This window comes from Chaetodon trifascialis, chromosome 15 (genome assembly GCF_039877785.1).
Source record: "Chaetodon trifascialis isolate fChaTrf1 chromosome 15, fChaTrf1.hap1, whole genome shotgun sequence".
In the NCBI taxonomy this organism is placed as follows: domain Eukaryota; kingdom Metazoa; phylum Chordata; class Actinopteri; order Chaetodontiformes; family Chaetodontidae; genus Chaetodon; species Chaetodon trifascialis.
The window spans coordinates 16,769,642-16,890,253 of NC_092070.1; the positions used below are offsets into that span (position 1 = coordinate 16,769,642).

Here is a 120,612-nt window from a genome sequence, read left to right on the forward strand (position 1 = left end):
TGAAGTCGCGAGAAACACACAGACTGATGAATCCAACATGAGCTGAAAGCTGCAGTAAGTCAGCCTCCTTACATGTTAGAGCAGTGATGAGAGTGCAGAGGGTCCCCAGCATGTTGTCAGTGTGTGCTGAGAATGGCCTTGGAACTTGGAAAGTGAGCTTCCTGCTGACAGATTCGAGGGTTTGGAGGATGAGGAGAGGAGGTGCTGGAGGAGCAATTTAAGACAACACTGAAACTGAGAGTGACTGACAGGAGGAGGAGCTTTGCTTCAATCTGCATGCTTTGCCACATTTCTTGCTCTCTTATCTTCTGTGAAGGGAAAAGTCTTGTCTGTCTCCATTATTGTCTCTGTGGACAATGTCTCCCCCCGACCCCAAAATATGACAACATGATGATTTGAAAAAGACTTCCTGCACTTTTATTGTCATAGATTTGTTTCTTTGCTCACTTCTTAATAAAAGGGATTGAACTGAGTTCCCTCTGATTTCACAGAGAGCTGACACTTGACCTCTTCATTTACATGCAGTTATAAATAAGCAGAGGAGGCCTGCAGGTGCATCCTGGGAAGGAAGAGAGGGAGGAGCAGAGAGGTGATGCTTCACTGACGGAGGATAAACGTTCAGTTTCATTTGCTCAATTCATCTGATTTGTCTAACATCTTAACAATTGCAAGTAACTTAAACCAAAAAAGGTGATATTAATCTCTGTGTTGAGCTTTTATTGCAAATTAACACCTAATAACAATGTAGCTTTCTGAAGAAAACACACTGAAGTAATAATCAGACACAAATATGTCTGTTATCTCTGTGTCCTGGATTCATGAGATGTGAGATGAACACGAGGAGTAAAATAAAATCTCCTGACAGTAACAACATTTTGGTGAACATTATTGTTTTAAATGATGTTTTCAACAAAGCAAATAAATGCAAACACTTTTGTTGTCCACAGTTTTTGGTCTGTTTACTTTTTATTGAATGAGTCTGGACAAACGCAGCAGTTGCAAAGCTGATACAACACCTCCACCTCACTGTCACAACATTTATTACAAGCATGCAGACACATCTTTTCTAACATGTCAACCTTGTCATGAGCAAAGAGCACAAAGAGTAAAGAAGCAGCTTTGAAATGCTCATTCTGCTCCTCTGCTATTCTTGAGTGGGACAGTGGGACTTGTTGATGTCTTTCTCTGAAGTCTGGGAGCCCAAAGACACTTTACATGTGTAAACCTTATCCATGTCCCAGTCTGACGTCTGGATGGCCAGAGAGCTGCTGATTCGGAAAGTCTGGTCTGCTTGCTGAACAGCGGTGCTGGTGGAGATCCCGCTGCTCACTGGTCTCCCACCAGACAACCAGCTCACATCTGCAAAAGGCACAGACTGACTGGACAGACAGACCAGAGTGGCTTTGTTGGACTGGAGCTCAGCACGGGACGGAGGGAAGACTGTGAGGACAGGAGGAGGGAGGCTGGAGCCTGAAAATACATGAAGGACATTCATCAAATAACTCCAAATCGAATCACTGATACAAAGCATGACAGCAGCAGATTATTGACCTGTTTTCTTCAACAATACAACAAACACAGTGAAGAAGTGAAGAAGCGTTTTAAATGAGTGAAAACATTTTGAAATCATCATCTAAAATATGAGCACTCTTCCTGTTTCAAACAAAGTCTATCAGTTACAAACTGAGAAATATTTGGATTCATTCAGGATCATTTTTATGTTGAAAAACTTCATGAAGTCACTTTCTGTGTCTCACAAATGGCACGACAGTAAATCAGTGGTCATTTAGCTGTTTTGCTGTTGTTTGTCTAATCATCGAGAGAAAAACTATATTCATTTATATGAAAAAACTCTAAACTTTAGACGACTAGTCGCTAAACATTAATGAATTAAACTCAATAATTTAGTGTTGATATGACAGAATAAATTACATTTGACAGATTATTTAGCATTTGGTTTTACAATGATACAAAAGTGTCATCAGTCTTGAAAATATAAAATAATTTTGTACATTTTGCTCAAATGTTAAAATTGCTCAGCCATCAAAACACTTCAGAGTATTTGTAGATATCATTGAACATATTTTGATCATTAGCAGATCTTTACTTTGTCCTCAAAGACACAGTCTGGCATCAAAGCAGATGAAAAGAAGTCAAAGTGAAATTCACTCAACAACATGTTTGACTTTCTAAACAGTCAGCCTGATATGAATTGATGATTTTGACTGAATTGGACTCAGAAACAGAGAATCTGTCTTGTTTTGTGATCAGTTAAAAAGTACTTACTTGTCACAATCAGCTTGGTGCCTTGTCCGAATACCACAGTGATTCAGTTTGTACACATGGCCGTACAAAAACCTCCTGACTCTCACTGATGAGGGGAGTGGAACTGAAACATCCTGTTGAGACCAACTTTCACTGTCAACATCTCATTCACATTATCAGTCTGCTTCTGCTCACAGACACTGCTGGACTTGAGGACTGATTCTCAGTCTTCTGCTGCATCCTTTTGTTTTCATGCTGGACATGTTCAAAGTCCAGATATCATCAGTCAATTCAGTCCAACGTTAATGAGGAACATCATTCAGACAATGCAGCTGAACTTGGTTGGCTGTTATTGACTGCAGGGATGGGATAACAGTCATTTTCTGTTTAACTTGCTGCAGCCAAAAGTCGTCTTCAAACGATCAGATTTAACCAAAGCAGTTGATATAATGTCAGAGACATAATGACTCACAAAAATGGCTCCTGCTGTACTGAACTTATCAGGCTGTGGATTTTGTCCTGTAACAGTGTTCACCCTGTGTTTTGTTGACTTTGTTGGAGACCCACAGACCCACTGCTGTATGTGCAAATATACTCAATATGTTCTTCTTATGGCCTCATTAAAACTCAATATGTAGAAAAGTGAAAGATGTTTTGACACATGGTGACATTTCTGATGTTTGAGGTCAATTAAACGTCAGAGAGGTCAAACTCCCTGTTAGACCTCTTATGATCAGACTGTTATAAAACTGCAATAACATGAACTTCTGGAGACTGATTTGATGTTTGGGAGGTGAAATGCTGCATAAAAAGTGCTGACAGCACCAATCACACAGATGGAGCTGATTCAAATCCATTGTATTTAATCTGGTTTCACAGACGGAGTCTCTGAGACCACAAACAGAAGTGATTCATCATTTCCACTGACTGATCAATACAGATATTGACCACATATATTTATCCTCAACAGTAAGAACGAAATTCTCTGTTTATCTTTGTTATCAGTTGTTGGTGTTTTTACTGTATCGTGCAAATGAAAAGAATTAAATGAAAAGCAGAAAACAACGAATGCTAAATTATTTAATCAATTTCAGTGTTGAGAGAGATTTTGAAGAAATGTTTGTATGAAACTGGTTTTTCAAGATCAGATTGATGATGCTTTTTTAAAGTCTCATGTAGGGTAGTTATAGAGAGCATTAGTTCATGTGTCAGAGAGTCAGAAAGCAGAAGTAGTTAGTGAGGAGGTTTTTGTCACAGTGTAAATCACTGTGATACGTCCTCTTTAGCAGAGTTGTCCCATGTTTGACAGTAATAGACAGCAGAGTCTCCTGCCTCTGCCCTCTTAATGATGAACTGGTAATCTGTGTTTGATGAAGCTTTAGAGTTGAATCTGTCTGAGGAGAATCCTGGTCCAAAGTAGAGTGAACTGCTCCCGTAGTAAAATCTCAGAACATGCTGAGGAGCTTCACCAGGAACCTGTTTATACCAAATGACATAAGCACGATCATATCTCTGAATGTTGCAGTTGAGAACAACCTCTTGTCCTGGAGAAACTGTGTGGACAGCAGGCGTCTGGGTGAGCACGATCACTGCATCAACATCTGTCAACAAAGAGAGAAAAATCCATGAGTGAAAGGTTTGTGTGTGAAAATATGAGCTATAAAAGCAATGAGAAGAATATCTTACATGTTAGAGCAGTGATGAGAGTGCAGAGGGTCCCCAGCATGTTGTCAGTGTGTTCTGTAAACGTCCCTTACTGTCCAGCTGAGAGGTGAGCAGGGTTGGAGTGTGAGGAGAAGAGAGACTGAAGCTTATAAAGACACTGAGGAGGAGGAGGAGGAGGAGGAGGAGGAGGAGGAGGAGGAGGAGTTTACATCAGTGTTAATATTCTCAGGAGTGGTACAAATGTTCTTTTTAAGGTGCTGTTTGAGTCAAAAGACAAATAAAATATGATCACATGACAAATATGATGTTACTGGATTTCAGATTGATGGTTTCTCACAGTGGCCCTGCAATCGGCTGGCGACCGGTTCAGGGTGTACCCCGCCTCTCGCCCATTGTAGCTGGGATAGGCTCCAGCCCCCCGCAACCCCGAAAGGGATAGGCGGTATAGATAATGGATGGATGGATGGGTTTCTCACAGTTGTTTATGACAGTATGAGCAGTATTGGTTGCATGGTGGAACAGTGGTAACACTGTAGCCTCACAGCTAGAAGGTCCCGGGTTCGATTTCCGTCTGGGGCGCTCTGGATGCTGGGGGTGTGTCCTCCATCATGCTTTCGGTGCCTGCTGCCCTTTATCTCGAGGAAAGGGGCCTTTCTGTGTGGAGTTTGTATGTTGTCCCCATGTTCATCTGGGGTATCCTCCATAAAAAACCCACTAAAAACATGCAAGAAGATCACCACCACCTGACCAACGGTGACAAGAAGGAACTGGGTCCCCAGACGCCGCTGTTGGCTGGCAGCCCACCACTCCTGGTCTGATACAGAGGAAGGACTTCCAGGATGGATTAAATGTGGAGGAAACAATTTCACCAAAGCATGGCATATGTATGTGTGTTGTGTTGTGTTGTGTGTGATCAATCAAGTAAATCTTAAATCTGAAACAGTGTTCAGTAACAATCAGAATCAGCTTTAAGTATTTTTACAAACACACGTAATTTGGTTTTCTGTTGCTCTCAATGTACGTTCACAGACATAGACATAAAGCTCAGAACAAAGCTGAGCAAAGGTCAACATAAACATTTAGCTATATGTAAATAGAACAAACAAAACAATCTCTTAAAAGTGCAATGTTGCTGGTCCACTAGACCCCCAGAACATTTGGTGAATAAAGAAAATATGAACCCAGCACCAGGTGTGAGGCCTGATTAATTTATTCTGGATGAAGGTGAAAAGTTTTTACTGGTTCACTTCTTCAATAAGTTTTTTATGAATAATAATATCATTATAAAAGAATGAATGCTTATCAATATGTATGTTCGTCAATTCTTGAGCAAAGAAAACATAATTAAATTTTCGAAAACAAATGATTGGACATGTTGGGATGTTACACTGAGCTTGTTTGGTGGCTCTATTATCAGTGGACGAGTGTCAGAGAGTCAGAAAGCAGAAGTAGTTAGTGAGGAGGTTTTTGTCACAGTGTAAATCACTGTGATACGTCCTCTTTAGCAGAGCTGTCATGTGTTTGACAGTAATAGACTGCTGAGTCTCCCTCCTCCACATCGCTGATGATCAAACGATAATCTGATTTTGACTGATGAGTAGATGTGAACTTTGGAGACGAGAAACCAGAGCCATAGGTGGGAGAGCTGTGGCTGTGATGAAACCTCAGTACAAACTGAGGAACTCCTCCTGGAATCTGTTTGTACCAACTAGCAACACGGTTAGTCACAGTGCCCAGGTTACAGTCCATGGTGGCTGTCTCTCCTGTCCTCAGCGTCACAACAGGAGGCTTCTGCGTCACCACCGTCACACCACTCACACCTGGAAACAACAAGATGACATGAAGTCAAGAGAAACACACAGACTGATGAATCCAACATGAGCTGAAAGCTGCAGTAAGTCAGCCTCCTTACATGTTAGAGCAGTGATGAGAGTGCAGAGGGTCCCCAGCATGTTGTCAGTGTGTGCTGAGAATGGCCTTGGAACTTGGAAAGTGAGCTTCCTGCTGACAGATTGGAGGGTTTGGAGGATGAGGAGAGGAGGTGCTGGAGGAGCAATTTAAGACAACACTGAAACTGAGAGTGACTGACAGGAGGAGGAGCTTTGCTTCAATCTGCATGCTTTGCCACATTTCTTGCTCTCTTATCTTCTGTGAAGGAAAAAGTCTTTTCTGTCTCCATTATTGTCTCTGTGGACAATGTCTCCCCCCGACCCCAAAATATGACAACATGATGATTTGAAAAGGGCTGCACGGTGGCACAGCAGGTAGTGCGCGTGCCTCACAGCAAGAAGGTTGCCAGTTCGATTCCCCGGTCGAGCTTTTCTGTGTGAAGTTTGCATGTTCTTCCTGTTCATGTGTGGGTTCCTCCCACAGACCAAAAAAAACATTCTCATTAGGTTGATTGGTGACTCTAAATTGCCCCTAGGTGTGAGTGTGAATAGTTGTGTGTTTGTGCCCTGTGATTGGCTGGCGACCCATCCAGGGTGTTCCCCGCCTCCCGCCCGTTGACAGCCAAGTTAGGCTCCGGCCCCCCCGCGACCCCGAAAGGGATAAGCGGCATAGAAAATGGATGGATGATTTGAAAAAGACTTCTTCACAAGAGAGACTGAAGCTTATAAAGACACTGAGGAGAGGAGAAGAGGAGGAGGAGGAGTTTCAACACTCAACACTGGTTTCAGTCATGAATACAAATGCACAAAATCAGTTTGTTCCAGTTTGTTTTGTTGTTGTTCTTGTTGTCTCTGCAGGCCTGATGATGACCTTTCATCAGTGCTAATATTCTCAGGGTTGACACAAATGTTCTCTTTAAAGTGCTGTTTCATTTCAAAGACATGAAGTAAAGATGATCAGATTGTTAGGATCTGGCAGTGTGTCTCTCCCTTGTGTTTCCTTTTCCCTTGTCCCTGTGTGTTTTTGTCTGTCTGTCTTTCCCCCTGCCTGTGCAGCTGGGCGTGTCCTACACCTGGCCAGCTCCGCCTACCTGTGCACACCGGTTGCTCATCAGGCTCAATATTTAAGGAGAGAGCTTTCTCCGAGCTGTCGCTGGATTGTTCCAGTCTCTTTCCTCCCGAGATTCCTTCCAGGCCTGTTTGTGATCCATTATTGTGAGTACTTTCTCTCTCGCTACTGTGAGTGTGCGAATGTGTTTTCTTTGTTCCACCGCTAAAGGTGTGTTTCTTGTGTTTCAGTTGCCTGTCTGCCACTTCAACATGTGCCTTGCCTCAGACCCGTCGTACGGAGCTCCCTTAGTTATTTCCACTCTGTTAGAGTGCGCTTTTTGTTATTAATACATTTCTGTTATTTTACCTGCCTTCTCTCTGGTCTGCATCACTGGCTCCTGTTCAAAACCTTGGTGAAAACCATAACACAGAAACTAAATGCGACTTCATTGGATCTCAGAACTCTTCCTCTCACAGTTGTTTTTGACAATATGTTCAATAAACAGAGCTGAGTAACAATCAGCTCTAACGTGTACACAGGACTCTATATTTCAGTCCTGACTGTCTGTTGCAGTCTGTTCTGTCCTGTTTGGTGGTCGATCCAAACCAGACAGTGATGGATGAACAGAGTCCAGACTGGATGACTGTAGTGTGGAACTGGACCAGCAGCTCCTGAGGCAGGTTGAACTTCCTGACCTGACACAGGAAGTTCATCCTCTGCTGGGCCTCTTTGATGATTGTGGTGATATTGGACGTCCACTTTGGGTTCTGGGAGATTGTGGATCCCAGAAACTTAAATGTTTCACATCAGACACAGTGTTGTTGATTATAGTGACAGAGGACAGTGTTGGGGTCTTCAACTGAATCTCAGTGTAACTATAATAATCATCGCTATGTGCACCAGAGGATTTCTGTAAAATAGGATTTATTCCATTTTGAGAATTTAAATCAGGAAAACAGAACATGTTGCAAATTTCCATGATTTAAATCTTTTTTGATCATTACAAAGATAAAATAGCATTTTATTTCTGTAAACTGTGAGTTTAGTTTAGTGTAATAAATTATGACCTGTTGTTGTACTTTTAATATTGTTTATGTTTGGCAAACTAACACTAGATAGTTCTCAGCATTAATATGAGACTCCAATAAAAGAGTGAAGAACTTTGAAAATATAATTTTCATGTTTCTCTGGGGAAGTTACAGAAAACATTGTCTGTTTGCTGACTGCCAGCCAAGACCTATGAGAGACACAGAAAGCAGAAGTATTTAGTGAGGAGGTTTTTGTCACAGTGTAAATCACTGTGATACCCACTCTTTAGCAGAGTTGTCCCATGTAGCACAGTAATAGACTGCTGAGTCTCCCTCCTCCACATTGTTGATGATCAAACGATAATCTGATTCTGACTGATGAGTAGATGTGAACTTTGGAGACGAGAAACCAGAGCCATAGCTGGGAGAGCCCCAGCTGTGATAAAAATTAAGTATAAACTGAGGTACTCCTCCTGGAATCTGTTTATACCAGCGAGGTCCATCTATTGCAGAGTTGCAGTCCATGGTGGCTGTCTCTCCTGTCCTCAGCGCCACAACAGGAGGCTTCTGTGTCACCACCGTCACACCACTCACACCTGGAAACAACAAGATGACATGAAGTCAAGAGAAACACACAGACTGATGAATCCAACATGAGCTGAAAGCTGCAGTAAGTCAGCCTCCTTACATGTTAGAGCAGTGATGAGAGTGCAGAGGGTCCCCAGCATGTTGTCAGTGTGTGCTGAGAATGGCCTTGGAACTTGGAAAGTGAACTTCCTGCTGACAGATTGGAGGGTTTGGAGGATGAGGAGAGGAGGTGCTGGAGGAGCAATTTAAGACAACACTGAAACTGAGAGTGACTGACAGGAGGAGGAGCTTTGCTTCAATCTGCATGCTTTGCCACATTTCTTGCTCTCTCATCTTCTGTGAAGGGAAAAGTCTTTTCTGTCTCCATTATTGTCTCTGTGGACAATGTCTCCCCCCGACCCCAAAATATGACAACATGATGATTTGAAAAAGACTTCCTGCACTTTTATTGTCATAGATTTGTTTCTTTGCTCACTTCTTAGTAAAAGGGATTGAATTGAGTTCCCTCTGATTTCACAGAGAGCTGACACTTGACCTCTTCATTTACATGCAGTTATAAATAAGCAGAGGAGGCCTGCAGGTGCATCCTGGGAGGGAAGAGAGGGAGGAGCAGAGAGGTGACGCTTCACTGACGGAGAATGAAAACTCAGTTTCATTTGCTCATTTCATCTGATTGTTGTAACGGCTGCAAGCAACTTAAACCAAAAAAAAAGGTGATATTAATCTGTCTGTTGAGCTTTTATTGTAAATTAACACCTAATAACAATGTAGCTTTCTGAAGAAAACACACTGAAGTAATAATCAGACACAAATATGTCTGTTATCTCTGTGTCCTGGATTCATGAGATGTGAGATGAACACGAGGAGTAAAATAAAATCTCCTGACAGTTACAACATTTTGATGAACGTTATTGTTTTAAATGATGTTTTCAACAAAACAAATAAATACAAACACTTTTGTTGTCCACAGTTTTTGGTCTGTTTACTTTTTATTGAATGAGTCTGGACAAACGCAGCAGTTGCAAAGCTGATACAACACCTCCACCTCACTGTCACAACATTTATTACAAGCATGCAGACACATCTTTTCTAACATGTCAACCTTGTCATGAGCAAAGAGCACAAAGAGTAAAGAAGCAGCTTTGAAATGCTCATTCTGCTCCTCTGCTATTCTTGAGTGGGACAGTGGGACTTGTTGATGTCTTTCTGTGAAGTCTGGGAGCCCAAAGACACTTTACATGTGTAAACCTTATCCATGTCCCAGTCTGACGTCTGGATGGCCAGAGAGCTGCTGATTCGGAAAGTCTGGTCTGCTTGCTGAACAGCGGTGCTGGTGGAGATCCCGCTGCTCACTGGACTCCCACCAGACAACCAGCTCACATCTGCAAAAGGCACAGACTGACTGGACAGACAGACCAGAGTGGCTTTGTTGGACTGGAGCTCAGCACGGGACGGAGGGAAGACTGTGAGGACAGGAGGAGGGAGGCTGGAGCCTGAAAATACATGAAGGACATTCATCAAATAACTCCAAATCGAATCACTGATACAAAGCATGACAGCAGCAGATTATTGACCTGTTTTCTTCAACAATACAACAAACACAGTGAAGAAGTGAAGAAGCGTTTTAAATGAGTGAAAACATTTTGAAATCATCACCTAAAATATGAGCACTCTTCCTGTTTCAAACAAAGTCTATCAGTTACAAACTGAGAAATATTTGGATTCATTCAGGATCATTTTTATGTTGAACAAATTCATGAAGTCACTTTCTGTGTCTCACAAATGGCACGACAGTAAATCAGTGGTCATTTAGCTGTTTTGCTGTTGTCTGTCTAATCATCGAGAGAAAAACTACATTCATGTATATAAAAAACTTCAAACAATTTCCTAAACTTTAAAAGATTAGTAAGTAAACATTAATAAATTAAACTCAATAATTTAGTGTTGATATAACAGAATAAATTACATTTGACAGATTATTTAGCATTTGGTTTTACAATGATACAAAAGTGTCATCAGTCTTGAAAATATAAAATAATTTTGTACAGATTTTGCCGAAATGTTAAAATTGCTCAGCCATCAAAACACTTCAGAGTATTTGTAGATATCATTGAACATATTTTGATCATTAGCAGATCTTTACTTTGTCCTCAAAGACACAGTCTGGCATCAAAGCAGATGAAAAGAAGTCAAAGTGAAATTCACTCAACAACATGTTTGACTTTCTAAACAGTCAGCCTGATATGAATTGATGATTTTGACTGAATTTGACTCAGAAACAGAGAATCTGTCTTGTTTTGTGATCAGTTAAAAAGTACTTACTTGTCACAGTCAGCTTGGTGCCTTGTCCGAATACCACAGTGATTCAGTTTGTACACATGGCCGTACAAAAACCTCCTGACTCTCACTGATGAGGGGAGTGGAACTGAAACATCCTGTTGAGACCAACTTTCACTGTCAACATCTCATTCACTTCATCAGTCTGCTTCTGCTCACAGACACTGCTGGACTTGAGGACTGATTCTCAGTCTTCTGCTGCATCCTTTTGTTTTCATGCTGGACATGTTCAAAGTCCAGATATCATCAGTCAATTCAGTCCAATGTTAATGAGGAACATCATTCAGACAATGCAGCTGAACTTGGTTGGCTGTTATTGACTGCAGGGATGGGATAACAGTCATTTTCTGTTTAACTTGCTGCAGCCAAAAGTCGTCTTCAAACGATCAGATTTAACCAAAGCAGTTGATATAATGTCAGAGACATAATGACTCACAAAAATGGCTCCTGCTGTACTGAACTTATCAGGCTGTGGATTTTGTCCTGTAACAGTGTTCACCCTGTGTTTTGTTGACTTTGTTGGAGACCCACAGACCCACTGCTGTATGTGCAAATATACTCAATATGTTCTTCTTATGACCTCATTAAAACTCAATATGTAGAAAAGTGAAAGATGTTTTGACACATGGTGACATTTCTGATGTTTGAGGTCAATTAAACGTCAGAGAGGTCAAACTCCCTGTTAGACCTCTTATGAACAGACTGTTATAAAACTGCAATAACATGAACTTCTGGAGACTGATTTGATGTTTGGGAGGTGAAATGCTGCATAAAAAGTGCCGACAGCACCAATCACACAGATGGAGCTGATTCAAATCCATTGTATTTAATCTGGTTTCACAGACGGAGTCTCTGAGACCACAAACAGAAGTGATTCATCATTTCCACTGACTGATCAATACAGATATTGATCACATATATTTATCCCCAACAGTAAGAATGAAATTCTCTGTTTATCTTTGTTTATCAGTAGTTGGTGTTTTTACTGTCTCGTGCAAATGAAAAGAATTAAATGAAAAACAGAAAACAACAAATGCTAAATCTAATTATTTCTTCAATTTCAGTGTTGAGAGAGATTTGGAAGAAACTTTTATATGAAATTGTTTTTTCACGATCAGATTGATGACGGTGGTTTGAGTTTTTGACAGTCTCATGTAGGGTAGTTATAGAGAACATTAGTTCATGTGTCAGAGAGTCAGAAAGCAGAAGTAGTTAGTGAGGAGGTTTTTGTCACAGTGAAAATCACTGTGATACAGCTGCATCAACAGAGTCGTCCCATGTTTGACAGTAATAGACAGCAGAGTCTCCTGCCTCTGCCCTCTTAATGATGAACTGGTAATCTGTGTTTGATGAGGCTTTAGAGTTGAATCTGTCTGAGGAGAATCCTGTTCCAAAGATGAGTGAACTGCTCCCGTAGTAAAAACTCAGAACAAACTGAGGAGCTTCACCAGGAACCTGCTTATACCAACGGACAGAATTTCCATCATATCTCTGAATGTTGCAGTTGAGAACAACCTCTTGTCCTGGAGAAACTGTGTGGACAGCAGGCGTCTGGGTCAGCACAATCACTGCATCGACATCTGTCAACAAACAGAGAAAAATCCATGAGTGAAAGGTTTGTGTGTGAAAATATGAGCTATAAAAGCAATGAGAAGAATATCTTACATGTTAGAGCAGTGATGAGAGTGCAGAGGGTCCCCAGCATGTTGTCAGTGTGTGCTGTAAACGTCCCTTACCGTCCAGCTGAGAGGTGAGCAGGGTTGGAGTGTGAGGAGAAGAGAGACTGAAGCTTATAAAGACACTGAGGAGAGGAGGAGGAGGAGGAAGAGGAGGAGGAGGAGGAGGAGGAGGAGGAGGAGGAGGAGGAGGAGTTTACATCAGTGTTAATATTCTCAGAGGTGGTACAAATGTTCTTCTAAAGGTGCTGTTTGAGTCAAAAGACAAAGAAAATATGATCACATAAATAAACATAAGATAAATATGATGTTGTTGGATTTCAGATTGATAGTTTCTCACACTTGTTTATGACAGTATGAGCAGGAAACAGTTTTCAGTAACAATCATGTTTACACACCAGGAATTTGGTTTTCTTTTGCTCTCAAAGTATGTACAAAGAAATAGAGATAGAGCTCCGAACAACGCTGAACAAAGGTCAACATAAACATTTAACTATCCGTACATAGAACGAACAAAACAATCTTTTTACAACCACAATGTTGCCAGTCCGCCAGAACATTTTGTGAGTAAAGAAACTATGAACACAGCACCAGGTGTGAATCCTAATTTATTCTGGATGAGGGAGGAATGTTTTTACTGGTCCACTTCTTCAACAAGTTTATTATGATTAATATTATTCTTGTAAAAGAATGAATGCAACATACTTATAAATATCTACCTTTGTCAATTCTTGTGGAAAGAAAACAAAATTATTACTAAAACAAATGATTGGACATGGTGGGATGTAGGGTTGGGCGGTACCGTCATAAAAAAAAAAAAAAATGCTGCGCATATAGGTCTATAGGGGCCTGCCATGATTGTAGCATCGTCATAACAAAAATGAAGTCCACTCCGTTCAATGTATGTGGTTGAATTTTTACTCGAGGAAAAGGTGACTGTGCAAAAGTACATGCTGAGAATGAACCCGAGCAGTCGTACAGATGTAACACACGCGCTCATTTAGGCGCATCTGAGCAGAGTACCGTTATCTCGTCCAAGCATACGGAGAAACTCCTCTGTTGAAAACACTTTTTCAGCCTTTTTTCTGCTTGCTATTGTCCTCAGCTCTCATAAAAGGACGAAATGCAAATAAAACAGGAAAATAACACTTCAGGCAGCTCACGAGAGTCCTCTGCTCATTCATGAGACGGAGCGGTGAAACTAACTGCGTGGTTACGCCGGTCAATAGCTCAGCGACCCGCCCACATTCACCATAGAAACACCAATGACGATCCCCTCACAGATCCCCTCCTGCTGGCCTTAGTATTTCCTCTGTGTGTGTGTGTGTGTGTGTGTGTGTGTGTGTGTGTGTGTGTGTGTGTGTGTGTGTGTGTGTGTGTGTGTGTGTGTGTGTGTGACAGACATGTGTATTGGACATTTGTGAAAATACGGAACAAATCGCGTCCCAACATTTAATTGTCAATTAAAGGACGACTCCGTATTTTACGGGATGGGTGGCAACCCTACCTATAATTGACCTTGAACAGTCAATTATGTGGAGAGATTGCTGCCCCATACAAAATAAAACAAATATAGAACAGAAATATGTCAGCTAAGACGCGACATTAATGATCCGTTAATGTCAGGAAGCACCCAACAAGCCATAGCTTCGATGAGCCACAGACGAACGCAGTTCAATTCGCCTGATCTAATAAGCAATTGATGAAGCACAGAAAAAACACCTTAAAAACCTTTTCATGGTCAATTTTTTAAGCCGAATTACTCAACAGAGCATACTGATTACTTTCCCAGATCGAAAACACGCGGACCGACACAGATTTTGGAGAAAAAGCGAGATAACTTTAAATTTGTAGATTTTTGACTGCGGTTTGGCGAGCCCCGCAGCGTCCCGTTAGAGTCCTCACTTCGGGACGAAAGCGAGTGCCACACTGTCAAAAACAGTTATATTTCTCCGTAGATTTTACAAATACATCATAAACTATCACTGAGTTTTAGGCATGTTATTCAAATGTGTACTTTTCGCATAATGAATCTTACCTGGCCACAGTTTCATGCAAACGATGTCCTCGTGCGCCTGAGGTGAACGGCAGTCCCGTGATCTTGCTGGGCAGGTGGAGGTCTGCTATCCTGCACGTTCACATACAACCAGATTGACTGTCCGTGTGCATGAGTGAAAGAAGATTCACCGACCGGTATCGAGGAACACTTTTAGGTCAAATTTCAGGTTTCTGCGTGAGCTCAGAGCGGGACACAGTGGAACTACACGTACTGTTAAAAGGGATTTGGGCTTTTAGTCAGAAGGACTATTGCTGTCAAACTGAGAGAACTCTACCCATTACAACAAAGTAAAAAGAGTTCAAACAACTTCAACTTGAAAAAAGCGCGGAAACTCATTAAAAACCCATGATAATCCATTCAGTTAACTTCAGCAAATACGTATGTGGGCATTTCAACCAACACTCATGCGCCCGCAATGTGACGTCACGCGCAGTGTTGAACTTTAAATCCGAGCCGAATGCCATCTTTTTACCTCGGAGCCGAGCCGTCCAGTAAGTACACTTAAAATTATTTTAGCTTTGTTGGTTCATCTGTTGGTAATGTGCATTGGTCGTCTAATGTCTCTCCATCTCAAATGATCCGTCAAGATGTTAAACCTGTGATGAATATTTCATGTTCGTTCTTTTTCGGAAATACTTTAGCATGTAGCGCTAGCTAGCTAGCGCCGCCAGAGTGAAACAGCAAGTTAATGTAGGGTTGAGCCTCATATTCGACTGTAACAAGTATTCGTCACCGACAGTGTACTCTTATAGGAGTGAAACAGTGCGAGACTTGTCTTTATTATTACGGAAAAATGTGTCGCTAATATACGTGACGTTGCGACTTGTACAAGAGGCTTTGCTCGCACTCAAACAACCTGGCACAGGATTGACAAGGCAGCGAAATAACAGAGCAACTTATGTTCCACGAGGAAGAGGAGTTGAAAAACACTGACCACCTCCGTAGTGTATGGATATTTTTCATGTAGAGTTAGATGCTGTATAAACACGTAGTGATAGGTGATTGTTTTCATGTGTGCCGTTACACTCTGTATCCATGGCAACGCGCCGCAGTGGGGGAGAACGGTAAACGTTTTTTGGCCAGTGGGAAAGGAGCCCTATGCCGTTTGAAAGCGGGTCGACCGAGTTCAAATTTAAAAACAAAAAAAACAAACAAAAAAAAAAGTGTCAGCCCGGTAACTATGAGCCGCTTCCCCAATGAAATAAGCGGGGTCGATGCGGGTTTTTTAATGCTAGTCGACCCGCTAGAGATCGGCATATAGCTCCTTTCCTATTGACCAAAAAGACCCAGGTCTGATCTCCATCTGGCAGCTGCCACCATAGACATAATATACGTAGACGCCTCATTCACTGACGCTTCCTATTCGCTCCGTGCACAATATGGCAACCATTGACCTTCGAACTTGAGTGTGCGGGGCAGTACTTCCGGGCAATACTTCCGGTGCGCGTCCGACAGCAAGAGACAACAGCAACCGAGAACCAGAGATAAGCAGAGAGAAAGTTTTTCACAATGAGTGTTTTTAGGATTAAGGAGAGGCGATTTGCATTTCAGAGGGTGAGAACCTCGGCACTTCATTGGCCTGGAAAAGTAAGCTTTAAAATTCCAGGTCATTCCAGCGTCTTACACTACCCTGTTAAGCTTGCAACTGGGGCTGGGAAGATAAATAAAATAAAATAAATAAATAAAATAGGGGCATAGTTGCTCTCTTTACGTTGACTTTGGTTGGCTCTGGTGCTAGCGGAGACCCACCCAAGATGGCGGCGATGCTGGATTACGCTCCAGCACGTAATGAGGCGTCTACGTATATTATGTCTATGGCTGCCACCGCTGTGCGTTGCCATGGATACAAAATGTAACGGTACACACATCACTCATGAGAAGCTCTTTTGTCGCTGTCTTGTCAGTGCTGTGCCATGTGGCTTCTGTTTTTACAATGTAATCACTTACCATTCAGATGAGTGACATGGCCAAGTGTGTCCACTTTATAATAAAGTCGTGTTTATTTCATGTTAGGATACATTAAAATCTGGAAGCTTTAAATTGTGAACTGTGCAATTTTTCTGAGATTTGTGGCGATACACAGTATTTTGCATATCTAAAAATACACATACACATTAAGGAAACTGAACTTAGTGTGTTTTGTGCTGATAATGGTTGTATATCTTTCTTTCTTTCTTTTTCTGTACAGGGTTACTTCACTTCAGTGTAGGCTGTGCTGTTTGGGGCAACTGCCCCTCAATGAGGTGGTCCTGCAAGTGTTTCTCCTCGCCGAACCAACGCACACTAATTGTCCATTATATGTCCACCTTGTTTTCATTTTCTGACTTATTTCTATTGCTCTGTTTGGAGGAACACTAATCCATGTGATGTTATAGAGAAATTGTCAAGAGAGTGGACATTTCAGTAATGTTTGAATGTTTTCATTTTCAACATTTTGAGCAAGTTTTTCAGATACGTTTTTTTGTTTGTTTTTATGACTCTTTGCAATTTACTGCAGCAACTCTGAACATTCACTCAGAAAGAACTCTGTTGAACTCGGAGAGTTATTGCTTTTCCCCAAAGGAAGGCTCTTCTTTTTATGTATTATATTATTATTATTATTTATGTGTGGGACAATGTAATTTCAGTCTGTGAGCAGTCCCAAGCAAAAGTGTGTTAGAGGGTGTAAGGGCTATTTTTTTAATATGTCCCAAAGAAGGTCTTTTTTGATGTCTCGACATCCATGGACACTTATTTTGAAGCAAGGCTGCTTGAAGTTGGACTTGTTGGGGGTTAAATAAAGGTCCTTATTGAATTGTCTGTTCAGCTATTTTTTCTTGGGTTAATATTTAGTTTGTCTAATTCTCATGGAGATTCTTTGTAGATATTATTTTGCTTAAAATTTTGAAATCTAGCAATTTCTGTAAACTCAAGTAACTTGGCAATAAAGCATGAGAAAAAATAATAATGTTGCCCTAACTTGATAAAATAAGTTCAACCAACATCTTTTTTAGTTCTCTTAAGTAATGTTTTCCTGTCCACATTCCTTGATACAGAAAGTTGAGTCAACAAATCGCAAGTTATAGCAATTATGTATTCCATGTTGAGCCAACTTGATTCACAGTTGTAGGAACTTGATAAAATAAATTCAACCAACATCTCAAAGTTATCTGAAATAATATTTTTAAGTTCAACTTACTTGATGCAGGAAGTTGAGTCAACAGACTGTATGTTGCATGAACTGATGTTTTGAAGTGTAAAAAACTTGACACTATAAGTTGACTCAAATTAACTCCGTCAAAGCAACAAGATGACTTGACATAGTTAAGTCGGGTCACCTAATTTTTTTTTTTTTTTTTTTTTTACAGTGCATGCTTCCCGTGAAATTATTTCCTCCGCATTTATCCCATCCTCGGTCTGTCGATCCTCCGCGGCAGACCAGGAGCGGTGGGCTGTCAGCTGCCAGCCGCCAGCCGACGCCAGCGCCCGGGGACCAGTTCTCCTTCGGTGCTTCGGTTCTCCTTCCTTTGGTGATCTTCTTGCATGTTTTTAGTGGGAATGATTTAAGGAGGATACCTTTGGTTCATGCAAACTCCACACAGAAAGGCCCCCTTTTTTCCTCGAGCAGCAGGCACCGAAGGCGTGGTGGAGGACACGCCACCAGCGCCCACAGCGGGATTCCGGGGGCCTTCTAGCTGTGAGGCGACAAGTGTGACCACTTGTGCAACCGTGCTACCCGACAAATAAGTGTCTGACATTATTATGGAAAGAATCCATACAGAGATACTTCTTTGTTGATGAGTAAGATCTGTTTTGCTTAAGCAGAAACAGCTGTTGTAGCGCTGTTTCTGCGCCACCAGACTCCATTCAAAAAAACAGTAATTTTAGCATTTTTAAAAAAACTTCTTCAAATGCATCAAAAACAAAATAAAACTCGACAAAAACCTTCTTGGATCACCTTTTTAATGTTTCGGCAACAATTACTAACTCTGGATTGGTTGAAATAAACTTTCAATTCACCGAATGGTTGAGAGGAGCGAGAGAGCTGGCTGACGTCAGAGAAGCAGCGGGGAAACAGCACATTGAGTCGGAATGTTTAATATTTTGTGTGTTTACCTTTTGTCATGTTTCACTCATGTTTAGAGCAATCCTGCAGAAAATGGGATTGACAAAAAATTATTGACAGGTGCTGATGTTTTTTTTTCCTGTTTGATTACATTCTGTGTTAGACTTAAATTTTTAATTAAAAATATTGTGTTCTAAATTAAAATTTTATAACCTCGTTACATTATTTATTCCATTTCTTATTTATAGTATAAGTAAACTTTTGAACTATTTTTCAGTGACAACACAATTATCTTATTTTTTCTGTAGGGTAGTTACAGAGAGCATTAGTTCATGTGTCAGAGAGTCAGAAAGCAGAAGTAGTTAGTGAGGAGGTTTTTGTCACAGTGTAAATCACTGTGATACGTCCTCTTTAGCAGAGTTGTCCCATGTTTGACAGTAATAGACAGCAGAGTCTCCTGCCTCTGCCCTCTTAATGATGAACTGGTAATCTGTGTTTGATGAGGCTTTAGAGTTGAATCTGTCTGAGGAAAATCCTGTTCCAAAGCTGGGTGAACTGTTCCCGTAGTAAAAACCCAGAACAAACTGAGGAGCTTCACCAGGAACCTGTTTGTACCAACGGACAGCACTGCTGTCATATCTCTGAATGTTGCAGTTGAGAACAACCTCTTGTCCTGCAGAAACTGTGTGGACAGCAGGCGTCTGGGTCAGCACTTTGGCTGCATCAACATCTGTCAACAAACACAGAAAAATCCATGAGTGAAAGGTTTGTGTGTGAAAATATGAGCTATAAAAGCAATGAGAAGAATATCTTACATGTTAGAGCAGTGATGAGAGTGCAGAGGGTCCCCAGCATGTTGTCAGTGTGTGCTGTAAACGTCCCTTACTGTCCAGCTGAGAGGTGAGCAGGGTTGGAGTGTGAGGAGAAGAGAGACTGAAGCTTATAAAGACACTGAGGAGAGGAGGAGGAGGAGGATGAGGAGGAGGAGGAGGAGGAGGAGGAGGAGGAGAGGAGGAGGAGGAGTTTACATCAGTGTTAATATTCTCAGGGGTGGTACAAATGTTCTTTTTAAGGTGTTTGAGTCAAAAGACCAAAAAGAAATGTGATCGCATGATAAATACGATGTTGCTGGATTTCAGATTGATGGTTTTTCACACTTGCTTTTTACACTATGAGCAGTAAACAGTGTTCAGTAACAATCAAAATCAGATTTAATGGCCAAGTATGTTTACACACTCTAGGAATTTGGTTTTCCGTTGCTCTCAGTGTACTTATACAAAAATAGACAAACAGCTCAGAGCAAAGCTGACTAGAGGTCAACATAAACATTTAACTTTACGTACATGCAAGAGAGAAAATTATGTAAAACAACAATGAACATCAAAAAATTTCTGGAGAACAAATAGTGCTGAATAAGTATTTCACGATTAAAGTAATAGGTTACTTTTCACCATGAAGAGATTATATGCATGCATACATGTGTATATCCAGCATGCTGATGACTCGTGACTGCTCTCCCAAATATGACTCCATTTATATGATCAAGATATTATGGACGGCATGAAACTGATGAGCCTCATCAGCAGAGATGATGGGACAAGACACAGAGGGAGGAGGAGCAGCTGGCACTGCGACATCAAGAAAACAACATCGCTAAGACGTTCTTCTTCTTCTTCTTCTTCTTCTTCTTCTTCTTATTATTATTATTATTATTATTGCCCTTCTCAGACGATCATATATTCACTGTTCTCAGGCATGGTTTCTTTGTTGACATTGTCAGGGGCTGTCAATGAAGATATCAGCTGTTCTCATCCGATCCTCACATCCAGTCTTTACACATCTTCACTTTCATCATTTCATCATCATCATCAGCTTGTCAATCAACAGACTCATCTGCCATCAACAGTGTCTGGACTCCATGGGGCGATTCATCTTGCTGCTGCTCAGATCGATGTGTGTAAATTGCTTGTAACTGAGATCTGTGAAATATTTTTACATTATTATTATTTTCAAATCAATGTTGCTGATGCGCTTCACCTGCAAACATTTGATCAATGAAGAAAAGATGAACACCACAAAAGAGCTGAAGTCTGACTTGTAAAACCTTGGGACACTGCTGTTGCTGGCATTAAATTCTAAATGAGGATGTCATGATCAGACCACAATGAAATTTCTCTGTTTCAACATTTCATATTTTGTGTTATTTTCAATAAAATGTGGGATTTTGAATATTCATCACATTCTGCTTCTATACATGTTTCACACAGGGGCCCAACATTTTTTTTGAAACTGCACAGTGAGTTTGTTTGAGTCTATTATCAGTTGAAATGTGTCAGAGACTCAAAAAGCAGAAGTTTTCATTGAGGAGGTTTTTGTCACAGTGTAAATCACTGTGATACAGCTGCAGAAGCAGAGCTGTCCCATGTTTGACAGTAATAGACAGCAGAGTCTCCTGCCTCTGCCCTCTTAATGATGAACTGGTAATCTGTGTTTGATGAGGCTTTAGAGTTGAATCTGTCTGAGGAGAATCCTGTTCCAAAGCTGGGTGAACTGCTCCCGTAGGAAAAATACAGAACATACTGAGGAGCTTCACCAGGAACCTGTTTGTACCAACTGACATAATTTCCATCATCTCTCTGAATGTTGCAGTTGAGAACAACCTCTTGTCCTGGAGAAACTGTGTGGACAGCAGGCGTCTGGGTCAGCACGATCACTGCATCAACATCTGTCAACAAACAGAGAAAAATGCATGAGTGAAAGGTTTGTGTGTGAAAATATGAGCTATAAAAGCAATGAGAAGAATATCTTACATGTTAGAGCAGTGATGAGAGTGCAGAGGGTCCCCAGCATGTTGTCAGTGTGTGCTGTAAACGTCCCTTACTGTCCAGCTGAGAGGTGAGCAGGGTTGGAGTGTGAGGAGAAGAGAGACTGAAGCTTATAAAGACACTGAGGAGGAGGAGGAGGAGGAGGAGGAGGAGGAGGAGGAGGAGGGGGAGGAGGAGGAGGAGGAGGAGGAGGAGGAGGAGTTTATATTAGTGTTAATATTCTCAGAGATGGTACAAATGTTCTTTTTAAGGTGCTGTTTGAATCAAAATATGATCACATAATAAATATGGTGTTGCTGGATTTCAGATTGAGGGTTTCTCACAGTTGTTTATTACAGTATGAGCAGTAAACAGTGTTCAGTAACAATCAGAATCGGCTTCAATGGCCAAGTATGTTTCGACTCACAAAGAATTTGGTTTCTGTTGCCCTCAATGTACGTACAGAAATAGACATACAGCTCAGAACAAAGCTGAACAACGGTCAACATAAACATTTAACTATGTGTAAATAGAACAAACAAAACAATCTTTTAAAATCACAATGTTGGCAGTCCACCAGACCTCCAGATCATTTGTTGAATGAACAAAACAAAACAAAACAAAACAAAACAAAACAAAACAAAACAAAACAAAACAAAACAAAACAAAACAAAACAAAACAAAACAAAAACTAATTTATTCTGCATGAAAGTGGAGTGTTTTTACTGGTTCACTTCTCCAATTAGTTTATTAATAATAATATTATTACTGTAAAATAATAAATGCAACATACTTGAATATATACCTTTGTCAATTCTGGGGGAAAAAACAATAAAATTATTCTAATTTTCTAAAACAAATGATTGTGTTATGGTGTGTGATTATGATTTTTCTTTTCTTAGTTGTCTGTGTGTTTTTTCTCCCTCTGTGTCTGCAGTGGAGGTGTGGCCTGGCAGTGCTGTGGGCAGACGACGCACCTGAGGCTGACTCCACTAATTTCCACTGCATTTAAGCAGCGTAGCGGCATCATCCCGCTGCCAGATTATCTCGTGTCTCGCCTTGACTTTCCAGCCATTTCGTCTTTGTGCTCATAGTAACCTTGGATTTAGTTTGTTCATAGTCGCCTGTGTGCGTATCTCGCTTTGGTTTTCTCTGTTGTGTTCCCACATTGTGGTTTCATTAGTTAGTTCATCTGCAGAGTCGTCTGCTGTCCTACCCGCTCGCCACGGAGTAGTAGAAATTATGTTTAAGGTTGAATTTATGTTTTTCTTGGATTTCGGGTCTTTTTGGTCGTATTTGGTGGTTATTGTTTGGTTGTAATAAACCGTTTGTGTTTTTGAACAGCTCCCTTGTTTCTCGTGCTGTTTTGTTTCTGCCTCTTGGGTCCAAATTAAAATAACTTTGATTTACTAAACATAACAAATTGTACATGATTGGATGTTACACTGAGCTTGTTTGGTGGCTCAATTATCAGTGGACATGTGTCAGAGAGTCAAAAAGCAGAAGTAGTTAGTGAGGAGGTTTTTGTCACAGTGTAAATCACTGTGATACCCACTCTTTAGCAGAGTCATCCCATGTAGCACAGTGATAGACTGCTGAGTCTCCCTCCTCCACATTGTTGATGATCAAACGATAATCTGATTGTGACTGATGAGTAGATGTGAACTTTGGAGATGAGAAACCAGAGCCATAGGTGGGAGAACTATCGCTGTGATAAAACCCCAGTACAAACTGAGGAACTCCTCCTGGAATCTGTTTGTACCAGCGAGCAGCACTGTTAGTCACAGTGCCCAGGTTACAGTCCATGGTGGCTGTCTCTCCTGTCCTCAGCGTCACAACAGGAGGCTTCTGTGTCACCACCGTCACACCACTCACACCTGGAAACAACAAGATGACATGAAGTCAAGAGAAACACACAGACTGATGAATCCAACATGAGCTCAAAGCTGCAGTAAGTCAGCCTCCTTACATGTTAGAGCAGTGATGAGAGTGCAGAGGGTCCCCAGCATGTTGTCAGTGTGTGCTGAGAATGGCCTTGGAACTTGGAAAGTGAGCTTCCTGCTGACAGATTGGAGGGTTTGGAGGATGAGGAGAGGAGGTGCTGGAGGAGCAATTTAAGACAACACTGAAACTGAGAGTGACTGACAGGAGGAGGAGCTTTGCTTCAATCTGCATGCTTTGCCACATTTCTTGCTCTCTTATCTTCTGTGAAGGAAAAAGTCTTTTCTGTCTCCATTATTGTCTCTGTGGACAATGTCTCCCCCCAACCCCAAAATATGACAACATGATGATTTGAAAAGGGCTGCACGGTGGCACAGCAGGTAGTGCGCGTGCCTCACAGCAAGAAGGTTGCCAGTTCGATTCCCCGGTCGAGCTTTTCTGTGTGAAGTTTACATGTTCTTCCTGTTCATGTGTGGGTTCCTCCCACAGACCAAAAAAAACATTCTCATTAGGTTGATTGGTGACTCTAAATTGCCCCTAGGTGTGAGTGTGAATAGTTGTGTGTTTGTGCCCTGTGATTGGCTGGCGACCCATCCAGGGTGTTCCCCGCCTCCCGCCCGTTGATAGCCAAGTTAGGCTCCGGCCCCCCCGCGACCCCGAAAGGGATAAGCGGCATAGAAAATGGATGGATGATTTGAAAAAGACTTCTTCACAAGAGAGACTGAAGCTTATAAAGACACTGAGGAGAGGAGAAGAGGAGGAGGAGGAGGAGTTTCAACACTCAACACTGGTTTCAGTTATGAATACAAATGCACAAAATCAGTTTGTTCCAGTTTGTTTTGTTGTTGTTCTTGTTGTCTCTGCAGGCCTGATGATGACCTTTCATCAGTGCTAATATTCTCAGGGTTGATACAAATGTTCTCTTTAAAGTGCTGTTTCATTTCAAAGACATGAAGTAAAGATGATCAGATTGTTAGGATCTGGCAGTGTGTCTCTCCCTTGTGTTTCCTTTTCCCTTGTCCCTGTGTGTTTTTGTCTGTCTGTCTTTCCCCCTGCCTGTGCAGCTGGGCGTGTCCTACACCTGGCCAGCTCCGCCTACCTGTGCACACCGGTTGCTCATCAGGCTCAATATTTAAGGAGAGAGCTCTCTCCGAGCTGTCGCCGGATTGTTCCAGTCTCTTTCCTCCAGAGATTCCTTCCAGGCCTGTTTGTGATCCATTATTGTGAGTACTTTCTCTCTCGCTACTGTGAGTGTGCGAATGTGTTTTCTTTGTTCCACCACTAAAGGTGTGTTTCTTGTGTTTCAGTTGCCTGTCTGCCACTTCAACATGTGCCTTGCCTCAGACCCGTCGTACGGAGCTCCCTTAGTTATTTCCACTCTGTTAGAGTGCGCTTTTTGTTATTAATACATTTCTGTTATTTTACCTGCCTTCTCTCTGGTCTGCATCACTGGCTCCTGTTCAAAACCTTGGTGAAAACCATAACACAGAAACTAAATGTGACTTCATTGGATCTCAGAACTCTTCCTCTCACAGTTGTTTTTGACAATATGTTCAATAAACAGTGCTGAGTAACAATCAGCTCTAACGTGTACACAGGACTCTATATTTCAGTCCTGACTGTCTGTTGCAGTCTGTTCTGTCCTGTTTGGTGGTCGATCCAAACCAGACAGTGATGGATGAACAGAGTCCAGACTGGATGACTGCAGTGTGGAACTGGACCAGCAGCTCCTGAGGCAGGTTGAACTTCCTGACCTGACACAGGAAGTCCATCCTCTGCTGGGCCTCTTTGATGATTGTGGTGATATTGGACGTCCACTTTGGGTTCTGGGAGATTGTGGATCCCAGAAACTTAAATGTTTCACATCAGACACAGTGTTGTTGATTATAGTGACAGAGGACAGTGTTGGGGTCTTCAATTGAATCTCAGTGTAACTATAATAATCATCGCTATGTGCACTAGAGGATTTCTGTAAAATAGGATTTATTACATTTTGAGAATTTAAATCAGGAAAACAGAACATGTTGCAAATTTCCATTATTTAAATCTTTTTTGAACATTATAAAGATAAAATAGCATTTTATTTCTGTAAACTGTGAGTTTAGTTTCGTGTAATAAATCTTGACCTGTTGTTGTACTTTTAATATTGTTTATGTTTGGCAAATTAACACTAGATAGTTCTCAGCATTAATATGAGACTCCAATAAAAGAGTGAAGAACTTTGAAAATATAATTTTCATGTTTTTCTGGGGAAGTTACAGAAAGCATTGTCTGTTTGCTGACTGCCAGTCGAAAATCCAAAGGACAATGGATGAAAGTGAAATGTTTTAACTGGTGCATTTCTCACATTTTTGTGTTAGTTCTGTTCATCAATTTTTCATTGTGAAAGAATGAATGCAATATTATCATAATTATTCACTGAGCTTGTTTGGTGGCTCTATTATCAGTGGACTAGTGTCAGAGACTCAGAAAGCAGAAGTATTTAGTGAGGAGGTTTTTGTCACAGTGTAAATCACTGTGATACGAACTCTTTAGCAGAGTTGTCCCATGTTTTACAGTAATAGACAGCAGAGTCTCCTGCCTCTGCCCTCTTAATGATGAACTGGTAATCTGTGTTTGATGAAGCTTTAGAGTTGAATCTGTCTGAGGAGAATCCTGTTCCAAAGTCGGGTGTACTGTGACTGTGGTAAAATCTCAGAACATACTGAGGAGCTTCACCAGGAACCTGTTTGTACCAATAGACATATTGGTTATCATCTCTCTGAATGTTGCAGTTGAGAACAACCTCTTGTCCTGGAGAAACTGTGTGGACAGCAGGCGTCTGGGTCAGCACTTTCGCTGCATCAACATCTGTCAACAAAGAGAGAAAAATGCATGAGTGAAAGGTTTGTGTGTGAAAATATGAGCTATAAAAGCAATGAGAAGAATATCTTACATGTTAGAGCAGTGATGAGAGTGCAGAGGGTCCCCAGCATGTTGTCAGTGTGTGCTGTAAACGTCCCTTACTGTCCAGCTGAGAGGTGAGCAGGGTTGGAGTGTGAGGAGAAGAGAGACTGAAGCTTATAAAGACACTGAGGAGAGGAGGAGGAGGAGGAGGAGGAGGAGGAGGAGGAGGAGGAGGAGGAGGAGTGTTAATATTCTCAGGGGTGGTACAAATGTTCTTTTTAAGGATCTGTTCAAGTCAAAAGACTTAAAAAAAAAACATAATCACATGATAAATATGATGTTGCTGGATTTCAGATTATTTATAAATCCTGATTTACATTTGTGAATCCTTCTGTGTGCACTCATTAATACTGAGACTGATCAGACTAAATCCAACAGAAACAACATATATGAAGGACCCCAGCCTCTGCAGCCATCGTCACGTTCAGTTATTCCTGGTGTTTCTTGTGTTTTCTCCCTGACCTCGTGTCTCCTGTGCTCCCCTCTTTGTTCCTCTGTGTGTTTGTCTGTGGATGTGTTGTGGTCGTAGCTCTCCTCTGCTCCTCACTTCCTGATTGCTGTTCAGCAGACACACCTGCTCCAAGCAGCTCACCTGCAGCCGTGAGAACTCCAGTTGAGCTCACCATCAATTCGTCTCACCTTTCCCAAGTCCTACGTAAACTGTGTTCAATCATCATCAGCCTTTGAGTGTTGCTTTTGAGTACAGAGTTAACTGGACATAACAGAAGGATTACATTTTAATGATAGATCTGATGTAGCAGTGGCAAATGGCAAATATGAGCCACATGTTGCCTCTATTGCTTGTAATCAAGATTAAGTTAGCACTTTTATTTCACATTAATTATTATGGCTTCATTTTTTTAAAACCACGATGTTGACAGTCCACCTGACCCCTGAAAATTTCATGTATAACACCACATAAGGTTTGAATCCTAACTTTAAAAAAAAACTAGTTTATTGTGGATGAAGGTGAAATGTTTTTACTGATTAACTTCTTCAATAAGTTTATTATTATCAATATTATGATTGTTAAAGAATGAATGCAACATACTTATAAATATGTCCTTTCATCGGTTCTTTGTTCTGGCTGTGTTTTGTCTGCTCTGGTTCTGTTTCTGTTTCTCTGCAGGGCTGGAGTGTGGCAGGGGTGGGGCTGATCTCCTGTGAAGTGAGCGGCTTCTTGACCTACCTGACTCTAATCCTCGCTCATCAAGACTCTCCTTTTTAAGCTGGCTTCTCCCACACTCCTGTACCAGATGATTCCCTCTCTTACCCTCTGTGTCTCACCACAGGTTGATCTCCTGGTCCCTGCCACGCTTCTCCAGCCGATGCTGTAGTTCTGTGCAGTGCTTTTGGTTCGCTCATGTGAGTTTTGTATTTTTCCCAAACGATTGTTTGCTCTTGTCTGCTGAGTTTTTCGCCAGCAGTGATTTTTGTTTTTTTTCTGCCTGAGCTGCATTTTTCCCCAATGGTGATATATATTTTTTTAATTTATTTTTTTGTTCTCTTCTTTTTGGTTGCTGTTGTGTTTTGTTTGTTTGAAATCAATAAACTTTGTTAAATTGTCTCTGCATTCTGGGTCCTCACCTTCCCCACGACCTTAACATTCTTGGTCAAGGAAATGAAGTTTTTTTTACATTGTTGAAAACAAATGATTGGACTTGGTGGGATGTTACACTGAGCTTGTTTGTGGCTCTATTATCAGTGGACATGTACAGAGACGCAAAAAGCAGAAGTAGTTAGTGAGGAGGTTTTTGTCACAGTGTAAATCACTGTGATACGTTCTCCTGAGCAGAGTTGTCCCATGTTTGACAGTAATAGACTGCTGAGTCTCCCTCCTCCACATTGCTGATGATCAAACGATAATCTGATTGTGACTGATGAGTAGATGTGAACTTTGGAGACGAGAAACCAGAGCCATAGCTGGGAGAGCTCGAGCTGTGATAAAAATATAAAACAAACTGAGGAACTCCTCCTGGAATCTGTTTGTACCAACTAGCAACACGGTTAGTCACAGTGCCCAGGTTACAGTCCATGGTGGCTGTCTCTCCTGTCCTCAGCGTCACAACAGGAGGCTTCTGTGTCACCACCGTCACACCACTCACACCTGGAAACAACGAGATGACATGAAGTCAAGAGAAACACACAGACTGATGAATCCAACATGAGCTGAAAGCTGCAGTAAGTCAGCCTCCTTACATGTTAGAGCAGTGATGAGAGTGCAGAGGGTCCCCAGCATGTTGTCAGTGTGTGCTGAGAATGGCCTTGGAACTTGGAAAGTGAGCTTCCTGCTGACAGATTGGAGGGTTTGGAGGATGAGGAGAGGAGGTGCTGGAGGAGCAATTTAAGACAACACTGAAACTGAGAGTGACTGACAGGAGGAGGAGCTTTGCTTCAATCTGCATGCTTTGCCACATTTCTTGCTCTCTTATCTTCTGTGAAGGGAAAAGTCTTTTCTGTCTCCATTATTGTCTCTGTGGACAATGTCTCCCCCCGACCCCAAAATATGACAACATGATGATTTGAAAAAGACTTCCTGCACTTTTATTGTCATAGATTTGTTTCTTTGCTCACTTCTTAATAAAAGGGATTGAATTGAGTTCCCTCTGATTTCACAGAGAGCTGACACTTGACCTCTTCATTTACATGCAGCTATAAATAAGCAGAGGAGGCCTGCAGGTGCATCCTGGGAGGGAAGAGAGGGAGGAGCAGAGAGGTGACGCTTCACTGACGGAGGATAAACGTTCAGTTTCATTTGCTCAATTCATCTGATTGTTGTAACGGCTGCAAGCAACTTAAACCCAAAAAAAAGGTGATATTAATCTGTCTGTTGAGCTTTTATTGCAAATTAACACCTAATAACAATGTAGCTTTCTGAAGAAAACACACTGAAGTAATAATCAGACACAAATATGTCTGTTATCTCTGTGTCCTGGATTCATGAGATGTGAGATGAACACGAGGAGTAAAATAAAATCTCCTGACAGTTACAACATTTTGATGAACATTATTGTTTTAAATGATGTTTTCAACAAAACAAATAAATACAAACACTTTTGTTGTCCACAGTTTTTGGTCTGTTTACTTTTTATTGAATGAGTCTGGACAAACGCAGCAGTCGCAAAGCTGATACAACACCTCCACCTCACTGTCACAACATTTATTACAAGCATGCAGACACATCTTTTCTAACATGTCAACCTTGTCATGAGCAAAGAGCACAAAGAGTAAAGAAGCAGCTTTGAAATGCTCATTCTGCTCCTCTGCTATTCTTGAGTGGGACAGTGGGACTTGTTGATGTCTTTCTGTGAAGTCTGGGAGCCCAAAGACACTTTACATGTGTAAACCTTATCCATGTCCCAGTCTGACGTCTGGATGGCCAGAGAGCTGCTGATTCGGAAAGTCTGGTCTGCTTGCTGAACAGCGGTGCTGGTGGAGATCCCGCTGCTCACTGGACTCCCACCAGACAACCAGCTCACATCTGCAAAAGGCACAGACTGACTGGACAGACAGACCAGAGTGGCTTTGTTGGACTGGAGCTCAGCACGGGACGGAGGGAAGACTGTGAGGACAGGAGGAGGGAGGCTGGAGCCTGAAAATACATGAAGGACATTCATCAAATAACTCCAAATCGAATCACTGATACAAAGCATGACAGCAGCAGATTATTGACCTGTTTTCTTCAACAATACAACAAACACAGTGAAGAAGTGAAGAAGCGTTTTAAATGAGTGAAAACATTTTGAAATCATCACCTAAAATATGAGCACTCTTCCTGTTTCAAACAAAGTCTATCAGTTACAAACTGAGAAATACTTGGATTCATTCAGGATCATTTTTATGTTGAACAAATTCATGAAGTCACTTTCTGTGTCTCACAAATGGCACGACAGTAAATCAGTGGTCATTTAGCTGTTTTGCTGTTGTCTGTCTAATCATCGAGAGAAAAAACAATATTCATGTATATAAAAAACTTCAAACAATTTCCTAAACTTTAAAAGATTAGTAAGTAAACATTAATAAATTAAACTCAGTAATCTAGTCTTGATATAACAGAATAAATTACATTTGACAGATTATTTAGCATTTGGTTTTACAATGATACAAAAGTGTCATCAGTCTTGAAAATATAAAATAATTTTGTACAGATTTTGCCGAAATGTTAAAATTGCTCAGCCATCAAAACACTTCAGAGTATTTGTAGATATCATTGAACATATTTTGATCATTAGCAGATCTTTACTTTGTCCTCAAAGACACAGTCTGGCATCAAAGCAGATGAAAAGAAGTCAAAGTGAAATTCACTCAACAACATGTTTGACTTTCTAAACAGTCAGCCTGATATGAATTGATGATTTTGACTGAATTTGACTCAGAAACAGAGAATCTGTCTTGTTTTGTGATCAGTTAAAAAGTACTTACTTGTCACAATCAGCTTGGTGCCTTGTCCGAATACCACAGTGATTCAGTTTGTACACATGGCCGTACAAAAACCTCCTGACTCTCACTGATGAGGGGAGTGGAACTGAAACATCCTGTTGAGACCAACTTTCACTGTCAACATCTCATTCACTTCATCAGTCTGCTTCTGCTCACAGACACTGCTGGACTTGAGGACTGATTCTCAGTCTTCTGCTGCATCCTTTTGTTTTCATGCTGGACATGTTCAAAGTCCAGATATCATCAGTCAATTCAGTCCAATATTAATGAAGAAAATGCAGATATACTCAATATGTTCTTCTTCTGACCTCATTAAAACTCAATATGTAGAAAAGTGAAAGATGTTTTGACACATGGTGACATTTCTGATGTTTGAGGTCAATTAAACGTCAGAGAGGTCAAACTCCCTGTTAGACCTCTTATGAACAGACTGTTATAAAACTGCAATAACTTCTGGAGACTGATTTGATGTTTGGGAGGTGAAATGCTGCATAAAAAGTGCTGACAGCACCAATCACACAGATGGAGCTGATTCAAATCCATTGTATTTAATCTGGTTTCACAGACGGAGTCTCTGAGAGCACAAACAGAAGTGATTCATCATTTCCACTGACTGATCAATACAGATATTGACCACATATATTTATCCCCAACAGTAAGAATGAAATTCTCTGTTTATCCTTGTTTATGGGCTGCACGGTGGCGCAGCAGGTAGTGCACGTGCCTCACAGCAAGAAGGTCGCCGGTTCGGGTCCCGGGTCGGGTCTTTCTATGTGAAATTTGCATGTTCTTCCCGTGCATGTGTGGGTGGGTACTCCGGCTTCCTCCCACAGACTGTCTCTAAATTGCCCCTCGGTGTGAGTGTGAATGGTTGTGTGTTTGTGCCCTGCGATCGGCTGGGGACCGGTCCAGGGTGTACCCCGCCTCCCGCCCGTTGACAGCCAAGATAGGCTCCGGCCCCCCTGTGACCCCGAAAGGGATAAGCGGCATAGAAAATGGATGGATGGATCTTTGTTTATCAGTCGTTGGTGCTGATGAAATGAAATTTTGAAATGAAATTAATGAAAAGAATTAAATGAAAACCAGAAAACAACAAATGCTGAATTTTTTCATCAATTTCAGTGTTGAGAGAGATTTGGAAGAAACTTTTATATGAAAATGTTCATTCATGATCAGTGTGATGAAACTGGTTTATAGTGTCTTAATGTCTCATGCAGGGTAGTTATAGAGAGCATTAGTTCATGGTCAGAGAGTCAGAAAGCAGAAGTAGTTAGTGAGGAGGTTTTTGTCACAGTGTAAATCACTGTGATACGTCCTCTTTAGCAGAGTTGTCCCATGTTTGACAGTAATAGACAGCAGAGTCTCCTGCCTCTGCCCTCTTAATGATGAACTGGTAATCTGTGTTTGATGAGGCTTTAGAGTTGAATCTGTCTGAGGAGAATCCTGTTCCAAAGCTGAGTGAACTGCTCCCGTAGTAAAATCTCAGAACAAACTGAGGAGCTTCACCAGGAACCTGTTTATACCAACTGACATAAGCACTATCATATCTCTGAATGTTGCAGTTGAGAACAACCTCTTGTCCTGGAGAAACTGTGTGGACAGCAGGCGTCTGGGTCAGCACGATCACTGCATCAACATCTGTCAACAAAGAGAGAAAAATCCATGAGTGAAAGGTTTGTGTGTGAAAATATGAGCTATAAAAGCAATGAGAAGAATATCTTACATGTTAGAGCAGTGATGAGAGTGCAGAGGGTCCCCAGCATGTTGTCAGTGTGTGCTGTAAACGTCCCTTACTGTCCAGCTGAGAGGTGAGCAGGGTTGGAGTGTGAGGAGAAGAGAGACTGAAGCTTATAAAGACACTGAGGAGAGGAGGAGGAGGAGGAGGAGGAGGAGGAGGAGGAGGAGGAGGAGGAGGAGTTTACATCAGTGTTAATATTCTCAGGAGTGGTACAAATGTTCTTTTTAAGGTGCTGTTTGAGTCAAAAGACAAATAAAATATGATCACATGACAAATATGATGTTACTGGATTTCAGATTGATGGTTTCTCACAGTGGCCCTGCAATCGGCTGGCGACCGGTTCAGGGTGTACCCCGCCTCTCGCCCATTGTAGCTGGGATAGGCTCCAGCCCCCCGCAACCCCGAAAGGGATAGGCGGTATAGATAATGGATGGATGGATGGGTTTCTCACAGTTGTTTATGACAGTATGAGCAGTATTGGTTGCATGGTGGAACAGTGGTAACACTGTAGCCTCACAGCTAGAAGGTCCCGGGTTCGATTTCCGTCTGGGGCGCTCTGGATGCTGGGGGTGTGTCCTCCATCATGCTTTCGGTGCCTGCTGCCCTTTATCTCGAGGAAAGGGGCCTTTCTGTGTGGAGTTTGTATGTTGTCCCCATGTTCATCTGGGGTATCCTCCATAAAAAACCCACTAAAAACATGCAAGAAGATCACCACCACCTGACCAACGGTGACAAGAAGGAACTGGGTCCCCAGACGCCGCTGTTGGCTGGCAGCCCACCACTCCTGGTCTGACACGGAGGAAGGACTTCCAGGATGGATTAAATGTGGAGGAAACAATTTCACCAAAGCATGGCATATGTATGTGTGTTGTGTTGTGTTGTGTTGTGTTGTGTTGTGTTGTGTTGTGTTGTGTTGTGTTGTGTTGTGTGTGATCAATCAAGTAAATCTTAAATCTTAAATCTGAAACAGTGTTCAGTAACAATCAGAATCAGCTTTAAGTATTTTTACAAACACACGTAATTTGGTTTTCTGTTGCTCTCAATGTACGTTCACAGACATAGACATAAAGCTCAGAACAGAGCTGAGCAAAGGTCAACATAAACATTTAGCTATATGTAAATAGAACAAACAAAACAATCTCTTAAAAGTGCAATGTTGCTGGTCCACTAGACCCCCAGAACATTTGGTGAATAAAGAAAATATGAACCCAGCACCAGGTGTGAGGCCTGATTAATTTATTCTGGATGAAGGTGAAAAGTTTTACTGGTTCACTTCTTCAATAAGTTTTTTATGAATAATAATATCATTATAAAAGAATGAATGCTTATCAATATGTATGTTCGTCAATTCTTGAGCAAAGAAAACATAATTAAATTTTCGAAAACAAATGATTGGACATGTTGGGATGTTACACTGAGCTTGTTTGGTGGCTCTATTATCAGTGGACGAGTGTCAGAGAGTCAGAAAGCAGAAGTAGTTAGTGAGGAGGTTTTTGTCACAGTGTAAATCACTGTGATACGTCCTCTTTAGCAGAGCTGTCATGTGTTTGACAGTAATAGACTGCTGAGTCTCCCTCCTCCACATCGCTGATGATCAAACGATAATCTGATTTTGACTGATGAGTAGATGTGAACTTTGGAGACGAGAAACCAGAGCCATAGCTGGGAGAGCTGTGGCTGTGATGAAACCTCAGTACAAACTGAGGAACTCCTCCTGGAATCTGTTTGTACCAACTAGCAACACGGTTAGTCACAGTGCCCAGGTTACAGTCCATGGTGGCTGTCTCTCCTGTCCTCAGCGCCACAACAGGAGGCTTCTGCGTCACCACCGTCACACCACTCACACCTGGAAACAACAAGATGACATGAAGTCGCGAGAAACACACAGACTGATGAATCCAACATGAGCTGAAAGCTGCAGTAAGTCAGCCTCCTTACATGTTAGAGCAGTGATGAGAGTGCAGAGGGTCCCCAGCATGTTGTCAGTGTGTGCTGAGAATGGCCTTGGAACTTGGAAAGTGAGCTTCCTGCTGACAGATTGGAGGGTTTGGAGGATGAGGAGAGGAGGTGCTGGAGGAGCAATTTAAGACAAGACTGAAACTGAGAGTGACTGACAGGAGGAGGAGCTTTGCTTCAATCTGCATGCTTTGCCACATTTCTTGCTCTCTTATCTTCTGTGAAGGAAAAAGTCTTTTCTGTCTCCATTATTGTCTCTGTGGACAATGTCTCCCCCCGACCCCAAAATATGACAACATGATGATTTGAAAAGGGCTGCACGGTGGCACAGCAGGTAGTGCGCGTGCCTCACAGCAAAGAAGGTTGCCAGTTCGATTCCCCGGTCGAGCTTTTCTGTGTGAAGTTTGCATGTTCTTCCTGTTCATGTGTGGGTTCCTCCCACAGACCAAAAAAAACATTCTCATTAGGTTGATTGGTGACTCTAAATTGCCCCTAGGTGTGAGTGTGAATAGTTGTGTGTTTGTGCCCTGTGATTGGCTGGCGACCCATCCAGGGTGTTCCCCGCCTCCCGCCCGTTGACAGCCAAGTTAGGCTCCGGCCCCCCCGCGACCCCGAAAGGGATAAGCGGCATAGAAAATGGATGGATGATTTGAAAAAGACTTCTTCACAAGAGAGACTGAAGCTTATAAAGACACTGAGGAGAGGAGAAGAGGAGGAGGAGTTTCAACACTCAACACTGGTTTCAGTCATGAATACAAATCCACAAAATCAGTTTGTTCCAGTTTGTTTTGTTGTTGTTCTTGTTGTCTCTGCAGGCCTGATGATGACCTTTCATCAGTGCTAATATTCTCAGGGTTGATACAAATATTCTCTTTAAAGTGCTGTTTCATTTCAAAGACATGAAGTAAAGATGATCAGATTGTTAGGATCTGGCAGTGTGTCTCTCCCTTGTGTTTCCTTTTCCCTTGTCCCTGTGTGTTTTTGTCTGTCTGTCTTTCCCCCTGCCTGTGCAGCTGGGCGTGTCCTACACCTGGCCAGCTCCGCCTACCTGTGCACACCGGTTGCTCATCAGGCTCAATATTTAAGGAGAGAGCTCTCTCCGAGCTGTCGCCGGATTGTTCCAGTCTCTTTCCTCCAGAGATTCCTTCCAGGCCTGTTTGTGATCCATTATTGTGAGTACTTTCTCTCTCGCTACTGTGAGTGTGCGAATGTGTTTTCTTTGTTCCACCGCTAAAGGTGTGTTTCTTGTGTTTCAGTTGCCTGTCTGCCACTTCAACATGTGCCTTGCCTCAGACCCGTCGTACGGAGCTCCCTTAGTTATTTCCACTCTGTTAGAGTGCGCTTTTTGTTATTAATACATTTCTGTTATTTTACCTGCCTTCTCTCTGGTCTGCATCACTGGCTCCTGTTCAAAACCTTGGTGAAAACCATAACACAGAAACTAAATGTGACTTCATTGGATCTCAGAACTCTTCCTCTCACAGTTGTTTTTGACAATATGTTCAATAAACAGTGCTGAGTAACAATCAGCTCTAACGTGTACACAGGACTCTATATTTCAGTCCTGACTGTCTGTTGCAGTCTGTTCTGTCCTGTTTGGTGGTCGATCCAAACCAGACAGTGATGGATGAACAGAGTCCAGACTGGATGACTGCAGTGTGGAACTGGACCAGCAGCTCCTGAGGCAGGTTGAACTTCCTGACCTGACACAGGAAGTCCATCCTCTGCTGGGCCTCTTTGATGATTGTGGTGATATTGGATGTCCACTTTGGGTTCTGGGAGATTGTGGATCCCAGAAACTTAAATGTTTCACATCAGACACAGTGTTGTTGATTATAGTGACAGAGGACAGTGTTGGGGTCTTCAATTGAATCTCAGTGTAACTATAATAATCATCGCTATGTGCACCAGAGGATTTCTGTAAAATAGGATTTATTCCATTTTGAGAATTTAAATCAGGAAAACAGAACATGTTGCAAATTTCCATGATTTAAATCTTTTTTGAACATTATAAAGATAAAATAGCATTTTATTTCTGTAAACTGTGAGTTTAGTTTAGTGTAATAAATCATGACCTGTTGTTGCACGTTTAATATTGTTTATGTTTGGCAAACTAACACTAGATAGTTCTCAGCATTAATGTGAGACTCCAATAAAAGAGTGAAGAACTTTGAAAATATAATTTTCATGTTTTTCTGGGGAAGTTACAGAAAGCATTGTCTGTTTGCTGACTGCCAGTCGAAAATCCAAAGGACAATGGATGAAAGTGAAATGTTTTAACTGGTGCATTTCTCACATTTTTGTGTTAGTTCTGTTCATCAATTTTTTATTGTAAAAGAATGAATGCAATATTATCATAATTATTCACTGAGCTTGTTTGGTGGCTCTATTATCAGTGGACTAGTGTCAGAGACTCAGAAAGCAGAAGTATTTAGTGAGGAGGTTTTTGTCACAGTGTAAATCACTGTGATACGAACTCTTTAGCAGAGTTGTCCCATGTTAGACAGTAATAGACAGCAGAGTCTCCTGCCTCTGCCCTCTTAATGATGAACTGGTAATCTGTGTTTGATGAGGCTTTAGAGTTGAATCTGTCTGAGGAGAATCCTGTTCCAAAGCTGGGTGAACTGTGACTGTGGTAAAATCTCAGAACATACTGAGGAGCTTCACCAGGAGCCTGTTTGTACCAACTGACAATGTATCCATCATTTCTCTGAATGTTGCAGTTGAGAACAACCTCTTGTCCTGGAGAAACTGTGTGGACAGCAGGCGTCTGGGTCAGCACGATCACTGCATCAACATCTGTCAACAAACAGAGAAAAATCCATGAGTGAAAGGTTTGTGTGTGAAAATATGAGCTATAAAAGCAATGAGAAGAATATCTTACATGTTAGAGCAGTGATGAGAGTGCAGAGGGTCCCCAGCATGTTGTCAGTGTGTGCTGTAAACGTCCCTTACTGTCCAGCTGAGAGGTGAGCAGGGTTGGAGTGTGAGGAGAAGAGAGACTGAAGCTTATAAAGACACTGAGGAGAGGAGGAGGAGGAGGAGGAGGAGGAGGAGGAGGAGGAGGAGGAGGAGGAGGAGGAGTTTCAACACTCAGCACTGGTTTCAGTCATGAATAAATATCCACAAAATGAGTCTGTTTCAGTTTGTTTTTTTGTTGTTCTTGTTGTCATTGGAGGTCTGATGATGACCTTTACATCAGTGCTAATATACAAGACTCTGGACATGTTTCAGTCCTGACTGTCTGTTGCAGTCTGTTCTGTCCTGTTTGGTGGTCGATCCAAACCTGACAGTGATGGATGAACAGAGTCCAGACTGGATGACTGCAGTGTGGAACTGGACCAGCAGCTCCTGAGGCAGGTTGAACTTCCTGACTTTACACAGGACGTTCATCCTCTGCTGGGCCTTTTTACTGATTGTGGTGATATTGGATGTCCACGTTGGTTTCTGGGAGATTGTGGACCACACCAGAGGACCAGCTGTCCATCCTCCCATCTGTATGAAGACTCATCACCGTCGTGTGGTCGATGGTCGTTGTGTCGTCTGCAGACTTAACAAGTTTAACAGACGAGTGTGCTGAGGTGCAGTCGTTGGAGTAGAGGGGGAAGAGCAGTGGGGAGAGCACACCTCCCTGAGGGACGCCACTGCTGATTGACCAGGTGCTGGATGTGATTTTATCCAATCTCACCTGCTGCATTTTGTTAGTCAGGAACTTTGTGATCTGACAGGTAGAAAATAAGAAGCTGGAGTAAACACAACTGTTTATCCCTTATCATACTTAGAGAAGTGTCCTCTCATCAGCTTAGCATGATCCAATATATAAGTCCTGTCATTAATGTCTTGGAAGCACATTATTCATTTGTGAATCTAAAATAGTATTTTCTGGAAACAATGAGTTTTGTAACAGTGTAATAAATCATGACCTGTCGTTGCATGTGTGAATATTGTTTATATTTAGCAAATGTTTCTGTTGGGAAGTTACAGAAAGCATTGGCTGTTTGCTGACTGCCAGTCAAGACCTGTGAGAGACTCAAAAAGCAGAAGTGAGGAGGTTTTTGTCACAGTGTAAATCACTGTGATACCCACTCATTGACAGAGTTGTCCCATGTGTTACAGTAATAGACTGCTGAGTCTCCCTCCTCCACATTGTTGATGATCAAACGATAATCTGATTTTGACTGATGAGTAGATGTGAACTTTGGAGACGAGAAACCAGAGCCATACTTTGGAGAGCTATCGCTGTGATGAAACTTCAGTACAAACTGAGGAACTCCTCCTGGAATCTGTTTGTACCATCGAGCACCATAGTCAGTCACAGTGCCCAGGTTACAGTCCATGGTGGCTGTCTCTCCTGTCCTCAGCGTCACAACAGGAGGCTTCTGTGTCACCACCGTCACACCACTCACACCTGGAAACAACAAGATGACATGAAGTCAAGAGAAACACACAGACTGATGAATCCAACATGAGCTGAAAGCTGCAGTAAGTCAGCCTCCTTACATGTTAGAGCAGTGATGAGAGTGCAGAGGGTCCCCAGCATGTTGTCAGTGTGTGCTGTAAACGTCCCTTACTGTCCAGCTGAGAAGTGAGCAGGGTTGGAGTGTGAGGAGAAGAGAGACTGAAGCTTATAAAGACACTGAGGAGGAGGAGGAGGAGGAGGAGGAGGAGGAGGAGTTAACATCAGTGTTGATATTCTCAGTGGTGGTACAAATGTTCTTTTTAAGGATCTGTTCAAGTCAAAAGACTTAAAAAAAAAACATAATCACATGATAAATAGGATGTTGCTGGATTTCAGATTATTTATAAATCCTGATTTACATTTGTGAATCCTTCTGTGTGCACTCATTAATACTGAGACTGATCGGACTAAATCCAACAGAAATAACATATATGAAGGACCCCAGCCTCTGCAGCCATCGTCGCGTTCAGTTATTCCTGGTGTTTCCTGTGTTTTCTCCCTGACCTCGTGTCTCCTGTGCTCCCCTCTTTGTTCCTCTGTGTGTTTGTCTGTGGATGTGTTGTGGTCGTAGCTCTCCTCTGCTCCTCACTTCCTGATTGCTGTTCAGCAGACACACCTGCTCCAAGCAGCTCACCTGCAGCCGTGAGAACTCCAGTTGAGCTCACCATCAATTCGTCTCACCTTTCCCAAGTCCTACGTAAACTGTGTTCAATCATCTTCAGCCTTTGAGTGTTGCTTTTGAGTACAGAGTTAACTGGACATAACAGAAGGATTACATTTTAATGATAGATCTGATGTAGCAGTGGCAAATGGCAAATATGAGCCACATGTTGCCTCTATTGCTTGTAATCAAGATTAAGTTAACACTTTTATTTCACATTAATTATTATGGCTTCATTTTTTTAAAACCACGATGTTGACAGTCCACCTGACCCCTGAAAATTTCATGTATAACACCACATAAGGTTTGAATCCTAACTTTAAAAAAAAACTAGTTTATTGTGGATGAAGGTGAAATGTTTTTACTGATTAACTTCTTCAATAAGTTTATTATTATCAATATTATGGTTGTTAAAGAATGAATGCAACATACTTATAAATATGTCCTTTCGTCGGTTCTTTGTTCTGGCTGTGTTTTGTCTGCTCTGGTTCTGTTTCTGTTTCTCTGCAGGGCTGGAGTGTGGCAGGGGTGGGGCTGATCTCCTGTGAAGTGAGCGGCTTCTTGACCTACCTGACTCTAATCCTCGCTCATCAAGACTCTCCTTTTTAAGCTGGCTTCTCCCACACTCCTGTACCAGATGATTCCCTCTCTTACCCTCTGTGTCTCACCACAGGTTGATCTCCTGGTCCCTGCCACGCTTCTCCAGCCGATGCTGTAGTTCTGTGCAGTGCTTTTGGTTCGCTCATGTGAGTTTTGTATTTTTCCTGAACGATTGTTTGTTCTTGTCTGCTGAGTTTTTCCCCAACGATGATATTGTTGGTTTTTTTTTGTTCTCTTTGTTTTGGTTGCTGAGTTTTTTTTTCCACAGCTGTGATTTTTTTTTTTTTTTTTGGTTGTTGTTTTTCTTTTTAAATCAATAAACTTTGTTAATTTCTTTCTGCATTCTGGACCCTCGCCTTCCTTGCGACCTTAATATTCTTGGTCAAGGAAAATGAATTGTTTTACATTGTTGAAAACAAATGATTGGACATGGTGGGATGTTACACTGAGCCTGTCTGTGGCTCTAATATCAGTGGACATGTGTCAGAGAGTCAGAAAGCAGAAGTATTTAGTGAGGAGGTTTTTGTCACAGTGTAAATCACTGTGATACAGCTGCAGAAGCAGAGCTGTCCCATGTTTGACAGTAATAGACTGCTGAGTCTCCCTCCTCCACATTGCTGATGATCAAACGATAATCTGATTTTGACTGATGAGTAGATGTGAACTTTGGAGATGAGAAACCAGAGCCATAGCTGGGAGAGCTCCAGCTGTGATGAAACCTCAGTACATGCTGAGGAGCTCCTCCTGGAATCTGTTTGTACCAACTAGCAGCATTGTTAGTCACAGTGCCCAGGTTACAGTCCATGGTGGCTGTCTCTCCTGTCCTCAGCGTCACAACAGGAGGCTTCTGTGTCACCACCGTCACACCACTCACACCTGGAAACAACAAGATGACATGAAGTCGCGAGAAACACACAGACTGATGAATCCAACATGAGCTGAAAGCTGCAGTAAGTCAGCCTCCTTACATGTTAGAGCAGTGATGAGAGTGCAGAGGGTCCCCAGCATGTTGTCAGTGTGTGCTGAGAATGGCCTTGGAACTTGGAAAGTGAGCTTCCTGCTGACAGATTGGAGGGTTTGGAGGATGAGGAGAGGAGGTGCTGGAGGAGCAATTTAAGACAAGATTGAAACTGAGAGTGACTGACAGGAGGAGGAGCTTTGCTTCAATCTGCATGCTTTGCCACATTTCTTGCTCTCTTATCTTCTGTGAAGGGAAAAGTCTTTTCTGTCTCCATTATTGTCTCTGTGGACAATGTCTCCCCCGACCCCAAAATATGACAACATGATGATTTGAAAAAGACTTCCTGCACTTTTATTATCATAGATTTGTTTCTTTGCTCACTTCTTAATAAAAGGGATTGAATTGAGTTCCCTCTGATTTCACAGAGAGCTGACACTTGACCTCTTCATTTACATGCAGCTATAAATAAGCAGAGGAGGCCTGCAGGTGCATCCTGGGAAGGAAGAGAGGAGGAGCAGAGAGGTGACGCTTCACTGACGGAGGATGAAAACTCAGTTTCATTTGCTCATTTCATCTGATTGTTGTAACGGCTGCAAGCAACTTAAATCAAAAAAAGGTGATATTAATCTCTCTGTTGAGCTTTTATTGCAAATTAACACCTAATAACAATGTAGCTTTCTGAAGAAAACACACTGAAGTAATAATCAGACACAAATATGTCTGTTATCTCTGTGTCCTGGATTCATGAGATGTGAGATGAACACGAGGAGTAAAATAAAATCTCCTGACAGTTACAACATTTTGGTGAACGTTATTGTTTCAAATGATGTTTTCAACAAAACAAATAAATACAAACACTTTTGTGGTCCACAGTTTTTGGTCTGTTTACTTTTTATTGAATGAGTCTGGACAAACGCAGCAGTTGCAAAGCTGATACAACACCTCCACCTCACTGTCACAACATTTATTACAAGCATGCAGACACATCTTTTCTAACATGTCAACCTTGTCATGAGCAAAGAGCACAAAGAGTAAAGAAGCAGCTTTGAAATGCTCATTCTGCTCCTCTGCTATTCTTGAGTGGGACAGTGGGACTTGTTGATGTTTTTCTCTGAAGTCTGGGAGCCCAAAGACACTTTACATGTGTAAACCTTATCCATGTCCCAGTCTGACGTCTGGATGGCCAGAGAGCTGCTGATTCGGAAAGTCTGGTCTGCTTGCTGAACAGCGGTGCTGGTGGAGATCCCGCTGCTCACTGGACTCCCACCAGACAACCAGCTCACATCTGCAAAAGGCACAGACTGACTGGACAGACAGACCAGAGTGGCTTTGTTGGACTGGAGCTCAGCACGGGACGGAGGGAAGACTGTGAGGACAGGAGGAGGGAGGCTGGAGCCTGAAAATACATGAAGGACATTCATCAAATAACTCCAAATCGAATCACTGATACAAAGCATGACAGCAGCAGATTATTGACCTGTTTTCTTCAACAATACAACAAACACAGTGAAGAAGTGAAGAAGCATTTTAAATGAGTGAAAACATTTTGAAATCATCACCTAAAATATGAGCACTCTTCCTGTTTCAAACAAAGTCTATCAGTTACAAACTGAGAAATATTTGGATTCATTCAGGATCATTTTTATGTTGAACAAATTCATGAAGTCACTTTCTGTGTCTCACAAATGGCACGACAGTAAATCAGTGGTCATTTAGCTGTTTTGCTGTTGTTTGTCTGATCAATGAGAGAAAAACTATATTCATTTATATGAAAAAACTCCCTAAACTTGGGAAGATTAGTCAGTAAACATGAATAAACTCAATAATTTAGTGTTGATATAACAGAATAAATTACATTTGACAGATTATTTAGCATTTGGTTTTACAATGATACAAAAGTGTCATCAGTCTTGAAAATATAAAATAATTTTGTTCATTTTGCTCAAATGTTAAAATTGCTCAGCCATCAAAACACTTCAGAGTATTTGTAGATATCATTGAACATATTTTGATCATTAGCAGATCTTTACTTTGTCCTCAAAGACACAGTCTGGCATCAAAGCAGATGAAAAGAAGTCAAAGTGAAATTCACTCAACAACATGTTTGACTTTCTAAACAGTCAGCCTGATATGAATTGATGATTTTGACTGAATTTGACTCAGAAACAGAGAATCTGTCTTGTTTTGTGATCAGTTAAAAAGTACTTACTTGTCACAATCAGCTTGGTGCCTTGTCCGAATACCACAGTGATTCAGTTTGTACACATGGCCGTACAAAAACCTCCTGATTCTCACTGATGAGGGGAGTGGAACTGAAACATCCTGTTGAGACCAACTTTCACTGTCAACATCTCATTCACTTCATCAGTCTGCTTCTGCTCACAGACACTGCTGGACTTGAGGACTGATTCTCAGTCTTCTGCTGCATCCTTTTGTTTTCATGCTGGACATGTTCAAAGTCCAGACATCATCAGTCAATTCAGTCCAATGTTAATGAGGAACATCATTCAGACAATGCAGCTGAACTTGGTTGGCTGTTATTGACTGCAGGGATGGGATAACAGTCATTTTCTGTTTAACTTGCTGCAGCCAAAAGTCGTCTTCAAACGATCAGATTTAACCAAAGCAGCTGATATAATGTCAGAGACATAATGACTCACAAAAATGGCTCCTGCTGTACTGAACTTATCAGGCTGTGCATTTTGTCCTGTAACAGTGTTCACCCTGTGTTTTGTTGACGTTGTTGGAGACCCACAGACCCACAGACCCACGGCTGTATGTGCAAATATACTCAATATGTTCTTCTTCTGACCTCATTAAAACTCAATATGTAGAAAAGTGAAAGATGTTTTGACACATGGTGACATTTCTGATGTTTGAGGTCAATTAAACGTCAGAGAGGTCAAACTCCCTGTTAGACCTCTTATGAACAGACTGTTATAAAACTGCAATAACATGAACTTCTGGAGACTGATTTGATGTTTGGGAGGTGAAATGCTGCATAAAAAGTGCTGACAGCACCAATCACACAGATGGAGCTGATTCAAATCCATTGTATTTAATCTGGTTTCACAGACGGAGTCTCTGAGACCACAAACAGAAGTGATCCATCATTTCCACTGACTGATCAATACAGATATTGACCACATATATTTATCCCCAACAGTAAGAATGAAATTCTCTGTTTATCTTTGTTTATCAGTCGTTGGTGTTTTTACTGTGTCGTGCAAATGAAAAGAATTAAATGAAAAGCAGAAAACAACAAATGCTAAATCTAATTATTTCTTCAATTTCAGTGTTGAGAGAGATTTGGTAGAAATGTTTATGTGAAACTGGTCAGGATCAGATTGATGAAACTGGTTTGTCGAAAAGTCTCATGTAGGGTAGTTATAGAGAGCATTAGTTCATGTGTCAGAGACTCAAAAAGCAGAAGTAGTTAGTGAGGAGGTTTTTGTCACAGTGTAAATCACTGTGATACCCACTCTTTAGCAGAGCTGTCCCATGTTTGACAGTAATAGACTGCTGAGTCTCCCTCCTCCACATTGCTGATGATCAAACGATAATCTGATTGCGACTGATGAGTAGATGTGAACTTTGGAGATGAGAAACCAGAGCCATAGGTGGGAGAGCTATGGCTGTGATGAAACCTCAGAACATACTGAGGAACTCCTCCTGGAATCTGTTTGTGCCACCAAACACCACGGTCAGTAAAAGAACCCAGGTTACAGTCCATGGTGGCTGTCTCTCCTGTCCTCAGCGTCACAACAGGAGGCTTCTGTGTCACCACCGTCACACCACTCACACCTGGAAACAACAAGATGACATGAAGTCAAGAGAAACACACAGACTGATGAATCCAACATGAGCTGAAAGCTGCAGTAAGTCAGCCTCCTTACATGTTAGAGCAGTGATGAGAGTGCAGAGGGTCCCCAGCATGTTGTCAGTGTGTGCTGAGAATGGCCTTGGAACTTGGAAAGTGAGCTTCCTGCTGACAGATTGGAGGGTTTGGAGGATGAGGAGAGGAGGTGCTGGAGGAGCAATTTAAGACAACACTGAAACTGAGAGTGACTGACAGGAGGAGGAGCTTTGCTTCAATCTGCATGCTTTGCCACATTTCTTGCTCTCTTATCTTCTGTGAAGGGAAAAGTCTTTTCTGTCTCCATTATTGTCTCTGTGGACAATGTCTCCCCCCGACCCCAAAATATGACAGCAAGAAGGTTGCCAGTTCGATTCCCCGGTCGAGCTTTTCTGTGTGAAGTTTGCATGTTCTTCCTGTTCATGTGTGGGTTCCTCCCACAGACCAAAAAAAACATTCTCATTAGGTTGATTGGTGACTCTAAATTGCCCCTAGGTGTGAGTGTGAATAGTTGTGTGTTTGTGCCCTGTGATTGGCTGGCGACCCATCTAGGGTGTACCCCGCCTCCCGCCCGTTGACAGCCGAGTTAGGCTCCGGCCCCCCCGTGACCCCGAAAGGGATAAGCGGCATAGAAAATGGATGGATGATTTGAAAAAGACTTCTTCACAAGAGAGACTGAAGCTTATAAAGACACTGAGGAGAGGAGAAGAGGAGGAGGAGTTTCAACACTCAACACTGGTTTCAGTCATGAATACAAATCCACAAAATCAGTTTGTTCCAGTTTGTTTTGTTGTTGTTCTTGTTGTCTCTGCAGGCCTGATGATGACCTTTCATCAGTGCTAATATTCTCAGGGTTGACACAAATGTTCTCTTTAAAGTGCTGTTTCATTTCAAAGACATGAAGTAAAGATGATCAGATTGTTAGGATCTGGCAGTGTGTCTCTCCCTTGTGTTTCCTTTTCCCTTGTCCCTGTGTGTTTTTGTCTGTCTGTCTTTCCCCCTGCCTGTGCAGCTGGGCGTGTCCTACACCTGGCCAGCTCCGCCTACCTGTGCACACCGGTTGCTCATCAGGCTCAATATTTAAGGAGAGAGCTTTCTCCGAGCTGTCGCCGGATTGTTCCAGTCTCTTTCCTCCCGAGATTCCTTCCAGGCCTGTTTGTGATCCATTATTGTGAGTACTTTCTCTCTCGCTACTGTGAGTGTGCGAATGTGTTTTCTTTGTTCCACCACTAAAGGTGTGTTTCTTGTGTTTCAGTTGCCTGTCTGCCACTTCAACATGTGCCTTGCCTCAGACCCGTCGTACGGAGCTCCCTTAGTTATTTCCACTCTGTTAGAGTGTGCTTTTTGTTATTAATACATTTCTGTTATTTTACCTGCCTTCTCTCTGGTCTGCATCACTGGCTCCTGTTCAAAACCTTGGTGAAAACCATAACACAGAAACTAAATGTGACTTCATTGGATCTCAGAACTCTTCCTCTCACAGTTGTTTTTGACAATATGTTCAATAAACAGAGCTGAGTAACAATCAGCTCTAACGTGTACACAGGACTCTATATTTCAGTCCTGACTGTCTGTTGCAGTCTGTTCTGTCCTGTTTGGTGGTCGATCCAAACCAGACAGTGATGGATGAACAGAGTCCAGACTGGATGACTGCAGTGTGGAACTGGACCAGCAGCTCCTGAGGCAGGTTGAACTTCCTGACCTGACACAGGAAGTTCATCCTCTGCTGGGCCTCTTTGATGATTGTGGTGATATTGGACGTCCACTTTGGGTTCTGGGAGATTGTGGATCCCAGAAACTTAAATGTTTCACATCAGACACAGTGTTGTTGATTATAGTGACAGAGGACAGTGTTGGGGTCTTCAACTGAATCTCAGTGTAACTATAATAATCATCGCTATGTGCACCAGAGGATTTCTGTAAAATAGGATTTATTACATTTTGAGAATTTAAATCAGGAAAACAGAACATGTTGCAAATTTCCATGATTTAAATCTTTTTTGAACATTATAAAGATAAAATAGCATTTTATTTCTGTAAACTGTGAGTTTAGTTTCGTGTAATAAATCTTGACCTGTTGTTGCACGTTTAATATTGTTTATGTTTGGCAAACTAACACTAGATAGTTCTCAGCATTAATGTGAGACTCCAATAAAAGAGTGAAGAACTTTGAAAATATAATTTTCATGTTTTTCTGGGGAAGTTACAGAAAGCATTGTCTGTTTGCTGACTGCCAGTCGAAAATCCAAATGACAATGGATGAAAGTGAAATGTTTTAACTGGTGCATTTCTCACATTTTTGTGTTAGTTCTGTTCATCAATTTTTTATTGTAAAAGAATGAATGCAATATTATCATAATTATTCACTGAGCTTGTTTGGTGGCTCTATTATCAGTGGACTAGTGTCAGAGACTCAGAAAGCAGAAGTATTTAGTGAGGAGGTTTTTGTCACAGTGTAAATCACTGTGATACGAACTCTTTAGCAGAGTTGTCCCATGTTTGACAGTAAGAGACAGCAGAGTCTCCTGCCTCTGCCCTCTTAATGATGAACTGGTAATCTGTGTTTGATGAGGCTTTAGAGTTGAATCTGTCTGAGGAGAATCCTGTTCCAAAGCTGGGTGAACTGCTCCCGTAGTAAAAATACAGAACATACTGAGGAGCTTCACCAGGAACCTGTTTGTACCAACTGACAATGTATCCATCATTTCTCTGAATGTTGCAGTTGAGAACAACCTCTTGTCCTGGAGAAACTGTGTGGACAGCAGGCGTCTGGGTCAGCACTTTCGCTGCATCAACATCTGTCAACAAACAGAGAAAAATCCATGAGTGAAAGGTTTGTGTGTGAAAATATGAGCTATAAAAGCAATGAGAAGAATATCTTACATGTTAGAGCAGTGATGAGAGTGCAGAGGGTCCCCAGCATGTTGTCAGTGTGTGCTGTAAACGTCCCTTACTGTCCAGCTGAGAGGTGAGCAGGGTTGGAGTGTGAGGAGAAGAGAGACTGAAGCTTATAAAGACACTGAGGAGAGGAGGAGGAGGAGGAGGAGGAGGAGGAGGAGGAGGAGGAGGAGGAGGAGGAGGAGTGTTAATATTCTCAGGGGTGGTACAAATGTTCTTTTTCAGGATCTGTTCAAGTCAAAAGACTTAAAAAAAAACATAATCACATGATAAATATGATGTTGCTGGATTTCAGATTATTTATAAATCCTGATTTACATTTGTGAATCCTTCTGTGAGCACTCATTAATACTGAGACTGATCAGACTAAATCCAACAGAAATAACATATATGAAGGACCCCAGCCTCTGCAGCCATCGTCACGTTCAGTTATTCCTGGTGTTTCCTGTGTTTTCTCCCTGACCTCGTGTCTCCTGTGCTCCCCTCTTTGTTCCTCTGTGTGTTTGTCTGTGGATGTGTTGTGGTCGTAGCTCTCCTCTGCTCCTCACTTCCTGATTGCTGTTCAGCAGACACACCTGCTCCAAGCAGCTCACCTGCAGCCCATCAGAGCTCCAGCTTAGCCCTAAGTAAACACTTTTATTTTACATTAAGTATTATGGCTTTATTTCTTTAAAACCACAATGTTACCAGTCATGTCATGAATAAAACCACACAAGGTTTTATTCTGGATGAAGCTGGAATGTTTTTGCTGGTTCAGATCATAATATATTATTATATTATTAATAATATTCTGATTGTGAGGGAATGAATGCAAAATATTAATAAATGTATACTTTTGTCAAATTTTGGGCAAAGAAAACTAAATTCTTTACATTTTTGAAAACAAATGATTGGACACGGTGGGATGTTACACTGAGCTTGTTTGGTGGCTCTATTATCAGTGGACATGTGTCTCAGACTCAGAAAGCAGAAGTATTTAGTGAGGAGGTTTTTGTCACAGTGTAAATCACTGTGATACGTGCTCCTTAGCAGAGCTGTCCCATGTCTGACAGTAGTAGACTGCTGAGTCTCCCTCCTCCACATTGCTGATGATCAAACGATAATCTGATTTTGACTGATGAGTAGATGTGAACTTTGGAGACGAGAAACCAGAGCCATAGCTGGGAGAACTATGGCCGTGATAAAAATATAAAACAAACTGAGGAACTCCTCCTGGAATCTGTTTGTACCAACTAGCAACACTGTCAGTCACAGTGCCCAGGTTACAGTCCATGGTGGCTGTCTCTCCTGTCCTCAGCGCCACAACAGGAGGCTTCTGTGTCACCACCGTCACACCACTCACACCTGGAAACAACAAGATGACATGAAGTCAAGAGAAACACACAGACTGATGAATCCAACATGAGCTGAAAGCTGCAGTAAGTCAGCCTCCTTACATGTTAGAGCAGTGATGAGAGTGCAGAGGGTCCCCAGCATGTTGTCAGTGTGTGCTGAGAATGGCCTTGGAACTTGGAAAGTGAGCTTCCTGCTGACAGATTGGAGGGTTTGGAGGATGAGGAGAGGAGGTGCTGGAGGAGCAATTTAAGACAAGACTGAAACTGAGAGTGACTGACAGGAGGAGGAGCTTTGCTTCAATCTGCATGCTTTGCCACATTTCTTGCTCTCTTATCTTCTGTGAAGGGAAAAGTCTTTTCTGTCTCCATTATTGTCTCTGTGGACAATGTCTCCCCCCGACCCCAAAATATGACAACATGATGATTTGAAAAAGACTTCCTGCACTTTCATTGTCATAGATTTGTTTCTTTGCTCACTTCTTAATAAAAGGGATTGAATTGAGTTCCCTCTGATTTCACAGAGAGCTGACACTTGACCTCTTCATTTACATGCAGTTATAAATAAGCAGAGGAGGCCTGCAGGTGCATCCTGGGAGGGAAGAGAGGGAGGAGCAGAGAGGTGACGCTTCACTGACGGAGAATGAAAACTCAGTTTCATTTGCTCATTTCATCTGATTGTTGTAACGACTGCAAGCAACTAAACCAAAAAAAGGTGATATTAATCTCTCTGTTGAGCTTTTATTGTAAATTAACACCTAATAACAATGTAGCTTTCTGAAGAAAACACACTGAAGTAATAATCAGACACAAATATGTCTGTTATCTCTGTGTCCTGGATTCATGAGATGTGAGATGAACACGAGGAGTAAAATAAAATCTCCTGACAGTTACAACATTTTGATGAACATTATTGTTTTAAATGATGTTTTCAACGCCCTGCAATCGGCTGGCGACCGGTTCAGGGTGTACCCCGCCTCTCGCCCATTGTAGCTGGGATAGGCTCCAGCCCCCCGCAACCCCGAAAGGGATAGGCGGTATAGATAATGGATGGATGGATGGATGATGTTTTCAACAAAGCAAATAAATACAAACAATTTTGTTGTCCACAGTTTTTGGTCTGTTTACTTTTTATTGAATGAGTCTGGACAAACGCAGCAGTCGCAAAGCTGATACAACACCTCCACCTCACTGTCACAACATTTATTACAAGCATGCAGACACATCTTTTCTAACATGTCAACCTTGTCATGAGCAAAGAGCACAAAGAGTAAAGAAGCAGCTTTGAAATGCTCATTCTGCTCCTCTGCTATTCTTGAGTGGGACAGTGGGACTTGTTGATGTTTTTCTCTGAAGTCTGGGAGCCCAAAGACACTTTACATGTGTAAACCTTATCCATGTCCCAGTCTGACGTCTGGATGGCCAGAGAGCTGCTGATTCGGAAAGTCTGGTCTGCTTGCTGAACAGCGGTGCTGGTGGAGATCCCGCTGCTCACTGGACTCCCACCAGACAACCAGCTCACATCTGCAAAAGGCACAGACTGACTGGACAGACAGACCAGAGTGGCTTTGTTGGACTGGAGCTCAGCACGGGACGGAGGGAAGACTGTGAGGACAGGAGGAGGGAGGCTGGAGCCTGAAAATACATGAAGGACATTCATCAAATAACTCCAAATCGAATCACTGATACAAAGCATGACAGCAGCAGATTATTGACCTGTTTTCTTCAACAATACAACAAACACAGTGAAGAAGTGAAGAAGCGTTTTAAATGAGTGAAAACATTTTGAAATCATCACCGAAAATATGAGCACTCTTCCTGTTTCAAACAAAGTCTATCAGTTACAAACTGAGAAATATTTGGATTCATTCAGGATCATTTTTATGTTGAACAAATTCATGAAGTCACTTTCTGTGTCTCACAAATGGCACGACAGTAAATCAGTGGTCATTTAGCTGTTTTGCTGTTGTCTGTCTGATCAATGAGAGAAAAACTATATTCATTTATATGAAAAAACTCTAAACTTTAGACGACTAGTCGCGAAACATCAGTAAATTAAACTCAATAATTTAGTGTTGATATGACAGAATAAATTACATTTGACAGATTATTTAGCATTTGGTTTTACAAATAATCTAAAATCCAGCAACATCATATTTATCATGTGATTATGTTTTTTAAGTCTTTTGACTTGAACAGATCCTTAAAAAGAACATTTGTACCACCACTGAGAATATTAACACTCCTCCTCCTCCTCCTCCTCCTCCTCCTCCTCCTCCTCCTCCTCCTCCTCCTCTTCTCCTCTCCTCAGTGTCTTTATAAGCTTCAGTCTCTCTTCTCCTCACACTCCAACCCTGCTCACCTCTCAGCTGGACAGTAAGGGACGTTTACAGCACACACTGACAACATGCTGGGGACCCTCTGCACTCTCATCACTGCTCTAACATGTAAGATATTCTTCTCATTGCTTTTATAGCTCATATTTTCACACACAAACCTTTCACTCATGGATTTTTCTCTCTTTGTTGACAGATGTTGATGCAGTGATCGTGCTGACCCAGACGCCTGCTGTCCACACAGTTTCTCCACAGTTTATTTATAAATCCTGATTTACAGTTAAAAAGTACTTACTTGTCACAATCAGCTTGGTGCCTTGTCCGAATACCACAGTGATTCAGTTTGTACACATGGCCGTACAAAAACCTCCTGACTCTCACTGATGAGGGGAGTGGAACTGAAACATCCTGTTGAGACCAACTTTCACTGTCAACATCTCATTCACTTCATCAGTCTGCTTCTGCTCACAGACACTGCTGGACTTGAGGACTGATTCTCAGTCTTCTGCTGCATCCTTTTGTTTTCATGCTGGACATGTTCAAAGTCCAGATATCATCAGTCAATTCAGTCCAACGTTAATGAGGAACATCATTCAGACAATGCAGCTGAACTTGGTTGGCTGTTATTGACTGCAGGGATGGGATAACAGTCATTTTCTGTTTCACTTGCTGCAGCCAAAAGTCGTCTTCAAACGATCAGATTTAACCAAAGCAGTTGATATAATGTCAGAGACATAATGACTCACAAAAATGGCTCCTGCTGTACTGAACTTATCAGGCTGTGGATTTTGTCCTGTAACAGTGTTCACCCTGTGTTTTGTTGACGTTGTTGGAGACCCACAGACCCACTGCTGTATGTGCAAATATACTCAATATGTTCTTCTTATGACCTCATTAAAACTCAATATGTAGAAAAGTGAAAGATGTTTTGACACATGGTGACATTTCTGATGTTTGAGGTCAATTAAACGTCAGAGAGGTCAAACTCCCTGTTAGACCTCTTATGAACAGACTGTTATAAAACTGCAATAACATGAACTTCTGGAGACTGATTTGATGTTTGGGAGGTGAAATGCTGCATAAAAAGTGCCGACAGCACCAATCACACAGATGGAGCTGATTCAAATCCATTGTATTTAATCTGGTTTCACAGACGGAGTCTCTGAGACCACAAACAGAAGTGATTCATCATTTCCACTGACTGATCAATACAGATATTGATCACATATATTTATCCCCAACAGTAAGAATGAAATTCTCTGTTTATCTTTATCAGTCGTTGGTGTTTTTACTGTGTCGTGCAAATGAAAAGAATTAAATGAAAAACAGAAAACAACAAATGCTAAATCTAATTATTTCTTCAATTTCAGTGTTGAGAGAGATTTGGAAGAAACTTTAAAATGAAATTGTTTTTTCACGATCAGATTGATGACGGTGGTTTGAGTTTTTGACAGTCTCATGTAGGGTAGTTATAGAGAACATTAGTTCATGTGTCAGAGAGTCAGAAAGCAGAAGTAGTTAGTGAGGAGGTTTTTGTCACAGTGAAAATCACTGTGATACAGCTGCATCAACAGAGTCGTCCCATGTTTGACAGTAATAGACAGCAGAGTCTCCTGCCTCTGCCCTCTTAATGATGAACTGGTAATCTGTGTTTGATGAGGCTTTAGAGTTGAATCTGTCTGAGGAGAATCCTGTTCCAAAGATGAGTGAACTGCTCCCGTAGGAAAATCTCAGAACATACTGAGGAGCTTCACCAGGAACCTGTTTAAACCAACGGACAGAATTTCCATCATATCTCTGAATGTTGCAGTTGAGAACAACCTCTTGTCCTGGAGAAACTGTGTGGACAGCAGGCGTCTGGGTCAGCACAATCACTGCATCGACATCTGTCAACAAACAGAGAAAAATCCATGAGTGAAAGGTTTGTGTGTGAAAATATGAGCTATAAAAGCAATGAGAAGAATATCTTACATGTTAGAGCAGTGATGAGAGTGCAGAGGGTCCCCAGCATGTTGTCAGTGTGTGCTGTAAACGTCCCTTACTGTCCAGCTGAGAGGTGAGCAGGGTTGGAGTGTGAGGAGAAGAGAGACTGAAGCTTATAAAGACACTGAGGAGAGGAGAAGAGGAGGAGGAGGAGGAGGAGGAGGAGGAGGAGTTTACATCAGTGTTAATATTCTCAGAGGTGGTACAAATGTTCTTCTAAAGGTGCTGTTTGAGTCAAAAGACAAAGAAAATATGATCACATAAATAAATATAAGATAAGATAAATATGATGTTGTTGGATTTCAGATTGATAGTTTCTCACACTTGTTTATGACAGTATGAGCAGGAAACAGTTTTCAGTAACAATCATGTTTACACACCAGGAATTTGGTTTTCTGTTGCTCTCAAAGTATGTACAAAGAAATAGAGATACAGCTCCGAACAACGCTGAACAAAGGTCAAAATAAACATTTAACTATCCGTACATAGAACGAACAAAACAATCTTTTTACAACCACAATGTTGCCGGTCCGCCAGAACATTTTGTGAGTAAAGAAACTATGAACACAGCACCAGGTGTGAATCCTAATTTATTCTGGATGAGGGAGGAATGTTTTTACTGGTCCACTTCTTCAACAAGTTTATTATGATTAATATTATTATTGTAAAAGAATTAATGCAACATACTTGTAAATATCTACCTTTGTCAATTCTTGTGGAAAGAAAACAAAATTCTTACTAAAACAAATGATTGGACATAGTGGGATGTAGGGTTGGGCGGTACCGTGGGCCCCGGGTCCCAACATTTAATTGTCAATTAATGAATGATTCCGTATTTTACGGGAGGGGTGGCAACCCTACCTATAATTGACCTTGAACAGCCAATTATGTGGAGAGATTGCTGCCCCATACAAAATAAAACAAACATAGAACAGAAATATGTCAGCTAAGACGCGACATTGATGATCCGTTAATGTCAAGAAGCACCCAACAAGCCATAGCTTCGATGAGCCATAGACGAACGCAGTTCAATTCGCCTGATCTAACAAGCAATTGATGAAGCACTGAAAAAACACTTTAAAAACCTTTTCATGGTCATTTTTTTAAGCCGAATTACTCAGCAGAGCATACTGATTACTTTCCCAGATCGAAAACACGCGGACCGACACAGATTTAGGAGAAAAGCGAGATAACTTTAAATTTATAGATTTTTGACTGGGGTTCGGCGAGCCCCGCAGCGTCCCGTTAGAGTCCTCACTTCGGGACGAAAGCGACTGCCATACTGTCAAAAACAGTTATATTTCTCCGTAGATTTTACAAATACATCATAAACTATCACTGAGTTTTAGGCATGTTATTCAAATGTGTACTTTTTGCATAGTGAGTCTTACCTGGCCACAGTTTCATGCAAACGATGTCCTCGTGCGCCTGAGGTGAACGGCAGAGTCCCGTGATCTTGCTGGGCAGGTGGAGGTCTGCTAGAAGAGTTCAATTAACTTCAACTTGAAAAAAGCGCGGAAACTCATTAAAAACCCATGATAATCCATTCAGTTAACTTCAGAAAATACGTGCGGGCATTTCAACCAACACGCATGCGCCCGCAATGTGACGTCACGCGCAGTGTTGCTCTTTAAATCCGAGCCGACTGCCATCTTTTTACCTCGGAGCCGAGACGTCCAGTAAGTACATTTAAAATTATTTTAGCTTAGTTAGTTCATCTGTTGGTAATGTGCATTGGTCGTCTAATGTCTCTCCATCTCAAATGATCCGTCAAGATATTAAACCTGTGATGAATATTTCATGTTCGTTCTTTTTCGGAAATACTTTAGCATGTAGCGCTAGCTAGCTAGCGCCGCCAGAGTGAAACAGCAAGTTAATGTAGGGTTGAGCCTCATATTCGACTGTAACAAGTATTCGGCACCGACAGTGTACTCTTATAGGAGTGAAACAGTGCGCGACTTGTCTTTTATTATTACGGAAAAATGTGTCAACTGTGGGAATATTATATCTGGATCAACCCGCTAATATACGTGACGTTGCGACTTGTACAAGAGGCTTTGCTCGCACTCAAACAACCTGGCACAGGATTGACAAGGCAGCGAAATAACAGAGCAACTTATGTTCCACGAGGAAGAGGAGTGGAAAAACACTGACCACCTCCGTAGTGTATGGATATTTTTTATGTAGAGTTAGGTGCTGTATAAACACGTAGTGATAGGTGATTGTTTTCAGGTGTGCCGTTAACCTCTGTATCCATGGCAACGCGTAGCAGTGGGGTTGAACGGCCACGCAGCCCATCGGCTGCGTGTGGGGTTTTTTTGGCCAGTGGGAAAGGAGCCCTATGCCGTTTGAAAGCGGGTCGACCGAGTTTAAATAAAAAAAAAATTAAAAAAAACGTGTCAGCCCGGTAACTATGAGCCGCTTCCCCAATGAAATAAGCGGGGTCGATGCGGGTTTTTTAATGCTAGTCGACCCGCTAGAGATCGGCATATAGCTCCTTTCCTATGGACCAAAAAAACCCGGGTCTGATCTTCATCTGGCAGCTGCCACCATAGACATAATATACGTAGACGCCTCATTGACTGACGCTTCCTAGGGTGCTTTTCATTGCATTTAATTGTGCCTCCTCGTCTCCTCTCTCCTTCGTCGACCCGGAAGTCGTTTCCCCTCCGCCATGATGAAGGATCTTCCAATTGCTTAAATGCACCTGAAGGAGACGAGGAGCGAGGAGAGAGGAGGCTTCGGAAGGAGATCAGAGTGAGGATACACCGGTGTAGCCTACGCGGAAGTCTTTTATTATTTAAGGGGCGTGTCGTATGTGGCACACGTTTGAATCATGGCGGGAGCAGGTCTTCACAAATGTAATCTTGATTCTTGTTTCAACTGTGGCCTTTTAACAATTGTATCTGTCACCAAGAAATTAATGAAAATTCTTGGTATATATTTACGTTTTTTTAAAGCAAGGCTACAAGGCTGTTGGTTTAATCTACCACACACCCGTCCTCTATTATGCCTCTAACGGCATATAATTGAAACCTCATCAATAGCAATCAGGAGTAGAACAGTCTGACTGCAGATCTGACCATAATATCACGTTTTACAGCTTTTACAGCTGTGCAAACGTCATCAGTAATTGACGTCGCTTCGGACTGACGCTGTGGAGCGAGGATTTTTCATTTCGGAGTTTCGTTTCCTCCGTCCTCACGTCCCTTCCTCGCATCCCTCTTTCATGTCCTTGCTGGGCGGAGCTAAGACGCGAGGAGAGGAAGCGAGTGGAGGAGACGAGGAGACCAATTTATGTAATGAAAAGCACCCCGTTTCGCTCCGTGCACAATATGGCGACCGTTGACCTTTGAACTTGAGTGTGCGGGGCAGTACTTCCGGGCAATACTTCCGGTGCGCGTCCGACAGCAAGAGACAACAGCAACCGAGAACCAGAGATAAGCAGAGAGAAAGTTTTTCACAATGAGTGTTTTTAGGATTAAGGAGAGGCGATGTGCATTTCAGAGGGTGAGAACTCAGCACTTCATTGGCCTGGAAAAGTAAGCTTTAAAATTCCAGATCATTCCAGCGTCTTACACTACCCTGTTAAGCTTGCAACTGGGGCTGGGAAGCTAAATAAAATAAAATAAATAAATAAAATAGGGGCATAGTTGCTCTCTTTACGTTGACTTTGGTTGGCTCTGGTGCTAGCGGAGACCCACCCAAGATGGCGGCGATGCCTGATTATGCTCCAGCACGTAATGAGGCATCTACGTATATTATGTCTATGGCTGCCACCGCTGTGCGTTGCCATGGATACAAAATGTAAGGGTACACACATCACTCATGAGAAGCTCTCTTTTGTCGCTGTCTTGTCAGTGCTGTGCCATGTGGCTTCTGTTTTTACAATGTAATCACTTACCATTCAGATGAGTGACATGGCCAAGTGTGTCCACTTTATAATAAAGTCGTGTTTATTTCATGTTAGGATACATTAAAATCTGAAAGCTTTAAATTGTGAACTGTGCAATTTTTCAGAGACTTGTGGCGATGCACAGTATTTTGCACATCTAAAAATACACATACACAATAAGGAAACTGAACTTAGTGTGTTTTGTGCTGATAATGGTTGTATTTCTTTCTTTCTTTCTTTCTTTCTTTCTTTCTTTCTTTCTTTCTTTCTTTCTTTCTTTCTTTCTTTCTTTCTTTCTTCTGTACAGGGTTACTTCACTTCAGTGTAGGCTGTGCTGTTTGGGGCAACTGCCCCTCAATGAGGTGGTCCTGCAAGTGTTTCTGCTCGCCGAACCAACGCACACTAATTGTCCATTATCTGTCCACCTTGTTTTCATTTTCTGACTTATTTCTATTGCTCTGTTTGGAGGAACACTAATCCATGTGATGTTATAGAGAAATTGTCAAGAGAGTGGACATTTCATTAATGTTTGAATGTTTTCATTTTCAACATTTTGAGCAAGTTTCTCAGATACGTTTTTTTGTTTGTTTTTATGACTCTTTGCAATTTACTGCAGCAACTCTGAACATTCACTCAGAAAGAACTCTGTTGAACTCGGAGAGTTATTGTTTTTCCCCAAAGGAAGGCTCTTCTTTTTATGTATTATATTATTATTATTATTTGTGTGGGACAATGTAATTTCAGTCTGTGAGCAGTCCCAAGCAAAAGTGTGTTAGAGGGTGTAAGGGCTATTTTTTAACATGTCCCAAAGAAGGTCTTTTTTGATGTCTTGACATCCATTGACACTTATTTTGAAGCAAGGCTGCTTGAAGTTGGACTTGTTGGGGGTTAAATAAAGGTCCTTATTGAATTGTCTGTTCAGCTATTTTTTCTTGGGTTAATATTTAGTTTGTCTAATTCTCATGGAGATTCTTTGTAGATATTATTTTGCTTAAAATTTTGAAATCTAGCAATTTCTGTAAACTCAAGTAACTTGGCAATAAAGCATGAGAAAAAATAATAATGTTGCCCTAACTTGATAAAATAAGTTCAACCAACATCTTTTTTTAGTTCTCTTAAGTAATGTTTTCCAGTCCACATTACTTGATACAGAAAGTTGAGTCAACAAATGGCAAGTTGTATCAATTATGTATTCCATGTTGAGCCAACTTGATTCACAGTTGTAGGAACTTGATCAAATAAATTCAACCAAGATCTCAAAGTTATCTCAAATAATATTTTTAAGTTCAACTTACTTGATACAGGAAGTTGGGTCAACAGACTGTATGTTGCATGAACTCATGTTTTGAAGTGTAAAAAACTTGACTCTATAAGTTGACTCAAATTAACTCAGTCAAAGCAACAAGATGACTTGACATAGTTAAGTCGGGTCACCTAATCTTTTTTTTTTTTTTTTTACAGTGCATGCTTCCCGTGAAATTATTTTCTCCGCATTTATTCCATCCTCGGTCTGTCGATCCTCCGCGGCAGACCAGGAGCGGTGGGCTGCCAGCCGCCAGCCGACGCCGGCGCCCGGGGACCAGTTCTCCTTCGGTGCTTCGGTTCTCCTTCCTTTGGTGATCTTCTTGTATGATTTTAGTGGGAGTTATTTAAGGAGGAAACCTTAGGTTCATGCAAACTCCACACAGAAAGGCCCCCTTTTTTCCTCGAGCAGCAGGCACCGAAGGCGTGGTGGAGGACACGCCACCAGCGCCCACAGCGGGATTCCGGGGGCCTTCTAGCTGTGAGGTGACAAGTGTGACCACTTGTGCAACCGTGCTACCCTACAAATAAGTGTCAGACATTATTATGGAAAGAATCCATACAGAGATACTTCTTTGTTGATGAGTAAGATCTGTTTTGCTTAAGCAGAAACAGCTGTTGTAGCGCTGTTTCTGCGCCACCAGACTCCATTCAATAAAACAGTCATTTTAGCATTTTTAAAAAAACTTCTTCAAATGCATCAAAAACAAAATAATACTCGACAAAAACCTTCTTGGATCACCTTTTTAATGTTTCGGCAACAATTACTAACTCTGGATTGGTTGAAATAAACTTTCAATTCACCGAATGGTTGAGAGGAGCGAGAGAGCTGGCTGACGTCAGAGAAGCAGCGGGGAAACAGCACATTGAGTCGGAATGTTTAATATTTTGTGTTTACCTTTTGTCATGTTTCACTCATGTGTAGAACAATCCTGCAGAAAATGGGATTGACAAAAAATGATTGACAGGTGCTGATGTTTTTTTTTTGTTTGTTTTTTCCTGTTTGATTACATTCTGTGTTAGATTTAAATTGTTAATTAAAAATATTGTGTTCTAAATTAAAATTTTATAACCTCGTTGCATTATCTATTCCATTTCTTATTTACAGTATAAGTAAACTTTTGAACTACTTTTCAGTGACAACACAATTATCTTATTTTTTCTGTGGGGTAGTTACAGAGAACATTAGTTCATGTATCAGAGAGTCAGAAAGCAGAAGTAGTTAGTGAGGAGGTTTTTGTCACAGTGTAAATCACTGTGATACCCACTCTTTAGCAGAGTTGTCCCATGTAGCACAGTAATAGACAGCAGAGTCTCCTGCCTCTGCCCTCTTAATGATGAACTGGTAATCTGTGTTTGATGAGGCTTTAGAGTTGAATCTGTCTGAGGAGAATCCTGTTCCAAAGCTGAGTGAACTGTCCCCGTAGTAAAAATACAGAACAAACTGAGGAGCTTCACCAGGAACCTGTTTGTACCAAAAGACATATTTGTTTTCATCATATCTCTGAATGTTGCAGTTGAGAACAACCTCTTGTTCTGGAGAAACTGTGTGAACAGCAGGCGTCTGGGTCAGCACTTTCGCTGCATCAACATCTGTCAACAAAGAGAGAAAAATCCATGAGTGAAAGGTTTGTGTGTGAAAATATGAGCTATAAAAGCAATGAGAAGAATATCTTACATGTTAGAGCAGTGATGAGAGTGCAGAGGGTCCCCAGCATGTTGTCAGTGTGTGCTGTAAACGTCCCTTACTGTCCAGCTGAGAGGTGAGCAGGGTTGGAGTGTGAGGAGAAGAGAGACTGAAGCTTATAAAGACACTGAGGAGAGGAGGAGGAGGAGGAGGAGGAGGAGGAGGAGGAGTTTCAACACTCAACACTGGTTTCATTCACAGATAAAATAAATTGTGTTTGTGGTTTCACATTGTTGGCATGAAATGGTTCAATCACACAATCTCATATTTCATAACCTTAATGTTTATGAACAGATGGTGTTTGGAGGTGTGTTGATGTCCTTTGCACGAGTATTTTTAACTCCAGTCAGATCATCATCAGTGCATCACTTCATGTTTATCCTTTATCGTTATCAGTGAACATTCTTTTTTTTTTTAATCAGAATATGTGTTCACCTCTGATCTCAGTCCTTTGTCTGACTAGAGTTCAGCTGTAGGTGGTTCAGCCTTCACCACTCAACAAAGGAGTCCACGATGACAAAGGTCTCAAGTGTAGAGGGTGAACAGAGATGGTGACAGTCATGTCCCCTGTGGGGCCCGAATGTCATTCACCACAGTATCAGACACGCAGCCCTGTTGTCTAAGTCAGAGGTGGACCCAGATGTCGTCAACATTCAAAGCTCAGCCTCATCTGAGGGGGGTCCAGAGCCATACTCCCCCACAGAGATTTTTTTTCTCATTTATGGTTCCTCTATGAACTATTTTTCTAGCCATTTGAGACAATAAAAATCTGGACATCAATGTTCAGATTTATATTCAAGAAATCTAAATGTTGGCCATTTATATTCATATTTGAAGATCTTTATATTGAATAATAATAATAATACATTTTATTTAGTGACTGTGCTTTGTCGTCTTGCAGGTTCCCATGGAGGCTCCTTGGCCCTGCCTGACATCCACTGCAACTGCTACTGCTGTTATTACATCCACTGTCACTGTTACTGTGACTGCATGTCTGTCTCTCTGTCTCTGTCTCTGTCTCTGTCTCTCTCTCTCTCTCTCTCTCTGACTGCTTTTTTGTCTGTCTGTCTGTCTGTCTGTCTGTCTGTCTGTCTGTCTGTCTGTCTGTCTGTCTGTCTGTCTGTCTGTCTGTCTGTCTGTCTGTCTGTCTCACTCTCCCTCTCTTGCTCTTCCTCTCTCACCCAACCGGTCGAGGCAGATGGCCGCCCACCCAGAGTCTGGTTCTGCTCGAGGTTTCCGCCTGTTAAAAGGAAGTTTTTCCTCGCCACTGTCGCCAAGTGCTTGCTCATGGGGGAATTGTTGGTTTCTTTGTAGATAAAAGAGCTTGGTCTGTACCAGCTCTATATGGAAAGTGTCCTGAGACAACTTCTGTTGTGATTTGGCGCTATACAAATAAAATTGAATTGAATTGAGATTGAATTGAATTTAGAAGCGCCTTTCAAAATACTCAAGGACACTTTACACAAAAACACAAGCGAAATACACAGAATAAATAAGAGCACAATGATTAAAAACACATCAAGTTAAAAACAGGCTAAAAGGAGAACTGAAATTAAAGAGAGAAGGCAGTCTGGAACAGATGAGTTTTGAGTCTGGATTTGAAGATGGGGAGAGAATCGGTGTTTCTGATGTCAGGTGGCAGTGAATTCCAAAGTTGGGGAGCGGAGCGACTGAAAGCTCTGCTCCCCATGGGTGCAGAGGTTGTGGATGGCCTTAAATGTATACAGCAGGATTTTGAAAGTGATTCAAAATTTGACCGGGAGCCAGTGAAGCTGCTGCAGGATGGGGGTAATATGGTGCGAGGAGAGAGTTCTGGTAATAATGCCGGCTGAAGAGTTTTGAACCAGTTGAAGTTTATGGAGGGACTTGTGAGGGACACTGAAAAGGAGTGAATTACAGTAGTCAAGGCGGGAGGTGACAAGGCTGTGAACCAGGATGGCAGTGGTGTGAGGGGTGAGAGAGGGGCGGAGACGATTAATGTTACGTAGATGGAAATAGGCAGACCGGGTAATGCTATTGATGTGAGAGTGGAAAGATAGTGAGCTGTCGAGGATGACACCCAGACTCTTAACCTGAGGGGAGGGGGACACTGTGGAGCTGTCAATGTTGAGGGAGAAACTGTTGGTTTTGGATATGGTTGATTTAGTACCAATGAGAACAAGTTCGGTCTTGTTACTGTTGAGTTTAAGGAAGTTGGAGGTGAACCAGGATTTGATCTCAGAGAGACAGAGGGTGAGGGAAGAGGGTGGGAGAGTGGAGGTCGTTTTACTGGAAAGATAGAGCTCGGTGTCATCCACGAAGCAGTGGAAATGGATATGAAATTTACGGAAGATATTACCAAGAGGTAGAAGATAAATGATGAAGAGAAGGGGCCCCAGGACAGAGCCCTGGGGCACACCAGAAGAGACGGGGGAGGGCTGGGAAGTGAAGGATTTGAGTTGGATGAATTGAGTGCCATTTATTCTATACGTATCACTCCAAATTGTATGTAATCTCACTATTAGCACTGAAATCCTTGATTTCAGGTGACTGGGGTTGGAAATAACTCACTGAAGTGGCATTTCAGCATATTCAGAATTTCATTGGCTATTGGGTGCGTCAGTCATCTGCAACATCGGCTCTGACTGGCTCAGTGTTCACACAGAAGAAGAGGAGGCCTTCCTGTTCAACTCAGACTGTGATTGGCTTCTCTGGTTGCTGGGCTCCATGTAGTGAATCGTGATTGGTCAAGTGAGGTGTCATTTGAAACCTGAGACTTTCCAAAAGTTGTAAAGGGGGAAAACAGAAGACAAGTGGAAGACGAGCCCATGGCCCACTAATTTGAAAGGAGAAAACATCTTTCTGTGGATTATTTTCAAGTTTTTGACTAAATATGTTCACAGCAGTGGATCATGTGGATCTTTGTCGATGTTAACAGATGTTTTTTGTTGGAGTGTTATTGATCTGTGGATCACTGAATGACGACAGTCTGCTGTTGCCGTTAATTGTGCCTTCTGTTGTGACTGTACCTTGAAAGGGTTTGCACCAATAGATTCACCAGAATCTCTGCTTTCTAATGGCATAAAATATGACTTTAAACATGAACGTGGCATTTGTGTCAATAGACGGGAAGAAAAATAAACACAAATAAACTCACTGACGGCCCGTGGGCAGGCGAGCTAGCCAGCAATCTTTATTAGTCTCATCACCTCACCATCTCACTGTTACCTGCCTGCTAGTTACAGCTGCAGATTCACAAACCCGAAACATCTGCAGGTGAGTGTGTACTTGCATCACTGTCTGCTTGCATACCAGCAGGGCCGGCCGGACAGTGTTGAACACACTGGAGAAATCAAAGAACATGGCTCTCACTGTGCAGCCCAACCTGTACTTTGGCTGGTGGGCAAACTGAAGGGGGTCCAGTGATGGTCCAGTGATGAGGACCAGCCTCTCCAGAGACTTCATCAGGTGAGAAGTCAGCAGCAGTGGAATGGGCTCATGTGGGCTGTCTTGGAAATGATGCAAGAGACTCCGTGGTCACAGAATCACATGTGATAACATTTTTGTTTCTCACAAACTGGAGCAGGAGCTCGTCAAGAGGAAGCTGACGATGGCAAGAACACAAAAAAACAAGCCAGTGCTCCCTCCTCAGCTAAGCTGTCAATTCCTTTAGGTTCAGAGCTGACAAATCCCTGGTGTCCTACATGTGTGCTGCACAGGGATGGAAGAATCTGTGACCAGCACCAATAAAACACACACACAAAAAAACAAAAAACAAATATATACTTTGCCCTTCGATTGGCTGGCGACTGGTCCAGGGTTTACCCCGCCTCCTGCCCGTTGACAGCCGAGATAGGCTCCGGCCCCCGGCGACCCCGAAAGGGATAAGTGGCATAGAAAATGGATGGATGGAAATATATACTTCAGATGAGATGTTTCACTCAGTTCCTTACTGGCTCTATTATCAGTTGAAGTGTCAGAGAGTCAGAAAGCAGAAGTAGTTAGTGAGGAGGTTTTTGTCACAGTGTAAATCACTGTGATACAGCTGCAGAAGCAGAGCTGTCCCATGTTTGACAGTAATAGACAGCAGAGTCTCCTGCCTCTGCCCTCTTAATGATGAACTGGTAATCTGTGTTTGATGAGGCTTTAGAGTTGAATCTGTCTGAGGAGAATCCTGTTCCAAAGTAGGGTGAACTGTGACTGTGGTAAAATTTCAGAACATACTGAGGAGCTTCACCAGGAACCTGTTTATACCAACTGACATAATTTCCATCATCTCTCTGAATGTTGCAGTTGAGAACAACCTCTTGTCCTGGAGAAACTGTGTGGACAGCAGGCGTCTGGGTCAGCACGATCACTGCATCAACATCTGTCAACAAAGAGAGAAAAATCCATGAGTGAAAGGTTTGTGTGTGAAAATATGAGCTATAAAAGCAATGAGAAGAATATCTTACATGTTAGAGCAGTGATGAGAGTGCAGAGGGTCCCCAGCATGTTGTCAGTGTGTGCTGTACAGTCCCTTACTGTCCAGCTGAGAGGTGAGCAGGGTTGGAGTGTGAGGAGAAGAGAGACTGAAGCTTATAAAGACACTGAGGAGGAGGAGGAGGAGGAGGAGGAGGAGGAGGAGGAGGAGGAGGAGGAGGAGGAGTTTACATCAGTGTTGATATTCTCAGAGATGGTACAAATGTTCTTTTTAAGGTGCTGTTTGAATCAAAATATGATCACATAATAAATATGGTGTTGCTGGATTTCAGATTGAGGGTTTCTCACAGTTGTTTATTACAGTATGAGCAGTAAACAGTGTTGAGTAACAATCAGAATCGGCTTCAATGGCCAAGTATGTTTCGACACACAAAGAATTTGGTTTTCTGTTGCCCTCAATGTACGTACAGAAATAGACATACAGCTCAGAACAAAGCTGAACAACGGTCAACATAAACATTTCACTATGTGTAAATAGAACAAACAAAACAATCTTTTAAAATCACAATGTTGGCAGTCCACCTGACCTCCAGATCATTTGTTGAATAAAGAACATTTAAACACAGCACCAGGTGTGAATCCTGACCTGTAAAGAAAAACAAAACAAAACAAAACAAAACAAAACAAAACAAAACAAAACAAAACAAAACAAAACAAAACAAAACAAAACAAAAACTAATTTATTCTGCATGAAAGTGGAGTGTTTTTACTGGTTCACTTCTCCAATCAGTTTATTAATAATAATATTATTACTGTAAAATAATAAATGCAACATACTTGAATATATACCTTTGTCAATTCTGGGGGAAAAAACAATAAAATTATTCTAATTTTCTAAAACAAATGATTGTGTTATGGTGTGTGATTATGATTTTTCTTTTCTTAGTTGTCTGTGTGTGTTTTTTCTCCCTCTGTGTCTGCAGTGGAGGTGTGGCCTGGCAGTGCTGTGGGCAGACGACGCACCTGAGGCTGACTCCACTAATTTCCACTGCTTTTAAGCAGCGTAGCGGCATCATCCCGCTGCCAGATTATCTCGTGTCTCGCCTTGACTTTCCAGCCATTTCGTCTTTGTGCTCATAGTAACCTTGGATTTAGTTTGTTCATAGTCGCCTGTGTGCGTATCTCGCTTTGGTTTTCTGTGTGTGTATCTCATTGTGGTTTCATTAGGTAGTTCATCTGCAGAGTCGTCTGCTGTCCTACCCGCTCGCCACGGAGTAGTAGAAATTATGTTTAAGGTTGAATTTATGTTTTTCTTGGATTTAGGGTCTTTTTAGTCGTATTTGGTGGTTATTGTTTGGTTGTAATAAACCGTTTGTGTTTTTGAACAGCTCCCTTGTTTCTCGTGCTGTTTTGTTTCTGCCTCTTGGGTCCAAATTAAAATAACTTTGATTTACTAAACATAACAAATTGTACATGATTGGATGTTACACTGAGCTTGTTTGGTGGCTCAATTATCAGTGGACATGTGTCAGAGAGTCAGAAAGCAGAAGTAGTTAGTGAGGAGGTTTTTGTCACAGTCTAAATCACTGTGATACGTACTCTTTAGCAGAGTCATCCCATGTAGCACAGTGATAGACTGCTGAGTCTCCCTCCTCCACATTGCTGATGATCAAACGATAATCTGATTTTGACTGATGAGTAGATGTGAACTTTGGAGACGAGAAACCAGAGCCATAGCTGGGAGAGCTCCAGCTGTGATGAAACCTCAGTACATGCTGAGGAACTCCTCCTGGAATCTGTTTGTACCAGCGAGCAGAACTTTCAGTCACAGTGCCCAGGTTACAGTCCATGGTGGCTGTCTCTCCTGTCCTCAGCGTCACAACAGGAGGCTTCTGTGTCACCACCGTCACACCACTCACACCTGGAAACAACAAGATGACATGAAGTCGCGAGAAACACACAGACTGATGAATCCAACATGAGCTGAAAGCTGCAGTAAGTCAGCCTCCTTACATGTTAGAGCAGTGATGAGAGTGCAGAGGGTCCCCAGCATGTTGTCAGTGTGTGCTGAGAATGGCCTTGGAACTTGGAAAGTGAGCTTCCTGCTGACAGATTGGAGGGTTTGGAGGATGAGGAGAGGAGGTGCTGGAGGAGCAATTTAAGACAACACTGAAACTGAGAGTGACTGACAGGAGGAGGAGCTTTGCTTCAATCTGCATGCTTTGCCACATTTCTTGTTCTCTTATCTTCTGTGAAGGGAAAAGTCTTTTCTGTCTCCATTATTGTCTCTGTGGACAATGTCTCCCCCCGACCCCAAAATATGACAACATGATGATTTGAAAAAGACTTCCTGCACTTTTATTGTCATAGATTTGTTTCTTTGCTCACTTCTTAAGAAAAGGGATTGAATTGAGTTCCCTCTGGTTTCACAGAGAGCTGACACTTGACCTCTTCATTTACATGCAGCTATAAATAAGCAGAGGAGGCCTGCAGGTGCATCCTGGGAAGGAAGAGAGGGAGGAGCAGAGAGGTGACGCTTCACTGACGGAGGATAAACGTTCAGTTTCATTTGCTCAATTCATCTGATTGTTGTAACGGCTGCAAGCAACTTAAACCCAAAAAAAAGGTGATATTAATCTGTCTGTTGAGCTTTTATTGCAAATTAACACCTAATAACAATGTAGCTTTCTGAAGAAAACACACTGAAGTAATAATCAGACACAAATATGTCTGTTATCTCTGTGTCCTGGATTCATGAGATGTGAGATGAACACGAGGAGTAAAATAAAATCTCCTGACAGTTACAACATTTTGGTGAACGTTATTGTTTTAAATGATGTTTTCAACAAAACAAATAAATACAAACACTTTTCTTGTCCACAGTTTTTGGTCTGTTTACTTTTTATTGAATGAGTCTGGACAAACGCAGCAGTTGCAAAGCTGATACAACACCTCCACCTCACTGTCACAACATTTATTACAAGCATGCAGACACATCTTTTCTAACATGTCAACCTTGTCATGAGCAAAGAGCACAAAGAGTAAAGAAGCAGCTTTGAAATGCTCATTCTGCTCCTCTGCTATTCTTGAGTGGGACAGTGGGACTTCTTGATGTCTTTCTCTGAAGTCTGGGAGCCCAAAGACACTTTACATGTGTAAACCTTATCCATGTCCCAGTCTGACGTCTGGATGGCCAGAGAGCTGCTGATTCGGAAAGTCTGGTCTGCTTGCTGAACAGCGGTGCTGGTGGAGATCCCGCTGCTCACTGGTCTCCCACCAGACAACCAGCTCACATCTGCAAAAGGCACAGACTGACTGGACAGACAGACCAGAGTGGCTTTGTTGGACTGGAGCTCAGCACGGGACGGAGGGAAGACTGTGAGGACAGGAGGAGGGAGGCTGGAGCCTGAAAATACATGAAGGACATTCATCAAATAACTCCAAATCGAATCACTGATACAAAGCATGACAGCAGCAGATTATTGACCTGTTTTCTTCAACAATACAACAAACACAGTGAAGAAGTGAAGAAGCGTTTTAAATGAGTGAAAACATTTTGAAATCATCACCTAAAATATGAGCACTCTTCCTGTTTCAAACAAAGTCTATCAGTTACAAACTGAGAAATATTTGGATTCATTCAGGATCATTTTTATGTTGAACAAATTCATGAAGTCACTTTCTGTGTCTCACAAATGGCACGACAGTAAATCAGTGGTCATTTAGCTGTTTTGCTGTTGTCTGTCTGATCATCGAGAGAAAAACAATATTCATGTATATAAAAAACTTCAAACAATTTCCTAAACTTTAAAAGATTAGTAAGTAAACATTAATAAATTAAACTCAATAATTTAGTCTTGATATGACAGAATAAATTACATTTGACAGATTATTTAGCATTTTGTTTTAAAATGATACAAAAGTGTCATCAGTCTTGAAAATATAAAATAATTTTGTACAGATTTTGCCGAAATGTTAAAATTGCTCAGCCATCAAAACACTTCAGAGTATTTGTAGATATCATTGAACATATTTTGATCATTAGCAGATCTTTACTTTGTCCTCAAAGACACAGTCTGGCATCAAAGCAGATGAAAAGAAGTCAAAGTGAAATTCACTCAACAACATGTTTGACTTTCTAAACAGTCAGCCTGATATGAATTGATGATTTTGACTGAATTTGACTCAGAAACAGAGAATCTGTCTTGTTTTGTGATCAGTTAAAAAGTACTTACTTGTCACAATCAGCTTGGTGCCTTGTCCGAATACCACAGTGATTCAGTTTGTACACATGGCCGTACAAAAACCTCCTGACTCTCACTGATGAGGGGAGTGGAACTGAAACATCCTGTTGAGACCAACTTTCACTGTCAACATCTCATTCACTTCATCAGTCTGCTTCTGCTCACAGACACTGCTGGACTTGAGGACTGATTCTCAGTCTTCTGCTGCATCCTTTTGTTTTCATGCTGGACATGTTCAAAGTCCAGATATCATCAGTCAATTCAGTCCAATGTTAATGAGGAACATCATTCAGACAATGCAGCTGAACTTGGTTGGCTGTTATCGACTGCAGGGATGGGATAACAGTCATTTTCTGTTTAACTTGCTGCAGCCAAAAGTCGTCTTCAAACGATCAGATTTAACCAAAGCAGCTGATATAATGTCAGAGACATAATGACTCACAAAAATGGCTCCTGCTGTACTGAACTTATCAGGCTGTGGATTTTGTCCTGTAACAGTGTTCACCCTGTGTTTTGTTGACTTTGTTGGAGACCCACAGACCCACTGCTGTATGTGCAAATATACTCAATATGTTCTTCTTATGACCTCATTAAAACTCAATATGTAGAAAAGTGAAAGATGTTTTGACACATGGTGACATTTCTGATGTTTGAGGTCAATTAAACGTCAGAGAGGTCAAACTCCCTGTTAGACCTCTTATGAACAGACTGTTATAAAACTGCAATAACATGAACTTCTGGAGACTGATTTGATGTTTGGGAGGTGAAATGCTGCATAAAAAGTGCTGACAGCACCAATCACACAGATGGAGCTGATTCAAATCCATTGTATTTGATCTGGTTTCACAGACGGAGTCTCTGAGACCACAAACAGAAGTGATTCATCATTTCCACTGACTGATCAATACAGATATTGACCACATATATTTATCCCCAACAGTAAGAATGAAATTCTCTGTTTATCTTTGTTTATCAGTAGTTGGTGTTTTTTCTGTCTCTTGCAAATGAAAAGAATTAAATGAAAAGCAGAAAACAACAACTGCTAAATCTAATTATTCCTTCAATTTCAGTGTTGAAAGAGATTTGGTAGAAACTGGTCAGGATCAGATTGATGAAACTGGTTTGTTGAAAAGTCTCATGTAGGGTAGTTATCGAGAGCATTCATGTTCATGTGTCAGAGAGTCAGAAAGCAGAAGTAGTTAGTGAGGAGGTTTTTGTCACAGTGTAAATCACTGTGATACGTCCTCTTTAGCAGAGTCGTCCCATGTGTGACAGTAATAGACAGCAGAGTCTCCTGCCTCTGCCCTCTTAATGATGAACTGGTAATCTGTGTTTGACGAGGCTTTAGAGTTGAATCTGTCTGAGGAGAATCCTGTTCCAAAGCTGAGTGAACTGTCCCCATAGAAAAAACCCACAACATGCTGAGGAGCTTCACCAGGAACCTGTTTGTACCAACTGACATAAGCACGATCATATCTCTGAATGTTGCAGTTGAGAACAACCTCTTGTCCTGGAGAAACTGTGTGGACAGCAGGCGTCTGGGTCAGCACGATCACTGCATCAACATCTGTCAACAAAGAGAGAAAAATCCATGAGTGAAAGGTTTGTGTGTGAAAATATGAGCTATAAAAGCAATGAGAAGAATATCTTACATGTTAGAGCAGTGATGAGAGTGCAGAGGGTCCCCAGCATGTTGTCAGTGTGTGCTGTAAACGTCCCTTACTGTCCAGCTGAGAGGTGAGCAGGGTTGGAGTGTGAGGAGAAGAGAGACTGAAGCTTATAAAGACACTGAGGAGAGGAGAAGAGGAGGAGGAGGAGGAGGAGGAGGAGGAGGAGGAGGAGGAGGAGGAGGAGGAGTGTTAATATTCTCAGAGGTGGTACAAATGTTCTTTTTAAGGATCTGTTCAAGTCAAAAGACTTAAAAAACATAATCACATGATAAATATGATGTTGCTGGATTTCAGATTATTTATAAATCCTGATTTACATTTGTGAATCCTTCTGTGAGCACTCATTAATACTGAGACTGATCGGACTAAATCCAACAGAAATAACATATATGAAGGACCCCAGCCTCTGCAGCCATCGTCACGTTCAGTTATTCCTGGTGTTTCCTGTGTTTTCTCCCTGACCTCGTGTCTCCTGTGCTCCCCTCTTTGTTCCTCTGTGTGTTTGTCTGTGGATGTGTTGTGGTCGTAGCTCTCCTCTGCTCCTCACTTCCTGATTGCTGTTCAGCAGACACACCTGCTCCAAGCAGCTCACCTGCAGCCCGTCAGAGCTCCAGCTTAGCCCTAAGTAAACACTTTTATTTTACATTAAGTATTATGGCTTTATTTCTTTAAAACCACAATGTTACCAGTCATGTCATGAATAAAACCACACAAGGTTTTATTCTGGATGAAGCTGGAATGTTTTTGCTGGTTCAGATCATAATATATTATTATATTATTAATAATATTCTGATTGTGAGGGAATGAATGCAAAATATTAATAAATGTATACTTTTGTTAAATTTTGGGCAAAGAAAACTAAATTCTTTACATTTTTGAAAACAAATGATTGGACACGGTGGGATGTTACACTGAGCTTGTTTGGTGGCTCTATTATCAGTGGACATGTGTCTCAGACTCAGAAAGCAGAAGTATTTAGTGAGGAGGTTTTTGTCACAGTGTAAATCACTGTGATACAGCTGCAGAAGCAGAGTTGTCCCATGTTTGACAGTAATAGACTGCTGAGTCTCCCTCCTCCACATTGCTGATGATCAAACGATAATCTGATTTTGACTGATGAGTAGATGTGAACTTTGGAGATGAGAAACCAGAACCATAGGTGGGAGAACTATGGCCGTGATAAAAATATAAAACAAACTGAGGAACTCCTCCTGGAATCTGTTTGTACCAACCAGCAACACGGTCAGTCACAGTGCCCAGGTTACAGTCCATGGTGGCTGTCTCTCCTGTCCTCAGCGTCACAACAGGAGGCTTCTGTGTCACCACCGTCACACCACTCACACCTGGAAACAACAAGATGACATGAAGTCAAGAGAAACACACAGACTGATGAATCCAACATGAGCTGAAAGCTGCAGTAAGTCAGCCTCCTTACATGTTAGAGCAGTGATGAGAGTGCAGAGGGTCCCCAGCATGTTGTCAGTGTGTGCTGTAAACGTCCCTTACTGTCCAGCTGAGAGGTGAGCAGGGTTGGAGTGTGAGGAGAAGAGAGACTGAAGCTTATAAAGACACTGAGGAGACGAGGAGGAGGAGGAGGAGGAGGAGGAGGAGGAGGAGGAGGAGGAGGAGTTTCAACACTCAACACTGGTTTCAGTCATGAATAAATATCCACAAATCAGTTTGTTCCAGTTTGTTTTGTTGTTGTTCTTGTTGTCATTGTAGGTCTGATGATGACCTTTACATCTGTGTTAATATTCTCAGGGTTGATAAAAATGTTCTCTTTGAAGTGCTGTTTCATTTCAAAGACATGAAGTAAAGATGATCAGATGCTAAATGAGACTTAATTGGATTTCAAAATTGTTTTCTCTCACAGTTGTTTTTGAAAATACATTCAATAAACAGTAATGAGTAATAGTCAAAGTCAGCAATAGTCAAAGTCAGCAATAACATGTACACAGGACTCTGGACATGTTTCAGTCTTGACTGTCTCTTGCAGAGCACACATCCCTGAGGGACACCACTGCTGATTGTCCAGGTGCTGGATGTGATTTTATCCAATCTCACCTGCTGCATTTTGTTAGTCAGGAACTTTGTGATCTGACAGGTAGAAAATAAGAAGCTGGAGTAAACACAACTGTTTATCCCTTATCATACTTAGAGAAGTGTCCTCTCATCAGCTTAGCATGATCCATATTAATAATAAGTCCTGTCATTAATTTCTTGGAAACACATCATTCATTTTTGATTCTAAAATAGTATTTTCTGTAAACAATGAGTTTTGTAACAGTGTAATAAATCATGACCTTTCGTTGCATGTGTGAATATTGTTTATATTTAGCAAATGTTTCTGTGGGGAAGTTACAGAAAGCATTGGCTGTTTGCTGACTGCCAGTCAAAACCTGTGAGAGACTCAAAAAGCAGAAGCGAGGAGGTTTTTGTCACAGTGTAAATCACTGTGATACGTACTCCTTAGCAGAGCCGTCATATGTGTGACAGTAATAGACTGCTGAGTCTCCCTCCTCCACATTGCTGATGATCAAACGATAATCTGATTGTGACTGATGAGTAGAAGTAAACCTCGGAGACGAGAAACCAGAGCCATACTCAGGAGAGCTCCAGCTGTGATAAAACCTCAGTACAAACTGAGGAACTCCTCCTGGAATCTGTTTGTACCATCGAGCAGCACTGCCAGTCACAGTGCCCAGGTTACAGTCCATGGTGGCTGTCTCTCCTGTCCTCAGCGTCACAAAAGGAGGCTTCTGTGTCACCACCGTCACACCACTCACACCTGGAAACAACAAGATGACATGAAGTCGCGAGAAACACACAGACTGATGAATCCAACATGAGCTGAAAGCTGCAGTAAGTCAGCCTCCTTACATGTTAGAGCAGTGATGAGAGTGCAGAGGGTCCCCAGCATGTTGTCAGTGTGTGCTGTCAACGTCCCTTACTGTCCAGCTGAGAGGTGAGCAGGGTTGGAGTGTGAGGAGAAGAGAGACTGAAGCTTATAAAGACACTGAGGAGAGGAGAAGAGGAGGAGGAGGAGGAGGAGGAGGAGGAGTTTCAACACTCAACACTGGTTTCATTCACAGATCAACTCAATTGTGTTTGTGTGACTGAGTCATTTCAAGCCAACAATCTCATATTTCATGACCTTAATGTTTATGAACTGATGGTGTTTGGAGGTGTGTTGAAGGCCTTTGCATGAGTATTTTTAACTCCAGTCAAATCATCATCAGTGTATCAGTTCATGTTGATCTTTCATCGTTCTGTGTGAAGTAAACGTTCTTCATAATAAAAACATGTGGAGGTAAAGTGTTCACCTCTAATCTCAGTATCTTCACTTGTCTAAATTTTCTTTCCACCACACAAACATGTTTCCTAATAATCCAAACAGATGAACAGAAATGTTTTATTCAAACTGTTCATCACTTGATGTTGGGGTTTGTCTCATGAAACAGGGTTCATGTATTCAGATTTCTGTTATAGTTACTGCAGCTGGAAGTGTAACAATCATCACTACTTAACTATACCAGGTGATAATTTAATTAAACCAGCAGAGTAGATCAGAGCTGAAATCCATCTTTCAACATGAGGTTGATTCTTTTGGTGTCGACTGCCCTCACCCTGCTGCCCCAGCAAACAACAGTGAAGGAAACAGCTCTGGTGACCACAGCCTGCTAGAACAGTGTTTTCCAACCTTTTTGAGCCATGGCGCATATTTTACATTAGAAAAATCACAAGGTACACCACCACCAAACAAAATGTCACAGAAAGTACATTTATTGAAATATAATGCAAATCCAGTCTCAATTTACTCAATTTACTTACTCAGCGTGAAACTGAGGCCTGTTTAGTTGAACACAAAGCTGATATTCTTGCAGGAATTGAAGAAAAACACACAGGATGATTTCACCTGATTGGTGCTCTAAGCCTTAGAGCACCAATCAGGTGAAATTGGATAATCTTCCACAGCACACCTGATGATTTCTCTTGGCACACTTATGTACCTCAGCACAGTGGTTGGGACAGTGGTTGGGAAACACTGTGCTAGAACATCCTCAGCACAGGACTGCAGACACTGAATGACCAGAGCCTCCACAGAAGCGTCAGCTCTGGACCTTCTTGTGCACAGCCTCTGTGTTCTTAGTCCAGTCCAGCTTGGTGTCCAAGTGTCCTCCTGCGTACTTCGAACCCTTCACATTTTTCATGTCCTTCTTGTGGATTTAAATAGTTGTAGGTGGTGTTTTTCACCTGCTAAACTTCCCCACAAACTCCTTTGTTGTACCAGAGATAAAAGACAGAAGGTTTAATTAATGACTTGTGAAGAAAAAAAAAAAAAAAAAAAAAAAAATCCAACTGACAATGGAAGAAAGTGAGATGTTTTAACTGGTGCATTTCTCACATTTTTGTGTTAGTTCTGTTTATCATTTTCACATTGTAAAAGAAGAAATGCAAAATTCTTATAATTATTCACAGAGCTGATTTGGTGGCTCAATTGTCAGTGGACTAATGTCAGAGAGTCAGAAAGCAGAAGTAGTTAGTGAGGAGGTTTTTGTCACAGTGTAAATCACTGTGATACGTACTCAGCAGCAGAGCTGTCATATGTTTGACAGTAATAGACAGCAGAGTCTCCTGCCTCTGCCCTCTTAATGATGAACTGGTAATCTGTGTTTGATGAGGCTTTAGAGTTGAATCTGTCTGAGGAGAATCCTGTTCCAAAGTAGAGTGAACTGTCTGAATAGAGAAAACTCAGAACATACTGAGGAGCTTCACCAGGAACCTGTTTATACCAATTGACAGCACTGCTGTCATCTCTCTGAATGTTGCAGTTGAGAACAACCTCTTGTCCTGGAGAAACTGTGTGGACAGCAGGCGTCTGGGTCAGCACTTTCGCTGCATCAACATCTGTCAACAAACAGAGAAAAATCCATGAGTGAAAGGTTTGTGTGTGAAAATATGAGCTATAAAAGCAATGAGAAGAATATCTTACATGTTAGAGCAGTGATGAGAGTGCAGAGGGTCCCCAGCATGTTGTCAGTGTGTGCTGTAAACATCCCTTACTGTCCAGCTGAGAGGTGAGCAGGGTTGGAGTGTGAGGAGAAGAGAGACTGAAGCTTATAAAGACACTGAGGAGAGGAGGAGGAGGAGGAGGAGGAGGAGGAGGAGGAGTTTACATCAGTGTTAATATTCTCAGAGGTGGTACAAATGTTCTTCTAAAGGTTTGAGTCAAAAGACAAAGAAAATATGATCACATAAATAAATATAAGATAAGATAAATATGATGTTGTTGGATTTCAGATTGATAGTTTCTCACACTTGTTTATGACAGTATGAGCAGTAAACAGTTTTCAGTAACAATCATGTTTACACACCAGGAATTTGGTTTTCTGTTGCTCTCAAAGTATGTACAAGAAATAGAGATACAGCTCCGAACAACGCTGAACAAAGGTCAAAATAAACATTTAACTATCCGTACATAGAACGAACAAAACAATCTTTTTACAACCACAATGTTGCCGGTCCGCCAGAACATTTTGTGAGTAAAGAAACTATGAACACAGCACCAGGTGTGAATCCTAATTTATTCTGGATGAGGGAGGAATGTTTTTACTGGTCCACTTCTTCAACAAGATTATTATGATTAATATTATTATTGTAAAAGAATGAATGCAACATACTTATAAATATCTACCTTTGTCAATTCTTGTGGAAAGAAAACAAAATTATTACTAAAACAAATGATTGGACATGGTGGGATGTAGGGTTGGGCGGTACCGTCATAAAATAAAAAAATGCTGCGCATATAGGTCTATAGGGGCCTGCCATGATTGTAGCATCGTCATAACAAAAATGAAGTCCACTCCGTTCAATGTATATGGTTGAATTTTTACTCGAGGAAAAGGTGACTGTGCAAAAGTACATGCTGAGAATGAACCCGAGCAGTCGTACAGATGTAACACACGCGCTCATTTAGGCGCATCTGAGCAGAGTACCGTTATCTCGTCCAAGCATACGGAGAAACTCCTCTGTCGAAAACACTTTTTCAGCCTTTTTTCTGCTTGCTATTGTCCTCAGCTCTCATAAAAGGACGAAATGCAAATAAAACAGGAAAATAACACTTCAGGCAGCTCACGAGAGTCCTCTGCTCATTCATGAGACGGAGCGGTGAAACTAACTGCGTGGTTACGCCGGTCAATAGCTCCGCGACCCGCCCACATTCACCATAGAAACACCAATGACGATCCCCTCACAGATCCCCTCCTGCTGGCCTTAGTATTTCCTCTGTGTGTGTGTGTGTGTGTGTGTGTGTGTGTGTGTGTGTGTGTGTGTGCGTGTGTGTGTGTGTGTGTGTGTGTGTGTGTGTGTGTGTGTGTGTGTGTGTGTGTGTGTGTGTGTGTGTGACAGACATGTGTATTGGACATTTGTGAAAATACGGAACAAATCGCGTCCCAACATTTAATTGTCAATTAAAGGACGACTCCGTATTTTACGGGACGGGTGGCAACCCTACCTATAATTGACCTTGAACAGCCAATTATGTGGAGAGATTGCTGCCCCATACAAAATAAAACAAATATAGAACAGAAATATGTCAGCTAAGACGCGACATTAATGATCCGTTAATGTCAGGAAGCACCCAACAAGCCATAGCTTCGATGAGCCATAGACGAACGCAGTTCAATTCGCCTGATCTAATAAGCAATTGATGAAGCACTGAAAAAACACTTTAAAAACCTTCTCATGGTCAATTCTTTAAGCCGAATTACTCAGCAGAGCATACTGATTACTTTCCCAGATCGAAAACACGCGGACCGGCACAGATTTTGGAGAAAAAGTGAGATAACTTTAAATTTGTAGATTTTTGACTGCGGTTTGGCGAGCCCCGCAGCGTTCCGTTAGAGTCCTCACTTCGGGACGAAAGCGAGTGCCACACTGTCAAAAATAGTTATATTTCTCCGTAGATTTTACAAATACATCATAAACTATCACTGAGGTTTAGGCGTGTTATTCAAATGTGTACTTTTTCCATAATGAGTCTTACCTGGCCACAGTTTCATGCAAACGATGTCCTCGTGCGCCTGAGGTGAACGGCAGAGTCCCGTGATCTTGCTGAGCAGGTGGAGGTCTGCTATCCTGCACGTTCACATACAACCAGATTGACTGTCCGTGTACATGTGTGAAAGAAGATTCACCGACCGGTATCGAGGAACACTTTTAGGTCAAATTTCAGGTTTCTGCGTGAGCTCAGAGCGGGACACAGTGGAACTACACTGTTAAAAGGGATTTGGGCTTTTAGTCAGAAGGACTATTGCTGTCAAGCTGAGAGAACTCTACCCATTACAACAAAGTAAAAAGAGTTCAAACAACTTCAACTTGAAAAAAGCGCGGAAACTCATTAAAAACTCATGATAATCCATTCAGTTAACTTCAGCAAATACGCCGGTATTTCAACCAACACGCATGCGCCCGTAATGTGACGTCACGCGCAGTGTTGAACTTTAAATCCGAGCCGACTGCCATCTTTTTACCTCGGAGGCGAGCCGTCCAGTAAGTACATTTAAAATTATTTTAGCTTAGTTAGTTCATCTGTTGGTAATGTGCATTGGTCGTCTAATGTCTCTCCATCTCAAATGATCCGTCAAGATATTAAACCTGTGATGAATATTTCATGTTCGTTCTTTTTCGGAAATACTTTAGCATGTATCGCTAGCTAGCTAGCGCCGCCAGAGTGAAACAGCAAGTTAATGTAGGGTTGAGCCTCATATTCGACTGTAACAAGTATTCGGCACCGACAGTGTACTCTTATAGGAGTGAAACAGTGCGAGACTTGTCTTTATTATTACGAAAAAATGTGTCAACTGTGGGAATATTATACCTGGATCAACCCGCTAATATACGTGACGTTGCGACTTGTACAAGAGGCTTTGTTCGCACTCAAACAACCTGGCACAGGATTGACAAGGCAGCGAAATAACGGAGCAACTTATGTTCCACGAGGAAGAGGAGTTGAAAAACACTGACCACTGCCGTAGTGTATGGATATTTTTTTATGTAGAGTTAGGTGCTGTATAAACACGTAGTGATAGGTGATTGTTTTCAGGTGTGCCGTTACACTCTGTATCCATGGCAACGCGCAGCAGTGGGGGTGAACGGTAAACGTTTTTTGGCCAGTGGGAAAGGAGCCCTATGCCGTTTGAAAGCGGGTCGACCGAGTTTAAATGTAGTTCCTTTCCTATTGACCAAAAAACCCGGGTCTGATCTTCAGCTGGAAGCTGCCACCAAAGACATAATATACGTCGACGCCTCATTGACTGACGCTTCCTATTGGAACTGACGTTCAGCGCGGCCGCCATCTTGGATGGGTCTCCCATGCGCCCCCAGTGCATTTATTTCTACTGAGGAAGGTGTATGTCCAACTACAATAATCATAACTTTTTACCTGATTTTCACACGGTTTGGTTTGTTACAAATGGCAGAGATGTAGTTATGACACAGGACGCTGTCACACATTAAAAACACGTGCTTGATGCTGAAATACTTTGTTAAAGAGCATAATACAGACATATGGTATGGCATATGAATAAATGTATAAATTAATTAATTTAATATTTTAATAAAGAAACAGTTTTATTGTTCATTTGAATTTATTTCTCTCTCTCACTCACTCACACACACACAAAATCATGACCCTTCTGTACACACCAATGACACAAGAATTTCTTTATCTTTGTTTTTGTGCGAGTATATTTAATGTAAAGTTAGGCACATGCACGCACGCACACACACACACACACACACACACACACACACACACACACACACACACACACACACACACACACACACACACACAAAAACCAGACATCTCACATAACATGTTGACATGCGTATTAAACTTTGAGTAAGTTTTTTTACTCAGTTGTGTTGGAATAAAACTTCACCAAAACAAACTGTCAAAACGAGGAAGGTTTTTTCTTTTTAGCCAACACATCATGTGTCGGCCCACAGTCCACTGCTGTTTTCAAACACACACATGTACACAAACACCTTCTGGCCTGACATGTCTAAATTTAAACAACTGTTCACAGCTTTAGGATGACAAAGATTCCACAATAGCCTGAACTGAAACTGCTGATGTTTGTGATATACGCTGATTTTAACACATATACATACATACAAAGCTCCCATATATACCTGCTCAGTACATTTTTTCCTTCTTTAATTTTTTTTTTAAGGCCTGGAAAAGTAAGCTTTAAAATTCCAGATCATTCCAGCGTCTTACACTACCCTGTTAAGCTTGTAACTGGGGCTGGGAAGCTAAATAAAATAAAATAAATAAATAAAATAGGGGCATAGTTGCTGTCTTTACGTTGACTTTGGTTGGCTCTGGTGCTAGCGGAGACCCACCCAATATGTCGGTGATGCTGGATTACGCTCCAGCACGTAATGAGGCGTCTACGTATATTATGTCTATGGCTGCCACCGCTGTGCGTTGCCATGGATACAAAATGTAAGGGTACACACATCACTCATGAGAAGCTCTCTTTTCTCGCTGTCTTGTCAGTGCTGTGCCATGTGGCTTCTGTTTTTACAATGTAATCACTTACCATTCAGATGAGTGACATGGCCAAGTGTGTCCACTTTATAATAAAGTCGTGTTTATTTCATCTTAGGATACATTAAAATCTGGAAGCTTTAAATTGTGAACTGTGCAATTTTTTCAGAGATTTGTGGCGATACACAGTATTTTGCACATCTAAAAATACACATACACAATAAGGAAACTGAACTTAGTGTGTTTTGTGCTGATAATGGTTGTATATCTTTCTTTCTTTCTTTCTTTCTTTCTTTCTTTCTTTCTTTCTTTCTTTCTTTCTTTTTTCTGTACAGGGTTACTTCACTTCAGTGTAGGCTGTGCTGTTTGGGGCAACTGCCCCTCAATGAGGTGGTCCTGCAAGTGTTTCTCCTCGCCGAACCAACGCACACTAATTGTCCATTATATGTCCACCTTGTTTTCATTTTCTGACTTATTTCTATTGCTCTGTTTGGAGGAACACTAATCCATGTGATGTTATAGAGAAATTGTCAAGAGAGTGGACATTTCAGTAATGTTTGAATGTTTTAATTTTCAACATTTTGAGCAAGTTTCTCAGATACATTTTTTTGTTTGTTTTTATGACTCTTTGCAATTTGGGGGGAGAGGAGGATGACAGCCAAGCTGTCCTCCATGACAGACAATGACTCCCACCCACTCCAACACACACTCACTGCACTGAGGAGCTCCATCAGTGATAGGATGCTACATCCAAAGTGTGTGAAGGAGCGGTATCGCAGGTCATTCCTTCCTGCAGCTGTCAGACTACACAACAAGAACTGCTGAAAGTAATTTTTTGATAATTTATCTGTAAATCATCTGTAAATTACCTGTGCAGTAATCTGGGCAAAAACTAGTGCAATAATCTGTGCATTTATCTGTAAATCATTTGTAAATGATCTGTACAATAATCTGGGCGATAGCTGGTGCAATAATCTGCAATTCATCCTGTACCTAACAGTCCGCAAATACAATTTATAATTTGATAATGCTTATTTTTATATAATGCTTATTTTTATTACACTCTTTTGTATATACTTGGTGTTTTTTACCTAATTCTATCTTTTACTGGTGCTGCTGTACATTGGAATTTCCCCTTGCGGGACAAATAAAGGTATATTGAATTGAATTGAACTGAATTTACTGCAACAACTCTGAACATTCACTCAGAAAGGACTCTGTTGAACTCCGAGAGTTATTGTTTTTCCCCAAAGGATGGGTGCGCTTCTTTTTATGTGTTTTATTATTATTATTATGTATGTGTGGGACAATGTAATTTCAGTCTGTGAGCAAAAGTGTGTTAGAGAGTGTAAGGGCTATTTTTTTAATATGTCCCAAGGAAGGTCTTTTTTGATGTCTCCACATCCATTGACACTTATTTTGAAGCAAGGCTGCTTGAAGTTGGACTTGTTGGGGGTTAAATAAAGGTCCTTATTGAATTGTCTGTTCAGCTATTTTTTCTTGGGTTAATATTTAGTTTGTCTGATTCTCATGGAGATTCTTTGTAGATATTATTTTGCTTAAAATTTTGAAATCTAGCAATTTCTCTAAACTCAAGTAACTTGGCAATAAAGCATGAGAAAAAATAATAATGTTGCCCTAACTTGATAAAATAAGTTCAACCAACATCTTTTTTAGTTCTCTTAAGTAATGTTTTCCAGTCCACATTACTTGATACAGAAAGTTGAGTCAACAAATCGCAAGTTATAGCAATTTTGTATTCCATGTTGAGCCAACTTGATTCACAGTTGTAGGAACTTGATAAAATAAATTCAACCAACATCTCTTAAAGTTATCTCAAATAATATTTTTAAGTTCAACTTACTTGATGCAGGAAGTTGAGTCAACAGACTGTATGTTGCATGAACTCATGTTTTGAAGTGTAAAAAACTTGACACTATAAGTTGACTCAAATTAACACAGTCAAAGCAACAAGATGACTTGACATAGTTAAGTCGGGTCACCTAATCTTTTTTTTGTTTGTTTGTTTGTTTACAGTGCATGCTTCCCGTGAAATTATTTTCTCCGCATTTATCCCATCCTCGGTCTGTCGATCCTCCGCGGCAGACCAGGAGCGGTGGGCTGCCAGCTGCCAGCCGCCAGCCGGCGCCGGCGCAGGCGACAAGTGTGACCACTTGTGCAACCGTGCTACCCTACAAATAAGTGTCTGACATTATTATGGAAAGAATCCATACAGAGATACTTCTTTGTTGATGAGTAAGATCTGTTTTGCTGAAGCAGAAACAGCTGTTGTAGCGCTGTTGCCAAAGCCACCAGACTCCATTCAAAAAACAGTAATTTTAGCATTTTTAAAAAAACTTTTTCAAATGCATCAAAAACAAAATAAAACTCGACAAAAACCTTCTTGGATCACCTTTTTAATGTTTCGGCAACAATTACTATCTCTGGATTGGTTGAAATAAACTTTCAATTCACCGAATGGGGAGAGGAGCGAGAGAGCTGGCTGACGTCAGAGAAGCAGCGGGGGAAACAACACGTTGAGTCGGAATGTTTAATATTTTGTGTGTTTACCTTTTGTCATGTTTCACTCATGTTTAGGACAATCCTGCAGAAAATGAGATTGACAAAAAAATATTGACAGGTGCTGATGGGGTTTTTTTTTTGTTTTTTCTTTCTTTCCCTGTTTCATTACCTTCTGTGTTAGATTTAAATTGTTAATTAAAAATATTGTGTTCTAAATTAAAATTTTATAACCTCGTTACATTATCTATTCCATTTCTGATTTACAGTATAAGTAAACTTTTGAACTACTTTTCAGTGACAACACAATTATCTTATTTTTTCTGTAGGGTCGTTACAGAGAGCATTAGTTCATGTGTCAGAGAGTCAGAAAGCAGAAGTAGTTAGTGAGGAGGTTTTTGTCACAGTGTAAATCACTGTGATACGTACTCTTTAGCAGAGCTGTCCCATGTTTTACAGTAATAGACTGCTGAGTCTCCCTCCTCCACATTGCTGATGATCAAACGATAATCTGATTTTGACTGATGAGTAGATGTGAACTTTGGAGATGAGAAACCAGAGCCATAGCTGGGAGAACTATCGCTGTGATAAAAATAAAGTATAAACTGAGGAACTCCTCCTGGAATCTGTTTATACCAACTAGCAGCATAGTTAGTCACAGTGCCCAGGTTACAGTCCATGGTGGCTGTCTCTCCTGTCCTCAGCGTCACAACAGGAGGCTTCTGTGTCACCACCGTCACACCACTCACACCTGGAAACAACAAGATGACATGAAGTCAAGAGAAACACACAGACTGATGAATCCAACATGAGCTGAAAGCTGCAGTAAGTCAGCCTCCTTACATGTTAGAGCAGTGATGAGAGTGCAGAGGGTCCCCAGCATGTTGTCAGTGTGTGCTGTAAACGTCCCTTACTGTCCAGCTGAGAGGTGAGCAGGGTTGGAGTGTGAGGAGAAGAGAGACTGAAGCTTATAAAGACACTGAGGAGAGGAGGAGGAGGAGGAGGAGGAGGAGGAGGAGGAGGAGTGTTAATATTCTCAGGAGTTGTACAAATGTTCTTTTTAAGGTGCTGTTTGAGTCAAAACACCAAAAAAAATATGATTACATGATAAATATGATGTTGCTGGATTTCAGATTGATGGTTTCTCACAGTTGTTTATTACAGTATGTGCAGTAAACAGTGTTCAGTCACAATGATGTTTACACACACAAGGAATTTGGTTTTCTGTTGCTCTTAGTGTACGTACACAGAAATATACAGATGTCACAGGGCAGAAGTGATTTTATTGTGATTATTTGAAAATTATAGATTACATGCATGTTTTTAATAATTTTGTGTATGTTTTATACTTTAATTTGATGTGTTTTAACTGTTGTATTTATTATTTTATTGTATGCTTTTAAGGTACGTGTAAAAAGCATCCGTTTTCAAAGATAACATCGTGCACACATTTTCAAAAATGTTGTTGTTTACATGAAACCGAACAAATACGCAGTCGAGCAGCATCATAACTATGCCAAACCTGTGGGCGCGAGTGTAAACATAGCTCGCTCACATGATGTTAAGTATTTTCAGTCGCATGTTGTGACGTTTCGGAACCTAAAACGCTGTTTAACCCTGTTCACACGGCAACAGAGTTTTTAAAAATGATCGTTTTCCATGAAAAATACTCTTTTTGCGTATAAACGAGAGGCCAAGACAATGAAAACATATGCGTTTTCCCGACGTGTAAACGGGGTCTAAGTAATGGTGTAGAATCACTTCGGCCCTTGACTGTTGCTTGAGGTAAGATCACCTACACCTGTGGAGTTGATTGCTGGCACAGTTAGCCAATCACAAGAGAAGTGGAAGGAGGAGTGCGTGCAGAGGAGTGCGTGCAGAGGAGTGCGTGCAGAGGAGTGCGTGCAGAGGAGTGCGTGCAGAGGAGTGCGTGCAGAGGAGTGCGTGCAGAGGAGTGCGTGCAGAGGAGGGACAGAGGGAGCACAGGAAGTGGCAGGAGACGCCAGGAAGAGACGGGAAAAAGAGGCAACCACCAACTGGCAGTCAGGGAAATCCAGAGTGTCCTGACGCGACACACACGCAGTGGCAGATCGAGGAGCTCTGCCTCCAGTGTGAATATCCTTAACGGCTTGTAGCACCACTCTGGTGAACGAGAACGGTGTGATGTTTGATTAAGTTTGTACACGATACTGCAAAGAGTTTCATGCGTATCAGGTGGACGGCCCCCGGCATGTGAAGCTGGAGGAAGAGAGCCAGCGCAGCCAAGCAGGAGAAACAGGAGTGCCACGGTGGAGCTATACAGGCACAGGCCGCACACCGCCATCGCTGCCCTCCTCATGGACAGCTGTGTGGCTTTTGGCCTTTTAGCCCTCAGTCTTAAGATTTGGTCTTTTAGCCTTTTAACTGTGTATTTTAATGTTTTAGCTGAGATAACAATAAATGATTCATCTCAGTCTGTCCATCATGTCCTCCTTGATCACAGTCAGAGTTGCTCTCACCCTCAATAAATGATCATAAAAACCTGCTAAACTACAATAGATTTATCTCACTCTCTTTTTAATCATCAATTCCACACCCAAACCACCATCAGGGCTGGTTTTTACACATACAGCTCAGAACAAGGACAACAAAGCTGAACAAAGATCAACATAAACGTTTAACTACATGTAAATAGAACAAACAAAATGTTCTTCTTAAAACCACAATGCTGCTGCTCCACCAGACCCCTGGAACATTTAGTGAGTAAAGAAAATATGTAATAGTGTAATCCTGTAAAACTAATTTATTATGTATGAAAGTGGAATGTTTTTATTGGTTCACTTCTTCAATAACATACTTAAATATGTATTTTCGTCAATTTTTTGGGAAAGAAAACCAAATTATTTAAATGTTTGAAAACAAATGATTGGACATGGTGAGATGTTACACTGAGCTTGTTTGGTGGCTCTATTATCAGTGGACATGTGTCAGAGAGTCAGAAAGCAGAAGTAGTTAGTGAGGAGGTTTTTGTCACAGTGTAAATCACTGTGATACAGCTGCAGCAGCAGAGCTGTCATATGTTTGACAGTAATAGACAGCAGAGTCTCCTGCCTCTGCCCTCTTAATGATGAACTGGTAATCTGTCTTTGATGAGGCTTTAGAGTTGAATCTGTCTGAGGAGAATCCTGTTCCAAACTCGGGTGAGCTGTCTGAATAGAGAAAACTCAGAACAAACTGAGGAGCTTCACCAGGAACCTGTTTGTACCAACTGACATAATATCCATCATATCTCTGAATGTTGCAGTTGAGAACAACCTCTTGTCCTGGAGAAACTGTGTGGACAGCAGGCGTCTGGGTCAGCACGATCACTGCATCAACATCTGTCAACAAACACAGAAAAATCCATGAGTGAAAGGTTTGTGTGTGAAAATATGAGCTATAAAAGCAATGAGAAGAATATCTTACATGTTAGAGCAGTGATGAGAGTGCAGAGGGTCCCCAGCATGTTGTCAGTGTGTGCTGTAAACGTCCCTTACTGTCCAGCTGAGAGGTGAGCAGGGTTGGAGTGTGAGGAGAAGAGAGACTGAAGCTTATAAAGACACTGAGGAGAAGAAGAGGAGGAGGAGGAGGAGGAGGAGGAGGAGGAGGAGGAGGAGGAGGAGGAGGAGGAGGAGTGTTAATATTCTCAGTGGTGGTACAAATGTTCTTTTTAAGGATCTGTTCAAGTCAAAAGACTTAAAAAAAAACATAATCACATGATAAATATGATGTTGCTGGATTTCAGATTATTTATAAATCCTGATTTACATTTGTGAATCCTTCTGTGAGCACTCATTAATACTGAGACTGATCAGACTAAATACAACAGAAATAACATATATGAAGGACCCCAGCCTCTGCAGCCATCGTCACGTTCAGTTATTCCTGGTGTTTCCTGTGTTTTCTCCCTGACCTCGTGTCTCCTGTGCTCCCCTCTTTGTTCCTGTGTGTTTGTCTGTGGATGTGTTGTGGTCGTAGCTCTCCTCTGCTCCTCACTTCCTGATTGCTGTTCAGCAGACACACCTGCTCCAAGCAGCTCACCTGCAGCCGTGAGAACTCCAGTTGAGCTCACCATCAATTCGTCTCACCTTTCCCAAGTCCTACGTAAACTGTGTTCAATCATCATCAGCCTTTGAGTGTTGCTTTTGAGTACAGAGTTAACTGGACATAACAGAAGGATTACATTTTAATGATAGATCTGATGTAGCAGTGGCAAATGGCAAATATGAGCCACATGTTGCCTCTATTGCTTGTAATCGAGATTAAGTTAACACTTTTATTTTACATGAATTATTATGGCTTCATTTTTTTAAAACCACGATGTTGACAGTCCACCTGACCCCTGAAAATTTCATGGATAACACCACATAAGGTTTGAATCCTAACTTTAAAAAAAACTAGTTTATTGTGGATGAAGGTGAAATGTTTTTACTGATTAACTTCTTCAATAAGTTTATTATTATCAATATTATGATTGTTAAAGAATGAATGCAACATACTTATAAATATGTCCTTTCGTCGGTTCTTTGTTCTGGCTGTGTTTTGTCTGCTCTGGTTCTGTTTCTGTTTCTCTGCAGGGCTGGAGTGTGGCAGGGGTGGGGCTGATCTCCTGTGAAGTGAGCGGCTTCTTGACCTACCTGACTCTAATCCTCGCTCATCAAGACTCTCCTTTTTAAGCTGGCTTCTCCCACACTCCTGTACCAGATGATTCCCTCTCTTACCCTCTGTGTCTCACCACAGGTTGATCTCCTGGTCCCTGCCACGCTTCTCCAGCCGATGCTGTAGTTCTGTGCAGTGCTTTTGGTTCGCTCATGTGAGTTTTGTATTTTTCCCAAACGATTGTTTGCTCTTGTCTGCTGAGTTTTTCCCCAACGATGATATTGTTGTTTTTTTTTTTGTTCTCTTCGTTTTGGTTGCTGAGTTTTTTTTTCCACAGCTGTGATTTTTTTTTTTTTTTGGTTGTTGTTTTTCTTTTTAAATCAATAAACTTTGTTAATTTCTCTCTGCATTCTGGACCCTCGCCTTCCTTGCGACCTTAATATTCTTGGTCAAGGAAAATGAATTGTTTTACATTGTTGAAAACAAATGATTGGACATGGTGAGATGTTACAGTGAGCTTGTTTGTGGCTCTATTATCAGTGGACATGTGTCAGAGAGTCAGAAAGCAGAAGTAGTTAGTGAGGAGGTTTTTGTCACAGTGTAAATCACTGTGATACAGCTGCAGAAGCAGAGCTGTCCCATGTTTGACAGTGATAGACTGCTGAGTCTCCCTCCTCCACATTGCTGATGATCAAACGATAATCTGATTTTGACTGATGAGTAGATGTGAACTTTGGAGATGAGAAACCAGAGCCATAGCTGGGAGAGCTCCAGCTGTGATAAAACCTCAGTACATGCTGAGGAGCTCCTCCTGGAATCTGTTTATACCACCAAGCAGCATTGTTAGTCACAGTGCCCAGGTTACAGTCCATGGTGGCTGTCTCTCCTGTCCTCAGTGTCACAACAGGAGGCTTCTGTGTCACCACCGTCACACCACTCACACCTGGAAACAACAAGATGACATGAAGTCAAGAGAAACACACAGACTGATGAATCCAACATGAGCTGAAAGCTGCAGTAAGTCAGCCTCCTTACATGTTAGAGCAGTGATGAGAGTGCAGAGGGTCCCCAGCATGTTGTCAGTGTGTGCTGAGAATGGCCTTGGAACTTGGAAAGTGAGCTTCCTGCTGACAGATTCGAGGGTTTGGAGGATGAGGAGAGGAGGTGCTGGAGGAGCAATTTAAGACAACACTGAAACTGAGAGTGACTGACAGGAGGAGGAGCTTTGCTTCAATCTGCATGCTTTGCCACATTTCTTGCTCTCTTATCTTCTGTGAAGGAAAAAGTCTTTTCTGTCTCCATTATTGTCTCTGTGGACAATGTCTCCCACTGACCCCAAAATATGACAACATGATGATTTGAAAAAGACTTCCTGCACTTTAATTGTCATAGATTTGTTTCTTTGCTCACTTCTTAATAAAAGGGATTGAATTGAGTTCCATCTGATTTCACAGAGAGCTGACACTTGACCTCTTCATTTACATGCAGTTATAAATAAGCAGAGGAGGCCTGCAGGTGCATCCTGGGAGGGAAGAGAGGGAGGAGCAGAGAGGTGACGCTTCACTGAATGGAGGATGAAAACTCAGTTTCATTTGCTCATTTCATCTGATTGTTGTAACGACTGCAAGCAACTAAAACCAAAAAAAGGTGATATGAATCTCTCTGTTGAGCTTTTATTGTAAATTAACACCTAATAACAATGTAGCTTTCTGAAGAAAACACACTGAAGTAATAATCAGACACAAATATGTCTGTTATCTCTGTGTCCTGGATTCATGAGATGTGAGATGAACACGAGGAGAAAAAATAAAATCTCCTGACAGTTACAACATTTTGGTGAACATTATTGTTTTAAATGATGTTTTCAACAAAACAAATAAATACAAACACTTTTCTTGTCCACAGTTTTTGGTCTGTTTACTTTTTATTGAATGAGTCTGGACAAACGCAGCAGTCGCAAAGCTGATACAACACCTCCACCTCACTGTCACAACATTTATTACAAGCATGCAGACACATCTTTTCTAACATGTCAACCTTGTCATGAGCAAAGAGCACAAAGAGTAAAGAAGCAGCTTTGAAATGCTCATTCTGCTCCTCTGCTATTCTTGAGTGGGACAGTGGGACTTGTTGATGTCTTTCTGTGAAGTCTGGGAGCCCAAAGACACTTTACATGTGTAAACCTTATCCATGTCCCAGTCTGACGTCTGGATGGCCAGAGAGCTGCTGATTCGGAAAGTCTGGTCTGCTTGCTGAACAGCGGTGCTGGTGGAGATCCCGCTGCTCACTGGTCTCCCACCAGACAACCAGCTCACATCTGCAAAAGGCACAGACTGACTGGACAGACAGACCAGAGTGGCTTTGTTGGACTGGAGCTCAGCACGGGACGGAGGGAAGACTGTGAGGACAGGAGGAGGGAGGCTGGAGCCTGAAAATACATGAAGGACATTCATCAAATAACTCCAAATCGAATCACTGATACAAAGCATGACAGCAGCAGATTATTGACCTGTTTTCTTCAACAATACAACAAACACAGTGAAGAAGTGAAGAAGCGTTTTAAATGAGTGAAAACATTTTGAAATCATCACCTAAAATATGAGCACTCTTCCTGTTTCAAACAAAGTCTATCAGTTACAAACTGAGAAATATTTGGATTCATTCAGGATCATTTTTATGTTGAACAAATTCATGAAGTCACTTTCTGTGTCTCACAAATGGCACGACAGTAAATCAGTGGTCATTTAGCTGTTTTGCTGTTGTCTGTCTGATCATCGAGAGAAAAAACAATATTCATGTATATAAAAAACTTCAAACAATTTCCTAAACTTTAAAAGATTAGTAAGTAAACATTAATAAATTAAACTCAGTAATTTAGTCTTGATATAACAGAATAAATTACATTTGACAGATTATTTAGCATTTGGTTTTACAATGATACAAAAGTGTCATCAGTCATGAAAATATAAAATAATTTTGTACATTTTGCTCAAATGTTAAAATTGCTCAGCCATCAAAACACTTCAGAGTATTTGTAGATATCATTGAACATATTTTGATCATTAGCAGATCTTTACTTTGTCCTCAAAGACACAGTCTGGCATCAAAGCAGATGAAAAGAAGTCAAAGTGAAATTCACTCAACAACATGTTTGACTTTCTAAACAGTCAGCCTGATATGAATTGATGATTTTGACTGAATTTGACTCAGAAACAGAGAATCTGTCTTGTTTTGTGATCAGTTAAAAAGTACTTACTTGTCACAATCAGCTTGGTGCCTTGTCCGAATACCACAGTGATTCAGTTTGTACACATGGCCGTACAAAAACCTCCTGACTCTCACTGATGAGGGGAGTGGAACTGAAACATCCTGTTGAGACCAACTTTCACTGTCAACATCTCATTCACTTCATCAGTCTGCTTCTGCTCACAGACACTGCTGGACTTGAGGACTGATTCTCAGTCTTCTGCTGCATCCTTTTGTTTTCATGCTGGACATGTTCAAAGTCCAGATATCATCAGTCAATTCAGTCCAACGTTAATGAGGAACATCATTCAGACAATGCAGCTGAACTTGGTTGGCTGTTATTGACTGCAGGGATGGGATAACAGTCATTTTCTGTTTCACTTGCTGCAGCCAAAAGTCGTCTTCAAACGATCAGATTTAACCAAAGCAGTTGATATAATGTCAGAGACATAATGACTCACAAAAATGGCTCCTGCTGTACTGAACTTATCAGGCTGTGGATTTTGTCCTGTAACAGTGTTCACCCTGTGTTTTGTTGACGTTGTTGGAGACCCACAGACCCACTGCTGTATGTGCAAATATACTCAATATGTTCTTCTTATGACCTCATTAAAACTCAATATGTAGAAAAGTGAAAGATGTTTTGACACATGGTGACATTTCTGATGTTTGAGGTCAATTAAACGTCAGAGAGGTCAAACTCCCTGTTAGACCTCTTATGATCAGACTGTTATAAAACTGCAATAACATGAACTTCTGGAGACTGATTTGATGTTTGGGAGGTGAAATGCTGCATAAAAAGTGCTGACAGCACCAATCACACAGATGGAGCTGATTCAAATCCATTGTATTTAATCTGGTTTCACAGACGGAGTCTCTGAGAGCACAAACAGAAGTGATTCATCATTTCCACTGACTGATCAATACAGATATTGACCACATATATTTATCCCCAACAGTAAGAATGAAATTCTCTGTTTATCCTTGTTTATGGGCTGCACGGTGGCGCAGCAGGTAGTGCACGTGCCTCACAGCAAGAAGGTCGCCGGTTCGGGTCCCGGGTCGGGTCTTTCTATGTGAAATTTGCATGTTCTTCCCGTGCATGTGTGGGTGGGTACTCCGGCTTCCTCCCACAGACTGTCTCTAAATTGCCCCTCGGTGTGAGTGTGAATGGTTGTGTGTTTGTGCCCTGCGATCGGCTGGGGACCGGTCCAGGGTGTACCCCGCCTCCCGCCCGTTGACAGCCAAGATAGGCTCCGGCCCCCCTGTGACCCCGAAAGGGATAAGCGGCATAGAAAATGGATGGATGGATCTTTGTTTATCAGTCGTTGGTGCTGATGAAATGAAATTTTGAAATGAAATTAATGAAAAGAATTAAATGAAAACCAGAAAACAACAAATGCTGAATTTTTTCATCAATTTCAGTGTTGAGAGAGATTTGGAAGAAACTTTTATATGAAAATGTTCATTCATGATCAGTGTGATGAAACTGGTTTATAGTGTCTTAATGTCTCATGCAGGGTAGTTATAGAGAGCATTAGTTCATGTGTCAGAGAGTCAGAAAGCAGAAGTAGTTAGTGAGGAGGTTTTTGTCACAGTGTAAATCACTGTGATACGAACTCTTTAGCAGAGTTGTCCCATGTTTGACAGTAATAGACAGCAGAGTCTCCTGCCTCTGCCCTCTTAATGATGAACTGGTAATCTGTGTTTGATGAGGCTTTAGAGTTGAATCTGTCTGAGGAGAATCCTGTTCCAAAGATGAGTGAACTGCTCCCGTAGTAAAAACCCACAACATACTGAGGAGCTTCACCAGGAACCTGTTTGTACCAACTGACAATGTATCCATCATTTCTCTGAATGTTGCAGTTGAGAACAACCTCTTGTCCTGGAGAAACTGTGTGGACAGCAGGCGTCTGGGTCAGCACGATCACTGCATCAACATCTGTCAACAAACAGAGAAAAATCCATGAGTGAAAGGTTTGTGTGTGAAAATATGAGCTATAAAAGCAATGAGAAGAATATCTTACATGTTAGAGCAGTGATGAGAGTGCAGAGGGTCCCCAGCATGTTGTCAGTGTGTGCTGTAAACGTCCCTTACTGTCCAGCTGAGAGGTGAGCAGGGTTGGAGTGTGAGGAGAAGAGAGACTGAAGCTTATAAAGACACTGAGGAGAGGAGGAGGAGGAGGAGGAGGAGGAGGAGGAGGAGGAGGAGGAGGAGGAGGAGTGTTAATATTCTCAGGGGTGGTACAAATGTTTTTTTTAAGGATCTGTTCAAGTCAAAAGACTTAAAAAACATAATCACATGATAAATATGATGTTGCTGGATTTCAGATTATTTATAAATCCTGATTTACATTTGTGAATCCTTCTGTGAGCACTCATTAATACTGAGACTGATCAGACTAAATCCAACAGAAATAACATATATGAAGGACCCCAGCCTCTGCAGCCATCGTCACGTTCAGTTATTCCTGGTGTTTCCTGTGTTTTCTCCCTGACCTCGTGTCTCCTGTGCTCCCCTCTTTGTTCCTCTGTGTGTTTGTCTGTGGATGTGTTGTGGTCGTAGCTCTCCTCTGCTCCTCACTTCCTGATTGCTGTTCAGCGGACACACCTGCTCCAAGCAGCTCACCTGCAGCCCGTCAGAGCTCCAGCTTAGCACTAAGTAAACACTTTTATTTTACATTAAGTATTATGGCTTTATTTCTTTAAAACCACAATGTTACCAGTCATGTCATGAATAAAACCACACAAGGTTTTATTCTGGATGAAGCTGGAATGTTTTTGCTGGTTCAGATCATAATATATTATGATATTATTAATAATATTCTGATTGTGAGGGAATGAATGCAAAATATTAATAAATGTATACTTTTGTTAAATTTTGGGCAAAGAAAACTAAATTCTTTACATTTTTGAAAACAAATGATTGGACATGGTGGGATGTTACAGTGAGCTTGTTTGTGGCTCTATTATCAGTGGACATGTGTCAGAGAGTCAGAAAGCAGAAGTAGTTAGTGAGGAGGTTTTTGTCACAGTGTAAATCACTGTGATACGAACTCTTTAGCAGAGCTGTCATATGTTTGACAGTAATAGACAGCAGAGTCTCCTGCCTCTGCCCTCTTAATGATGAACTGGTAATCTGTGTTTGATGAGGCTTTAGAGTTGAATCTGTCTGAGGAGAATCCTGTTCCAAAGCTGGGTGAACTGTGACTGTGGTAAAATCTCAGAACATACTGAGGAGCTTCACCAGGAACCTGTTTGTACCAACTGACATATTGGTTATCATCTCTCTGAATGTTGCAGTTGAGAACAACCTCTTGTCCTGGAGAAACTGTGTGGACAGCAGGCGTCTGGGTCAGCACTTTGGCTGCATCAACATCTGTCAACAAACAGAGAAAAATGCATGAGTGAAAGGTTTGTGTGTGAAAATATGAGCTATAAAAGCAATGAGAAGAATATCTTACATGTTAGAGCAGTGATGAGAGTGCAGAGGGTCCCCAGCATGTTGTCAGCGTGTGCTGTAAACGTCCCTTACTGTCCAGCTGAGAGGTGAGCAGGGTTGGAGTGTGAGGAGAAGAGAGACTGAAGCTTATAAAGACACTGAAGAGAGGAGGAGGAGGAGGAGGAGGAGTTTATATTAGTGTTAATATTCTCAGAGATGGTACAAATGTTCTTTTTAAGGTGCTGTTTGAATCAAAATATGATCACATAATAAATATGGTGTTGCTGGATTTCAGATTGAGGGTTTCTCACAGTTGTTTATTACAGTATGAGCAGTAAACAGTGTTGAGTAACAATCAGAATCGGCTTCAATGGCCAAGTATGTTTCGACACACAAAGAATTTGGTTTTCTGTTGCCCTCAATGTACGTACAGAAATAGACATACAGCTCAGAACAAAGCTGAACAACGGTCAACATAAACATTTCACTATGTGTAAATAGAACAAACAAAACAATCTTTTAAAATCACAATGTTGGCAGTCCACCTGACCTCCAGATCATTTGTTGAATAAAGAACATTTAAACACAGCACCAGGTGTGAATCCTGACCTGTAAAGAAAAACAAAACAAAACAAAACAAAACAAAACAAAACAAAACAAAACAAAACAAAACAAAACAAAACAAAAACTAATTTATTCTGCATGAAAGTGGAGTGTTTTTACTGGTTCACTTCTCCAATCAGTTTATTAATAATAATATTATTACTGTAAAATAATAAATGCAACATACTTGAATATATACCTTTGTCAATTCTGGGGGAAAAAACAATAAAATTATTCTAATTTTCTAAAACAAATGATTGTGTTATGGTGTGTGATTATGATTTTTCTTTTCTTAGTTGTCTGTGTGTTTTTTCTCCCTCTGTGTCTGCAGTGGAGGTGTGGCCTGGCAGTGCTGTGGGCAGACGACGCACCTGAGGCTGACTCCACTAATTTCCACTGCTTTGAAGCAGCGTAGCAGCATCATCCCGCTGCCAGATTATCTCGTGTCTCGCCTTGACTTTCCAGCCATTTCGTCTTTGTGCTCATAGTAACCTTGGATTTAGTTTGTTCATAGTCGCCTGTGTGCGTATCTCGCTTTGGTTTTCTCTGTTGTGTTCCCACATTGTGGTTTCATTAGTTAGTTCATCTGCAGAGTCGTCTGCTGTCCTACCCGCTCGCCACGGAGTAGTAGAAATTATGTTTAAGGTTGAATTTATGTTTTTCTTGGATTTAGGGTCTTTTTAGTCGTATTTGGTGGTTATTGTTTGGTTGTAATAAACCGTTTGTGTTTTTGAACAGCTCCCTTGTTTCTCGTGCTGTTTTGTTTCTGCCTCTTGGGTCCAAATTAAAATAACTTTGATTTACTAAACATAACAAATTGTACATGATTGGATGTTACACTGAGCTTGTTTGGTGGCTCAATTATCAGTGGACATGTGTCAGAGAGTCAAAAAGCAGAAGTAGTTAGTGAGGAGGTTTTTGTCACAGTCTAAATCACTGTGATACGAACTCTTTAGCAGAGTCATCCCATGTAGCACAGTGATAGACTGCTGAGTCTCCCTCCTCCACATTGTTGATGATCAAACGATAATCTGATTTTGACTGATGAGTAGATGTGAACTTTGGAGACGAGAAACCAGAACCATAGGTGGGAGAACTGTTGGGGTGATAAAAAAATAAAACAAACTGAGTAACTCCTCCTGGAATCTGTTTGTACCAGCGAGCAGCATTGTTAGTCACAGCGCCCAGGTTACAGTCCATGGTGGCTGTCTCTCCTGTCCTCAGCGCCACAACAGGAGGCTTCTGTGTCACCACCGTCACACCACTCACACCTGGAAACAACAAGATGACATGAAGTCAAGAGAAACACACAGACTGATGAATCCAACATGAGCTGAAAGCTGCAGTAAGTCAGCCTCCTTACATGTTAGAGCAGTGATGAGAGTGCAGAGGGTCCCCAGCATGTTGTCAGTGTGTGCTGAGAATGGCCTTGGAACTTGGAAAGTGAGCTTCCTGCTGACAGATTGGAGGGTTTGGAGGATGAGGAGAGGAGGTGCTGGAGGAGCAATTTAAGACAACACTGAAACTGAGAGTGACTGACAGGAGGAGGAGCTTTGCTTCAATCTGCATGCTTTGCCACATTTCTTGCTCTCTTATCTTCTGTGAAGGGAAAAGTCTTTTCTGTCTCCATTATTGTCTCTGTGGACAATGTCTCCCCCCAACCCCAAAATATGACAACATGATGATTTGAAAAAGACTTCCTGCACTTTTATTGTCATAGATTTGTTTCTTTGCTCACTTCTTAATAAAAGGGATTGAATTGAGTTCCCTCTGATTTCACAGAGAGCTGACACTTGACCTCTTCATTTACATGCAGCTATAAATAAGCAGAGGAGGCCTGCAGGTGCATCCTGGGAGGGAAGAGAGGGAGGAGCAGAGAGGTGACGCTTCACTGACGGAGGATAAACGTTCAGTTTCATTTGCTCAATTCATCTGATTTTTGCAACATCTTAACGACAGCAAGGAACTAAAACAAAAAAAAGGTGATATTAATCTCTCTGTTGAGCTTTTATTGTAAATTAACACCTAATAACAATGTAGCTTTCTGAAGAAAACACACTGAAGTAATAATCAGACACAAATATGTCTGTTATCTCTGTGTCCTGGATTCATGAGATGTGAGATGAACACGAGGAGTAAAATAAAATCTCCTGACAGTTACAACATTTTTTTGAACATTATTGTTTTAAATGATGTTTTCATCAAAACAAATAAATACAAACACTTTTGTTGTCCACAGTTTTTGGTCTGTTTACTTTTTATTGAATGAGTCTGGACAAACGCAGCAGTTGCAAAGCTGATACAACACCTCCACCTCACTGTCACAACATTTATTACAAGCATGCAGACACATCTTTTCTAACATGTCAACCTTGTCATGAGCAAAGAGCACAAAGAGTAAAGAAGCAGCTTTGAAATGCTCATTCTGCTCCTCTGCTATTCTTGAGTGGGACAGTGGGACTTGTTGATGTTTTTCTGTGAAGTCTGGGAGCCCAAAGACACTTTACATGTGTAAACCTTATCCATGTCCCAGTCTGACGTCTGGATGGCCAGAGAGCTGCTGATTCGGAAAGTCTGGTCTGCTTGCTGAACAGCGGTGCTGGTGGAGATCCCGCTGCTCACTGGTCTCCCACCAGACAACCAGCTCACATCTGCAAAAGGCACAGACTGACTGGACAGACAGACCAGAGTGGCTTTGTTGGACTGGAGCTCAGCACGGGACGGAGGGAAGACTGTGAGGACAGGAGGAGGGAGGCTGGAGCCTGAAAATACATGAAGGACATTCATCAAATAACTCCAAATCGAATCACTGATACAAAGCATGACAGCAGCAGATTATTAACCTGTTTTCTTCAACAATACAACAAACACAGTGAAGAAGTGAAGAAGCGTTTTAAATGAGTGAAAACATTTTGAAATCATCACCTAAAATATGAGCACTCTTCCTGTTTCACACAAAGTCTATCAGTTACAAACTGAGAAATATTTGGATTCATTCAGGATCATTTTTATGTTGAACAAATTCATGAAGTCACTTTCTGTGTCTCACAAATGGCACGACAGTAAATCAGTGGTCATTTAGCTGTTTTGCTGTTGTCTGTCTAATCATCGAGAGAAAAACTATATTCATTTATATGAAAAAACTCCCTAAACTTGGGAAGATTAGTCAGTAAACATGAATAAACTCAATAATTTAGTGTTGATATGACAGAATAAATTACATTTGACAGATTATTTAGCATTTGTTTTTACAATGATACAAAAGTGTCATCAGTCTTGAAAATATAAAATAATTTTGTACAGATTTTGCCGAAATGTTAAAATTGCTCAGCCATCAAAACACTTCAGAGTATTTGTAGATATCATTGAACATATTTTGATCATTAGCAGATCTTTACTTTGTCCTCAAAGACACAGTCTGGCATCAAAGCAGATGAAAAGAAGTCAAAGTGAAATTCACTCAACAACATGTTTGACTTTCTAAACAGTCAGCCTGATATGAATTGATGATTTTGACTGAATTTGACTCAGAAACAGAGAATCTGTCTTGTTTTGTGATCAGTTAAAAAGTACTTACTTGTCACAGTCAGCTTGGTGCCTTGTCCGAATACCACAGTGATTCAGTTTGTACACATGGCCGTACAAAAACCTCCTGACTCTCACTGATGAGGGGAGTGGAACTGAAACATCCTGTTGAGACCAACTTTCACTGTCAACATCTCATTCACTTCATCAGTCTGCTTCTGCTCACAGACACTGCTGGACTTGAGGACTGATTCTCAGTCTTCTGCTGCATCCTTTTGTTTTCATGCTGGACATGTTCAAAGTCCAGATATCATCAGTCAATTCAGTCCAACGTTAATGAGGAAAATCATTCAGACAATGCAGCTGAACTTGGTTGGCTGTTATTGACTGCAGGGATGGGATAACAGTCATTTTCTGTTTAACTTGCTGCAGCCAAAAGTCGTCTTCAAACGATCAGATTTAACCAAAGCAGTTGATATAATGTCAGAGACATAATGACTCACAAAAATGGCTCCTGCTGTACTGAACTTATCAGGCTGTGCATTTTGTCCTGTAACAGTGTTCACCCTGTGTTTTGTTGACGTTGTTGGAGACCCACAGACCCACTGCTGTATGTGCAAATATACTCAATATGTTCTTCTTATGGCCTCATTAAAACTCAATATGTAGAAAAGTGAAAGATGTTTTGACACATGGTGACATTTCTGATGTTTGAGGTCAATTAAACGTCAGAGAGGTCAAACTCCCTGTTAGACCTCTTATGAACAGACTGTTATAAAACTGCAATAACATGAACTTCTGGAGACTGATTTGATGTTTGGGAGGTGAAATGCTGCATAAAAAGTGCTGACAGCACCAATCACACAGATGGAGCTGATTCAAATCCATTGTATTTAATCTTGTTTCACAGACGGAGTCTCTGAGACCACAAACAGAAGTGATCCATCATTTCCACTGACTGATCAATACAGATATTGACCACATATATTTATCCCCAACAGTAAGAATGAAATTCTCTGTTTATCTTTGTTTATCAGTTGTTGGTGTTTTTTCTGTCTCTTGCAAATGAAAAGAATTAAATGAAAAGCAGAAAACAACAACTGCTAAATCTAATTATTCCTTCAATTTCAGTGTTGAAAGAGATTTGGTAGAAACTGGTCAGGATCAGATTGATGAAACTGGTTTGTCGAAAAGTGTCATGTAGGGTAGTTATCGAGAGCATTCATGTTCATGTGTCAGAGAGTCAGAAAGCAGAAGTAGTTAGTGAGGAGGTTTTTGTCACAGTGTAAATCACTGTGATACGTCCTCTTTAGCAGAGTTGTCCCATGTTTGACAGTAATAGACAGCAGAGTCTCCTGCCTCTGCCCTCTTAATGATGAACTGGTAATCTGTGTTTGATGAGGCTTTAGAGTTGAATCTGTCTGAGGAGAATCCTGTTCCAAAGATGAGTGAACTGCTAGAATAGTGAAAACTCAGAACATACTGAGGAGCTTCACCAGGAACCTGTTTGTACCAACGGACAGCACTGCTGTCATATCTCTGAATGTTGCAGTTGAGAACAACCTCTCGTCCTGGAGAAACTGTGTGGACAGCAGGCGTCTGGGTCAGCACGATCACTGCATCAACATCTGTCAACAAAGAGAGAAAAATCCATGAGTGAAAGGTTTGTGTGTGAAAATATGAGCTATAAAAGCAATGAGAAGAATATCTTACATGTTAGAGCAGTGATGAGAGTGCAGAGGGTCCCCAGCATGTTGTCAGTGTGTGCTGTAAACGTCCCTTACTGTCCAGCTGAGAGGTGAGCAGGGTTGGAGTGTGAGGAGAAGAGAGACTGAAGCTTATAAAGACACTGAGGAGAGGAGGAGGAGGAGGAGGAGGAGGAGGAGGAGGAGGAGGAGGAGGAGGAGGAGGAGGAGGAGTGTTAATATTCTCAGTGGTGGTACAAATGTTCTTTTTAAGGATCTGTTCAAGTCAAAAGACTTACAAAAAACATAATCAAGTCATCACAGTTGGCAGGCCATTCCAGCAAAATCTGGAATGGCCTGCCAACTTCCATAAGAGACTGCTGTTCTTTTCTTATATTTAAAAGGCATTTAAAAGACTGGCTCAAGTCCAACCAGACCTGTAATCATTGTTAACTGTATGTACCTAGCTTCCCATGCCGCTGTGCATGTTCCCTCACAGACATACGCAGTGACATGGGTAAACCATAAGAAGCACTGCAACACTTTACAAGGTACTACCTCTTCTCAAGTCACTTTAGCACTGCAGCACTTTAGATATGTACTACTTCCTCATAACTCATCTTGCATTACTCCCAACAAGAAACCCTGCTCTGGTCTTTGCATTGCTGCACCTTCATCTCAATTACTCATCCCTGACAGTTCATCTTGTTTTTAATGGCACCGCACATAATGGTTTTTGTTATGTATAACTGTCTGTTGTGTCTGTCCCGGTAGTTTTGTATTGATTGTCTCTCTCTCAGTACCTTGATATGTTGTATTTTGACCTCAAATTCTATCTCTCCTATGTACTTGTTTTCTGTTTTGTTTTGTTTTTATTATGTATTATGACCCTTGTATGCCTCAATGGCTCTGAACACCATGCCGCAGGACTACAGTTGGAAACTAGCTTTTGGCTAACACTGGCACATTTACAGTAATGTATGATTGATGTGCGCTGTCCTCTTTAAATAAACTTAAAAAAAACAAAAAAAAACCATGACAAATATGATGTTGCTGGATTTCAGATTATTTATAAATCCTGATTTACATTTGTGAATCCTTCTGTGAGCACTCATTAATACTGAGACTGATCGGACTAAATCCAACAGAAACAACATATATGAAGGACCCCAGCCTCTGCAGCCATCGTCACGTTCAGTTATTCCTGGTGTTTCCTGTGTTTTCTCCCTGACCTCGTGTCTCCTGTGCTCCCCTCTTTGTTTCTCTGTGTGTTTGTCTGTGGATGTGTTGTGGTCGTAGCTCTCCTCTGCTCCTCACGTCCTGATTGCTGTTCAGCAGACACACCTGCTCCAAGCAGCTCACCTGCAGCCGTGAGAACTCCAGTTGAGCTCACCATCAATTCGTCTCACCTTTCCCAAGTCCTACGTAAACTGTGTTCAATCATCTTCAGCCTTTGAGTGTTGCTTTTGAGTACAGAGTTAACTGGACATAACAGAAGGATTACATTTTAATGATAGATCTGATGTAGCAGTGGCAAATGGCAAATATGAGCCACATGTTGCCTCTATTGCTTGTAATCGAGATTAAGTTAACACTTTTATTTTACATGAATTATTATGGCTTCATTTTTTTAAAACCACGATGTTGACAGTCCACCTGACCCCTGAAAATTTCATGGATAACACCACATAAGGTTTGAATCCTAACTTTAAAAAAAAACTAGTTTATTCTGGATGAAGGTGAAATGTTTTTACTGATTAACTTCTTCAATAAGTTTATTATTATCAATATTATGATTGTAAAAGAATGAATGCAACATACTTATAAATATGTCCTTTCGTCGGTTCTTTGTTCTGGCTGTGTTTTGTCTGCTCTGGTTCTGTTTCTGTTTCTCTGCAGGGCTGGAGTGTGGCAGGGGTGGGGCTGATCTCCTGTGAAGTGAGCGGCTTCTTGACCTACCTGACTCTAATCCTCGCTCATCAAGACTCTCCTTTTTAAGCTGGCTTCTCCCACACTCCTGTACCAGATGATTCCCTCTCTTACCCTCTGTGTCTCACCACAGGTTGATCTCCTGGTCCCTGCCACGCTTCTCCAGCCGATGCTGTAGTTCTGTGCAGTGCTTTTGGTTCGCTCATGTGAGTTTTGTATTTTTCCTGAACGATTGTTTGCTCTTGTCTGTTGAGTTTTTCCCCATCAGTGATTTTTGGTTTTTGTCTGCTTAAGCTGCATTTTTCCCCAACAGTGAAATTGTTGTTTTTTTTTGTTCTCTTCTTTTTGTTTGCTGAGTTTTTTTCCACAGCGGTGATTTTTGGTTGTTGTTGTGTTTTGTTTGTTTGTTTGAAATCAATAAACTTTGCTAAATTGTCTCTGCATTCTGGGTCCTCACCTTCCCCACGACCTTAACATTCTTGGTCAAGGAAGTGAAGTTTTTTTTACATTGTTGAAAACAAATGATTGGACATGGTGGGATGTTACAGTGAGCTTGTTTGGTGGCTCTATTATCAGTGGACATGTGTCAGAGAGTCAGAAAGCAGAAGTAGTTAGTGAGGAGGTTTTTGTCACAGTGTAAATCACTGTGATACGTTCTCCTGAGCAGAGTTGTCCCATGTTTGACAGTAATAGACTGCTGAGTCTCCCTCCTCCACATTGCTGATGATCAAACGATAATCTGATTGTGACTGATGAGTAGATGTGAACTTCGGAGATGAGAAACCAGAGCCATAGCTGGGAGAGCTCCAGCTGTGATAAAACCTCAGTACAAACTGAGGAACTCCTCCTGGAATCTGTTTGTACCAACTAGCATCATAGTCAGTCACAGTGCCCAGGTTACAGTCCATGGTGGCTGTCTCTCCTGTCCTCAGCGTCACAACAGGAGGCTTCTGTGTCACCACCGTCACACCACTCACACCTGGAAACAACAAGATGACATGAAGTCAAGAGAAACACACAGACTGATGAATCCAACATGAGCTCAAAGCTGCAGTAAGTCAGCCTCCTTACATGTTAGAGCAGTGATGAGAGTGCAGAGGGTCCCCAGCATGTTGTCAGTGTGTGCTGTAAACGTCCCTTACTGTCCAGCTGAGAGGTGAGCAGGGTTGGAGTGTGAGGAGAAGAGAGACTGAAGCTTATAAAGACACTGAGGAGACGAGGAGGAGGAGGAGGAGGAGGAGGAGGAGGAGGAGGAGGAGGAGTTTCAACACTCAACACTGGTTTCAGTCATGAATAAATATCCACAAATCAGTTTGTTCCAGTTTGTTTTGTTGTTGTTCTTGTTGTCATTGTAGGTCTGATGATGACCTTTACATCTGTGTTAATATTCTCAGGGTTGATAAAAATGTTCTCTTTGAAGTGCTGTTTCATTTCAAAGACATGAAGTAAAGATGATCAGATGCTAAATGAGACTTAATTGGATTTCAAAATTGTTTTCTCTCACAGTTGTTTTTGAAAATACATTCAATAAACAGTAATGAGTAATAGTCAAAGTCAGCAATAACATGTACACAGGACTCTGGACATGTTTCAGTCTTGACTGTCTCTTGCAGAGCACACATCCCTGAGGGACACCACTGCTGATTGTCCAGGTGCTGGATGTGATTTTATCCAGTCTCACCTGCTGCATCCTGTTAGTCAGGAACTTTGTGATCTGACAGGTAGAAAATAAGATGGTGGAGTCAACACAACTGTTTATCCCTTATCATACTTAGAGAAGTGTCCTCTCATCAGCTTAGCATGATCCATATTAATAATAAGTCCTGTCATTAATTTCTTGGAAACACATCATTCATTTTTGATTCTAAAATAGTATTTTCTGTAAACAATGAGTTTTGTAACAGTGTAATAAATCATGACCTTTCGTTGCATGTGTGAATATTGTTTATATTTAGCAAATGTTTCTGTGGGGAAGTTACAGAAAGCATTGGCTGTTTGCTGACTGCCAGTCAAAACCTGTGAGAGACTCAGAAAGCAGAAGTATTTAGTGAGGAGGTTTTTGTCACAGTGTAAATCACTGTGATACGTACTCCTTAGCAGAGCCGTCATATGTGTGACAGTAATAGACTGCTGAGTCTCCCTCCTCCACATTGCTGATGATCAAACGATAATCTGATTGTGACTGATGAGTAGAAGTAAACCTCGGAGACAAGAAACCAGAGCCATACTCAGGAGAGCTCCAGCTGTGATAAAACCTCAGTACAAACTGAGGAACTCCTCCTGGAATCTGTTTGTACCATCGAGCAGCACTGCCAGTCACAGTGCCCAGGTTACAGTCCATGGTGGCTGTCTCTCCTGTCCTCAGCGTCACAACAGGAGGCTTCTGTGTCACCACCGTCACACCACTCACACCTGGAAACAACAAGATGACATGAAGTCAAGAGAAACACACAGACTGATGAATCCAACATGAGCTCAAAGCTGCAGTAAGTCAGCCTCCTTACATGTTAGAGCAGTGATGAGAGTGCAGAGGGTCCCCAGCATGTTGTCAGTGTGTGCTGTAAACGTCCCTTACTGTCCAGCTGAGAGGTGAGCAGGGTTGGAGTGTGAGGAGAAGAGAGACTGAAGCTTATAAAGACACTGAGGAGAGGAGAAGAGGAGGAGGAGGAGGAGGAGGAGGAGGAGGAGGAGGAGGAGGAGGAGGAGGAGGAGGAGGAGGAGTTTCAACACTCAACACTGGTTTCATTCACAGATCAACTCAATTGTGTTTGTGTGACTGAGTCATTTCAAGCCAACAATCTCATATTTCATGACCTTAATGTTTATGAACTGATGGTGTTTGGAGGTGTGTTGAAGGCCTTTGTATGAGTATTTTTAACTCCAGTCAAATCATCATCAGTGTATCAGTTCATGTTGATCTTTCATCGTTGTATGTGAAGTAAACGTTATTCTGTAAGAAGAACATGTGGAGGTAAAGTGTTCACCTCTATTCTCAGTATCTTCACTTGTCTAAATTTTCTTTCCACCACACAAACATGTTTCCTAATAATCCAAACAGATGAACAGAAATGTTTTAGTCAAACTGTTCATCACTTGATGTTGGGGTTTGTCTCATGAAACAGGGTTCATGTATTCAGATTTCTGTTATAGTTACTGCAGCTGGAAGTGTAACAATCATCACTACTTCACTATACCAGGTGATAATTTAATTAAACCAGCAGAGTAGATCAGAGCTGAAATCCATCTTTCAACATGAGGTTGATTCTTTTGGTGTCGACTGCCCTCACCCTGCTGCCCCAGCAAACAACAGTGAAGGAAACAGCTCTGGTGACCACAGCCTGCTAGAACAGTGTTTTCCAACCTTTTTGAGCCATGGCGCATATTTTACATTAGAAAAATCACAAGGTACTCCACCACCAAACAAAATGTCACAGAAAGTACATTTATTGAAATATAATGCAAATCCAGTCTCAATTTACTCAATTTACTTACTCAGTGTGAAACTGAGGCCTGTTTAGTTGAACACAAAGCTGATATTCTTGCAGGAATTGAAGAAAAACACACAGGATGATTTCACCTGATTGGTGCTCTGAGCCTTAGAGCACCAATCAGGTGAAATTGGATAATCTTCCACAGCACACCTGATGATTTCTCTTGGCACACTTATGTACCTCAGCACAGTGGTTGGGACAGTGGTTGGGAAACACTGTGCTAGAACATCCTCAGCACAGGACTGCAGACACTGAATGACCAGAGCCTCCACAGAAGCGTCAGCTCTGGACCTTCTTGTGCACAGCCTCTGTGTTCTTAGTCCAGTCCAGCTTGGTGTCCAAGTGTCCTCCTGCGTACTTCGAACCCTTCACATTTTTCATGTCCTTCTTGTGGATTTAAATAGTTGTAGGTGGTGTTTTTCACCTGCTAAACTTCCCCACAAACTCCTTTGTTGTACCAGAGATAAAAGACAGAAGGTTTAATTAATGACTTGTGAAAAAAAAAAAAAAGAAAAAATCCAACTGACAATGGATGAAAGTGAGATGTTTTAACTGGTGCATTTCTCACATTTTTGTGTTAGTTCTGTTTATCATTTTCACATTGTAAAAGAAGAAATGCAAAATTCTTATAATTATTCACAGAGCTGATTTGGTGGCTCAATTGTCAGTGGACTAATGTCAGAGAGTCAGAAAGCAGAAGTAGTTAGTGAGGAGGTTTTTGTCACAGTGTAAATCACTGTGATACGTACTCAGCAGCAGAGCTGTCATATGTTTGACAGTAATAGACAGCAGAGTCTCCTGCCTCTGCCCTCTTAATGATGAACTGGTAATCTGTGTTTGATGAGGCTTTAGAGTTGAATCTGTCTGAGGAGAATCCTGTTCCAAAGTAGAGTGAACTGTCTGAATAGAGAAAACTCAGAACATACTGAGGAGCTTCACCAGGAACCTGTTTATACCAATTGACAGCACTGCTGTCATATCTCTGAATGTTGCAGTTGAGAACAACCTCTTGTCCTGGAGAAACTGTGTGGACAGCAGGCGTCTGGGTCAGCACTTTCGCTGCATCAACATCTGTCAACAAACACAGAAAAATCCATGAGTGAAAGGTTTGTGTGTGAAAATATGAGCTATAAAAGCAATGAGAAGAATATCTTACATGTTAGAGCAGTGATGAGAGTGCAGAGGGTCCCCAGCATGTTGTCAGTGTGTGCTGTAAACATCCCTTACTGTCCAGCTGAGAGAGGTGAGCAGGGTTGGAGTGTGAGGAGAAGAGAGACTGAAGCTTATAAAGACACTGAGGAGGAGGAGGAGGAGGAGGAGGAGGAGGAGGAGGAGGAGGAGGAGGAGGAGTTTACATCAGTGTTAATATTCTCAGAGGTGGTACAAATGTTCTTCTAAAGTTTGAGTCAAAAGACAAAGAAAATATGATCACATAAATAAATATAAGATAAGATAAATATGATGTTGTTGGATTTCAGATTGATAGTTTCTCACACTTGTTTATGACAGTATGAGCAGTAAACAGTTTTCAGTAACAATCATGTTTACACACCAGGAATTTGGTTTTCTGTTGCTCTCAAAGTATGTACAAAGAAATAGAGATACAGCTCCGAACAACGCTGAACAAAGGTCAAAATAAACATTTAACTATCCGTACATAGAACGAACAAAACAATCTTTTTACAACCACAATGTTGCCGGTCCGCCAGAACATTTTGTGAGTAAAGAAACTATGAACACAGCACCAGGTGTGAATCCTAATTTATTCTGGATGAGGGAGGAATGTTTTTACTGGTCCACTTCTTCAACAAGTTTATTATGATTAATATTACTATTGTAAAAGAATGAATGCAACATACTTATAAATATCTACCTTTGTCAATTCTTGTGGAAAGAAAACAAAATTATTACTAAAACAAATGATTGGACATGGTGGGATGTAGGGTTGGGCGGTACCGTCATAAAAAAAAAAATGCTGCGCATATAGGTCTATAGGGGCCTGCCATGATTGTAGCATCGTCATAACAAAAATGAAGTCCACTCCGTTCAATGTATGTGGTTGAATTTTTACTCGAGGAAAAGGTGACTGTGCAAAAGTACATGCTGAGAATGAACCCGAGCAGTCGTACAGATGTAACACACGCGCTCATTTAGGCGCATCTGAGCAGAGTACCGTTATCTCGTCCAAGCATACGGAGAAACTCCTCTGTCGAAAACACGTTTTCAGCCTTTTTTCTGCTTGCTATTGTCCTCAGCTCTCATAAAAGGACGAAATGCAAATAAAACAGGAAAATAACACTTCAGGCAGCTCACGAGAGTCCTCTGCTCATTCATGAGACGGAGCGGTGAAACTAACTGCGTGGTTACGCCGGTCAATAGCTCAGCGACCCGCCCACATTCACCATAGAAACACCAATGACGATCCCCTCACAGATCCCCTCCTGCTGGCCTTAGTATTTCCTCTGTGTGTGTGTGTGTGTGTGTGTGTGTGTGTGTGTGTGTGTGTGTGTGTGTGTGTGTGTGTGTGTGTGTGTGTGTGTGTGTGTGTGTGTGTGTGTGTGTGTGTGTGACAGACATGTGTATTGGACATTTGTGAAAATACGGAACAAATCGCGTCCCAACATTTAATTGTCAATTAAAGGACGACTCCGTATTTTACGGGACGGGTGGCAACCCTACCTATAATTGACCTTGAACAGCCAATTATGTGGAGAGATTGCTGCCCCATACAAAATAAAACAAATATAGAACAGAAATATGTCAGCTAAGACGCGACATTAATGATCCGTTAATGTCAGGAAGCACCCAACAAGCCAAAGCTTCTATGAGCCATAGACGAACGCAGTTCAATTCGCCTGATCTAATAAGCAATTGATGAAGCACTGAAAAAACACTTTAAAAACCTTCTCATGGTCAATTCTTTAAGCCGAATTACTCAGCAGAGCATACTGATTACTTTCTCAGATCGAAAACACGCGGACCGGCACAGATTTTGGAGAAAAAGCGAGATAACTTTAAATTTGTAGATTTTTGACTGCGGTTTGGCGAGCCCCGCAGCGTTCCGTTAGAGTCCTCACTTCGGGACGAAAGCGAGTGCCACACTGTCAAAATAGTTATATTTCTCCGTAGATTTTACAAATACATCATAAACTATCACTGAGGTTTAGGCGTGTTATTCAAATGTGTACTTTTTCCATAATGAATCTTACCTGGCCACAGTTTCATGCAAACGATGTCCTCGTGCGCCTGAGGTGAACGGCAGAGTCCCGTGATCTTGCTGGGCAGGTGGAGGTCTGCTATCCTGCACGTTCACATACAACCAGATTGACTGTCCGTGTACATGTGTGAAAGAAGATTCACCGACCGGTATCGAGGAACACTTTTAGGTCAAATTTCAGGTTTCTGCGTGAGCTCAGAGCGGGACACAGTGGAACTACACTGTTAAAAGGGATTTGGGCTTTTAGTCAGAAGGACTATTGCTGTCAAGCTGAGAGAACTCTACCCATTACAACAAAGTAAAAAGAGTTCAAACAACTTCAACTTGAAAAAAGCGCGGAAACTCATTAAAAACTCATGATAATCCATTCAGTTAACTTCAGCAAATACGCCGGTATTTCAACCAACACGCATGCGCCCGCAATGTGACGTCACGCGCAGTGTTGAACTTTAAATCCGAGCCGACTGCCATCTTTTTACCTCGGAGGCGAGCCGTCCAGTAAGTACATTTAAAATTATTTTAGCTTAGTTAGTTCATCTGTTGGTAATGTGCATGGGTCGTCTAATGTCTCTCCATCTCAAATTATCCGTCAAGATATTAAACCTGTGATGAATATTTCATGTTCGTTCTTTTTCGGAAATACTTTGGCATGTAGCGCTAGCTAGCTAGCGCCGCCAGAGTGAAACAGCAAGTTAATGTAGGGTTGAGCCTCATATTCGACTGTAACAATTATTCGGCACCGACAGTGTACTCTTATAGGAGTGAAACAGTGCGCGACTTGTCTTTATTATTACGAAAAAATGTGTCAACTGTGGGAATATTATACCTGGATCAACCCGCTAATATACGTGACGTTGCGACTTGTACAAGAGGCTTTGTTCGCACTCAAACAACCTGGCACAGGATTGACAAGGCAGCGAAATAACGGAGCAACTTATGTTCCACGAGGAAGAGGAGTTGAAAAACACTGACCACTGCCGTAGTGTATGGATATTTTTTTATGTAGAGTTAGGTGCTGTATAAACACGTAGTGATAGGTGATTGTTTTCAGGTGTGCCGTTACACTCTGTATCCATGGCAACGCGCAGCAGTGGGGGTGAACGGTAAACGTTTTTTGGCCAGTGGGAAAGGAGCCCTATGCCGTTTGAAAGCGGGTCGACCGAGTTTAAATGTAGTTCCTTTCCTATTGACCAAAAAACCCGGGTCTGATCTTCAGCTGGAAGCTGCCACCAAAGACATAATATACGTCGACGCCTCATTGACTGACGCTTCCTATTGGAACTGACGTTCAGCGCGGCCGCCATCTTGGATGGGTCTCCCATGCGCCCCCAGTGCATTTATTTCTACTGAGGAAGGTGTATGTCCAACTACAATAATCATAACTTTTTACCTGATTTTCACACGGTTTGGTTTGTTACAAATGGCAGAGATGTAGTTATGACACAGGACGCTGTCACACATTAAAAACACGTGCTTGATGCTGAAATACTTTGTTAAAGAGCATAATACAGACATATGGTATGGCATATGAATAAATGTATAAATTAATTAATTTAATATTTTAATAAACAGTTTTATTGTTCATTTGAATTTATTTCTCTCTCTCACTCACTCACACACACACAAAATCATGACCCTTCTGTACACACCAATGACACAAGAATTTCTTTATCTTTGTTTTTGTGCGAGTATATTTAATGTAAAGTTAGGCACATGCACGCACGCACACACACACACACACACACACACACACACACACACACACACACACACACACACACACACAAAAACCAGACATCTCACATAACATGTTGACATGCGTATTAAACTTTGAGTAAGTTTTTTTACTCAGTTGTGTTGGAATAAAACTTCACCAAAACAAACTGTCAAAACGAGGAAGGTTTTTTCTTTTTAGCCAACACATCATGTGTCGGCCCACAGTCCACTGCTGTTTTCAAACACACACATGTACACAAACACACACACCTTCTGGCCTGACATGTCTAAATTTAAACAACTGTTCACAGCTTTAGGATGACAAAGATTCCACAATAGCCTGAACTGAAACTGCTGATGTTTGTGATATACACTGATTTTAACACATATACATACATACAAAGCTCCCATATATACCTGCTCAGTACATTTTTTCCTTCTTTAATTTTTTTTTTAAGGCCTGGAAAAGTAAGATTTAAAATTCCAGATCATTCCAGCGTCTTACACTACCCTGTTAAGCTTGTAACTGGGGCTGGGAAGCTAAATAAAATAAAATAAATAAATAAAATAGGGGCATAGTTGCTGTCTTTACGTTGACTTTGGTTGGCTCTGGTGCTTGCGGAGACCCACCCAATATGTCGGTGATGCTGGATTACGCTCCAGCACGTAATGAGGCGTCTACGTATATTATGTCTATGGCTGCCACCGCTGTGCGTTGCCATGGATACAAAATGTAACGGTACACACATCACTCATGAGAAGCTCTCTTTTCTCGCTGTCTTGTCAGTGCTGTGCCATGTGGCTTCTGTTTTTACAATGTAATCACTTACCATTCAGATGAGTGACATGGCCAAGTGTGTCCACTTTATAATAAAGTCGTGTTTATTTCATCTTAGGATACATTAAAATCTGGAAGCTTTAAATTGTGAACTGTGCAATTTTTTCAGAGATTTGTGGCGATACACAGTATTTTGCACATCTAAAAATACACATACACAATAAGGAAACTGAACTTAGTGTGTTTTGTGCTGATAATGGTTGTATTTCTTTCTTTCTTTCTTTCTTTCTTTCTTTCTTTCTTTCTTTCTTTCTTTCTTTCTTTCTTTCTTTCTTTCTTTCTTTCTTTCTTTCTTTTTTCTGTACAGGGTTACTTCACTTCAGTGTAGGCTGTGCTGTTTGGGGCAACTGCCCCTCAATGAGGTGGTCCTGCAAGTGTTTCTCCTCGCTGAACCAACGCACACTAATTGTCCATTATCTGTCCACCTTGTTTTCATTTTCTGACTTATTTCTATTGCTCTGTTTGGAGGAACACTAATCCATGTGATGTTATAGAGAAATTGTCAAGAGAGTGGACATTTCAGTAATGTTTGAATGTTTTCATTTTCAACATTTTGAGCAAGTTTCTCAGATACGTTTTTTTGTTTGTTTTTATGACTCTTTGCAATTTGGGGGGGAGAGGAGGATGACAGCCAAGCTGTCCTCCATGACAGACAATGACTCCCACCCACTCCAACACACACTCACTGCACTGAGGAGCTCCATCAGTGATAGGATGCTACATCCAAAGTGTGTGAAGGAGCGGTATCGCAGGTCATTCCTTCCTGCAGCTGTCAGACTACACAACAAGAACTGCTGAAAGTAATTTTTTGATATTTTATCTGTAAATCATCTGTAAATTACCTGTGCAATAATCTGGGCAAAAACTGGTGCAATAATCTGTGCATTTATCTGTAAATCATTTGTAAATGATCTGTACAATAATCTGGGCGATAGCTGGTGCAATAATCTACAATTCATCCTGTACCTAACAGTCCGCAAATACAATTTATAATTTGATAATGCTTATTTTTATATAATGCTTATTTTTATTACACCCCTTTGTATATACTTGGTGGTTTTTACCTAATTCTATCTTTTACTGGTGCTGCTGTACATTGGAATTTCCCCTTGCGGGACAAATAAAGGTATATTGAATTGAATTGAACTGAATTTACTGCAGCAACTCTGAACATTCACTCAGAAAGGACTCTGTTGAACTCGGAGAGTTATTGTTTTTCCCCAAAGGATGGGTGCGCTTCTTTTTATGTGTTTTATTATTATTATTATTATTATGTATGTGTGGGACAGTGTAGTTTCAGTTTGTGAGCAAAAGTGTGTTAGAGGGTGTAAGTGCTATTTTTTTAACATGTCCCAAAGAAGGTCTTTTTTGATGTCTTGACATCCATTGACACTTATTTTGAAGCAAGGCTGCTTGAAGTTGGACTTGTTGGGGGTTAAATAAAGGTCCTTATTGAATTGTCTGTTCAGCTATTTTTTCTTGGGTTAATATTTAGTTTGTCTAATTCTCATGGAGATTCTTTGTAGATATTATTTTGCTTAAAATTTTGAAATCTAGTAATTTCTGTAAACTCAAGTAACTTGGCAATAAAGCATGAGAAAAAATAATAATGTTGCCCTAACTTGATAAAATAAGTTCAACCAACATCTTTTTTAGTTCTCTTAAGTAATGTTTTCCAGTCCACATTACTTGATACAGAAAGTTGAGTCAACAAATGGCAAGTTATAGCAATTATGTATTCCATGTTGAGCCAACTTGATTCACAGTTGTTGGAACTTGATCAAATAAATTCAACCAACATCTCAAAATTATCTCAAATAATATTTTTAAGTTCAACTTACTTGATGCAGGAAGTTGAGTCAACAGACTGTATGTTGCATGAACTCATGTTTTGAAGTGTAAAAAACTTGACACTATAAGTTGACTCAAATTAACTCAGTCAAAGCAACAAGATGACTTGACATAGTTAAGTCGGGTCACCTAAGCTTTTTTTTTTTTTTTTTTTTTACAGTGCATGCTTCCCGTGAAATTATTTTCTCCGCATTTATCCCATCCTCGGTCTGTCGATCCTCCGCGGCAGACCAGGAGCGGTGGGCTGCCAGCTGCCAGCCGCCAGCCGACGCCGGCGCCCGGGGACCAGTTCTCCTTCGGTGCTTCGGTTCTCCTTCCTTTGGTGATCTTCTTGTATGATTTTAGTGGGAGTTATTTAAGGAGGAAACCTTAGGTTCATGCAAACTCCACACAGAAAGGCCCCCTTTTTTCCTCGAGCAGCAGGCACCGAAGGCGTGGTGGTGGACACGCCACCAGCGCCCACAGCGGGATTCCGGGGGCCTTCTAGCTGTGAGGTGACAAGTGTGACCACTTGTGCAACCGTGCTACCCTACAAATAAGTGTCAGACATTATTATGGAAAGAATCCATACAGAGATACTTCTTTGTTGATGAGTAAGATCTGTTTTGCTGAAGCAGAAACAGCTGTTGTAGCGCTGTTTCTGCGCCACCAGACTCCATTCAATAAAACAGTCATTTTAGCATTTTTAAAAAAACTTCTTCAAATGCATCAAAAACAAAATAATACTCGACAAAAACCTTCTTGGATCACCTTTTTAATGTTTCGGCAACAATTACTAACTCTGGATTGGTTGAAATAAACTTTCAATTCACCGAATGGTTGAGAGGAGCGAGAGAGCTGGCTGACGTCAGAGAAGCAGCGGGGAAACAGCACATTGAGTCGGAATGTTTAATATTTTGTGTGTTTACCTTTTGTCATGTTTCACTCATGTTTAGGACAATCCTGCAGAAAATGGGATTGACAAAAAATGATTGACAGGTGCTGATGTTTTTTTTGTTTGTTTTTTCCTGTTTGATTACATTCTGTGTTAGATTTAAATTGTTAATTAAAAATATTGTGTTCTAAATTAAAATTTTATAACCTTGTTACATTCCATTTCTTATTTACAGTATAAGTAAACTTTTGAACTACTTTTCAGTGACAACACAATTATCTTATTTTTTCTGTGGGGTAGTTACAGAGAACATTAGTTCATGTATCAGAGAGTCAGAAAGCAGAAGTAGTGAGGAGGTTTTTGTCACAGTGTAAATCACTGTGATACCCACTCTTTAGCAGAGTCGTCCCATGTAGCACAGTAATAGACAGCAGAGTCTCCTGCCTCTGCCCTCTTAATGATGAACTGGTAATCTGTGTTTGATGAGGCTTTAGAGTTGAATCTGTCTGAGGAGAATCCTGTTCCAAAGCTGAGTGAACTGTCCCCGTAGTAAAAATACAGAACAAACTGAGGAGCTTCACCAGGAACCTGTTTGTACCAAAAGACATATTTGTTTTCATCATATCTCTGAATGTTGCAGTTGAGAACAACCTCTTGTTCTGGAGAAACTGTGTGAACAGCAGGCGTCTGGGTCAGCACTTTCGCTGCATCAACATCTGTCAACAAAGAGAGAAAAATCCATGAGTGAAAGGTTTGTGTGTGAAAATATGAGCTATAAAAGCAATGAGAAGAATATCTTACATTTTAGAGCAGTGATGAGAGTGCAGAGGGTCCCCAGCATGTTGTCAGTGTGTGCTGTAAACGTCCCTTACTGTCCAGCTGAGAGGTGAGCAGGGTTGGAGTGTGAGGAGAAGAGAGACTAAAGCTTATAAAGACACTGAGGAGAGGAGGAGGAGGAGGAGGAGGAGGAGGAGGAGGAGGAGGAGGAGGAGGAGGAGGAGGAGTTTCAACACTCAACACTGGTTTCATTCACAGATAAAATAAATTGTGTTTGTGGTTTCACATTGTTGGCATGAAATGGTTCAATCACACAATCTCATATTTCATAACCTTAATGTTTATGAACAGATGGTGTTTGGAGGTGTGTTGATGTCCTTTGCACGAGTATTTTTAACTCCAGTCAGATCATCATCAGTGCATCACTTCATGTTTATCCTTTATCGTTATCAGTGAACATTCTTTTTTTTTTTAATCAGAATATGTGTTCACCTCTGATCTCAGTCCTTTGTCTGACTAGAGTTCAGCTGTAGGTGGTTCAGCCTTCACCACTCAACAAAGGAGTCCACGATGACAAAGGTCTCAAGTGTAGAGGGTGAACAGAGATGGTGACAGTCATGTCCCCTGTGGGGCCCGAATGTCATTCACCACAGTATCAGACACGCAGCCCTGTTGTCTAAGTCAGAGGTGGACCCAGATGTCGTCAACATTCAAAGCTCAGCCTCATCTGAGGGGGGTCCAGAGCCATACTCCCCCACAGAGATTTTTTTTCTCATTTATGGTTCCTCTATGAACTATTTTTCTAGCCATTTGAGACAATAAAAATCTGGACATCAATGTTCAGATTTATATTCAAGAAATCTAAATGTTGGCCATTTATATTCATATTTGAAGATCTTTATATTGAATAATAATAATAATACATTTTATTTAGTGACTGTGCTTTGTCGTCTTGCAGGTTCCCATGGAGGCTCCTTGGCCCTGCCTGACATCCACTGCAACTGCTACTGCTGTTATTACATCCACTGTCACTGTTACTGTGACTGCATGTCTGTCTCTCTGTCTCTGTCTCTCTCTCTGTCTCTCTCTCTCTCTCTCTCTCTCTCTCTCTCTCTCTCCCTCTCTGACTGCTTTTTTGTCTGTCTGTCTGTCTGTCTGTCTGTCTGTCTGTCTGTCTGTCTGTCTGTCTGTCTGTCTGTCTGTCTGTCTGTCTGTCTCACTCTCCCTCTCTTGCTCTTCCTCTCTCACCCAACCGGTCGAGGCAGATGGCCGCCCACCCAGAGTCTGGTTCTGCTCGAGGTTTCCGCCTGTTAAAAGGAAGTTTTTCCTCGCCACTGTCGCCAAGTGCTTGCTCATGGGGGAATTGTTGGTTTCTTTGTAGATAAAAGAGCTTGGTCTGTACCAGCTCTATATGGAAAGTGTCCTGAGACAACTTCTGTTGTGATTTGGCGCTATACAAATAAAATTGAATTGAATTGAGATTGAATTGAATTTAGAAGCGCCTTTCAAAATACTCAAGGACACTTTACACAAAAACACAAGCGAAATACACAGAATAAATAAGAGCACAATGATTAAAAACACATCAAGTTAAAAACAGGCTAAAAGGAGAACTGAAATTAAAGAGAGAAGGCAGTCTGGAACAGATGAGTTTTGAGTCTGGATTTGAAGATGGGGAGAGAATCGGTGTTTCTGATGTCAGGTGGCAGTGAATTCCAAAGTTGGGGAGCGGAGCGACTGAAAGCTCTGCTCCCCATGGGTGCAGAGGTTGTGGATGGCCTTAAATGTATACAGCAGGATTTTGAAAGTGATTCAAAATTTGACCGGGAGCCAGTGAAGCTGCTGCAGGATGGGGGTAATATGGTGCGAGGAGAGAGTTCTGGTAATAATGCCGGCTGAAGAGTTTTGAACCAGTTGAAGTTTATGGAGGGACTTGTGAGGGACACCGAAAAGGAGTGAATTACAGTACTCAAGGCGGGAGGTGACAAGGCTGTGAACCAGGATGGCAGTGGTGTGAGGGTTGAGAGAGGGGCGGAGACGATTAATGTTACGTAGATGGAAATAGGCAGACCGGGTAATGCTATTGATGTGAGAGTGGAAAGATAGTGAGCTGTCGAGGATGACACCCAGACTCTTAACCTGAGGGGAGGGGGACACTGTGGAGCTGTCAATGTTGAGGGAGAAACTGTTGGTTTTGGATATGGTTGATTTAGTACCAATGAGAACAAGTTCGGTCTTGTTACTGTTGAGTTTAAGGAAGTTGGAGGTGAACCAGGATTTGATCTCAGAGAGACAGAGGGTGAGGGAAGAGGGTGGGAGAGTGGAGGTCGTTTTACTGGAAAGATAGAGCTCGGTGTCATCCACGAAGCAGTGGAAATGGATATGAAATTTACGGAAGATATTACCAAGAGGTAGAAGATAAATGATGAAGAGAAGGGGCCCCAGGACAGAGCCCTGGGGCACACCAGAAGAGACGGGGGAGGGCTGGGAAGTGAAGGATTTGAGTTGGATGAATTGAGTGCCATTTATTCTATACGTATCACTCCAAATTGTATGTAATCTCACTATTAGCACTGAAATCCTTGATTTCAGGTGACTGGGGTTGGAAATAACTCACTGAAGTGGCATTTCAGCATATTCAGAATTTCATTGGCTATTGGGTGCGTCAGTCATCTGCAACATCGGCTCTGACTGGCTCAGTGTTCACACAGAAGAAGAGGAGGCCTTCCTGTTCAACTCAGACTGTGATTGGCTTCTCTGGTTGCTGGGCTCCATGTAGTGAATCGTGATTGGTCAAGTGAGGTGTCATTTGAAACCTGAGACTTTCCAAAAGTTGTAAAGGGGGAAAACAGAAGACAAGTGGAAGACAAGCCCATGGCCCACTAATTTGAAAGGAGAAAACATCTTTCTGTGGATTATTTTCAAGTTTTTGACTAAATATGTTCACAGCAGTGGATCATGTGGATCTTTGTCGATGTTAACAGATGTTTTTTGTTGGAGTGTTATTGATCTGTGGATCACTGAATGACGACAGTCTGCTGTTGCCGTTAATTGTGCCTTCTGTTGTGACTGTACCTTGAAAGGGTTTGCACCAATAGATTCACCAGAATCTCTGCTTTCTAATGGCATAAAATATGACTTTAAACATGAACGTGGCATTTGTGTCAATAGACGGGAAGAAAAATAAACACAAATAAACTCACTGACGGCCCGTGGGCAGGCGAGCTAGCCAGCAATCTTTATTAGTCTCATCACCTCACCATCTCACTGTTACCTGCCTGCTAGTTACAGCTGCAGATTCACAAACCCGAAACATCTGCAGGTGAGTGTGTACTTGCATCACTGTCTGCTTGCATACCAGCAGGGCCGGCCGGACAGTGTTGAACACACTGGAGAAATCAAAGAACATGGCTCTCACTGTGCAGCCCAACCTGTACTTTGGCTGGTGGGCAAACTGAAGGGGGTCCAGTGATGGTCCAGTGATGAGGACCAGCCTCTCCAGAGACTTCATCAGGTGAGAAGTCAGCAGCAGTGGAATGGGCTCATGTGGGCTGTCTTGGAAATGATGCAAGAGACTCCGTGGTCACAGAATCACATGTGATAACATTTTTGTTTCTCACAAACTGGAGCAGGAGCTCGTCAAGAGGAAGCTGACGATGGCAAGAACACAAAAAAACAAGCCAGTGCTCCCTCCTCAGCTAAGCTGTCAATTCCTTTAGGTTCAGAGCTGACAAATCCCTGGTGTCCTACATGTGTGCTGCACAGGGATGGAAGAATCTGTGACCAGCACCAATAAAACACACACACAAAAAAACAAAAAACAAATATATACTTTGCCCTGCGATTGGCTGGCGACTGGTCCAGGGTTTACCCCGCCTCCTGCCCGTTGACAGCCGAGATAGGCTCCGGCCCCCGGCGACCCCGAAAGGGATAAGTGGCATAGAAAATGGATGGATGGAAATATATACTTCAGATGAGATGTTTCACTCAGTTCCTTACTGGCTCTATTATCAGTTGAAGTGTCAGAGAGTCAGAAAGCAGAAGTAGTTAGTGAGGAGGTTTTTGTCACAGTGTAAATCACTGTGATACAGCTGCAGAAGCAGAGCCGTCCCATGTTTCACAGTAATAGACAGCAGAGTCTCCTGCCTCTGCCCTCTTAATGATGAACTGGTAATCTGTGTTTGATGAGGCTTTAGAGTTGAATCTGTCTGAGGAGAATCCTGTTCCAAAGTAGGGTGAACTGTGACTGTGGTAAAATTTCAGAACATACTGAGGAGCTTCACCAGGAACCTGTTTATACCAACTGACATAATTTCCATCATCTCTCTGAATGTTGCAGTTGAGAACAACCTCTTGTCCTGGAGAAACTGTGTGAACAGCAGGCGTCTGGGTCAGCACGATCACTGCATCAACATCTGTCAACAAAGAGAGAAAAATCCATGAGTGAAAGGTTTGTGTGTGAAAATATGAGCTATAAAAGCAATGAGAAGAATATCTTACATGTTAGAGCAGTGATGAGAGTGCAGAGGGTCCCCAGCATGTTGTCAGTGTGTGCTGTAAACGTCCCTTACTGTCCAGCTGAGAGGTGAGCAGGGTTGGAGTGTGAGGAGAAGAGAGACTGAAGCTTATAAAGACACTGAGGAGAGGAGGAGGAGGAGGAGGAGGAGGAGGAGGAGGAGGAGGAGGAGGAGTTTACATCAGTGTTGATATTCTCAGGGGTGGTACAAATGTTCTTTTTAAGGTGCTGTTTGAATCAAAATATGATCACATAATAAATATGGTGTTGCTGGATTTCAGATTGAGGGTTTCTCACAGTTGTTTATTACAGTATGAGCAGTAAACAGTGTTCAGTAACAATCAGAATCGGCTTCAATGGCCAAGTATGTTTCGACACACAAAGAATTTGGTTTTCTGTTGCCCTCAATGTACGTACAGAAATAGACATACAGCTCAGAACAAAGCTGAACAACGGTCAACATAAACATTTAACTATGTGTAAATAGAACAAACAAAACAATCTTTTCAAATCACAATGTTGGCAGTCCACCAGACCTCCAGATCATTTGTTGAATAAAGAACATTTAAACACAGCACCAGGTGTGAATCCTGACCTGTAAAGAAAAACAAAACAAAACAAAACAAAACAAAACAAAACAAAACAAAACAAAACAAAACAAAACAAAACAAAACAAAAACTAATTTATTCTGCATGAAAGTGGAGTGTTTTTACTGGTTCACTTCTCCAATCAGTTTATTAATAATAATATTATTACTGTAAAATAATAAATGCAACATACTTGAATATATACCTTTGTCAATTCTGGGGGAAAAAACAATAAAATTATTCTAATTTTCTAAAACAAATGATTGTGTTATGGTGTGTGATTATGATTTTTCTTTTCTTAGTTGTCTGTGTGTGTTTTTTCTCCCTCTGTGTCTGCAGTGGAGGTGTGGCCTGGCAGTGCTGTGGGCAGACGACGCACCTGAGGCTGACTCCACTAATTTCCACTGCATTTAAGCAGCGTAGCGGCATCATCCCGCTGCCAGATTATCTCGTGTCTCGCCTTGACTTTCCAGCCATTTCGTCTTTGTGCTCATAGTAACCTTGGATTTAGTTTGTTCATAGTCGCCTGTGTGCGTATCTCGCTTTGGTTTTCTCTGTTGTGTTCCCACATTGTGGTTTCATTAGTTAGTTCATCTGCAGAGTCGTCTGCTGTCCTACCCGCTCGCCACAGAGTCGTAGAAATTATGTTTAAGGTTGAATTTATGTTTTTCTTGGATTTAGGGTCTTTTTAGTTGTATTTGGTGGTTATTGTTTGGTTGTAATAAACCGTTTGTGTTTTTGAACAGCTCCCTTGTTTCTCGTGCTGTTTTGTTTCTGCCTCTTGGGTCCAAATTAAAATAACTTTGATTTACTAAACATAACAAATTGTACATGATTGGATGTTACACTGAGCTTGTTTGGTGGCTCAATTATCAGTGGACGAGTGTCAGAGAGTCAGAAAGCAGA

At 41.5% G+C, this 120,612-nt stretch overlaps 8 protein-coding genes across 8 annotated transcripts; all 8 read right to left on the reverse strand.

Moving 5' to 3' along the window:
* Window positions 1–1,055: 1,055 nt before the first annotated feature.
* LOC139343314 (immunoglobulin lambda-1 light chain-like) lies at window positions 1,056–5,882 on the reverse strand. The gene is made up of 4 exons (XM_070980876.1): window positions 5,843–5,882; window positions 5,425–5,750; window positions 2,287–2,320; window positions 1,056–1,470 (listed from the first exon to the last, which is right to left on the reverse strand). Exons 1-4 carry the CDS (start codon window positions 5,880–5,882, stop codon window positions 1,145–1,147), a joined length of 726 nt encoding a protein of 241 aa, XP_070836977.1. The 3' UTR covers window positions 1,056–1,144.
* Window positions 5,883–9,448: 3,566 nt separating this feature from the next.
* Window positions 9,449–23,416, reverse strand: LOC139343313 (immunoglobulin lambda-1 light chain-like). The gene is made up of 4 exons (XM_070980875.1): window positions 23,377–23,416; window positions 22,963–23,284; window positions 10,809–10,846; window positions 9,449–9,979 (listed from the first exon to the last, which is right to left on the reverse strand). The coding sequence occupies exons 1-4, from the start codon at window positions 23,414–23,416 to the stop codon at window positions 9,654–9,656; spliced, it is 726 nt and encodes a 241-aa protein (XP_070836976.1). The 3' UTR covers window positions 9,449–9,653.
* A 6,066-nt stretch (window positions 23,417–29,482) lies between these two features.
* Window positions 29,483–38,968, reverse strand: LOC139343518 (immunoglobulin lambda-1 light chain-like). The gene is made up of 4 exons (XM_070981224.1): window positions 38,929–38,968; window positions 38,514–38,836; window positions 30,717–30,753; window positions 29,483–29,886 (listed from the first exon to the last, which is right to left on the reverse strand). The coding sequence occupies exons 1-4, from the start codon at window positions 38,966–38,968 to the stop codon at window positions 29,561–29,563; spliced, it is 726 nt and encodes a 241-aa protein (XP_070837325.1). The 3' UTR covers window positions 29,483–29,560.
* A 3,122-nt stretch (window positions 38,969–42,090) lies between these two features.
* LOC139343530 (immunoglobulin lambda-1 light chain-like) lies at window positions 42,091–49,339 on the reverse strand. The gene is made up of 4 exons (XM_070981242.1): window positions 49,300–49,339; window positions 48,882–49,207; window positions 43,319–43,352; window positions 42,091–42,505 (listed from the first exon to the last, which is right to left on the reverse strand). The coding sequence occupies exons 1-4, from the start codon at window positions 49,337–49,339 to the stop codon at window positions 42,180–42,182; spliced, it is 726 nt and encodes a 241-aa protein (XP_070837343.1). The 3' UTR covers window positions 42,091–42,179.
* Window positions 49,340–50,415: 1,076 nt separating this feature from the next.
* Window positions 50,416–66,851, reverse strand: LOC139343533 (immunoglobulin lambda-1 light chain-like). Its single transcript, XM_070981247.1, has 4 exons — window positions 66,812–66,851; window positions 66,394–66,719; window positions 51,826–51,859; window positions 50,416–50,829 (listed from the first exon to the last, which is right to left on the reverse strand). Exons 1-4 carry the CDS (start codon window positions 66,849–66,851, stop codon window positions 50,504–50,506), a joined length of 726 nt encoding a protein of 241 aa, XP_070837348.1. The 3' UTR covers window positions 50,416–50,503.
* Window positions 66,852–67,797: 946 nt separating this feature from the next.
* Window positions 67,798–73,632, reverse strand: LOC139343515 (immunoglobulin lambda-1 light chain-like). The gene is made up of 4 exons (XM_070981221.1): window positions 73,593–73,632; window positions 73,175–73,500; window positions 69,034–69,067; window positions 67,798–68,204 (listed from the first exon to the last, which is right to left on the reverse strand). The coding sequence occupies exons 1-4, from the start codon at window positions 73,630–73,632 to the stop codon at window positions 67,879–67,881; spliced, it is 726 nt and encodes a 241-aa protein (XP_070837322.1). The 3' UTR covers window positions 67,798–67,878.
* Window positions 73,633–89,432: 15,800 nt separating this feature from the next.
* Window positions 89,433–92,721, reverse strand: LOC139343601 (immunoglobulin lambda-1 light chain-like). The gene is made up of 4 exons (XM_070981335.1): window positions 92,682–92,721; window positions 92,269–92,596; window positions 90,665–90,702; window positions 89,433–89,836 (listed from the first exon to the last, which is right to left on the reverse strand). Exons 1-4 carry the CDS (start codon window positions 92,719–92,721, stop codon window positions 89,511–89,513), a joined length of 732 nt encoding a protein of 243 aa, XP_070837436.1. The 3' UTR covers window positions 89,433–89,510.
* Window positions 92,722–96,943: 4,222 nt separating this feature from the next.
* LOC139343506 (immunoglobulin lambda-1 light chain-like) lies at window positions 96,944–102,949 on the reverse strand. Its single transcript, XM_070981205.1, has 4 exons — window positions 102,910–102,949; window positions 102,492–102,817; window positions 98,277–98,310; window positions 96,944–97,461 (listed from the first exon to the last, which is right to left on the reverse strand). Exons 1-4 carry the CDS (start codon window positions 102,947–102,949, stop codon window positions 97,136–97,138), a joined length of 726 nt encoding a protein of 241 aa, XP_070837306.1. The 3' UTR covers window positions 96,944–97,135.
* Window positions 102,950–120,612: the final 17,663 nt, after the last annotated feature.

Coding starts and splice junctions, on each gene's coding strand:
- LOC139343314 (XM_070980876.1), bottom strand. CDS start 5,882: ATGCTGGGGACCCTCTGCACTCTCATCACTGCTCTAACAT. Junction 5,751..5,842: donor TCTCATCACTGCTCTAACAT/GTAAGGAGGCTG, acceptor TGTTGTTTCCAG/GTGTGAGTGGTGTGACGGTG. Junction 1,471..2,286: donor CACCAAGCTGATTGTGACAA/GTAAGTACTTTT, acceptor ATGTATTTTCAG/GCTCCAGCCTCCCTCCTCCT.
- LOC139343313 (XM_070980875.1), bottom strand. CDS start 23,416: ATGCTGGGGACCCTCTGCACTCTCATCACTGCTCTAACAT. Junction 23,285..23,376: donor TCTCATCACTGCTCTAACAT/GTAAGGAGGCTG, acceptor TGTTGTTTCCAG/GTGTGAGTGGTGTGACGGTG. Junction 9,980..10,808: donor CACCAAGCTGACTGTGACAA/GTAAGTACTTTT, acceptor ATGTATTTTCAG/GCTCCAGCCTCCCTCCTCCT.
- LOC139343518 (XM_070981224.1), bottom strand. CDS start 38,968: ATGCTGGGGACCCTCTGCACTCTCATCACTGCTCTAACAT. Junction 30,754..38,513: donor GGGACAACTCTGTCAATGAG/TGGGTATCACAG, acceptor AACTGAATCACT/GTGGTATTCGGACAAGGCAC. Junction 29,887..30,716: donor CACCAAGCTGATTGTGACAA/GTAAGTACTTTT, acceptor ATGTATTTTCAG/GCTCCAGCCTCCCTCCTCCT.
- LOC139343530 (XM_070981242.1), bottom strand. CDS start 49,339: ATGCTGGGGACCCTCTGCACTCTCATCACTGCTCTAACAT. Junction 43,353..48,881: donor ACAGCTCTGCTAAGGAGCAC/GTATCACAGTGA, acceptor TGAATCACTGTG/GTATTCGGACAAGGCACCAA. Junction 42,506..43,318: donor CACCAAGCTGATTGTGACAA/GTAAGTACTTTT, acceptor ATGTATTTTCAG/GCTCCAGCCTCCCTCCTCCT.
- LOC139343533 (XM_070981247.1), bottom strand. CDS start 66,851: ATGCTGGGGACCCTCTGCACTCTCATCACTGCTCTAACAT. Junction 51,860..66,393: donor ATGACTCTGCTAAAGAGTAC/GTATCACAGTGA, acceptor TGAATCACTGTG/GTATTCGGACAAGGCACCAA. Junction 50,830..51,825: donor CACCAAGCTGATTGTGACAA/GTAAGTACTTTT, acceptor ATGTATTTTCAG/GCTCCAGCCTCCCTCCTCCT.
- LOC139343515 (XM_070981221.1), bottom strand. CDS start 73,632: ATGCTGGGGACCCTCTGCACTCTCATCACTGCTCTAACAT. Junction 69,068..73,174: donor ACGGCTCTGCTAAGGAGTAC/GTATCACAGTGA, acceptor TGAATCACTGTG/GTATTCGGACAAGGCACCAA. Junction 68,205..69,033: donor CACCAAGCTGATTGTGACAA/GTAAGTACTTTT, acceptor ATGTATTTTCAG/GCTCCAGCCTCCCTCCTCCT.
- LOC139343601 (XM_070981335.1), bottom strand. CDS start 92,721: ATGCTGGGGACCCTCTGCACTCTCATCACTGCTCTAACAT. Junction 90,703..92,268: donor AACTCTGCTAAAGAGTTCGT/ATCACAGTGATT, acceptor AAACTGAATCAC/TGTGGTATTCGGACAAGGCA. Junction 89,837..90,664: donor CACCAAGCTGATTGTGACAA/GTAAGTACTTTT, acceptor ATGTATTTTCAG/GCTCCAGCCTCCCTCCTCCT.
- LOC139343506 (XM_070981205.1), bottom strand. CDS start 102,949: ATGCTGGGGACCCTCTGCACTCTCATCACTGCTCTAACAT. Junction 102,818..102,909: donor TCTCATCACTGCTCTAACAT/GTAAGGAGGCTG, acceptor TGTTGTTTCCAG/GTGTGAGTGGTGTGACGGTG. Junction 98,311..102,491: donor ACAACTCTGCTCAGGAGAAC/GTATCACAGTGA, acceptor TGAATCACTGTG/GTATTCGGACAAGGCACCAA.